This window comes from Falco cherrug, chromosome 5 (assembly GCF_023634085.1).
Source record: "Falco cherrug isolate bFalChe1 chromosome 5, bFalChe1.pri, whole genome shotgun sequence".
In the NCBI taxonomy this organism is placed as follows: Eukaryota; Metazoa; Chordata; class Aves; order Falconiformes; family Falconidae; genus Falco; species Falco cherrug.
In genome coordinates, this window is record NC_073701.1 from 52526952 (window position 1) to 52671130 (window position 144179).

At 39.3% G+C, this 144179-nt stretch overlaps 2 protein-coding genes and 2 long non-coding RNA genes across 7 annotated transcripts; 3 read left to right on the top strand and 1 right to left on the bottom strand.

Moving 5' to 3' along the window:
- The first annotated feature begins 15426 nt into the window (after positions 1–15426).
- LOC114017215 (uncharacterized) lies at positions 15427–49794 on the top strand. 2 transcript variants are annotated; one of them, XR_008732630.1, is made up of 4 exons: positions 15427–15802; positions 15894–16024; positions 37759–37840; positions 47153–49794. It is a non-coding gene; the product is annotated as an uncharacterized LOC114017215 (long non-coding RNA). The 2 variants fall into 2 exon arrangements; XR_008732629.1 differs by lacking the exon at positions 15894–16024.
- Positions 49795–52974: 3180 nt separating this feature from the next.
- On the bottom strand, positions 52975–72508 carry RPAP3 (RNA polymerase II associated protein 3). Of its 2 annotated transcripts, XM_055711216.1 has the most exons (17): positions 72367–72508; positions 70015–70173; positions 69282–69422; positions 68663–68785; positions 66673–66800; positions 65985–66106; positions 65554–65624; positions 64482–64613; positions 62992–63119; positions 61232–61353; positions 60727–60797; positions 60460–60576; positions 58215–58426; positions 56825–57020; positions 56078–56175; positions 54565–54665; positions 52975–53465 (listed from the first exon to the last, which is right to left on the bottom strand). In XM_055711216.1, the coding sequence occupies exons 2-17, from the start codon at positions 70165–70167 to the stop codon at positions 53374–53376; spliced, it is 2007 nt and encodes a 668-aa protein (XP_055567191.1). In that variant the 5' UTR covers positions 70168–70173; positions 72367–72508; the 3' UTR covers positions 52975–53373. The 2 variants fall into 2 exon arrangements, 1 of the variants encoding a protein (XP_055567191.1); XR_003562113.2 differs by lacking the exon at positions 72367–72508 and having other exon boundaries at positions 53326–53465; positions 54565–54693.
- Positions 57027–59397, top strand: LOC114017214 (uncharacterized). Its single transcript, XR_003562114.2, has 2 exons — positions 57027–57535; positions 58759–59397. It is a non-coding gene; the product is annotated as an uncharacterized LOC114017214 (long non-coding RNA).
- Positions 72509–72633: 125 nt separating the features above from the next.
- On the top strand, positions 72634–79578 carry ATP23 (ATP23 metallopeptidase and ATP synthase assembly factor homolog). 2 transcript variants are annotated; one of them, XM_055711217.1, is made up of 6 exons: positions 72634–72871; positions 73606–73651; positions 73758–73839; positions 74129–74266; positions 77974–78057; positions 79027–79578. In XM_055711217.1, the coding sequence occupies exons 1-6, from the start codon at positions 72679–72681 to the stop codon at positions 79228–79230; spliced, it is 747 nt and encodes a 248-aa protein (XP_055567192.1). In that variant the 5' UTR covers positions 72634–72678; the 3' UTR covers positions 79231–79578. The 2 variants fall into 2 exon arrangements, with proteins under 2 accessions (XP_055567192.1, XP_055567193.1); XM_055711218.1 differs by having other exon boundaries at positions 72739–72871; positions 73553–73651.
- Positions 79579–144179: the final 64601 nt, after the last annotated feature.

The following is a 144179-nucleotide window of genomic DNA, read 5'->3' on the forward strand; positions in this document are numbered from 1 at the left end:
ATGCATGTGCATACACCCACATCTAGAGATACACACAAGCCTACCTCTTTCCTAGTTTGTGGAGATTTCAGCTAGACAGCAGTAAGGCTGCCTACAGTCTTACACAATTAAGGCCTAAATCTACATAATTAAATTTGATCTTGTAAGTGAATCTTAAACAAAACTGGGGAATCAAGTAAGTAGCTTTCCTAGTGCCTGTGTAACAAGAATTTAGTACTTCCTATCTAATAGTTATGTTTGTAGTCTCAATGCCTCCAAAAGAATTCTTGAGACTGTTTCTGCAGAATTCTGCTTACCAGACACAAGGCCATGTCTCTTTGGCTTCTGTTTGCAATACCTAGGTAACCTCAGAACCGTCCATATTTTTTAGTGGGTTGCAGGCTACTGCACTTCAAAAGCAGCTTGGTTTTTCTTTGCTTATATGTGGCAGAAAATCTTAGTGGAGAACTTCTACTATTACGTTTCACTTTCAACTTTTAGAGTCAATGAGGTATGCTGAAGCCCTGCAAAGTTGATGAAATAATCTAGGGCAAAATGAAGCAAAGAATTCTCTGCCCCAGGCAGATTTGCAGAGGAAAGCATTACAACCTAATGAAAATAATTTACATAACATTACAATAATGAAAGAATAATAGGAAGAAGCAAAGTGCTTTAATTAATGATATATTTTGGAGTCAGTTGGAAAGTCAGATCACCTGGATCTGTGGCCAGCTTGTTTAAACAAACAACATGAAAACAAGTTAACAAGGAAATGTATAGTTAATAAAATTGGTGGCTTATATTTGCACATACATTATTTCCATGTGCTGTCTAACTGAAGTTTTTTTGCAGAGAAGCTATGTGTTCTCTGCCATTTACTGATTTATTATCCCTTTGTTCAGTGTAAACTTGACTATTATAAGCAGCTATATCAATACATCCTTATCTCCAAACAATTTGTGTGCCAGTTTAGTGAGATTCAGAATGTACTTAATTACTTTGGTGTATAGCAACGGCTGTATCTTGTGGTAATATTTAAAGCTATGCAATTTTTTCATTGCATTAAGGAACTGGGTGCCAAAAGGTCATTTGTGTTTATGGTGCTTCCTTCCCTTAACACCAGATTTCAGTTGTTACTGATTTGTTCATTATGAATAATAAATCATTACTGTGAGGAGGTAAACAGCCTCATTTTTCTACAATTAGAAAGAAAAAGTGTGTAGGCTGGCTTAATTTTAAGGCAGGTGAATTAATAATACAATGATACTTAGATTTTTGTCTTTATGCTTTCCATACCCAGAACTGCATGTCTTTAGTCTGCTCATTTGTACTTCCAAGCATCTCTCATTCCAGTATTTGGCACAAGCTGTTCCCACAACTTTAAAGTCACATTTTGTGTTAGGATTTAAGGTCAAAAAGATTGCAGAATGTCAACAAATAAAAAGATTGCTATTTGCCTGTTTGATATGAATGCAGCAAATCCCATAAGGAAAAGTTACCACTTTCTAGCCAGCTAAAAGTTTTAACCTCTGTTTCATTTTATCGGGGTACTAACTAGAAAGTTACATCATACATGATTGATCCAGAAGATCAGTTTTACACAGCAATTCAGATTTTGTAGCTGTATGATAATATGCCAATACAGGCTGAGTTTTCTCACATGTGCACAGAGGTGCCTTGAGATTCTTCCTATCCTAGACCTAGCAGTACTAAAAGATTATAAAATGGTCTTTAGTTTCAAACATTTAAAGGTGGTCTTATTCATGAACATGAATACATAGAATGTCAGGGGTTTTATATTAAAATGCATTTCTACATTTGTGGAAGCATGATACTGCTGAACTGGTCATAATTTATTTCTGTGTGTGGCCTCTGTCCAGGCTTGATTTTGAGTCCAGCAGCACAATAAGCTACATATATGTTTTCCTGGGTTGCTTCCTCCAGCCCCCAACCCCCACACCCCCCACCCCCCAGTGGGTGGCAGTACAGGGGTTTGTTTCTATTGATTTATTCATTTATTTATTTCCCTCATGACCTATTAAGTATATGCCATTGTGCACAGCCTACTTAGCAGTCAGCCCAACAGCTGATGGATCCTTGGGTTGTTTGGTTAAAGAGAAACCAGGAATGAGGGTTGGTTACAAGCCCGGAAAAAAACACCTGCTTGCCTCACAGTGTGCAGTGCATTCCAGATGCGCGCCCTGGGGTGTGAGCTGCTCCGCGCTGCCGCGGGGCGCGGGGGCTGATGTGGGGCCGCGGGAGCTGGTGCGGTTCGGGCAGCCCGAGCCCCGGCAGTGCCGCGGCGTTTCAGCACCACGGACAGCGCCCCCGCCCCGCCCCGCCGGGCTGCAGCTGGCCAGCGGTCACGGCCGGGACCTTACCCTGAAGAGGTATTTTTCCTCCACTACCAGCTGTTACCATCACTATCGGCTCTAAGTCACGCCTTCGACCAATAAAACACATTTGGAGGACTGAAGAGAAGCTTTTATCTCTCTGACTCTGATCAAAGCTTCACCTTTGTTTTCAGAATTAGAAGGTTGGGAAGTTGGGGTTGGACCTGCTGAGCATGATGTTTGCTTGAAGATTCTATTTGTCAAGGCAAGACCAGGCTTTTACAAGTCTGATGGCACTGACAGTAAGGAGTGTTCCTTCTTGTGAGAGTAGGAAGATACTTGGGCATTGCAATGGGTTATACACTTGTATCTCAAACAGGGATTACATGGAGAAATTTGGCCTTCCAATGTTTCTCCTGAGTTATTGTCTGTAAACTATGCTGATAGCTCAAAGCAATTAGCCTGTGGTCTCACAGAGTTTCAAAAATGAGATCTGAGCACATCTTACGTAGACTCCAAAGCTACAGGCTACACAGGCTAAGTAGCTGGATTGCTTTTTTTTTTCTTAATCCTCCTATCCCATCAACCCTACCTAGTAACCATAGGTGAGTACCTAACTGGATGAAAGATCATCTGAAGAGGAGAAACATATTTCTTATGTAAGACAGCTCTCCTTTAGTAACTCTAAAATCCAGGTTTCACTTTTGCATCCTCCACTTCCACCCCTACAGGCTCTGATGCTGCCAATAGCCAGCTGTTCCTGGCCACTTCTAACAGGAGAAGGAGAAGGAGGAGGAGGAGGAATGCTTCCAGCAAACTCTTTCCTCTCATGGCAGCAGAATCTTCTCATTGATTTAGCTGCTAAATAATTCAGAAGTAGCAACCATCTGTTTAAGTCAATGTCCTGTTTCATGCCTCCCCAGGGAAAAGGCAGCAGTCCAGGAAGAAATATGAAGTGCAAAACGCCGACTTTCTTACATGAAGACTATGCAACAGTTCAGATATTTTGCTCCTACATTTTCTTTCACTTGAGCTGGATCAGGCTAATTCAGACTTTCACACACCAGAGACCAATTATAAACAGGGGACAATGGCCTTCCCCCGAACCAACTTCAAGGAAAGAGAAGAGCTGTAAAGATCAAAAGGTTCAGTTCCATAAACATTCTTCAGGGTCTGAAGAAAAAATAAGCAGATGTGGGAAACAGGGTTTCAGGGACTTTCAGGTACCTACTGCATATGTACACATTGGATGCAATAATTTTTCCACATGCCTACTGGTTAGTTACGAATCTGAGTCAAATTTAACTTTGACATCTGATTCACTCTATGACAGAGAACAGCTTTTTAAAGCTAACATGTGATTAATGATCCAAAGTTTCACCAAATAATAGCAATCTGAGTCCACATAGAAAATTCAGTAACTTTACATTCTTTAAAACTGACAAGTGTGTGAAATAATGATTTAGTTTGTCCTTTAAGGCTGATAATAGACATCTGTAAAATGTGGTACACAAACATAAAAAGTTTCTGTGCCTCTTCAAGTATGTCTATCTGAGTTACTTTCCATTTGGTTTTGGCAGGACCACTGCTGAATTATGTGATGGACCCATGCTAGGACTCTCCTCTTTTTCTGCCACTCCAAATCTGAATAGATACTTCAGGTAATTTTTCCCATTCTTTTGTAGGGAGTTTCTCTGTGTGAAATCAATCTTGAAAGACTGGAGCAGGGCAGAAACTTTGCCTGTGTTCAAATACATTTTTCAGTAATGAGAAGAGAGAGATAAGGAGAATAACGTGTGAGAAATATAATCAGAATACAAGTAAGAAAAAATTACTACCACTGTGATAGCATCTTATAGTTTAGGCAATACACTGGTTGCTCATTAGACTGAGTGTTTCATCACAGAGTGTTTTGGGGCACACATGGGGAATTGCTGCTCCTTCAAATTTTCCAGGTCTCAGCAATTCCAATACTGCCTTCCAGTCTAGGATTCACCTCACCTAAATTAACTTAATAGGTTGGTATCTAACCTTATCTAGCTGATTGCATTCTGTAGTTAATGGGGAGAGACAGACACTTCCAGAAGGCAGCTCATTACATCCTAACCCAGGGCACCAATCAATGTAGAGGGGCTGAGTTTCATTCAGGAGATGCCTGTCTCCCTAAACTGGTAATTGTCCAGAACCTATATAACTGTGTTAACCTAGAACGCTCCATTTTAGAAGTATAGCATTATACAGAATATTCCTACTTGTTTCCAGATCCATGATTTGTGTGAAAGTCGACATCAGAACCGTCGAGCCACTAAACTTCAAACTCATCCTTCAGTCTTCCTCATTGCTTAAATCCAGCTTTTCTCAGAGCTTCAGTATTATGGGGTATACATGGTTAAATGAAGAGGTACAAGTAAATTCACGTCAGCACCTACTGCTTTCTTAACTGACGTGGACTGCTCCTCCTGGCATGTGCTAGTGTCCATTCAAGTTTCCAAACTGTTTCTTTTGGGTATTTTCCCTGATAGCAACTCCTCTGAAAGCTGAGGTGTTATGACCTTATCTTTCAACCAGCCTGCTTTGACCTTTGTCCCATGATCCGACAGAGTTCATCTATTTCAAAAAGTCTGCACACTTGTTTTCCACTTTTCTTTCAAGCTCCTTTTTTATTGTCATCTTGATCCAGACTTTTCTGGTTTGTATTTTTTTTAGTTTATATAGACTTGTCGACTTGTCTTTGCAGATAACATTGGTGAAATTGTTTTCTTTTTTTTTTTTTTTTTTTTTTTTTTTTAGATCAGACATTCCAGTCCAATATTCCAAAAGGCCTGGCAAAGCTCTGCTGTCAATGATAATGATTTCTTATCTTTTTTTCTCAAATAATATTCAGCCTAGGGCTGAATTACTGCATATTGAGTCCATCAATGATATTGCAATTTCATAAAAGCATTAGAGATAACTGGTTTCCCCAAATCAACCCATTGTATGAGAATGAATAAGAGGTGATCTTATAAATCTGAAAAAAAAAATACAAGCATTGGAAAACTGTTAGAAAGTATTGATTTAGTTACACAGAAATTGTGAAATTTTTTAAATGAGAAAAAATATAACAAAATACTGCAAATTCCATATAATTTTTGGTTATGCCCTAAGCAGTTCTCAAAATAACAATGGTACATGTCTTAGCACTTGAAAAATACTAAGTCATTTCATCACAAGATTTAAATACTCCTCTGGCAGATACAGGTAATTACAGTATTTCCTAGTCTGATAGGGAAGACTTTTATTTACCTGGAACGCAGAAGAATCTAAGTAAGCTTTCTGATTATTTAACTCATTGCTAACTGCTTTCCTGTGTATGCCTGAGTGTGTTTACAGATACCTAAAACTCTGTCTGGAAAAGTATCAGAAGTAATTAGCTTTTTAGTGATAGCTTAGGAAAAGATGAGTTAAGGTAAGGATCGATTGTCACAGTACTTCTTACCTAGTTACTATTGCCGAGACAATTAGGTTAATATGGAGTCTCACTAAAAATGAAGTTTATTTTTCATGTGGTTTTCAGACTAATATTATTTTCTTTCAGCCTATAACGGAATAAATGGGGCCTCATGTTTGAAAGAATTATCTGCTTAGACATGCAGTCAAACAGCTTCATCTTGTTTGGAATTGCTAACTATCCCCAAAGAACTACTCATTAATTTTACCTCTATTTTCTATCTGAAGTATACATTTTCTTCTGTTGTGTGCACCACACAGTCAAAATGCTAAGAAATCATCTTGAAGCAGAGAAATAATCAGATTGACTCCATCTTGTTGCAGATAATTTAACTTGATTTCCTCTGTAGCCATGTATCATTAAGACATTGTTCATGAGAAGCCCTAAACCCGTTTGGATTAGCTTCCCTCTTGTCCTTTTGGGAAGATCTTCTAAGGGCTCTGACAACAGCAACACTCCCCAGACCTGTAGCATCTGCTTAGTACTGTTATTTCTGAATCTGATTTAAAAGTTCACATCACTTTCAATGGGCTTTTGGACAGGTTTAGGAGATCAGTAGACCTAATTTACTTTATTATCATGATAGTGACTTAGAATAATGGAATTGTAGAACCACAGAATGGTTTGCCCTTAGAGACCAGCTAGTTCCAACCCCCTAGCCACAGACAGGGACACCTTCCACTAGACCAGGTTGTTTAAAGCCCCATCCAACCTAGTCTTGAGCACTGCCAGGATTAGGCCATCCACAACTTCTCTGGGCAACCTGTTCCAGTGCCTCACCACCCTCGCAGTAAAGGATTTCTTCCTCATATCTAATCTGAATCTACCCTCTTTCAGTTTAAAGCCATTACCGCTTCTCCTATCACTACACTGCCTGGTAAAGGGTCCCTCCCCAGCTTTCCTGTAGGCCCCCTTTGACTACTGGAAGGTTGCTATAATGTCTCCCTGGAGCCTTCTTTTCTATAAACTAAATAATCCCAACTCTCTGAGTCTGTCCTCTTATGGGAGATATTCCAGCCCACTGATCATTTCTGTGGCCGTCCTCTGGAGCCACTCGAGCAGGTGATAATTTCTTGGGAATAACTCTTTCAGTTAAATGAATTCAGTGATTAATGAAAGCCTGATTTTCTATTTGACAGTCACTGGGAAGAGTTCATTTCAGTTCTGCCATTTTTCCATTTTTTTCATTTTAAAATGACTATTTTTCTTGACAATATGAAACCATATAAAAAGGGATTCTTATGTGAACTGCTTATCTTTTGGAAAGTGTGCACTCCAGGAATCATCGACCTAAACCAGCAACTAAGTTAAATTACACAGACAGCTCAGATGAAATATCCTAGTTTTTCTTTTCTAGTGTCCTGTATTAAAAGCCTGTGTTTTTCAGAAAGATGAAAGACACGTTCAATAGCAAAATAGATTTTGGACTACTGAAACCCTTAAATCAGCCAATTATACTAGTATCATTAGCCTTCTCTTCTGGGAAAAGCCAGAAAACCATTTTGAAAAGCAGGGGTCCCATTGAAAAATAGTGTAATAAATCTGTATCGCAGTACTCTTGGGCACCAGAGTTGCTTGTAAACAAATAGTCATGATTCATTGCCATTTATTAACACCCAAGACAGAGTTCTGTAGAAGTTAGCAAGGTCTGAGAAAAAAATGCATATGAGCTTATTCCTGTTCAGGAAGTGGTAATATATTAAATCTGTCCTTTAGAATCTACTACTTATCTTTAATATATGCTTACCTTCATTGTTTCCCTATGAAAACTACATCTTTCTCAAATTATATTTTTTGGCTGAGGTTTTTCAAAAGAGGACTATTTTTCTCCTCTGCCTACAAGGCCCTAGTTGCCTTTTGTTGCCTTCTGCAGTCAGAGGTAAATGAAGGAAAGAGAAGTGATTAAGCAATTTCAATATGATTTAAAAGCCATTTAAAAAAAAAAACCCTGATATTTTTGAGTTCTAATTTTCTGCTTCTCTGGCCAATTTTAGCAAAACTTCAGTTATCCTGCTATGTACTCAAAGAGCTAAGCTAAACCAGAGCATATTGACACATGGTAGTCATTTGAAGGCAGAAAAAATTCTTACATTTCACTTACATTGCTTTCAGCAGTAGGATATGAACATCTTCAAGGTTTAAAACTAAGTTCAAGGTTCATCACACCTATCTTTTTTCATCTTAGTTTGGCACCTATCTTGCAATTGTCTAGACTCGTTCTAATGGGCAAGGGCTTACTTATAAAGTTTCATCCCATTTGAGATGAAAGAATGAATAAGTCCCTAGAAGTACATGTGACGGGATTTGAATTTAAGTTACTGAAATCGAACAGGTCGGTTGAACTCTTTTTTTCTTATGTTATATATGTGTAATTCTAATTAATAACAGCAAGAATACAATACATGAACTGCATATATTGCTCATTTGATTTACACAACTATTTTATTAATTCCCTGTAATTTAATACAGCCTGAAAAAATCATTAAATTTATATATGATAGTGTGGTGGGTTGACCTTGGCTGGATGCCAGGTGCCCACCAAGCCACTTTATCACTCCCCTCCTCAGCAGAACAGGGGAGGAAGAAAATAAGGTGGGAAAAAACCACATGGGTCAAGTTAAAGTCAGTTTGATAAAGCAAAAGAAAGACCACACACAGAAGCAAAGGAAACTGAAAGATATCTCCGCTACTTTCCGTCAGCAGGCAGTGTCCAACCATTTCCTGGGAAGTAGGACTTGAGTATACATAGTGGTTGCTTTGGAAGACAAACATCACTATAGTGAGTGACCCCCACCCTCCTCCTCCTTTCTCTTAGCTTTTATTGTTGAGCAGATGGCATATGATATGGAATATCCTTTTGATCACTTTGGCTCAGCTGCCCTGGCTGTGTCCCCTCCCAAGACCTTGCCCACCCCCAGCCTGCTGGTGAGGGGGGATGTTGCAGAGACAGCCCTGATGCTGTGCGAGCACTGCTCAGCAGCAGCCAAAGCGCTGGGGTGTTGTCAACACCTTCTAGCCACCAATGCAAGCACAGCGCTGTGGGGGCTGCTGTGGGGAAAATTGACTTGACCTCAGCCAGACCCAATAGAGATAGATATAAAGTATGGAAACTCTAGAAAAGCTCAATCCTATAAAAAGGATGAGTGAGAATTCAAGGAGTTTTTAATCTCAATAGCTTCTCATTATAAAGGGTTGAGTCACTGAAATCGTTCTTGGCAGGAAATGGTCATGAGCATCGTTGCTCACCCTTTTCTTTACCTTTAGAGAGTGTAAAGAGAAATAAAAGCTATGATGGCAGTGGTTCAAAACTGAGTCAAAATTACAGTTAATTCAAAGTTAAGTCAATAAACAAATGTTAAAAGTGGTTCAAGTATAGATCCATATTTTATTGCACTCTACTTATTTTGGAAAATAAGGACATTATTATTGCTCTGCTCTGCCAAAACTTTTAGACTATTGGTTTTGTAGCTTGGTGATGTGACATTTTTTTTTAAATCTCAAACATTTATTTATTTTTTTCATTTATATCTTTATTCTTTATATTTTTTACAAATAATTAAAATTACTTCAGTGGTGGGTTAAACTTGGGTGGCTGCTAGGTGCCTACCAAGCTGCTCTATCACTCCTCCTCCCCAGGAGGATAGGAGGAGAAAGTGGACGAAAAGCCTCATGAGCTGAGACAAGAACAAGGAGGTTGCTCACTAGTTATTGTCACAGGCAAAACAGACTTGACATGGGTAAGGTCAATCAAATCAATTGACAATTAATGACAGAGTAGGATCATAAGGAATAAAAATAAAATTTAAAAAACCTTCCCCTCACCTCCCCTTCTTGCCAGGCTCTAATTCATTCCTTCACTCCCAGCTCTTCTACCTTGTCCTCCCCAAGGGAACACGGGGAAAAGGAATGGGGGTTGTGATCAGTTCATAATATTTTGTCTCTGCTACTCCTTCCTCCTCACATTCTTCCCCTGCTACATCATGGTGTCCCTCCCTTCAGGATACAGTCCTTCAAGAACGGCTCCAAGGTGGGTTCTTCTCATGGGCTGCAGGTCCTCAAGACCTGCTTCAGCATGGGTCCTTTCCACAGGGTACAGTCCTTCAGGAATGGACCGCTCCAGCTTGGCTCCCTCACAGACCACAGTTCCTGCCAGCATCCTGCTCCTGTGTGGGCTCCTCTCTATGGGCTGCAGCTTCCTCCAGGGCTTATCCACCTGCTGCAGTGTAGGATCCTCCATGAGCTGCAGTGTGGGTATCTGCTCCAACCATTGCCCTCCATGGGCTGCAGGGAGGTAACCTGCATCACCACAGTCTTCTCCATGGGCTGCAGGGGGATCTCTGCTCTGGCACTTCAAGCAACTCCTCCCCCTCCTGCTCTGACTTTGGTGTCTGCAGGGCTCTTTCTCTCACATTTTCTCATTCCTTTCTCTCATAGCTCCAACATATCTTTTTTTATCTTTTCTTAAATATGTTGTCACAGAGGTGCCACCAGCATTGTTGATGGGCTCAGCTTTGGCCGGCAGTGGGTCTGTCTTGTAGGTGCCTGGAAGTGGTACTGTCCAACATGGTGGCAGCTAGTCTTTTCTCACAGAAGCCACTTCTGCAGCCTCCCACCACTGCCAACACCTGGACACATACACCCAATATACCTTCTACTGTTATAAGGCTTTTGTGCTGGTTTGCCTGGAAGATAACAGCAACTGAATATCTCTAAGCTGTTAGATGGATCCTGTATTAGAAACCTGGAAAGATGGAATGTAGCAGTTCTCCTGCTGTATGCTGAAGAATATAGGAGAGGATTTGGCATCTGCTTTGAGAAACTAAAAGGTTAACATTGCCTACTGGTTATTTTGAGCGTACAAAATGATTTTGAACAGCTCCAAATGAGTATTGTAAAATGATTTATTGCGTTCTGTCTGCACAAAAAAAATATCTCTCTTCTCTGGAGATCATCCCATTCTTTTTGAATGCCAGAAATTCTCACAAATAAACTTTGAAAAGGTGAAAAATTATTCCTTAGCAGGTAATGTTCTGGACGGCCATGCTGTAGTACTGGTAGATATGAGTTGATGTCCACATGTAACTGCTTTACCTTCCCCCAGTGATGGGGACTTGCAGTTCAGTTTTAGAGAGTTCAAAGTAGCTGTCGTCAGATTATTTCTATAGCACATCTAAGCACAAACGTAAACAAAGGAGCCATTTGTGTCAAACTGATCCCAAGATCTTTTACAAGATACATCTGTCTTTTACATTTTTTGGTTTGATTTCCTAAGAGAATACACATTTTAAATGCATGATGGATTATGTCATAGCTAATGAACATCAGTGCTGATCTCACTTAGCATCACCTGTTTTCTTCATCATTTTGGTATTCTTTGTCTGTCTGTAAAGATACCAATTACTTTCTTGTTGTAATCTCTGTTATCTTGGCAACCATGTGAATATTGCAGATTAGTGATTTGAATGTAATGAAAATTTAAGTGCCTTTGGTTTTTTGCTTTCTGTGAGAATGTCTTTAGTCAAAATTATCATCTGACAGCTAAAGAAACATCTTGTCCTCATTTTGTATAGTAAAAAAAGTGTTATGTACCTGGAATGATACCATGATATTTGACAGTGAAAAATTAACAATCAAAAAATAATTAAAAAAACCCAAAACAAACAGCAATTCATATGTGGTGGTGGTGGTGGGTTAGCTTTTTTTTTTTCCCCCTTGGATATGGCTACCTACATCCTTATCATCCCATAAATCCCATAGATTAAACAGCCTCTTACATAATATGAAGTAAATATTTACTGTTTCCTCAAATTTGCAACCTAGTAGTAATTCATTCTAAACAGAAATGACACATTTTGGAGTGTGATGCTCTGTAAACTCATTGAAAGGAAGTGCATTTGGGGTTATCGTGGAATTTTGATTATCTTCCTTCTGCAGTATTCTGCATGATTCCTGTGTTTGCAAATGTTTTCTTTAGTAATAAAATCATCAGAGCTTCTTTTGCACAACTCATTCCTATTAATCCAAGTCTTTTGTTACATCTTAAACTCTCATTGAAATTTACCACTAAATCTAAGTATATAAATTTATCTTTACTCCCACTATTTCTTACTGTGTGAGTTTTGATCTATTATATAGCCTAATCTCCTTCTGGGAAGATTTTGCTAACTGTAGGCATGCTAGAGGTAGAAAGAACCATGAGTCAGTGCAGGACACCTATATACAGAGAATGAGGGTTCACTAAGACAAAGGGCAGCAGAACCTGATCTGTTTTTAACAAGCAAATGCTCTCTCCAGTAGCATCACAATGTGGTTTAAGCATGGCATATGTGTTTAAGATCTTCAAGCAGATATCCAGTTGCAGTGATACTGATATATATACATATATATACACACACACACACACCCCATCCAATTATTTGATCTTTTCTTATGCTTTATGTACAGAAAATAAACATATACTTCCTTTTATTTGTACGATTCATAGTAGAATCTAAAATGCTGAAAGGATGCCACTACCACCCTTGACCAAATCCTGTAAGCCCATAAATAGGAGCAATACTAGTGACAACAACAATGGGCTTGAGACATTCTTAATCATACAGATCTTATAAATATGCTTATTTTGGACTATTATAGTTCAAAATTAACATCACATTTCATGCTAATACATGTGATATATACTGTGGGAGAATGCAGTATCTGTAATTCTTACACAACAGGCTTGGCCTGGTTTTGGCTGAGAAAGAGTTACCTTTCTTCTTAGTACCTGGTGCAGAGCTGTGTTTTGGATTCGGTGTGAGAACAATGTTGATAACACTGATGGTTTTAGTTGTTACTGGGTGATATTTATACTAAGTCAAGGACTTTTCAGTTTCTCAGGCCCTGTCAGCCAGAGGGCTGGGGGGGCACAGGGAAACTGGGAGGGGACACAGCCAGGGCAGCTGACCCGAACTGGCCAAAGGGATATCCCATACCATGGGACAGCATGCTCAGTATATATACTGGGGGGTGGTGGTGGTGGTTGGAGTGGGCTGATCATTGCTCAGGAACTGGCTGGGCATCGGTCAGCAGGTGGTGAGCAGTTGTGTGGTGCATCACTTATTTTCTTTCTTCCATTCCCTTTGGATTTCATTCATCTCCCCCTCCCCCTCCTTTTCATTATAGCTGTTATTGTTGTTATTACTATTGCTCTTTCATTTTTATTTTACCTCAGTTATTACATTGGTTTTATCTCAACTCTTGAGTTTTACTTTCTGATTCTCCTCCCCATCCCTCTGGGTGAGAGGAGAGTGAGCAAACAGCTGCGCGGTGCTTGGTTACCAGCTGGGGTTAAGCCATGACAGTGCAATATAAACAAAAGTGATAAAGCGGGGCAGAACTGAATAGTCAGTGAGTATGAAAAAACCTTGGAAATAATAGTATTCCTGATAAGTGAATAAAAAATAATAAAAGGGGAATAAATTACAATCACTTAGGGACCACTTCCCACTTCATCCCAGTCTCTATAGCTATGGAGCTTGTTGTACTCCTTTTTAAAAAAACCCCAAACGTATAAGCTTCCATATTTCCTCCTTTTTGTCAATGTACCTGATTGTGCTTAAGTGGAATTTGCCAGTAAAAACTTCAGCTTTTGAAGTTTTAACATTTTGATTTTCTTTGAAAATGCTGAAATAATTTCTGATTAATTCTTCCAGTAAAATTCCTGAAGAAAGAAAATTCTACTCCCACTGGATCCATAGTAAACTGTATTCAAGGTCAAGAGCTGCATTAGAAGTTTAGGGATATCAGCAGAACACAGAGAAGAGGAAAAAAAAACCCCAAAACTCTTGCAATTTTATTCCTATAAAATGGGGTATAGAAAAGGGAAATCTGTGTTTAAAGGAAAGCTAGGAAAGGCCACATCTTCTGTTGTAGCACTAACATCCTGGGGTAGGATGGGGAGATTACTGAAGAGTAGTTTTATTGGAAAGCACAATTGGGTGTCTCACTCAAGGCCCTTTGGGTAGAGCCACAGCTACAACCACAGAATACTGCAAGAAAAGACAGGAGCTAATCAAAGACCATCAATTTAAAAAGCAACTGATTGACCTTAGGAATCTCATAGCTGTCCAGATGACAATATAAGGATGTAGAACTTCATTTTAACAAAATTACTGAAAAATAGAAAAGATTTTCAGAGAATCAATATTAAACCATGCAGAGTAATTTCTAGGAGGTGTTGGGTTGTAAATTATTGCCTTAGATGGGATTCCTTCCCATGTCTACAGTGGACTAGCTCTGTTCAAAGTATGCACCTTCTAATCCATGAATAGTCAGTGGAAAGAAACAGGTATTTCTGGGGCAGGTGCTTACAGTAGATGCATATGTCAGGGAGCAGCAAAAGCAAGGCTGCTTCAGGAAGGAGGATGAGCCAGGAGGAGAGGGTGACCCCAGCACAGGCAGGCAGAGATACCCTGAGAGGCCAGTCCCACCACACCCACGCAGGAGCAGGGTGGTGGTAAGGACACAGTCCATCAACAAACAATTCAGTGATCATCAGATGAGGTGAGGTAACAAGTCAGGTCCAGGTCCACCTAGGAAGTCCAGGCAGCATGCCAGGACAGCCGGAGACAGGGCCAGAGAAAGCAGTGACAGAAGACTATGAAGGTCATTCTCTTACATGAGTCATTATTTACAGCGTGTGACCTGTGGGGCTGACAGGCTTCGGCTGTGCCTAGCTTTGATAGAATTATCCTGGCAAAATTCAGGTACAAGGGAAAGAAATGGGTCTGAGACATTTCCTTAGGCCATAATTAATTGTCAACTATTTTCAAATAAGCATTTGATCCTTGAAATATGCGTATTCCTCATTAGTGGAAGCATAGCTGTCATCTAAATGCACAAGGTATGTTGGGTGAATTTGGCAAAGTGGTCTTGAAATGATAGTCAGTTTAAATACAAGAAGAATTCAGGTGGCATAGACCCTAATAATAAATATCTTTAAAACATTTCTTTTGCCTTGTTAAATAGAAAAAAAGTATTTCATTCTGTTTTTTTCAATAAGCATGCTTGTCCCTACTTTAACCCTAAAGGTAGGAATATGGAAGGACACCCTTAAAAAAAAAGGCATTTGGCAGATCACTGGTTCCTGGACTGGTATGCTCATATCTCCCAGCAGAAGAAAGGCCACTGTAAAGGAATGAAGGCAGTGGGTTGATCAGCATTGATAACATGCAGCTGTGGCCTTGCCTCAGAGGCAGTGGGCTGATTGACATGGATGATGTGCAGCTGTAGCTCGTTCCTGCTAAGTAGTTAAATAGCCCTGAGGAGGGTGTGGTGCAGTGCACAGCACAATGTGGACAGTAGATAAAGTTTTGAACCCTTGTGGGGGATTGGTGGCTGTTCTGGGGCAAGGTGTGGGAACTACTTATTGAAGTTCACCTGGTATGGGATGGTAAAAGCCTGTTGCACCTGGGTAGTTTTGAGAGTGCTGTGACAAGTTCTCTGTACAAGCCGCAGGGTGCAAGAGAAGGGGTGTCAATGCAGAAATGGGAAGGAGTGCACTTGGCCAGCTGAGATGTCCCATGCTCTTATCATACCTCAGGGCAGGGAGTAGGAGGGAGAAGGGGTGTCTCTGGGGGGAGCTGTTGTAGTTCTCACAAGGGGGAGCATCACTGAATTCTGAAGAACAATCTTAATAATTTGTTGTCAAACATATCCAGTTGAACTCTGCCAGCTTGAATTTTGTGCTGCTGCTCCAAGGTGAAGTCATCAGCCCTTGCATCTCTGCAGTCAGTCATCCACACAAGGATCACAAGATACTGTTTTCTACCAGCAGGCCAAAATGCATATGGGCAGAGCACAGTCTCAGGTGATAGCACTTTCAGGAAGTGTTGCTTAGTCAGATAATGCCGTAGTACTTGTACCAAAAGGCAATAGCAGTTTCTGCTTTAGAATCCAGAGGGTTGGCATGTGGCTGGATGAAGTATCTGTCCTGGGTATCTAAATACTTACGCTGCAAGTAAGCATTTCAGTATTTTTGTTTTGTTTCCACTCAGTGCATACTCATAATCATTAAAAATACTATAAATAAGTTATTTGTCTTTAAATAGAAATGAATGTTGGAGTGGAGATCTGACATTTAGGAGCTCTGGGAAATACTGCTAGGAGTGTAGCTGGGGGGAAAACACTTTTCTATTCTGTATATTTTTGACAAGTTGTATTTATTTGACCTCTCCAAAAGGTAAGTAAACTAATTTTGACTTTTTTATTACTCAAAATCCTGGGGAAATAGAATTTAATTTCAGTTAGTTATTTCATTTCAAACACTTTGAGAATTAATATTTTTTATATTCAAAAAGTGTTGTCATAATTAACTTTTAACTATGCTCCTACAGTCTTAAAACATGTAATTCTAAATAGAAAGTTCTTAATGGAAATTCTGAACTGTAAGATTGTCAGTTTAGTTTTCACCCATTTCCAAATCTTTGTTAAAAAGAAAAAAAAAATCTTCCCTATGAGAAAACTGTGAATTCCTATTCTGCACATGTAAAATGTTTTGCTACAGTAAATCTCAAACTCCTTATAACAGTAAGTTTTTGTTTTAGAATCCTTAAGAACAGCAGCACTTTGTGGAAACTTTAAAAGTTAATGTTTCAAATGGTACCAAATGTTCTTTTCTATCCATGTCTTTTTCAGCCAGTGTTAGATAAGCAACATTTGCAATACCTTCTTAACAAGTACACTAATACCCCAGTGGATTCAACCTTTCTGTAAAGCTGGTTCCCTGATGTAGAAAATTCCATTTATTTGTACCATTACAATAGCCAGGAAATGAATGGAATTCAGCTCTTCTGTGTTCATCTTCTAAGCCTATAATACTAACTACCATACTAAATAAAAATAGATGACCTATTTATCATTCCCTAAGATCTCTTTCTGGCAACCAAGTTCTTATATTAACCAATACAGCAGAATGCATTTGTTTCATGTCAGTGCTTTCATAATAGAATTGTTTTGCTGAGCTTGTTGTGCAGCTTCCATACAGGACCTTTGGTTCCTACTGCATTCCTTGTCTGTCTTTATTGCTATCTAGTGGTGAGCTCCAACAACAAGTGTGCTCCTTCCTCCAAAGAAAAAAAGAGCTGTAAGGACTCTGTAAGTTTGCTGTCAAAATAACTTTTCCTCATGCTCCATCTTTATTGTAGATGTACAGGGTGTGAATTCAGTCTTAGTTCTGGATTGCCACTAGAGTCCCAGGGTAGGTCCAAGTGCCTGTTAATGGAGGAGGTCATTCTGATCAGGTCACTCTGATCAGGTCACATACAAATGTGGCAAAGCATGCACAGATTTATCCTGAAGCAGCTATCCTGTCCTGGGGTTTTCCTAAGGCCAGTATACTACATCTTCTGAACTGAAAATCAATTCAAGCAAACAGGTGATAATAGGGACGGAAAATGACTAGAAGACAGTGGTCTGCTCTCATGCCTGCTCTTAATTTTGGGCAGACAAGGTCAATTTGTGAGTGCAGCCTGTGCTTCAAAAACATATCTGAATATAAAGCTCTTCGCGTCCAACATTCTCCCTCTACTGTGACAGGGCCAAAGAAGGGAATTTTGCTCTTCAGACCTTAGATGCAGAGATTGATTGTCGTACTTCATAAAGCACTCCAGGCTTGATTCAGCTGCTTGGAAAATTATCATGAGCTGTTATGATAATTTCAGCAGTTCCACTGAGGGCAGATAGTCCACAAGGACTGTTAAACCGACCTTTCCTATTAGGAAGAGGAAGGTTGGGGAGTCCGCACTGACTGCTGGTTAGTGTTACACTGAGGCTGTATTTGAGAAGGTGGTTACATTTTGAACTGGTTGAAGGTTTTTGAGAGTTAGAATACCTAATCTTAAATTCAATAAACTTCAGTAATCTGGTTACTTGTCATAATAAGTGAATTTAGTGAACATTATATCAGGCCCATTATGCAAACAAAAATAAATTTTTTGAAAGTTGAAAAGACATTCATGATTATACCCTACAAAATGAGCTGCTGAGAAGTTGTTACGACAAAAAGTACCCTGCCCTTTTTTACCAGCTACTCTAGCAAGGGGGAAAGGCTGTGGTTAATGATGTGGAAAGTAGTTCTTTGTATCTCAGCATTACTGCCTTGGCTGTCAAAATCACTATTCATTTCTGTGACTTGAAATGGACTCTGTACAGCTGTTTTATGAAAGTGCTTTGAAAGCCAAGCATTGTTGCCATGTGAGTTAATGGAACTCACATAGTAGCTTCAAAGAAGAATTATATAAATTTGAACTACATGAAGCCCTAACTAGAGTGAGCATGATGATTTAGATAATTCCTGATAGTCTCCTATAGAAAATCAGACATTGCATACATTATTGTACAAAAAAATTCATCCAGCTACTTCTATTCTTTAAGCATTTGTCTGCAACAGAGCAGTTTTCCCTTTTAAGCGCTTCTTGCTAAGGCTGACAATTTAGATGTGATCACAATGTACTGATCTTTAATGCTATAATTGTCATATGGTACTTTGTGTTCCTGTAATAGGCCTGCGTGATGCTGGAATTGAATAGTGACAATGGATATCCCATGGAAACTCAGTAACCCACCTATGCTATGCTGGATGCTGCTCCTACCAGAATCAACGGCAGTGTTTCCAATTATATCAATATGAGCAGTATTGTGACTGTCTGTGTGGGAATAAAAGTCAGAGGCAAAGAAGAAAGGATCTGCATGAATCACATACAAATTAGCCTCTTAGTGTCTGATTTTAATAAAAGGTTGTTGAGGAAAAAAAGGGAGGAAAGATAAGACTAGGAATGTCATTTAACCTTGGTTAAACTGTTGTTATCAATATAATTTCATCACATGAACTTCCTTTTGTAAAAAAACAATGGAAACATTAACAATTGTCCTGCCACAGGTCTGCCTTCCCCTCCCTCGGGAGGGTCTGGCTCATGTGAGCTTTACAGTGTGGCTTTGTGAAAAGCCACCTGGTGCATCTATGTTCATTGCTGCTGCTGCATGAGTTGGACCTGTGACTGACTTCCACCCTGTCGTGACTAATGCCATTGCCTGCCTCCAGCGGTTCCACCCGCGGTCCTCTTTATTAAATATCTGCCTGGTCTGCCTTGTGGATGGCCTTTCCTCATTAAGATATTTCCTTTTCTTCACTGCTCTCTCCAAACTCTCAGACTCACAAATCCAGGTACTTTCTTGCATAGACGATTATTTCTTGTTTTCACACCTCAGTTCATACTCTTTTACTGCAGCGATTTGCAATCTGTTCTTGGCATCTACCTCCCGTCTGGGTGGACTGTCATCTTTTATGGACCACGTCTCAGGAATACAGAACTGACATGTGGGACAGGACTATCTGCAAACCTCTAGGTTTCCAAGCTTGTGCTAAGATGGTCTCTACAGTCTGTGTCAAATTCATATCTTGTGTTTAGTTCATGCAAAATAAAATTAAAAAGTAAAAGTCAAGCCAGTGTTAGGATACAAGCTGTGCTTGTGTTTTTGCAACTTCGTTTTCAGAACAGCAAACTTCAGACTAAAGCTTTGTGTCAAATTTTTGAAGCTCCTATTTGTGCAAAATATCACGATGGGAACTTAAAAAATGGGAGATGGCAGATGTGCCTGAATGCAGGAGCTCAAAAAATATAAGATTTTCATGAAGAACAGGACACAATTCAAATGTAATTCTAGTGCATCAAAATGAAAATTATAACACAAGGTCAATAGGCCAAAAGATCAGAAATTCTTGGGCTTTACTTTCATACTTTCCTAGCTGTTTAAGTGTAGCACTTTAGAAGGTTCTAGTGCTATCAGACATGGAGTGTTATTAAAGCACAAAACAACAGCTTAATCTTAACTTTGAAGTGTTTATAAGGTACTGTAGACTTAAGAACATACTAGATATGAAATATAGGATAATATTTTCTAAAAGAGAAAATAATAATGGGTATAATTCTTTTCTTCTGTTTCATAATAGATCCCTGAAATATGTTATAAATTTTATGTATTGTCTTGTGAGTAATTCAGATATTTGACTATCAAACTGAAAAAAGAAAGAAAAAGAGACATGGGAATTGTAAATGTTGATCTGAACTGTGTGAAGCCTCCATTTTAAAATATTAATTTGACTTCAGAGCTTTTTTTTATATTTACTAGGAAACTACAGATTGAAGTAACCTCAGTAGAGTCACTGTTTAACATCATTTTTGCAATACTGTTACATTAAAACAGTTATGTTTCTTTATGAAATCAAATTACAAAAAGCTCTCATCCAAGACACAGAGGTGTATGCTGTTCAAACCAAAGGCATGCACAGCCAAAGGACTTTTTTGCGTATTTATTTGTGGAGTGTTTTGAGTTATTTTAGGAGAAAGTGTCTATTATTGCAGTTACAGAAATTCACATGGGGATTAAATTATTTCTTATATTTTTCCTGAATGCACTGTCATAGCCTTTTCTATTGGAGACAAGCAGAAATGCCAAAAAAGGAGTGTTTGTAGTAATAGGAAAAGTAAAGGGGCAACTGAAGTATGGTGAGCGCTAGTGGACAAAGGGCTGTGTAAGTCCTGTAGGTGGTGCTCTGCCTTGTGCATGAGAGGGAGAGAATGGAATATGAAACATAAGGAGGACAGATAGCCAGTGATGGGGAACAATGAATGCAGAAATACAAGTGTGAGGGTTGGGAGCTCAGACATGCGTGGCAGAGGAGCTGTTGAGTGACACTCAACATTTCTGAGAGCACCCACTTATCCTAGGAGGTATCCATGGAGCTGGGAACACAGTACTGTTTGGAGACATGACAGATGTGAGAGCAGAAGTCTTTGGGAACTCTTCATTGAGTTTCCTTCTTCAGGTGGTCAGAATGGACATGGGCAGGGCCAGGATGAGAAGGTGGAGTGACTTGGTTGGGCCTCATACAGGGGAAGAGCTGAAGAGACATGTGCAGTCAAATCTTCAGCAAGAGGATACGGAGGAGTTGGCAGTGTGACAGTGACCTGAAACATTTGGGGTACATGTGTGCCAGGGACTACCTTTTGCCACAGAAGGATCATGAGCCAGGGTACCCATCGTGAGGGGGATGTGCCCATGCCTACCACTCTATGAAGAAAATTCTTGCATGTGCCAGGCATGGCCTGAGGTCCAAGTGGAGGTTGTCTCTGAGCAGTTCTTCACACACCCCACCACTCTCCCCTTCCCAGATGACAAGTTGTCCCATCTTTTGGTGTCTGGCAGGATTTAGGGGTGAGAAAATGGAGTGACTGGAGGACAGACATGTACAGGTGACTGTGGAGCCCAGTTTTGGGGTGGATGGGCTCTAAGTGACACTGACAGTTTGCAGGTCATGCACAAGCAGCTGGATGGCATGCAGGGGGCGTGGGCTGAGGAGAAGATCTGGAGAGCTGGGGCTGGGTGGGCAGTGTCTGCTTTCTGGCAGGGCACCCAGGACAGGGGGATGCACAGGAGGCACCTACAGTGATGAAAGAGGTGGGTCCCATGCACTGGTGGGAGGGAGCATACATACTTTTTACCAAAATGGAAGATGAGATAAGGGCATTAAGAAGAAAAGGCTGCCAAAGGTATCAAAATACTAATGAGAGAAAAAAACTAACATTCAGGACAGGTCTAGTGAGGATTCGTCAAGGCCCACAACTCTCATCCTGACCAAGCGCTGCAGCTAAGCAGCGCTTGGCTGGTTTTTGTTGTGAGGGAGAACCAGGTGAACCCAGTGGTGTAATCTGAGATCAAACCAGGCAGATGAGCCTTCAGCTCTTTCAGATGAGTTGTCTTTGTTCCAATGTTTTGTCTGAATGTGAAACAACCAAAATTCAAAGCAAGCAGAGTCCCATGAGCCTGCAAGGCTAATCCCGTGCTTTGACAATGCTCAATGCAAACCTCCCTCAGATGATTCACGTGTGTTGCCTGCTCACTTAGTGACACGACATGTTCAGCAGGATCCTCTCTGCTCCAGAATTAAACCCAAACAGTGCAAAGAGCATTCCTCTATCCCCTCCAAGGATCAGAGGAACTGGCTGATGGCTAAATCCCTTTGAAGCAGGAGTTGGATGCAGCTGCACTGCAGGCAGGTGAAGGCAAACTGCAGTGATACAGCAGTTCTGTTAGCTTGTGAAACAAAATGTAGGCCATGTTCTAAAACACCATGGTAAAGTCCAAGCATTCTCCACTATAGGGATTTCAAATTTGAAAACCTCCTCATACTTCACTGCTGTAGCACTGCCAGGTAGATGGCTTCTAGAGAGAGGCTGCATCTGCACCTTTCCTCTCTCCCATGAATATGTCTAGCTGCCAGCACACACTTCCTGAATTAGCTTCCCCTTTCTACTTTTTGATTTTACTGAAAACATAAAATAATATGAAGCATATTCTGTCACTGACAAGTGCTTTACAGCCTTCAACTCTCAAAGGCAAACCTGACATTCATTTCCTATAAAAAACTCTTGCACAGCTCCAAGCAGACTGGGAAACCATGGAATGCTTTCCATGCTTAGTTATTTTTCTTTCAGAGTGCCATAATTTCTGCTGTGATTATTGGTGGAACTGTGGTATTTATGAAGCAGAGATGCTGTAACATGAGGTATGGTGCCTGGTGCTTACTCTTGTGCACTGCCCTGGACCTTTCACGTGGATCAGTTTCCAGAGATGTGTAAAGCTGGATGGCAACTGAGCGCCATGTTTGCTCTGTGGGAACCCATTTATTTTTCACTCCTGTGCACAGCACACGGTAAGCTTACATGCTGAGTAGGTGGGCAGCTGGCATCATAGCCTTGAGTCACTGAGGGAGTTTCTGGGTGCAAGGGGAGGTTCCCAGTGCCTTTAGGTACATGCTGACACTGAGGGCTGTAATTTTGGATTTAGTATCTAAGTTAGAATTGTAATTTTCTTGTTGATATCCAAGTTGGGGTGAATTCTACCTGAATTTAGCCATCTAAAAGTTAGCTGTCTAGTCTAATATTTCTTAAGACTCACTTTTACTAGTCCTAATCCTTCATGCTTGTTACACACTATGTAATGCAGTTTAACTGCTCATCTGTGGAACCCTACCGTGGCAGCTCTGCTACTTCTAAATTATTCTACATTTGTCTGGCTGCTATTTCTCTGTGTCCAGGTCCTGTGAAATGTCTGACTAAAGAATTGACTAAAGATTTTTATTCCATATCGTGCAAAATCTGGAATAAAAATGCTCTGCAGAGAAGGACCAAGCCAACATCAAAAAATATGCTGAAGTGCCTCATGTAGAAACTAGAGAGGGCTCTTCCAATGCTTTGTAAAGAATATGTTGACATCTATTCTTAGCTCCCTGATTTTCTCTATGTGATAGCCCAGAACCCAGGAACCTCAATTCATGCTCTAGATGATGAAAGAGCAGCACTTGTACCCAAAGGTTTTCTGGAATTAATTTAATAGTCTTTGGTTTGCACTTACACTTTTTCAGTAAATTAGCGACATCATGATGAGTGATATAGTGATATTGTTATATTCCAGTTTTGTGGACTCATTTCCTTGATTTACACCTTTATCTTTTAACTCTAAGTTAAAGTTGAAAGAATTCCCCCTGCCCCCTTAATATCTAGGCTGTTTATTCTCTGTAAGGTTTTGCTGGGGGTGTGTGTGTGAATCCTTTCCTCTGAGAACAGCAGTAATGTGAGAGTTTGACAGGGTCTTAATGACCTAAATTGACCAAAGTTGTTCCTTGATGAGGTGGCTCTGCAACTGATTTTATCTTAAGTTTGTAGGAGCTTATTAAACTAATTGAAGACAAGGAAGACAGCTCCAAAATGCAGACAGACATGATTGTTCCCAGAGGAGAAGAGTTAATGTGCAAAATGTCTTCAGCCAAGCTGATAATATTCAGAGTTTGGCTTTGATTCAAACTCACCTAGAAATAATTAATTATTTTCAGAAAACCTTTGCTTGAATACTGATGAAGTCACTTTGTAAATAGTGTAATGTTTTCCGTTTAATTTCTTAACAATAGATTAGCATTGTAGAAACTGTACACATAATAACATTTGATTCACAGAACAGTAATTTCCTTTATTGCATATTACTTCCTCATATAAAATGTTTCAGTTGTGTGGGCCACATCAGTCTAACAATATCTCCATTTTCTGAACTTACTGTTTTTTATTTACCGTAATTGATTTCTGCCAAGAACAGACATCAGCTTCAGAAATCCTCAAGTTGTAATTGGTAGACATTGCCTCAAAGTAGTCATTAGCTTAGTAATATTGATGCTTAGTGCTTGAAGACAATGGGAATCTTTCTATTCATGTCAGTAAACTCTTCATTAGACCTTTTTGTCAGTGATGAATACCAGGGATATTAAATCAACATTTTTGCATTAAGTTGCAGCTTTTACCTTTCCACATAACAATGAGCAACTTCTCCTAAAAAATGCTTTTGAGGAAATTACCTTGGCACATTCATTTGCACAAAAAGGAAAACATTTTGGTGATCCCCATCACACACCTTCCAGAGTGTTTCTATTCAACATGTACGCGATACCACATGCAAAGGCAGAGAGGGATTCCTTTGATTTCTGTGCCTGTTAAGATATCCCAGAGTTATTAAAACACTACCTTAATACCCATTTATTTTTCACTCCTGTGCACAGCACACAGTAAGCTTACATGCTGAGTAGGTGGGCAGCTGGCATTTTGAATCCACCCCAAGCAGTCTGTCATAAATGACACAAAGTGCTGTGATTAGACTCTGAGAAAATGTGTATGTCACTCTAAGCACCTGTCTCATTATAAAACAAGCAGTCACTATTTCTCCAGGGTCATTTTCACCCTGCTAGAGATTTCAGCAACATGTGTTTTAATATATTTGCAGGGAAGCCTCTGTAAAAGCTATCACATGAGAGGGTCACAGTGTCAGTTTGGATCAAGAAGACTGGGGCATTGTCTTGAAATATATCAGGAACTGGAGAATGGGGAACCAGTCAGGAGCATAGTACAACTGTGAGGCGGTTTCTCAAATTCTAGGGTCAGGGTGACAACAGAAGTATGTCTGCCTAGGTATCTGCTGCATAGTTAGGGCCAAGCTGCAGCACGAATTTTATAGATAAATACTTATTCTGAGTTACACTCAGAAACAAACCCAGAGCACATATGTAATCTTCCTGCAACACACTTGCTAATAAAACAAGGTATCTTGTTCAGCAGAGGAAGAGCTTCTGAATCCTCTGGGAGCCTGACACACTGAAACAAAACCCATAACCCTCTTGCTCTGTGACCGCCCTCACCATTGGGCTCAGCTGTCTGTCTTCCCGTGTCTCAGGCCTAATTCTGACAGGTCCCCACTGTACGAATTTGTCCCAGACTTCCGAGCAAGTAACAAAGCTCTGAAAAGGGCCATAGGAAAGCCTATAGAGAGAACCATGCAAAATAAAAAGGGTAAAATTATGGATAGAGAGACATGAGATGGTGTTTATTGGCAGCTGACAGATTCAAAAGGAAAAATACCAATATAGAAAGGAATAAAACCCTAAAGGCAGAAAGGTGGAGTCAGCAGATGATAACTCATCAGCATGGAGGATCCAATCCAGGGGCAGGGGCCAGTTCTTTCCTTCCTGACTGGCACCTTCTGACCAGCAATGCTTCCTTAGGTGTCTTGTGAGGGTGGTAAGCACACTAAAGCTTAGAATTGTAGCACCTGGGAGTGATAGTCAATAATTGCTTTACACTATAAACCTGTGCGTGCCTTGCTTGCAGAGCCCCTTTGCACATAGCTCTTTAGCTGGCTCCTTCAGGCTTCTTTGAGCCTGAGCAAAGTCACCCAAGAAAGGGTTGCCGAGGTGTAAAGTGAAACCTCAAGGTAAGTCCATCAAACATTGCTCACTACTAAGAAGGATGTATAGGAAGAGAAGATCAATGGTTTTGGAAGAATAGGTTGCTTCAGTTTTCTGCCATTACTCTTTGCCTCTTTTTACCATGACTCACCCCTTTTCATTGGCTGCCCTTCAAAAATGCTTGGGTCGGACCTTTTTCTCACCTCAGAGGTCTGTAAGGAGGAGTTAAGCTATGACAGTCAGTAACAGCATAATTTAGATTGGAGAACTAGAACCTCTTGTGACTAGTTCAGGTGTAAAAATATTCCAGGCCACAGCATCAGGTACGACTCTGCTACCGCTTTGACTGGGTCTGTAGAGATTTTAGTCTCCAGCTGCTCATGAAGCTAGTCCATACCCAGGAGGAACCTGGCAGTGTGAGCTTGACGGCGATCAAAAACTCTTATATGCTAAGATGTGACAAAGTGGGTATCAGAAGCACAGAGCCACTAAAACAGCAATCTTCCCCTCTCTTTCTCTTCAGGAATACTCTTAGGTATTTGCGCAGCACTAACACAGATGACAAGCCAAAATCTGCAACCAAAATCATGTTATGTTCTAAACATGGAAAATATTGATGGCTTTTAATTATTTTTTTACTACCATTAAGAAAACAAGAGCCATGTCCGGTAAATCTCTTGATGGTAATTTATATTTTCTTTTCTGTTCCAATTACATAAATTAAAATACATGGCATGCCACAATTGTATTTTTAGAAGGTCTTTTGAACTAAATATTGCTAGCAATGGGAGATTGTTGATTATATTCACAGCTCGGCTAGGTCTTGTTAGATGGAGTTTTTTTGTTATGAGCATGTAGTCATATGTCATTCTGTGAATCTCTGCTGTGTCTTGAACATTTAACTGCTAGCTGAAGAGCTTCTGATTTTTCAGACATGTTATTTATAAAGTCCTATGAGGTTGCAAATGATATTCAGTGGCAATTAGAAGAAAGTTCATGTATACAAAAATTATTAGTAATGGAGACAAACTAGACACTGTGAAGAGCTTTAAAATTAAAACCCACCAATATTAGTCTAATCAATATTCTTTATAGAAAAATTAGTTACATACTACAAAAGTCCCAACTGACAATAAGAGATATTTTCCTGGGGCAAATGAGCTGTATGTCAAGAGATAAAATAATTGCATATGAAATATGCCACCAAAACAACATTTTCATCATGGAAGAATAATTCAAGAACAATTTTCACAAAGCTCCCACTAACAGCAGTGGCTCATTATAATCAGTAAGTCAAACATTTACTTAGCATCATTGATGCTGACAATTAGTCTTTTGTCTTTTGCATCTGGTGCTTTTAGCAAGCTTCATTTGATCAAGAAGTTTTCCAGATACTCTTTAAGTTAGTGGTACCCTCTCAGTTTATTTTATAACTTCCATTCATGATCAGAAGATTCTAATTCTTTCCTTTTTGAGAGAAATTAATTATGACTGTATGACTTAAATAACTAATTACATGGATATTTTAAATAAATACATAAATTAAAAAATCAAGTTTTGTTTACACTCACTTAAAACACATGGTACTAGGAATATATACCAGAATGTGATTTTTAATTATTTTTGTCACAGATCAGAGCAAAACTCAATGCAGATTTGCAGGAACAAAACAAGGTATGTCTCGATCAAGAACCAGATGTTGCTTTCCTTCATTAATTTGGAAAATAACATGACTATGGGTGACAGGCTTAAGCTCATTATCAGTATTGTGAAATTTTTATTTTTTTTTTTATCAGTGGCAAAACAGAAGAAAGAAAAGTCCTTTACCATAAAGAGATTTCTTCTCTTTTTCTTATGAAACATCTTTCTTCTCTCTGCCCCCTGGAAAATAATGATCAGGATGAAAATGAATTATCCATGGTGTAATAATTGAAATGTCTTTTATATTTTTTATAGTTGTAGTTAATTAGATTCAACTAAACATGTTTTTTAAAATACAGCATCAAAAATATTCAATATGTTTTGGTTTTTTAAAAAACAAATCAGTTTTTTTCCTACCCTTTAATTAAACTCAACTCAGTTCTATGAAATTTTGATGTAGACTGCATTGGTACATCAAAATTTCATAGAACTGAGTTGTTTGTCCAGTGCATATTGCCAGTTCATATTCTGCAACACTTTTCAGAATAGCTAATTCTCACTGTCATTCTTGCAGCAGCCCTTCAGAACACCATGCAGCAACACTTCTTCAGTAAGTGTGTAGAAACATTTTCTGCATTTACCCAAATTGCTTCCAGCAGACTCCTGACAATAGTTATAGCCTGGACATCTCAAAATGTAACCTTTAGTTTACAGAGATCTTCACACAAATAACCATCTTTTATGATCAATAGTGGTTTCCTTTATAAGAAAGCAATTTGTGTAATTCAAGAAACTCAAGTGAAAATAAGCATCCTTTAAAAGACATACATATTTCCTAAGCCACAAAAGAAATAGCAATTGAAAGTCAATCTCCTTTTTTTTTGGTGCAGTATCATTGATGCAGCTTTTGCTAGCAACTGGAATTATGGACTGAGATAGGATGTAAAAAAAAGAGGAAAACCCCCAAGCTTCTGAATAAGCCAGCCCTCTCCAAATTCTTACAGTTCAAAGGCAGAAATAACTTCTCCAGTTACACACCATCCTTCTTTTATGGAGTGTTTCTTATGCATGCTAGGCAGGACAGGTGATTTGTTTGTCGAAATAAGAATTTTAGTTGAAAGACAAAAGAAAACAAAAAGATCTGACAACCACCCTGGTTACTTGACATTTATCCATCCTGACACCTCGTAAAATTCCCAGTAAGATGTTATGTTCATTTATGGCAGTGGGAGTTAAATAGCCGTGAGAAGAACTTGGGGCCTGTCCTGAAGCTTGGTTCCATAGGACTAAATCTATAAATGTGCTTTAGTGAAATAGCAGCAAGGGGTAGGCATGGATAGACAGCAAACATTGCTCCTGGTATGGGTTTGGAGCAGGCATGGTAACTTATATCCTTCCAAGACAGCACCAAATAGACCTGGCAGCAGCAGCCTGCATGTAGCCCAGCTGTTTGGGAGGGGAAGAGAATGTAGCTGTCAGGCTCTAGTATCCGGCTGCATTGCAGAGAACAGTCTCCAGCCTATATTATTTAGTAACATTGCTGTAACTTTCACCTATGGCATATGCCTGGAGTTTTAAACCCATAGGCTCTGCCCAGCTCCTGTTCAGGCTTCTGAATCCCACTCATCTGATTCTGTGTGCATCCTACTGAATCCCACAACGTAAAACTTCTCCTATACTACACAACCCCTCTCGCATAGCAAAGGGAATTTTGTTTTATTTTTACCTAAAAAGGTACCCAATTCTGAAAGGAAAAATCAAAATCTGTGAAGGAAAAGAAAAAAAAAAAAACACCCAACTTTGGAAAAGCTGCACTTGATAACCCTCCCTGGACTTGCAGGAAGGTAGATGGAAGGGCAGATGCTTTCCCTTTTGAGTGCGAGAAGTACCTAATGGGAGCTCTTACAACAGAAGCCAGCTCATATAACAGCTGCTATTTCTAAGGGTCCAGAGAGCAAAAGAGAGAGCTTAATCTTGTCTCTTTTCTAAAAAAAAAAAAAAAAAAAAAGGAAAACAATGTTAGTTTTGTATTGACTTGCAGCTGTCAGCACAAGGGTAACTTTTCATTGCTGGCTAACTTAACCGACTCTTTCGCAATAGCAACGTAGCTATCTAATTTTGGGGTCTGTAAATTTGTATTTAGTATTTCATGGTGTTCTTTTCTCAGGCTTATTTCTTGTGTCAAAGAGGAAATGCCTTATATATCTTGTGTTTACATGTGTGCCATTTCTTAGTCATGTTTAGACTAGACACATATTCATATGTTAAAAATTTAATTTCCCCAACACTGGCATAAACAAATGTAGGAAATGTATTCTGGGTCTTACAATGAGGTATTCTTACCATGATGATTGTCTTAAGAAGCTAATAGATGTTACATGAGACAGAAGAGGATGTATGAAAAGACTCATTTTCAGAATTTGAATGTTTAAAAAATAAAATTACCCAGGTATCCACAGGCTTCGTGAATAAAGACAAATAACTTGTAAATTAACAGTTTCAGAAAAGGGACCCGATCAATTTAAAGATCTCAGTGAGGTGTAATGAATTTGCTTTCTTCACAGCAAACATAATTTGTAAATTGTGACCTGGCAGATGCTCTTATAAAAGCTAGAGGAAGATTTTAAAATCTCATAGTGACATAATGTGTATATTGCAGTATCTTAAGTTGCATGAAAGCAACAGCACAACATTTACAGTTATTTAGGTAATGACAGCTTATTAGGGGAAAACTGCCATTCTCTTTATCACATCCCCATTTGCTCCAAAAACATTAAGGAGCTTGTTTAATACTGACACAAAACAGTAAAAATAAATCACAACCAAAGAGATGAGCATGTCTCTGTCTGGATGGGGTTGGGATTTTGAAGACACACCTTGCAGAGCTGATACACGTAGTAGGGTGCAAAAATAAGTAACCATAATCTTAGGTAAACCCTCTTCCATTCGATTAATCCATCTACTAAATAATGGCTCTTGATTTCTGTTTTAGCTGAGTTTATGTCATGACCTAGCAGAATAGATGCAATCCAGCCCACGTGCTGATTTAGCTCACAGTAAGAGCAACCAGCAAGTTGTATAGGTAGGAGTGGAGGGCCGCCTCCTCTGTTGCCATCAAGTCTTGCATGGTGCTAGGTATGTCCTACCAGATGGTAAATAACTAAGGATCTCACTCTAAAAGTGTAAATCTTCTTCTTTTTCCCTTCACACTGTGGGTGGCAATTTGCACACACAGTGGCAGATCAAAATGAATTGGCTGCGTACTGTGCCCGTGTACCCACCCCACGCCCCCCATGGTCATGCCACCCCCTCTGTGGCAACAAGTGAGCTGTGTAACCATGTGTGTAGCTTCTGACTGTCAGCCCACGCAACTAGATCAAATCTTCTGGGGTGTATGGATGTGCCATGCTGTAGGATGAAGAGGTTCAGGAGCTGCTTTGTGTGTGACGAAATGCTTCCACTGCAAGACAACTTAGTCTAGCCTCTAGACAGTCTAGTCTGGCTTCTGGACAGACTTGAGCCTCCCCTGTCATTAACTGAAGACCTTAAAACTAATTTCTCCATCCTTTCATTGCTGATGAATGTTGGCTTCATGCATTTGAACCAAGAGTTTAGTAGTTTGACAGGTCTGATGATCCAACTGGAAGAAGTTTGGTATCGCAGATGAGGCTTTCTGGTCTCATTTCTCACACTTTACAGGAGTGTAATCCAAATATATTTCATGTTGGCACAGCTATACGTTACTTCAGAGCAAACATGTTCCCCCTGAGACCATTAAAAATTCTGAGGTGTGGGGAATAACTAGGAATGGCATTTACTTCTTCAAGAATAGGTTAAAGAAATTGCAAAAAGAGGGATGAAGATAACTTCTACAAAGTCAAAGAAAAGGCTACGGCATCGCTTAGGTGTTTTGGGCCAATGTTGCAGATTCTCCGTCTAGAAAACACCAATATTTTTCAAACCTTGCTGATAGTTTAAGGAATTATGTAACAAGGTTTCAGTTTTCACAGCACATTATTTCGGAACAATTTCTGTAAGGTTCCCTTCACAATTTAGTTTTGCAAAAAATAATTTTGTCTTGAAAATATTATACAGAGGAGGTGTTTTTCTGATACGTTTTGGGAGCTGTTTATTCCACTGTGCAATGTGAAAATTGCTTATGAAGTGATCTAGATATCGTAACACATCACAGCAGTGCAAACACTTAAAATGGATAAACTACATGTCACTGGTGGAAGGGAAAGATGTAGGAACCAGATTTTGGGACAAAATATGAGCCTCTTCTCTTGCTTTGTGATCTTGTTTATTTATATGCCATTTATTGCTTGATCTGTGTCTGCTGTTCCAAATTGTTATTTTAATTAAGCATAGCTGTTCTGCCAGAAAACAGAGGGTCACAAACATCAGACCTAAAATAACTGAGGATAGCAGGATGTATTTTGAAAATGCTCTCATGAATGATTTTTCTTTAGTGAGATTTTTTTGGTCATTACTATACTGTAACACCATGTGGAGATGTCTTAGTGATAAATTTGCTCTTGTGAAGGAGACAGACAAACGCATTCAGTGTTTGTGTCTGGTCGGGGTGTAGTGGGACATCTGACTGGAGAAACGCTCCAGTCAGGTTGGGAACTATGCAAAAATGAACCTTACCTTTTTTATTATTATTATTATTCAATATCACTGTAACGAAAGGAGTCACCCAGCACATGAAATCTCTAGACTAGTCCCTCTTTTCTCTGAGGAAACTCTGTTTCCCTGTCTCACCTGATCACTAAACTATGAACCACCTTGACAAACTGGGAGAGAAAAGGCTCCTAGCCTCTTTTGTTAACTGCATCCCATTTCAAACAGAGTAAATGAAGCTTTATCAATTATAAGGAAGAGAGAACAGTTAGACAGCAACCACAACATTGGCCTGGGATGGATGAGATATGACTTTCAATCCGTGCCTCCCTAGCCAAAGGAAAGGTGTGAACTTACCTACTCCTTGTTAAGCTGCTTCAGCCATTAAAAGATTGGGTGTTTGCTTTTGGCATGTCTTCTGGGAAAACTGCCATAGGCACCTGGGTCTGAAAGAGGCTCATGGTGATGAACCCAAACCTTCGAATGGAGGAGAAGAATTCAAAAGGGAAAACTCTTCTTGGTCTTTTCTGTGGTTCATTAGGCTCCCTACAAATCCTGTCTGTCCCATCCATCCTTTTCCAGGCACTGCACAACAAACCCTGATTAGAAACAAGCTGTAGGTTTTTCTGATGCTAGCACAGGGCTCAGTAAAGTGCTGTCTTTTTCTGGGTTGGTTCATGGCATCTGTATGTTGTTTAATTGATACAGAATGTGTGTGCCTTCCCAGTACTTCTTTCAAACAGAGAAGCTGCAGGGAAAACTGCCACTTGTTATACTGCTTGTTTTATGAATAGGCAAAGTTAGGGTTACTAGAAATGTGCCTGCAGTGTGCAGTTTTCCTGCCTCACTTTGTTTTCAAAAAGATAAGGAAATTGCCAAGGAGGAAGAGAGCTGTGTGAATACAGCTTTGGCTTTTGCATTGCTCCCAAGGAAGATACAGAAAGAAGCCAAACAAGTCAAGGATGATAATGCATTACTTGTAGCAACTTACACTTCCACTTGTCAAGAGCACTCCAAACCAAGCTCTTGACTGAGCACAGCTGTTCCTTCTTGGACCATCTCCTAAACTCAGGAGCATCTACTCAGTAACACCCCAGGCAGCACCAGCCCAGCTCAACACATCCACATCCACGTGGCCCTGTGCAGTCAGATTTCAGCTGGAAAGCTGTGTCTGTGCCAGCTAGCTATTCTTGCCAGTAAAGTTGATGGTCCAGGATTCAGAGCCAGTGCTACACGCTTCTGGTGTTTGCTCAGCCTCTGCTAAAACAGGACTTGCTGTCCTGCCCTGCAACTTAGCATGGGCACCTGCCAGAGGGGGGTGCTGGGAGCTAACCCCACCTGAAGCACAGTGGTGGTTCTTGGTGTGGGAGACAAGCTCAACATGCAGCTCAGATGAAAGGCACACTGTCCCATGATCTCTGTCGGCCTGAGCTTTACACTGATATGCATGTTGTCTGGATAGAGAAAGGCATTTCAAAGACAAGATTCACACTAATCCCGAGGGTTTTAAGGCAATGCAATTGAAGATGCTTTAAACTTTACACCTTCCTTTAATTCTCATCTTACATTCATCTGTTGTTTATGGTTGTACTTAATAATCTTAAAGATCTTTTCCAACCTAAATGATTCTATGTTCCCTGATAATTAAACCAATATGTTAAATATAAAAAGGTTGTGGTGAAACAGATGTACTGGGAGACAATATGGAAATCTGTCAAGGTCATCAGTCTTGCCAAGACAGTTTAAACATTAACCAATGGGCATTTTGGAGAGAAGTAAATTGGAGATACTAAGAGGCTTATTAACCTACCAGAACAAAAGTGAACATCTGGAAGTTAAGCCCAAATCCAGCTAGAACTTAGGTGCTGCCCCTTTCAGTGATGAACTGGAATTCAGAAACCAGAACCAAAGAGGAGGCATTTCTCCTTCTTTTGACATCTCCAGGTCACATCTAGATGGCTTCCTGTGATCTGCTCTGTCTGAATACAATTATTGGTCTCAATACAGGGACCTGAAAGAGAAATCTAGTTTGTTGTATATGGGGTTTCTCATGGGGAGACGGGAAAAAACAGTGGTCCTGAGCCAGACAGTAGCAGCCTCAGTGGCTTCAGGTGTCTGGAGTGTGGTGCAGCCTTGGGCGGAAACAGTGACAAGCCAGCTGTAGTCAGGTGTGATGATAGGTATGGCTGCGTAACGTGCACAACGCAGAGGTACTCAAGCCAAAGCTCAGCCTCGCTGAGAAAGTTGGCAGTTGCCTCTGGCTGCCTGCGTCACAGTGCCATACATCGTTGCAAGGGTCAAAGTAGCACTTTTTGGGCTGTGCTGTACTCATTTACCTGGTGATTGGATTCTCTAGAAAAGTCTTCAAATTCCCTCTACACCTAAAAAAAAAAAAAACTGGGTAAAACTAAGTTTGAATTTATATAGTTTATGACATGAAAATAGAGACTGGAAAAACAATTCATGCAGCAACAAGTGAAAGTCCTCTGATTATTTTTCATATTCGGTTGACAGGCTTAATTTCACCCACAACTGTGTATGTATTTTTAGAGGTAGGACAAGTAGTGGTGGACAAGGGGTGAAAGAGGCTGGAAACCTTCACTACCAGTGCAGCTCAGAATTGTTCTCTCTTCACAATGTGATACAAGCAATGGATGCACACAGAACATGCATTTTAAGTAGGAGACGGCTGTATTCTTGGCTCAGTAAATTCGTATCTGATTTTCTTTTTAATGCAAACTACAGTGTATGTCTAAGAGATTAATCAAAAAGATGAAGTAGTTTTAGTATCCATTCAGGAAATGCTACATTAATCATTGATTTTCATTTGCATTACAAAAAGAAATTATCTGAGGCTTGACTGCAGGCACTCAGTTAAACCCCATATATTTGTTGCTAGCAGTCTAATAAAAAAACCTGCTTCTTTTGTTTTGCTGCTGTCCCACACTAGTCTATTTCTTCAAGGCAGTAGTGCCTGGCTGATATACTTAACACTTTAAGTCAATATTTTTAGTTCTACTTGGGTTTTGGAATCAAATATTCAGAAAGTTGACCTGGGCAAAATGACTGTTTCAAATGCCTCTATTAAAATATTAATGCAAATTTAAGATTTTGTTACAACTTTAGTCTGCACTTTTGATTCTAATTGGAAAGAGTAAATCTGTCAGAACAATATAACTTTATAACTACAGAATCATCATAAAACAGGAACATTCCATACTTCAATATTGTTTTCCAGTAATTCAGCTTTAAAATAGGAAAGAGAGTTGTTTTCAATAACAACAGCCCAATAAAGAATCTAAATCAGTGTCCTGTTCTTAAGAGTTCGTTAATAGTAGCTTCTCAAATCACCAATGAGTTTTATTTGAAATTAACTTTTCCATTAAGGTTGTCCATCCTGTATTCCACTTGACTGAGGTAAAGTGAAAAAAAGACCAATGTGTCCACAGTAGTTATACTCTGTGAGGTTTTATATAATACTTTCAACAGAACTCGATGCTTAGTTTTAAACAGCTTCTCCTACAACGTGTATGAGAGGGAGGGTGCTAGGAGGGATTAAATATGATAGTTACTGCTCCTGCTGCTTTGTTTTGTATTCATAGTAATTGCTGTTGCTATGTATTTATTAGTTCATTTACCTACCCATTTTCCATGACTCTCTCTGGGGAACTGTTTCAAAGCCAGAGGGGTAGGTGTGGAGCAATATCTTCCAGAAACTTGACGTGGTATTTGTAGTTCGCGGCTTAAAGAAACAAATGTTGTGAAATAGGCTGTGAAAATCTCTCCAGTAAAAAGGGAGCAAGAATTTTAACATATCCTCATATATCTGGTAAGGTGAGGATTAACTGACAGTCACCCTCACAGACACCCAAAGCGTTTCCCCATAGCTGTGAGATTTGTGTGGGCAGGACACTATCACTCAAAGGCTGGGAACAGGAGCTATGCTGGAATGTGCAGGGCTGGTATTAAACCCATGAGGTTCAGGCATGGACCCTTCTGCCATCAGGTGTGGAAACAGACACCAGGGCTCTCCATCTACCAGAAACTGCCCCTCTCATGGAAAGTTTTGAGCATTACATTAAGTATGCAGGTTTTCTGTTGCCTACTTTCTCTCTTGAGTTCTATGAATCATAAAATCATAGCAATATATCAGGTTGTAAGGGAGCTCTGAAGGTCTCAAACCCAGCCCAGCTTTTAAGCTAGGTCAGGTTCCTTAAGGCCATGTCTGGTCAGATTTTGAGTATCTTTTAGGGTAGAGCTTTCACAACCTCTCTGGGAAATGGCTTTGGTGTTTAACCACCTTCATTGTGAACATGTTTTTCAATACATGCAGCTGAAGTTTCTCTTGTTACAACTTGTGTCCCTTGCCTCTTACCCTATCAGGGAAGACACCTTCTTTGTGCAGCTATGAGATGAGTATGGCTCTACCTTTCAGGCAGCTGAAGGCAGAAATTAGGTGCTCCTGAAGCCGCCTCTCCTCCAGGCTGAACCAGCCCAGGTCCCTCAGCCTCTCCTCCTCACAGGCCAAGTGCTCCAGCCTCAACCAGCCTGGGAGCCTTCTACTGAACTTGCTCCAGTTTGTTGATGTTTCTTATACTTCACAGCCCACAAACGAACTCTATAGGACAGAAGCAACCCTGTAACTGCTGAATAGAGATGAAGAGTCATTCCCTCAACCTGCTGGCTGCATTCTTGCTAATACCTTATGAAGCTGACTTTCTTCACCACAAGGGCACACTGCTGACTCAAGGTTCAACTTGTTGTCCATCAGGGGACAGGTCCTTTTCTGCAAAATGCTTTCTAGCCATCCAAGGTAGAGTCTGTACATTGCATAGGTTTATTCCTTTCCAGGGTCTTTACATTTGTCGTTGCTGAACTTCATGAGGTTTCTGCCAGTCCATTCTTCCAGCTTGTTGAGGCATCTCAAATAGCTGCTTTGCCCTTTGGTGTGTCAGCTGCTATCCCCATTTCATGCCATTCATTGTCTTGTTGATTGTGCCTTCCACCACAGTGTCCAGTTGAAGACAACAGTATTTGCCCCAGTATCAGCTACCGAGGAACGCCAATCATTACCAACCACTCAGTAGACTTCAAGTGATTTATCATTACTTTTGAAACCTGAAGGCCCATCCAGTTATTTACCCATCTTGTAGCTTCTCCATCCAGTCTACACCTTCTCAGTTTGGCTACAAGGAATTTTGTATCCTTCCACACAAGGAAGCCTGGCTTCAAGAGGAAGAATGGAAACTGCTTCCTTCCTCCTTTGACTTCTCCTGTTCCTTTCCATTGTTGCTGTAGATGTCTCACTATGGGTGAGTGTTGTAGCCTCCCATGTTTATATAAAAGGTGAGTGGCAACATAGATTTTTGCTATAATTTTTGAATGAAAGAGACTCCAATTCTGGGTTGTTGCTGTGAATCCAGGGAGATCTACGTATGCCTACTGTAGTAAAGACATCTGTTCACTGTGCTATATTTGAGCTGGCATTGAGGCTCTCCCACTCATTGAACGTGGCTTTGATGCTGAGGCATTTTCTCTCTCTGATAATTTATGTACTCCTACTGTGCCTAAAAACACATTGGGCAATGCATACTTTTGTCCTCAGTACACTGTCAATTTTCTATCAGCCCTCTTCCTTCTCTGTTACCAGAGATAGTTGTAGGAATCTACCCAGGGAATGTGGACTTTGTGCTACAACACGAGTGGAGACCTCAGTGATTTCCCTAAGAAAAACTGTTTTAACAGGCTCTCTGGCAGAGAACCACCGCAACCTGACAGTTTGGGATCTGACCATCCAGACTGGAGATCTTCCTGGAAGCTGCTGTATCTTCCTTTTCCCCTGAATCTGGGTTTTATTTCCACAGAAAGAAGTGAGATGGGAGGGAAAGAGTGTGATACACACCCACACCAGAAAGCCAGCATGCACACCAGGATCAGCCACTACAGGTACTGCTAATATTGGGCAAGAGGATGTCCTGCAGATAACATCATGTTTTGTTTTCAATCAGCAGCCTCAGTTTTAGCACACGACTTTACACATGACATGTGGCACACACACTGGAGACTGCTGCTGTAGCCATCAATCCAGTATTTACGCAGATATGAGCTAGCTATGAAAGTTGATCTCAGCAGCTGGAGAGAGATCAAGTTTTGTGTCTTTGTATTCTGCCATGTTATTCCACATCTTTTCAAAATACACAATGATCTATGCCCCACAAGTGCTTGAGGTGACTGGTAGTCCTGTCTTCTTACAAATCTTAATTGTAATGCACAGTTTCCCCATGCAGACAGTATTTCTGTGTTGTCTGCTAGATGAGTATTTACCAGTATGTGTCCTGCCTGGGCAGTGAGAGAAGAGAAACTTCTCAAACAATTATTAAAAAGTGTGGAAAGAGGCACACACCAAGCTCTACTTCCTTGAAGATGGCACCACCTAACACTTCACTTGGTTGAGATTCCTGTCTCTGCCTGGGATTTGCAATCGTTAGTTGCCTGCTAACGCTCAGTGCCTTTAAAACACCTTTACAGGGGTTCTTTCTCATGCTAAAAAGATGTCAAAGTAGGACATCTTCTGTTTGACATACATAGTAAATATGCCAATAGTCAGGGCAAACATACCTTGGATGGTATAAAGCTGAATTCAGGTTTTCCATCAGCTCAAGTTTCTGCTATACCCCACCAGACTTACAGTAATGTTCAGATGGCAGGAGGAAAAACGTGGCTTCAACAGCATTGTCTATTGAAAGTGCTGCTCTTTGCATGCAAAAATGTAAGAGAAATTCCTTTTACCAAATGGTAAAGAAGAGATTTGGGGCATTTCAATTCCTATTTTAATACAAACCAGGAGTTTTATTGAAAAACATGACCTCTGATTAGGTCATACAAAGTGGAATTTTCAGAGGGATTTAGGACCCACAGTCCCAGGGCAGTCTAGGGCACTGGCTTGTGCTGTAAGGAAAGGAACTTGAACAGGATTTCCCATTTTGAGGCTCATCCAGTGTGATCTTAGGGAGGACATAGGGGCATCAAGTTTTCCCTTGAGGTACGGTAAAACTAAAGGATCAGGTCCTATTGGTAGGGGAGATAAAGGAATATCCCAGACTCGTTTCAGCATCAGGCAAGTCTTGGGCAACTCTGTTCTACCTGGGCTTTGGTGTCTGCGTGTGCTTATTGTGAGGAACTTTAGATGATTGTGAAAATTTAGTGGTGGAAATTCATGCGCTGAAGAAATTTTACCTCATGGGGGAGGGTGGGGTGGGTGGGTGAGAGAAGAATTGGATCTGATACAGCAATGGGGGTCCGAAATCCTCTTTGGGTTGTTAGACCTCCAAAACACCTCTCCCCCCATCACTGTTTTATGTGGAGCAGCTAACATGACTGATGACTGTTTATGTTTCCTCTACCACTGAGAATACACATATATCATACCCTTCAAATCACCAACATGCCGCTGCACTCACTGAATATAGATTGCAATCATCTCAATAATTAAACCACAGAATTATTAAACAACTTGAAAGACTCCAGCAGAAATATTGTGATTTTAATGACTTAGGATAAAAAGCCGTTAAACAAGAATGTAAAAAAGCAATAGTTGCGCTCACAAGTGCAAGCTGTACAAGTCAAGAAGGCTGAGAACAATTTGAAAAGGAAAAAGCCAGACTTTGTTTTTATCCTAATTTACTTTCAAAGCCAGGGGTTTTGGACACGCTGAACTGTGCTTAGTCTGATTTATTATTTCTGTTGCTGGTTTTGTTATGTCAGTTTTTCTGTGGTGCTTTTTCCCTCTTTTTATTTTATTTAATAATACTTTTTGTCTATTTTTTTTCTTAGAGGTCATTTAGAAAAAAATTACATTCTACAAGTGTAATCATGAAGCTGGCAGTCAGGTTATTCCTTCCTGTGTGTTTCTTTTCTAAATCAGGTTTAATGCTGGCTTCTGCTGTACAGCCTACCAATCAAACAGAAAGTCATAATGTACTTTGTGGTGTGACCACACACTCTTCCTCATCTTTCTTCTTTACTTTGGCATAAAGACCCTTTTGGTGGAAGCTATTCTATAAAGCTATTTATTGCTTTGCTTTTCTTACATTTATGTTCACAGATAAAAAAGCATTATGAGGAAAATTCAGTGTTGCTCCAACCTTGTTTTGCTTTATGTCGTGAACAAGACTGTCGTGTAAAGGCCGAAGAAGCACCAAAGAATCATGAAAGATTCATGTTTGTCATGTTTTGACAAGGTGGATATGAATGAGGAAAAGTGGTTTTGAAACCACAGAAGGGAAATACGTGTGTTGCGTATGTTGTTGGATATTGTCACTGGTGAGGGGAATGTGACATCCAGCTCTATGCCTGAAAGCAGTGTTTTTCATTCATTCTTTGTATTTAGCAAACTCGCTTTTCCACAGGAACAGTTGCTGTGATTTCAGCAAGTGTAGGTGTACAAAAAGTCAGACACTGGTCTGACAGCCAAAGAGGGGGTCCTGGTGCTCCTTTATACCCTGCCAGCTCTCCCTTTCCCTCCTTGCTGCTGCATGGCACAGCTGATGCTCTCCACACAGAAGAGCCAGCTCAGCCTGAGAGATGCTGTTTCTGGTTTTTTTCCAGGCCCTATGGGCAAAGTGGAAGAAATGGAGAAATTTAGGAAAGACATTTTTCAGCCCCATGTAGCTTCATTCTTGCAGCTTTCCCTCAACCTATGCCTATTTTACATAACTTTCATTCTTGCTACATGTCTTATTTAGCCTCTGGGCTAAATGGAGTGCACAGTTTGAGCCAGTTGAAGATTGTTCCTTCATGCAATAAAACTGCATTTGCTTCATTTGCCGTGAATGATAAGCAGGAACTTCTGCAAATCAAACATTTATTCTTTCTCTGTTACACAATGATTCACAACAACAATTTCTTTTGGTAGTATATTAAAAGATTTTAATTTCTCCGAATGGAAGTCCATTTCTATTCTCTTTTTCTCATTACTTGCACTTATGTTAGCACCGCAAAGACAGTTCAGCACAGGGCCTTTCATCAAAAATGCATAAAAAATAAGAAAAGAGTGTGAATTAGATGATTACTTCCCAGTGCCATCTTTTGGCTATTATGTTGCAGAATGTAAAAGCTCTGAAGAACTACCTCATTTTTGACTTTGCCTGCAAAAGAAGAGATGGAAATACAGACCCATTTCATTTGCTGTTATTGTGAAGGCAGTAAATCACCCCATTTTTCCCATTTTGCCTTTTCCCAGAAAGGACTAATCCTTCCTCTCTATTTACTGCCCTCTTCATTTGAAGGTACCCCCATGTACCTCCAGTTACACTAATCCCACATCTTCCTGCTGAGCTGGCTCTTCCTGCAACATTTTTCTTTCACTCCATCCTCAGACATTCTTCTTTTTTCTGGAATATGGTGCATTTTCAGGCTAGGTCTAGGGATGATGTCATGATTTGGAGTCAGGGCAGCTTCAGCAGGCTCCTGGAAAGCACTTCTCCTCCTGGCACACTCTCACCTGCCACGCACACGGCAAGGCACTCACCCCCTCACTGCTGCCATGGCTGAGCACCGATGCTCTTGCTGCTCACAGGCTTTCTTTTAATTGCACAGCATCGGCAACTATCCAAAAGGCTCTTAAGTAGAGCCACTCTCTCCCCATCTGGCCAACATGAGATGTGCTGGGTTTGGCTTCGCTGGAAGCAGTTCTATCCATGTCTTTTGAGGTACTTTCAAAAAGCTCGTGGCTTGTTCTTTAGGAAAGTGTTACAGCTCACAGGCACAGTTAATTAGCACTTATGAATAAAAGAAAAAAAAGTAGGAAGGAAAATTAGAGTAAGAAGAACAAAAATGAACTGAAAGAAAAACAATGTAGGTCTGTAAAAGCAAAGCACTCTAAAATTCATAAAAATAATATTGATGCTGTAGGTTTTACAGCGATTTTTCATACCCAGTCTGCCTAACATAGAGCAAATACTCTGGTGTATAGTACAGCTGAACCAGTGAACACACAGAGGTATGTCTGTCTGTCAGACAGGTGCCTTTCATGCAAACAGCCGGGAAGCAGGAGAGTACTTCAACAGGGAAACCAGAGTAACTCTGTGTTTGGGTGTGTGATTGATGCTATTATGAAATTTTTAATAACCAGCTGAACAAGGGCCACTAGTCTCACTTTACCTTCCTCTCTGTGGCTGCAACTCATTGTTAGATATTTTTTTTTAACAACTGTATTATGAAAAGCTTAGAGGCATGAACTGTGCTGCAGAAGTGACAGGCTGCCCCCTCGACAGCTAAATACAGGCACCAAAAATCTTCCTGGAAAAAAAGTACAGTCTTTCAAACAATCTACTGACTACAGGACAATACATACTTTGAGTCCTACTGCTAGAAGGTAAGAAATTGGGCGTAGCAGGTAGTTAAAGATTGTACCATGGTATGAAAAATACACAGATGGGCTGAATAAAGGCTAAGTATCACTTTGGGCATAACTGACATTTTGAGCCTCTTGAGTGCTTGACTTTGCAATTCTACTCATACTCTTAAGAAGGACCATTGTTTTCGTGATTGTCTGCTAGCACGATCAATAGGCTCAGTACAGCCAATGTATCCTATTTATCCATCGATCAATACACACACTTTACATTGTCTAAGAGAATGAATCAGTGACCAGAAGAAATCTACATCAGCTATCATGGCATCACAATTCCGGGATAAATCAGGACAGAAAGAGCAAGTTGTGTCAAACTTTGTGTTTCCTGTCAGAGTAGAAAGCTGTGGCTCTTTTCTAACTTTTTTATTTCCTTTGACTCTGATTAGTGCCAGCAAGTCATTTCAGGGAAGAAAAGCTTCCCAGGAGCCAAGGGTTGGCCACTACTGTCTCTTTCTATCTATTTGTTTATGCTGGCTCTCACACCCTCCCTATGTGCCTAACCATCTTGTGCTACTCTTTAATAGCAACAGCGATGTCCCAAGACATATTAGCCTGGAAGATCTATTTACAGTTTGTGCCCTAGCTGTCAGGGGTGATCATTTCCCCCAGTATTGCATTTTATGGCAATTTTGTGCAGTTCCAAAATTTCCTGTCAAAATACACCTTGTTGGTAGGCTGTTGGGTAAGGAGGGGAATCAAGATTCTCATTTTTAGCATTAGGTAGAAGAGAAAAAAAGCAACCATGATCCTGTATGACAAGTCAGATGAACCAGGGCTGGGTGATAGGTAATAAACATCAGGCTGGGACTGAAATAATTGAAGAGCCAAAGGTTTTCTTTGCTGGCAGAAATAATTTGGTGAAGAGAATGGCCCTGTGCTCTCTTTGCCTGCCAGCATTTCTTTGCTCCCAAGCTGAATCAGACTCAAATCTTGTGAAATAAATTAAACAAAACAAATACAGTTCATAGCTTTCCCTGCACAAAATTCACTTCATAAATAGTCTGTGGATATTCTTGAATCATTATGCCAGCTCTATAATTAGGAAGGGAAAAGGATATCTCATGCAAATTTCATCAAATACAATCTTCAATGAGTAGCACTCTTAGCTGTAACATGAGCCCAAAAGTTGCTCTGAGGTTTTTCCCCCCTAATTCTCATTTTAACTCTAGCTCCTGTGAGAATCTCCAGCCCCACTGAGGGGTTCAGCACGTCTCCCTCTGTCCTGACTCTCCCACAGACCTAAAGCTGCCTTCCCCATCAGGAGATAACATTTTTACCTTCTGCCAATGAAGAAAAACTCATCTTTATGCTCAGGCAACAGTCTTCCTAATTATGTCTGAAAGCCTCAGATGCTCCACCTCCTGTGTAACGGGAGATCCAGCTCCACCATCACGCTGCAATTTCACACGCTGACAATTTGTTCTTAGGCAGCAGTGACAGCACACAAGTGAGAGATACGGGTATGGTGACATGACAGAAGATTCGCATCAGCTTGATGCCCCCGCTGCCCCAGCCCTCACTATTTAAACCTTGTGTTTTATCTTTCCGAGTGCCAGCAGCTATGGACCTAGGTGAGAAACTTAACCTGGAGAAAGACTTAAACGTGGGCTTGCAGATAAACAGACACTTGAGGTCTGTAAAAGTAATATAATTTTGTAGGTTTTTAAAACCAAGCCCAGTGTCAAAACTGACATGCTCAAGAAAAAGAGGCGTGTAGGGTGATGAAAAAAGAGGCATCGGGAAGAGGGTGAACGGAGGCGTTCCCCATCTGGCATGCAAGTGGACACATGTGCACAGCCTGGGAAACAATCCAGAGGGACAAGCACTCCACAGGGTCACAAGGCTGCAGCACTGCTGCAGGACTGGAGAGCTGCTGTGACCGCCCACGTGGGTGGGTGCCAGCTCTGCAGGTGAGATGGGCAGTGGGGAAGAAGAAAGGAAATGCCCTCTGCGCAAAGCAGCAGCTTGGTGGTGCAGAGCATTGCCATGGGACAGGTGGTGGGCTGGGTGCAAGCTCATGGCTCGCAATCAGAGGAGAGGCCAGTGAGGACTGGTAGGTGGGACGTCATGGAGCAGCTCTGAAAAGATCTCAGGAGACTGGCAAGCCTTTAAGGATGGCATCTGGCAAGCACAGGTAGAAACCACCTTGATGTTCTGGAAGACAGGTGGCTGGCTGTAACAGGAGCTGGCTTGGTTACACAGGAGACTCATAGCAGAGCTCCCGCACAGAAAGGCAGAACGCAGGATGGGGAAGAAGGGATAGGCTAAAAAAGAAAAGAGCAATTATGGGAGAGTATTTATTGGAAATATTCTCTTTTCTCCAGGGAAGAGAGTATTTATAAGAATCTAGGGGAAAAAAGCACACAAAGAAGTTACACAGCAGTCTATCTTCAGGCAGAATTATCTCTCTAAATGTCTCAAGTCGCAGATGACATATGGAAGCTCCGCTAATAATTTTTGGCCTGAGACACTGGGCTGGGAAACCCAGAATGCTTTCAATAATACAAAAACCCCCCAAACTATCAACACTTGTAAATTAGTTCTTTGAGAAAGGTTTTATAGTTAGCAGGGTGACGCAGCCGATTTCTGTTGAGAGACCTTCTGTGATCGTGTCTTTTCAATTTTCCACATGACTTTCAAACTAATCAAACCTGCTCTGGTCCTTGAACCTAACAAGTTAAAGGACCAAAAGCTTAGACAGAAGGATAAAATAGCACAGCCATGTCTTACCAATAAAGTTGGAAACAAAGAAGTTTTCTGAATCTTGAACTTAGGGGATGACAACTAATTTCCAGGAAGGAACTTGCCTGAGGCATGGGGCTGTGGACAGAAGTGGGGCAAATATCAACACAGGGCAATTCATTATAATAATGGAAGATAACGATGGAGGGGCTTGGTCTTGTCCCTCACTTCATCACCTGATTTCCCTCCTTTACCCAAGCACTGACTAGTCCAAGCGTCCCTGCGGTCTGTAACAACGCTGGACCTAGCACCGCTTCCATAGGCTGTACAATGCCGCTGTTTTTTCCTGAGATTCAGAGGCATATGGGCGTTTAATTGTCACTTGTGTCTTTGGCAGCCTCCCAACAGGCACTCATCAGTTTGGAAATAGCCATCTTGTTAAGAATTGAAATTTGTCAGTGTGGAGTACTGTACCTGGGGGAATCCTGTACACAGGGAGGTCAAATACATTGAGGCGCTTGAAAATACTGCTTTGGTCTATTGTTCCAATTTAATTTGACCCATTCAAAATGTCAGTCTTTCTCTGACAAATGCATGGGCTATATTCAGCCAGGAACCAGCAATGACAGAGCACAGGCAGGCTGAAGGATGGCAAATACCAGCCTAGAGGGAATCAGCAAGGGAAGAAGAGAACAAAGATTAGAACAAGCTCTGTTCTATGCATCAAGCAACCGGGAATGATAAACAAACTTCCTTTATCGAGCTCTAAGGTTTGAGAGTCTTAAGATGAAGAGCCCTACGTTGTTACCCCAGGTCGCCAAACAGGAACAAACAAGACCCCCAGTCAGCCTTTGAACACAGCAGCTGATCCCTATAATGTTATTTTACATTGGCATTACAGTAGTTGGAGAAAGAAACGTTACAAAATGACTTGAGAATGGAGCTCTGGTGGTGTGGTAACAGCACCTTCCTGTTCCTACCAGCACAAGCCGGGTAGGAATACAGCTGAAGACTCTCCGTTTTGGGTGTTTTTTGGTTTTTTTTTTTTTATATGCAGCACATGGGTATCCTGATCAAGCCACATTTCTTCATTGTTTCTGAACCAGCAGAGCTGTTCTGACAAAATCTGATAATTGGAACACTGACCACAGGAATCCGTCCTTAGTACAGCTGGCTTCACATAAACCAGGTGCAAAAGCATGAAAGGACAAAGACAAGGACAAAATGTAATTCTCAGAAAATTAGCTGAAGTTACTAAAAGAGACCTAGAGCTAAAAAAAAAAATAAAATACCCCCCTCCCAGTCTCAGTTTCAATATTCAGTGTTTTCAACATTTTAATTCAGTAAAATCTAAACATTAATGAGTAATTTTAACATGAGAATTGGAGAAGCTAGGATCTGAACAAACCCCACTGGCCCTTTTTGAGCCCTAGGTCTGTTTTAGTAACTTCAGCTAGCTTTCCCAGATATGTGATGTGTCAGCTGATGCCTCTGCCCCCACCATAGCTCAAGGAGATGTACCACCCCTCACCGCTGGGCAGCCCAGTCCTTCCCGCTCCCCTTCAGGGAAAATCATCGAGTTAGTTCAGACCACCCACAGAAATGGTTTTACCCCAGAAAGGGAAGTCTCCCTCCAGCCTCTCAAGTCCCACATCTCTTAACAGTGGGGAGGCTATGCTACCCATTGGCCGTCTAGATCGCAAAGCCCTAGGAGAAGGACTTACTCCAAGCAGCCCCAGGAACTACCAGGCCTCTGTATTTCAAACTGCACAACATAGTTACAGTTTGAGCAAAGCAGGCAAAACAAGCTGCAAAGCATTTGTTTTATCAAGATATCATCCTTGAAATTTCAGGCAGAAATGAAGTAGAGGCTGCTCCTCAGCTTCTCAAAAAGGCTCCAGCCACACATGAGCCCACTTGCTGTGGTCTGAACATATTTTCAGCCAGCATCAAGTCACTCGCAGCAGTATTTCAAGTACAACTAGAGATGGGATGCAGGACAAGGGCTCTCTCAAGGTCAGAAGATCAAACCAAAGCTTGCCAGTTGCAAACGAGTGCAAGGACTGAATCTACTTCACACTCTTGCTTTAATTTTGAAGTCTAGGGATGATACAAATTTAAACAAATGTGACATTGTTCTTAAGCTCAATTAATGCTTGTAGATTTTTGGGTGAGAGACTTACCAATTGATGAGAGAAGCTTATCCACAGAAGACTGGAACAGAAAGCAGAAGAAAATCTCAGATCTGACAAATTCTTAAGTATTTATTTCAGGTTCTTCCTTTGTTACAGATTGTACGGAAAATATTCCCTAAAATGTTTTACCCATCTGTTGAAAACACACACGCATTTTCTCTTAAATATTGCATTTAGTAAGATGTAACCCTGTATATGCTGGCTAATTTTCATAACCACCAGAACCCAATCACAAAATGCAAAGAAATCTTAACACCAAGGACAGAACTGGAGTGCTCAAGGTGCATGTGCTACACAGTGTTACACACAGGCATCAGCAGTTACACACAGGCATCAGCACACAGCAGTAGCTCATTACTTCTTATCTCAGCCATCTGAACTTCAGGCTATTTTAGAAAAAGTTGGCAGTCTTTCCACTTCCCAACGAAGACTCTGGAGTACACTTCTCTGAAGTCAGCAAAGTATTCCCTATTTTTCCAAAAGTGATACCAGTTCATTATAAAACAAGCTCAAGCACCATTTGTCAAACCGAGTAGTCAGCCTGGTATAGCCAGAAAGGCACCAGATTATGACTTAAGGCAGATACTATTGTCCCATCGCAACCACAACCAGGCAAATCAACCATTTCATTCTTCTCTGCTTTCTGGTGATATTTGTATAGACTGCTCATTCTTCAGGGAGGAAGCTGCCTCTGAGTATATGCTCTTGCAACCTGAAGTACAAGCAGTCATTCCTGTAATACATATAAAAGCAAAATATCTGGGGTTTTTTTGTTGTTGTTGTTTGCTTTTTGTTTATTTAGGGTTTTTTGTGCATTTCCTCACTTACACTGATCTGCTGCTTAGCTCATTGTGGAAGACCTGCCCAAGTATGTAGCCACAAAACAGGACTTTATACAGAACATTAATCTGCCCTATCTCATCAGGCATCAGGACAAGGAAGACTTCCATATACTCAATTGTTCGTTAACGTAATCAGTATTTGTACTTAATGGTATAAACCCAGGCAGACTTATTTGGTATGAAGAAACAAGTAATCAAATTTATTTTTTACCCTACCACCTTAAACCTTATTGATTTAACAACTGTGGGAGGACAGACTGGATGGTCTGAAGTTTGAAGATGAAGTCTGGAAAGCAAACACTACCTTCTGCTAGTATTAAGAAAGCAAAAGATTCCAGTGTATCCAACCACAACTGAACTCACCAATCACTTGAACAGGAAGCAAGGAGAACAAAAGAAGAAAAAAAAAAAAAAGAGAAAAAAAAAGGAATTACCTTGGTTTCTACACTGTACTTGCTTCAGTTTATAAAGACAGACATTAGAGTGGAATATTCCTACAAAATGGAGCCTGAAGAAGCAGAACTGTTGGAAGGAACTTCTAGAAACAAAGCCTTGAGCAGAAATTTTTAGAAAACTGAAAGAAGCCTTCAGATGACACCTTTAGAGGCTGAGCTGCTTGCAACTAATGACAGGAGAGGGTAGGCAATGGAGAACATAAAGTTTTGAACCTGATGGAAAACAGAAAGGGCACAGTGAAAAGGAAGACTGAATTCAGAGAGAGGGAATCGGCACATGGTGACAGATGTAATGAGAAAGATCTGATACAAATGGTTCATGTGAAATAGTACAAAGAAAAAGGAACAGACATGCATAAAACCCACACAACTTCACAGCTGCAATCAGGCTGAACTGCATACTTAGAGAGTTGCGACAACAGTGAAAAATACAATTTCACCTTTTATTCCAAAAGCTGTATTTTCCCTAGGCCTAATGGGCAAAGCAGATAAGCTCAGATTAATCACTAATGCAATTCCAGGTCATCTGGCAGACTTGCACCTGCCAATATCACAAGACGACTAGATTCAAACTTAGGATGTGTTCCTGAGACATCAGGGTAGTAGTTTCCTGCTCTCTCAAGGATAATAGGTAACAAAGGATTTTGCAGGGTAATTTTGTCTTCTGAATAACACAACCCTTAGAAATAAACCTTAAGGAAGTTACTACAGTGTCATGCAAAGGCAGCCATGATACAACACAGTTAGTATATATATGTATCTATTATACAACTGGTTCTGTAAGATCTGAGAAAGACAAATATAGTAATTGACAGCTGCTACAAACGAAAAGCTACAAGGTGAATCTTACTTGGGGAGAAGTGAGAATCAACAAATGTGCAGCCCTACTCTTTTATCAAGGCCCTTCTTGCTACCCCTAGGAAGTCACTAATTCACTGAAAAAAATAAAAATAAAAATTTGCTTACAGTTGCCATCATATGGGACATGAATAAAAAAGAGAAAAGATGTATATTAAATGTCCGAAATCTTAAGTTTCTAATACTGACAGCAGAGCAATCTCGAGCTGCCTAGACATGACAGCACCTAAATGCAACTCTGAAAGCTTCAGGCACTTAGTAGTCTGCTCTCTACTACTGCTGCTGTTCTAACACTGCTCAGTGAGGCTTCATGGGAGGAAAATCTGAGGGTGGAAAAAGGTACAGGAGACCTGGCAGTTCCCAAATAAATGTCATGACAACAGGTTCAAATTATGCCAATGGAAAGAAAGGATAGCAAGTGTAAAAAGCAACCAACCTGACCAACAAAGAGCTCTTCAATGATATCAGAAGAAAAAAGCATATAAGTAATAATTCTTAAATAATCTGTCCTGCTTTAAGTAGGAGCAACAAGAGAACACAGGGACTATATCAGAACCAAAAGATGAAAAAAAAGTTGCAGTTGACAATATGAGATTGCTCTGTAAGTACACCTGCATCAGAAGAAAAAAACCCAACAAACCAACAACCAGGAAGCATTAGTTACACAAGATGGAAAATAAACAACTGACAGCTAATGACATTAGAAATGAACTTGTCAATGGCTGTTCTCACTTCAGTATTCCCTAGTGATGGCAACTCTAAGCAACTGTATTCACACTGACAAAGAAAGATCTCTGCCTAGTAAAAGGAAAGAATGGGTTAGAATGTGTCCTGAATTTCAGTGTTCACGGGTTCTCTGGGCCCCAAAGGCTTCTCCATATACGTAAAAATTGATATGTAAATTTTTTACCACACAAAAATACGGTAAAAAAGTACCCTCAACCCCAGTAGTAATAGTAGTTGTATTTGAGAACTGGCAAGTTGAAATGCTTATTTGTAAACAGAAAGACAAGGAAGAAGAGAAGCAGCAAAACCTTCTTTGACCAGAGTCAAGACCGTTAATTTCTAATTCTAAAAAATATTTTGGAACAAGATCTCAAACTATACTCTTTTAACGCTTTCCACAGTAACTGACAGGTCAGACAAGAACAAATTATGTTAAAATCCTTTCTTCCACATTAGTGTAATGAAAAAGCAGTAAATGAAGGATCTTTATCTTGACATCTATCACAAGATAGTCTCATAAGGAAGACTAATACAGTTCAGATGAAACTATTACTTTATGAATGCAGAGCTAGAGTTATCAGAAAAGAAAAAAAAATAAAATCAGTTGACTGTCAAAACAGAAAGCTGCAAGGATGTTCTGCAGATGTCCTAGGATCATTTCCAATTACATCCTAATAACCTAGATGAAAATCAATAGACAATATAGAGTTTAAGTGTCTCCCAGATCTACTAGAGGACAACAGGCAAAGGAAAAAATTATCTTGACAAGTTAAAAAAAGTTGTCTAGAAAAATCTTTAATACTAATAACAAAAGGAATCATTCAAAACTCAAGTCTGAATCAGTCACTGCAGCAAACAAGACCTCAGATTTCTGACACCTTGAATGCCGTAACATAGCAAAGGAATATAAAGTATTCCTGTTTAATTGCCTCACTATTTACCTTAGGTTTTTTCCTGACACAATAGGGATATAACCATTGAAATGGTGTAAAAAAAAATAAATAATCTCTTTCTCTCCCCAAAAAGAATTCCTGACTTACTTCAGATCTACAAATCTTTTATGAAACTTCAATTTAGAGATTTGGCAACCGTGAAGGGAAGAACACTGCCATCTCCTGGAGCAAGCGAAACTAGCAGTCCCCTGAATGCCTCTGTTCTGCTCTCCATCTTGCATCGCTTTCTATGCACTGAAAAGTAACCTCAGTCACCATCAGATGTTGTGTTTGGAAATACAAACAAAAGGCTACGGTAGCCTACCACTTGGCAAGATAAATCTTGGCGGCTTAGGTTTAGTAGCAACGTGAACCAGGTCTACCCACCCACCCCAACCAATTCTACATGCATGAACAAGTTTCCTTTCAATCAGCCCTCCTTAGCACCTACAAATCCTGAACAGAAATTCCATAAATGCAGGACTGTGACCAGAAACCAAATACAGGAGCTTATTTTCGTTAAAAGCACAGCAGAGTGGATGAAGTGGAGTTGTAGGTGACTCCTGGCCTACTGCTTTCAAATCTTTCAGCTATCAGCTTGCTTTTACTGTCAAGGACCCATGTTACAGCCACCTCTCTTCATCCAACAACCTTCAAGGGGCATCTTCTGAGAATGTACCAAATGCTCTATTATTATAACCTAGTCAGGTACACACCTCTGTGCTACGCTAAACAACTGGTAACAGTCCGTAAGAAGGTACACTGTATCTGCAAAAACTCTATCTATAAAATTACTTCAGTAATGCTCCCCCCCCCATTTCTACCAGTTACAGCAATATCCCTGTATCCCTGACAGATCGTCCGAGGTGCTTTACAACAAGGGGAAGAAATAGGCAGTTACCAAGAAACTCTGGACACAACTAGTAATAACAGTTCACATTGCAGGTAAGCTGCAGGCAGTGTTATTATAAAGGCTCTTCTATTTCCCCAGTAACACTGGGTATTCTCCCAGTGCTCAGCTCCAGGGCTAACCGGAAGCTACCTTGGGGATCTAGTGCTCTCCATTCATGTCAGTTGCTACCCAGCTCAAGGACACAGCTCTGTTACATTTTTGTGTAGGCCATCACACAGCTGCAACCGTTTTAAAATTAGTTTTCTAACACCAGCTACGTAGAAGATAACATATCTTCTATTAACCCATCCCAGAAGTTTTAAGGAATTTTGAATGCTACAGCTGTCTAATCATCCCCCTGAAATAGAGCACAACTACTAAACCAAAAGCATTAACGTCAGAAGGCTTCCATAGTCAGAGAAGCTTCAGTAAAGCACAGGGACTGGAGCAGGATGAAAGCAAACTGACAGAACATCAGCATCAGTAGGCCGAAAGCCAGCAGTCGAGTGTAGCGACACAGGCAAATTTTTAGACATCACTACTTAACTACTACAGTTAAATCTCACAGTATAGTTGACAAGTGCTGTTATTTCCTTCTTCTGGTCATGTGAACAATATAAGTAGTTTATTATGCCTAACATTATTTCTTATCTCATCTAGGAACTTCAGGTGAATTCATGCCTTTGTCTTCTTCATAGTGGAAAGTTATTCCTCTTAGCTTCCTGAGGGTTCTTAAGGGCTTTACTTGTTCAAGTACAACTGACCCAAAAGATAATATTTCATCAGATTATTTAGAAGTACTCTTGACAGAAGTCAAAAAGTGTTTTCCCCTATACTTTTAGTTGAATTCCACAGTATTTGTCTTCCTTCTATTCTGTAAGTACAGTTGAGGTTCACGGGAATTATCCGGCTGTCAATGCTAAAACTCAGCTTTTGAGTAAAATCAAGGAAAAGACTTCTGGAATTTTTTGGCCATCATACCTCAAGTTTACTTTGCACGTTTTATGTTCTGATGTGTGCATCCTTAGAGAAAAACTGTTTAGGCATATATATATTAATAAAAAATCCTTAAAAATTTAGTATCTTTAATTCAACATTTAGTTTATTTTCTAAAATAAAAAACCATGCACATTTGTAATATACATCATTTCATTCTTACCGAAGACATGTTTATAAATTTTTTTTTCTTTTTAATAAGTATCTCCATCTGCAGTCCAAATCCTGAATGCCAATCTGCCCAACTGTTTTTTAGGCAAACAGATTCTGCTGAAGACAATGTAGATCTGTATTGTTTCAGGTGCTGGAAAGCAAGTGTACCTGAAGAACCTGAATTGTCTCTTCAGGCACTTGCCATTTGACCAAACCAAGTTTAAGAGTTTCATTCTTATACAAAAGCAACAAAATTCCAGTCTTTACGGGCTTCTTCAGCTGACTTCCACATGAAAGAAGTATGGCAACAGTAATTTACATGTCAGCCATCTCCCTAAGAGAAAATGCCGTATTTCTTCTCCAATTCTTCAACAGAAGTACCTTTCAATCCCATGTGGTTCACGTGACTGAACAATGCCTGTGTAACTGTTAAAGAAAAACCCAACATCAACTGTTAATTTTTGTGGTTCATGCTCTTAAGGTAAATTAGTCCAGTTCTTTCCTCAGTCAGAGTACAGGTTGGATTATACAGCTGAAATAGGAGTAAATTTTTAGAACTATGGAAAAGATCAAAAAACAGTAGCAAAGGGAAGCTCTTACTTTGTTTTGAAGCCCATGAGCCACCTAACAACATTTACTTAAACAGGTATATAATCCTGACAACATAACAGTTTTGTTTACTATTTTGACACTATGCCATTAAATACAGAACACAAAAGTTAATGCCAGATGGCAGATAAAGCTTTCATCAAGTTAAAGGCATGATTGCATTTCTTGAGAGGAATTAGCTTGCACTTCAGCAAGTCAAACAAGTCATTTTATTTTAAGGAGATTCAGATATCAAAATTTTGGAAGTATAATGTTTATCAGTGAAACTCAGCTGTAAATAGTAAATTTGATATTACTTGGTCCCAGAGAAATGTTTTGCTTTTAAGTGCCTCACTGTTACACTGTCTGGTGTGCTAAATAAAGAAAATGTTTGAGACAAACCCCACTTTTAAAAGCCATGAATTCAAACCAATATTAGTTTGAATATTAGGTTGATATAAGTGATGCTGCAAGAACAGGAAAGATGACCAGGCCGAGAGGTTTAGAAACATCTGCATTCTTTTTGTGAACAGTAAGGTCAGGATTGCCTAGTAATAAATTATGGAAACTGTGTAACTTGGATACTTTGCTTTTCAGATACAAGATTTCATACAACTTCATAAAATTGTAACACTAGCAGCTCCAAACTGAAATGCTAGCGAAGCTTATTTCGTCAGACTAAAATGCAGCACTACTGATAAAACCCACAAGGATTCAGGTGTAGTTTAAGTCTTAACAATTAATAACAAATCAAAACATAAGAAAAATTACATGAAATTCATATTAACTTCTAAAACAATCAAAAAGCTAGACAACTAACAGATCTTAACTGATTATTACCTGGAATAAACAACAACAGCACTAAATTTTACGTACTTCTTGCTAGATTCTACAGCATCACAAATGAAGCTTAAAAAGACACTACAAAATTACTTACTTTGTTTCTCTGAGCCTGACATAAACATCACTGCCATATCAAATCTTTTTAATTCAGATAGCCTCTGGAGGATTTCAAGGATGAGCGATGGCTCTTCTTTCCTGAGGATTATTAGAAATATAAAAATAACTACTGTTGATTAGAAAGATTCAGTAGCTCCAAGCAATATTAAAGACTTCAGGAGAAAGAAATTAAAGAACCAATGGAATTCTCATATTCCCTGCCTTTCTCATTTTTTCTGTTCATTCTTCCACCCATGAAGCAAAAAGTCATCATCCAGAAGTCTTTGTACAAGTATCATTCTGATACAGAGCAAGAGTGAAGAAATATAAAAACCTAGACTGATGCAAACTGACTGCTGTTCACATACAGAGTAGCAATTATATGATCTAATGCTTACACCTTGCTGTAACATCATTGTTTCTATACATATTTGGGTGTGTGAAGGGAAGTAGCACCTGTGGTCATAGGAAGCTCAAGGAGCACCTCATTACAGTTACCATTGTTTTTATCCAGAAAATTTCTAATTGTATTCATTTTACATTCCTGTTCAACAGTAAACAGCCACTGTCTTTGTTACAATACTAACAACAAATAGTTATTTTTCCTTCCCAACTTGTCCTGTCTCCCTCCAGAAGAAATGTCTTTTACCTTACTGCAAATAATTTCAACTTCCTAGCCTTTGCATGTAATACCACCAAATGTAGGACTGTATCTCTTAAGATGTCATGATTCATCCACATGATGGATATTTTCTTTTAAAGAAACTGAAGGAAGGGCAAACATTGATTTACTCTTGCTTTTCTCCATAAAACACCACCCTAAAAACATTCTGAGCGTGTGCTCTCAGAGTAATTCAGAGAAGCAATACACTGTCTCTGACAGGCAAAATGAACTTTAAGACTCAACTGGTAGCATGCATAGAGATTTCAAAAGTAATTGTCAGGTCCTGTCTTATCAGAACTTCTAGCTCCAATACACATTTACCACAGGCTAATGTAAAATGCTAGCAGGTAATAAAAAAAAAAAAGAAAAAAAAAATCGGAATGCATCACAGTAAGCATCGCACAAATATCAAACCCTCTGTATTTCTCAGCCTTAGAAAGTTAATATAGAAAGCTAATAATGTACAATTATACGTGATGACATACAGAGTAATACAAAAAAAATTTCATGCAGTCTAATATTCAGTTTCTGATGTTATTTAGTAGAACTGAATTCAACAACATACAGTAAAGGCCATTTATTTCTTTACCTGTTTCCTATATCTTACTCTTCAAGATATGTTTAATTTTTAAGAAGCAACAATTGAATCATTCCAATTGTTGCATCATGCTCATGTAATGCCGCATGCTGGAAATAGTTTTGTAAGCCCAAGGATGGGGCTAGGGAGGGGAAAAGAAACAAAAACAAAAAACAAACCAAAAGCTACAACCAAAACCAACCAACCAAATAAAAAACCCCAACCAAAAAACCAGAACAGCATGTAAAACAAAGGTGGAGTTAAACTTACTCAATGTAGAAATCATGTAGAATTTTCAGTATCTGGTTAAACAAGTCTGGATCTAAGGATTTCTGGAACAGTTTTGGATAAAGCGAAGGCTCTATTTGCTTTGGAAAAATTAAAAAAAAGTGTTATTTTTAGGCAAAAAAATACAGTTGAGTCACAAGAATTAGAAATAAGTTATTAGAATGTCTTTGATAATGTTGACATAACATGAAAGCAAAAAAAATCAAATCACTTGCACTATTTCACATTGAACAAATCTGGGGTTTTTTTGTGATGATGGTGACAGCTAACTTCTTTTAAAAGGATTCTAAGAATTTTTATTGTGAAATATGTGTAAGCAGAAGTACATATTAAGTAGATTGATGCATTTCAAGCACTTCCTCAGTTTAGAGAGATAAGAGAGTTGCTATGTCTAATTACCCTAGAAGCATTCATTTGAAAATTAGAATTTAACATGGTTACTACTGCATTTAAGCCTTTACATAATCTTTTTCAGACATAGTCCCTGATTTTGCAGAAACTGATTATGCAGAGTGTACTCAAAGCAAAGTAAGTCAGGCACAAGAGGAGAAATACTCAGATGTGGATCAAACTACTTAGTATTAAGTGAAGGCACTTCAGAAAAGTAACTATTGTACACTGTTAAGACACTCTACACATAGCCACCCTTTCCACCTAAGTTTCCATTATTTCTTCAATGCCAGTTGAAGAAACTGTCCAAGCACTGTCAACCAATACTACGTTTCTTACCTTCAGGTACAAATACATATTTTCTGGGCAGTCTTTCAGCTTCCTGAAGTCAGACTCTAGCTGGAAGGAATTTGCAGGAATGGCAGGGACTGTAGAAGCAGAACTAAATGATCTTTTGATTTCTTTTTCTCTCTGTTTGTTCACAGGGAAAGATGGATGCAACATTGATGAAATCCCTTTCACACTAGCAGAAAGCCTGCAGAGAGATTTTGAAACACATAATCAAGACAACATTCAAGGAAATCCTACACTGAGACCTAAGTGGAGACCTTTCAATTCATTAAAAGCTAAACTACTACCAAATTATTTTTAAAATAATGTATTTTACTTTAAGCAGGTATCTAAAAAAAAAATCCCTTCAAATTATGGAAGCTTTACGCTTGATTCACTTTTTCCTAAAGAAACCCTAACCAAACATCTGCAAACACAAATATACTCAGCCTTTCTCTACTTTGTTTCTAGAAATAGTTGCATTTTATGTTACAGATATCTACGATACATAGCTGAAAAAAAAAAGACTTTCTGCAATTTCATGACGTACAACAATAACCATGTCAAATTAACAAACTTTGTAACAGTGATTACAGTGGGGCTATTTTTTGTCCTGTAACTGGTCAGTTAAGTCCATTTACTTTTCAGAAGTTATAAAAAGGCTAAGAAATACATTTATTTTTTCAACACATCATAGTAAATTCATCTGAGCTGGAAAAGGTAGGTGTGGGAAGGTGTTTCTTAGAAATTCTTCTATCAGAATTCCATAAAAAGTATTTACTATTAACAGATTGAGATTATGCTAATGCAGCAGACAATAAGCAGAGTTCCAACACCTAGCAGAAATAAAAGTTAGGATAGTGGTTTCTATAGTTCAGCCTAGCTTCAGCCAGCCACACTTGAGTTTCCCTTGCTAACACAACAGAGCTTGGGAACTTTGAGCAAACCCAAAGTTATCAGCTGTCTGCTCAGCAGAGGAGACTGGGGACCCTCTCATCTGCTCCTTTTCTCTCGCAGAACTGGTGTGCAAAGAATGTTTGAGCTCTGCTCAAAATTTACTTTAAAACATTACAAATAAAAATCACAGCTAGGGAAGACGAGAGCACGAGCAAAAGGGTATGGCATGCAGGAAAATACTATTAATTTCTTTATATTTCAAATGTAAAGAAAGATACTAATTTTCCATCTGAAACTAAACAGATCTTATTTGTCTCAACCACTGCATGATCAAAAATGCAGATGTGTAAGAACTGCTGGGGTTTCTTTTTCAGTATTTTCTTTTTAATTAAAATTCTCCAAAATATGTTTGATACCTCATCATACGCACTAACCTGAAAATGAAGATTACATTTCAACTACATTTACCTTTTAAAGGGAGGATCAGAATTTTTATACTTACTGTAATGGTGATGTATCACTGATTTCTTCTATTTTCAAGTGCTTAGCTTTTGGAATGTCCGTTGTAGTCAACTGATCATCCCGATCTAGATTCTCTGTTGTTTCAACACTCACTGAATTCCTCCAGTTATTGACTAAAGTAGTAGTGCTGGGCAAATCACTATCAGGTGTGTCATCATCAATTTCTTCAATGGCTATTCTTTGCAAAGGCTTCTAAACGGAACACATTCATCATGTCATGTGTGTCCCTCAACATCAGTGTATATACAGGCCCCAGATAAGCAGCTGTGTTTAATTTAAAATAATCTCATTATAACCAGTTTCATCTTTAATGGTGCACATGGAAGATACTTCCATGTGAGATAAATGGCAAAAAAGGAAACTTCATGACATTGTACAGGATGCCTTATATCTGTTACCATGTGATCATGTTATTGCCTTATCCTTGTAAACCACTGAATCCTTACACTAAAGATTCTCAGAATCTGCATCCTATTTCCCCTGTAATAATAATAAAAAAATATTATTTTTTCCTTCCTACTAAGGTTGAATGGGCAAGGACTACCATATGACCCAGTCAAGCTTTGTAATTTAGCTGAACAAGTGAGTATCCAGCAACATAGGCCTTGACTGCCAACTTAAACTTTTGAGATAATAAACATCTGTAACTCAGCCCTGTTGGCTGACCAAGTTGCATACAATATAAGGTAATTCATTCCATCCTAGATGATATGCTAACAAAAATGTTTCAGGTTGTTTAATTTTGCATGACCACTGTTATTTTTGGCCATCACCTAGTATCACTTTCCCAGGTCTTACAAGAGAGCACCATATAGTGGGGGCAGAGGAAGAAAAAAAAACATTCATCACCTTTTGCTTTGGAATTTTGTTTCCTGAACAAGGACATAGTGTATACTGCTCTAGAAATACAGATTCAAAACATACTCAAAAATTCAGACTTTTAGAAATGGCAGATTTCTCTGTCCAACTCTAACACAATGCCATCATCTTTACAGCAGTTTGCAAACTGCTTTAAGCCATGCCAAAAAAAACCCTGTCTTGGTGTATTGACAGACAATACACTCTTGCTTAGACAATATACCATCTCATCATTGGACCAAGACTGGGAGGACGCCTGGTGGACATGCAAAAAAAAAAGTTCTTTCTGCAATCCTTGGGCAGCACTAGAGAAGCACAGCTGCTTCATCTATACTTGTCCTACCTCAACAGAATAACAAGAAAAAAAAATAATCAACCTAGTATCTCCACTTAATTTAGCAGCCAAACTGTAAACTTAATATATTAATTATCTCCAGTATTTCAGCTACTTCACAACAAATTCATTTAGTTTTCTAGAAATATTGTATCTGGTTATAGAGAGTGCATAATACTTCCCTCCCTTAAAAGTATGAAAATAATCACACATTTTCTATTAATACTATCCATCTGAATTCTGTATTTAATGGTAGTAAACAAACATTTTGAAATCAAAAGCAAAACACTACAGTACTCCACACAACGCATGAGCATGCCTTGTATTTATACAACTCACTGCTGAATGTATAAAGATTAAATGTAGTAAAAGGGCATGCCTAATACATAAAGAAAGCTGGTATTATTCTCTGTATTATCCTATTTTGTCATATGTAAATTCATAAATCTGACCATAACGACTGACAATTCACAGTCCAAATATGTTCCTTCTTGAAAGCCAATATCCAGCTTTCTACAGTTTATGTGGATTAAAATGCTGGTTCAAATCTCTTGCAGTAACCCTAGGTGACACCAGCATATGACATGGGTAGGCAACGTGTCCTGTTATCACTGCAGCTATAAAAACTGCAAACAGCAGATGTAAAGAAGGTTTCTCAAGTCTGCAATTAAACACAGAGACACAGCTGCCTCCCCTTTACTCTCAACTGCAATATTAGCCATGGATCCAGGACAGGGTTGTGAGGTTGCCTTCGCGTTTTTCACATTTTTGTGAAAACATTTTACACCATATTTCCCAAAGTGTGGTACTGCAGGTTGAATGCTTACACCATAGCTATTGTTACACACTTGTGGAAATGCTGAAGTTATGTTCTTGCAGAATATCAAAACAGTATATCTGTAAATTTTGGGCTTTCCACGGGCAAGATGTACCCACCAGGAGTTAGCCTACATAAATAAGCTGTAAGTGGTTTTTAACTTTAAGCTCTATTTCTCCCATCATTATAGAAAGCAACTCACAAAAAATAACTTACTGTTGATTTCAGGTGTAATGGATTATCAATCAGTTTCACTATATTTTTTATTTCTGTTTCTTTTATCAATACTGCAGGATATTCTTGATTACTCCACTGTTCTTTCTCAGCTAATTCCTGAAAAAAAAGGTAAGTTTTCCAAAAGTTCAAAAGTTTGATGAATAATTACAAGAGATGTTAAAAATTACAGAATAAAGAATGAAAATATTCTATTACTATAGGCTTAGAAAAAAACAAACACACAACAAAAACCACAAGTATACATACATTCCTTATTTTAGTGAGTTCATTCATTGCTTGTTTATTTCCAGGTTCCAACTTCAGAACATCTTCAAAATCTGAGGAAGAAACAGCATGCAACAACTGTATTTCAATTTACAATTTCAAGTTACAAAGTACTCCTTGCAAATTTTTAAGCCTTCTATTTTTCCCTTCATAGTCACAATATCATTAAAGGTAGGCAAGTCATCCTAATGCTTACATCATGACCTAGTTTTTAAACACATTTTTCAAAGTATTTCTTACTACTTATCATAAGCAACAATAGCTGTAACTTTGCGCAAAACTGTCCCCTGCGATTCACTGATTGCATGGATACCAGCACAAAATGTTTTATACATATTCAATGACACACAATAAAACTCCATCATCCTTAACTTTTGCACTTCTAACCTCAATTAGTCAGCAATTGATTGAAATGCTATTATAAAAGAAATCAGGATGTCCTTACACTCATCTCTTACTTATCATTTAGACTAATTCAAAGTCATACCTTGCATAGCTTCTTTTAGCTTTCCAAGAGCAACTCTGGCAGCTCCTCTTCTAGCAAAGGCTTTAGAATAAGAGGCATCTAAAAGCAGAGCTTTTGTACAGTCATCTTCTGCCTCTTCATATCTCAGCAAAAGAACAGTACAAAATTAATAATCATTTTCAAGAGGCAGTTTCAACTGAAAAGACAGATCTATCCAAAACAATTAAAATATGAAATCAGATCTTAATTACCTATATACATATAAATACACACCACTGAGCTAAAATGTAAAATAAAAGTAAACATATAAAATATGATTTCTCAGCACCTTGAAATTTCAGCCAAATCTTTTGGTATCTCATGACACACTGCTGATTTTCTTTTTATCATCACAGAGAAACTCACTTCCTCTGTGAAAATAAATGCTTAAAGCTTGTCAGAGCAGAGTCCACTTTAAACATTAAATAGCCTTGAAATGAAAGTCAGCATCAAAGCTTCTTACTTTTGAAAACCAGAAATACCATTACACACACACTCAAGAAAGGATAAGCAAGCATATATGAGAATAAATTTCTCTGTATCTGAATTCTTAACTATTTCAAAACCAGAAGTACATCCTTGCATTAAAGCCATAAGCTTCGTTGTAAGATCAAATTTCCTCATCACAGTTATACTAGGTCATAATTCCACTATGTGTACATTAAAGTATTTCCATTCGTTTCTCTTTTATCTATCATTAAATTTATGGAAACAGTATTTTTTCTCTTTGCAGTTCTCATCAGTTCTAGAGGTTTATAAGAATACAATGAGCTTCTGTTGCATTTTCTGTTTGGTCATCTTTGACATGTAAAGACCCGTGATACACAGTTTTATCATACAGAATCAATTTTCTTGCTTGGTCATTCAAAGTATCACTTTCTCTGATTCTCCGAGAACATTATTTGCATTACAATGTCCTCTATGGCTTTAGTACTAAATTACAGATGTTCTGTCAGAAATACTAGCTGTGCAATCTATTTTATAATCTCAAATTATGAAATCAATGTATTGTTTCTACAGATACCTAAACATGTCATGTTAGAACAAATGACCAACACAACGGTCAACTCTCTGCTTCTCATGCTACCAGTCCAAAAGTTTTAAACTACCACACCAACAGGAAGTCAAAAAAATTCAGACTTCAAAAGTGGTTAAATGGAATTTCTCTCATTTGCTAGAAAGCATGCATCTCCTACTGTTACTGATCATTTGAATAAAGTTTAATTAAAATTAACTAACTACACATACATGTCTCCATTAGTGGAGTTAAAGAAAAATATTGTAGAAGATGATGATTTCCAGAAAAAGCTCCTATCCATTCCCTTTGAAGTCCGAATTCATAATCCACTTCTTTTTGCAGTGCAACATTTAGTAGCTGACTGGGTTTTATAGTAAAGAAAAAAAAAAAAAAAAAGACATAAAGCTTTGGGCTGGTCCTTTGAGAAAGGTGAGTATCTAGAATTTTACTCACATAAAAGAATGAAATTCAAACTTTAGAAACTAATTTCATACTGATGCTATTTTATTCTCTCTGAACTTCCTTCCTATGAAATGCATTAAAAGATCACACATATCAAGTTGTTCTCTCTCCCTTACTGTTTTCACTATGATTTATTCTATACTGAATTCTAAAAAGAATTAGGAGTGACATTAACTAAACTTGAGTGAAAATCTACTAGATCATTCTTTTGTCTTGTTCACCATGAAGAAAGAAACAGTATAGCACATGCAATCGTACTTACTTTTCAATCTTGAGATAGGCCATGGCCCTGTTAGCTGGCAGTAGGGCATTGGTGCCATCTGCTGCTATACCGCGGGTGTAACACTCGATTGCAGCCTCATACTTTCCTTCTTTGAAATACCCATTACCCTTTAATATTTAGATTAGAAAAAAAACAAAAACCTACGTTCAGAAAGATCTATAGCAATGAACTTTTCTCCTTTTCAGTAGACAGGGTCACAATATCAAGAAGATGGATCACAAAGAACACCCACATCAGGGCAGATATTTATGGCGTATTTATTTTTATCTAAGCTTGGGAGGTAAACCACAAAAAGTATCTTAATTTCTTCCGGTACTTTGAGGATATAAAAAATCCTGCTACATGCATAGTTTAAGTGCAAACTTTTAAGTCTATAACTTGTGATTTATCTTTACATTCAAAGTGCAGGATAAGCCACCCTGTACCTCCTGAATTTAAATACAAGCTGAACCAAGCTGAACCTTTATAATTCCCTTTTCAGAATGACTTTTTGCACTACAGAAATCCATCTTTATCCTGCTACATCCATGCAATTGTTATCCTCAAATACGACTGGGGCCTAAATGTTGCACTATTTTCTAATTAATGCTCCATAAAAAAAAATTACATTACTTTTTTTGTTTGTTTCCAAGAGACTAAAATTGTCTTTTGCTTCTCAGTACTAATATAAAGCCATGTATTATCTTCTCCACTACTACTCTGCTTACTACCAAAAAAGCAAATATCACAGCTCATACTTGCCTGGATCCATGTTTTCAGGATCAGGCCCCCTTGTTAGTCAACTCTGCTACCAAGAAAGTACTGCGCTGGGCTGCTTTTCTGTGGCCTCTTCAAGCTTTTGTTCCCTTTACCTACTTCATGCATGCTTTCATTCTTTTCCTACTAACTACCTCTTACAACTACTAGTATAGGAAACCTGAACATTGATAAAAATATCAGAGGTTACTAGCTAGGTAAGAAAATCATGTTTTAGTTGCTGATGTTATTTTGTAACAGCAACAACTGGGAGAGAGATAAATCAAACGGCCAACCGAGTCAAGACAAGGTATCCAGAAATATATTTTTGTTGTCATGGTTGCCTGCGCTCCATGAAGTCTATTTTTTCACTATGTAATCAGAGGTTTGCAAACACAAAACAGAGTCCACAACTCTACTTGTACAAGCAGGAGTCAAGATGCATCTAATACTGGAGAAACGGGATCTTTGTAAAAATACAGTTCAACTTCTACTTATCTTACAAGATGTTTGAAATTTATCATATACAATTTGGGCTACAAGCGCAAACAGAACTCACTGTCCCTCTCTCTGTAGAGCCCAAAACGGGAAACAGTTAAGGTTATATCACAAACATTGTATTTAAGAACTTCAGGGAAGTATCAGGTTTAATTTACACATTTGTACAGCTAATAGCACAACACAATGTTTCTCTTTGCTAGCTCTCTCCTGTTCCACCAGAGCTTGTGACTTACCAAATCTTTTTCTGTAACAGCCTTCTGCTTGAGCTGCTGATCTTCAATGCGTTTCTTCTCTTCTTCTGTTAATTCTGGTCTGACCACATCTTCAAACTCTTTCTGTTCTGAACTTTCTTTTGATGACAAAGCCTGCAAAGATGCAATTTTTTTTCCTCAGGAATTAATTCCCCCACTTACACATTTTCAGAACATTATGATATATTCTGAAGTTTTAAAATGCTTGGCAGACTTTTGCATCTTAACGGAAGTGTCTGTGTTTAAGTTGAATACAAACTGAAGAGATCATTCTAAACTGTTCTTGAAAATGTATTTCTATGAGGGTCTGCAAGTACTTGGTGAATAAAAAGTACATAATTTCTGAAGCACAACGTAAAATGACCCACAGAACCTGTCTATATATATTCCAATTCACAAATCACTTATCTCTTCAATTACTGGAGACTTTGGTTTTCATTCTGAAAATCAATTTTTCAAGCACTTTCAAAACTACAATTGAAAACGTATAAGCATATTCACACAGTAATGACAAGTGGGTTTATATTTACTAAGCTTATCATAATCAACATTCTCTCCCTGTCATGAAAGGGATCACACTTGCAGCAGAGTATTACATTCTGCTAGGCTTAAACCCACTTTCTGGTCTGGCAAACCACAACAAGCAGTGGGACTCCTGGAACTACAAGCAAGCTAGCAGTTCAGCTTTATGGCCAAGAGCACACACAGGTTCTCTCTTACATAGTGCTACCTTGTACCAAAATACTAACCATGACTTGAAAAAAACATCAACACAGGAGACAGAAAATACATCTGAACGAACATTCAAACAAAACCCCAAGCCACTCTACGCTAGTGCACACATTCAGTCTTAGCCTACCAATCCACTATTACACTGATGTTTGCACACATGAATTAATTGAGAAGAAACTTGATTACAGATTTTGCCCTTAGTGAACTTGAAATGCCCGAAAAAGCATGAGATTTTATTGAATTCAGTTCTTGTTATAAGTTGATACAGATAGAAACTGAACAGGGTGCATTAATTTACATTAGGGCCTATTACTCTTATTACCTGATCAATTTTCTTCAGTTCATTTTTTGCTTCGAAGTTGTTTGCATCCAGTTCTAAAACTTTTTCATAATCTATCAGAAGATCAGAAAACAATGTTTCAGGTAGGAACTACAGGCTAGTAAACAGAGTATAAAGAGCATTCTTTTGAGATAACCCGTTTTTGTAGTTATCTAAGAAGCCTCAGATATTGCAAGGAACACAGTATTCTAAGACATTCAAAGCTGAATTATCCTACAAGTACTAATACCTACAGCAATCATTTGGACTTGCTGCATGAATTTTACCTTGCCAGAATATGCAATGTGGTATTTAGTTTCTTTGTTTACAGGAAACTAAAATTCAGTTCTTACACAAAATAAACAAGTCACACAAGATTTATTCAAGCAGACAGTTTATATGTATTTCAAAGAAAGAATTTTAAGACCACCCACCTTCTTTTGCACCTTGAAAATTTTTCAAAGCAAAGCGAGCAGCCCCTCTTCTGGCATAAGCTTTTGTGTAATTTTTGTCTAAAGCAAGTGCTAAATTGCAGTCAGATTCCGCAACAGAAAACCTGTCAAATATAGGAATGAGTTTGGACACATCTAGGTAACAAAACCCAAAGCTTCAGCTATTTAGCTTACTCTGAAGCTGTACAGGTTCTCTCTAAAGTGGAAATCTTACATGTTTCAGCAGGGGCACAGAACAAGCATTTAAACGTCTCTCAAATTTTTAATACATCAAAACAGGAAAGGAAAACAGAGGTCAACAATCTCTACTGCAACAGAAAGAATAACCAGCTCCCCTGTACCCTTGCCTCCCCCAAAACAAATCAAAGCCTTAGAAGTAGAGCTCACTGAACCTTCTCTTTTTTCTTGTTTTGAAGTCTTACACTGGCAGAGAAGATGGTGAACTTCTAGTGTGAAAGCAGAGTATAAAAAGATGAGCAAGACTACCAGATTCCTTATCCTGGCAATTCCTATTATACTTCGAAACTGCAGTGGGCTGCAACAGCCGTCTTACGTAAACTGTATTGCAAAATGATAAATACTATAATCAAGACTGAAAATCAGACAAAAAAGATCTGAAGAAAGCATTTCAAATAAGAAAATACTATGGATTTAACAATGTAAGTCTTACTTCTTCATTCTACAGAAAGCCGATGCTCTGTTTGTGGGCAATACTGGATTGTATGGATCAGAATGCATCCCTCTAGTGTAGCATTTTATAGCTTCATCAAAGTTCCCTTGTTTAAAATAGTTATTACCCTATGAACAGAAAAAGTCTTTTTAGCAAATTACTGTACATTTGCATTGCTAATTTTTGGTGAAAGAATTCAAAGCTTATATTCCAGAATGCTCAAACATTTTTGCTTAACATTTCTCACAAAGTACTGCTTTACTGTGAAAAGTTTCTTTTGACTACAATATTCTAAGCATCCTATATTAAATATTTCTCATTATTTATGCAATAACATGGTTTTATTATTTACTGATTTTCAACATCTGTAAAGTAATTTCCAGAAACCTGTAACAAGCACATACATAGCTGGTTAAATTGGCATAGAAAATTACTGACGTCTTTTTGAGTTTAGTTTTAACTAGATTTGTCACCTTTGCTTTCCAAGGTGACTATTCTCATTTCTGCCTCCTTTGGGACACAACTTTTATCTCATGTGCCCTCAACTGCTTCACTGTAGCCAATACAATAATGGTCAAAGACATCTCAATTTCTCAGTGTAGACTGCAGCTTACACATCAAAGAATTTCCACAGCAGCAGGGAAACAACACAGATGTCACCTATGCAGACAATATTAAAAAAAACCTGAAGAAAAGCATGAACTGATACATAGTGCCTGCAAACAAGTTTCTCAGAAGCACAGAAGTTGTATGCAACTTAACCTATCTATCTCATATGGCATTGAAGCATGAGATAGGTCTTGCTGTATTCTACTCTGAAAATAAGGTAAAACTAAACTGGTATGAACTTGCCATTACCAAGGCAAGGAAGACACAAGCTCACCCCTCATTCCTAGATGTACTGGCCTCACAAGGGGACTAATCTTAAATTCCTGGGATTTAGCTTGTGGCATTCAGACCCTTTGTTCAGGTAAACACCAGTTTGATCCATATGGTAATTCTATACAGCAATCCAACCTCTCAAAGCAAGCCTGACAGGCTTTGCTGCAATTGGTGATGAGAAGAAACAGAAATGCAGTGAGAATCTTCTATTTCGGAATAACAAGGAAAACAGACATAAATTCCAAATGGGCAATTCTTCTACCAGAGGTGTCATCTCAGTGGACAATCTTTTAAAAGAAACTTAAGTGCCAGGTCCTGCCCTTCAGTCACAACAACCCTACACAATGCTACAGGCTTGGGGCAGAGTGGCTGGAAAGCTGCCTGGCCGCAAAGGACTTGGAGATGCTGGTTGACAACTAGCTGAATATGAGCCAGCAGTGTGCCCAGGTGGCCCAGAAAGCCAATAGCATCCTGGACTGTACCCAAAACAGTGTGGCCAGCAGGACAATAAGTGGTTGTCCCCCCGTACTCCACACTGATGAAGCTGCACCTCAAATACTGGGTTCAGTTTTGGGCCCCTTACCTCAAGAGGGACACAGAGGTGCTGGAGCGTGTCCAGAGATGGGCAATGAGGCTGCTAAAGGGTCTGAAGCACAAGTCTGATGAGGAGTGGCCAAGGGAACTGGGGTTGTTTAGTCTGGAGAAAAGGAGACTTGGGGGGGACGGGACATTATTGCTCTCTACAACTACCTGCACGGAGGTTGTAGCAAGGTGACAGTAGGTCTCTCCTCCCAAGTAACAAGCAACAGGACAAGAGGAAATGGCCTCAAGTTGGACCCGGGGAGGTTTAGGTTGGATATTAGGAAACATTTCTTCACTGAAAGGGTGTTTAAGCATTGGAACCAGCTGCCCAGGGAGGTAGTGGAATCGCCACCCCTGGAGGTGTTTTTTAAACATACAGAAGCAGTGCTCAGTGACATGGTTTAGTGATGGACTTGGCAGTCCTAGGTTAATGGCTGGACTTGATCTCAAACTTCTTTTCCAACCTAAATGATTCTATGACTTAAATTGCTACTTGGCAAATAACAAACATTTATAATACTATAACCTTTTCCTTCTCTGCAAGAGCCTTTTCTGCATCTATACGAATTCCATCTTCTTCAGAGTCCGATTCTGGAGATACAGAATCATGAGTACTATCTTCTTTATCAAGTTCTTCAAGTATTTTATCCTGAAATCATACAAAATAAACTATTACCTTCATTATAATTTATCAATGTAAAATACTACAAGTAAGACTTCAGGAGAATTAGTAGTGTGGTTTTAAAAATCTCTAAGCTTAAGTCTTCTTTACTAAGGAGTACTCCACACTTCAAAAGTGAGAAATCTATCCTCTCATACTGCCAGCTGTGTTTAGTCTTATATTCTGTATTAATTATGACCTTTTAATAGACCTATTCTCAAGAAAAAAAATGGTTTAAAGTCAAATCAATCTGCTGGATGAGAGCACAGTCAATAGAAAACTCAAGTATTTCTAAATATTCCAATTTTTAAATGTGTAACTACCTGTAAATGTTTTGGGGAGAAAGCTGCTTTCTGTGTTTATACAGCACCCAGCACAGTAAGATACTGATTCGTGGACCGAACTCTCAGCATCATAACAAAATCTTACTTAAAAGAATCAACCGGGGACAAGACTCAGTTAACAAGCAAACATTCTGACTCACCACATCAAGTTTTCCCCATGCTTCATAATCATATGACTTGATCTTATTTTTCTTGTTTTCCTCAGTGGTTATCTTTGAAGGAACTTTAGTTTTGCTTTTCTTCTTCTTCTTAAAAGCCTTGTTTCGAATTGGTGGCAAATTCTAAATTGAGATAAGCAATTTATTATAAAACAGATGTGTGAAAGTCACTTGTATTGAAGAATTTCTAGTACCTATATCTAGGTATAGTATCTACCTACTGGCTAATTCTGGAAATCCATCCAGCAAGCTGCTCTCAGGAGCTCTACAAAACCACTAAGGACAGCAAGTGTAAATCTTTCAGTACTTAATAGGAAATATTACATGTATGATACAAAGCTAAGTTTTAGAAGGCAACTCTCTGCAGAGTATCACTGAAGAATAACATCAATACAGTAAAAGTCAGCAGTAAATAAGTAATACTGATGCTACAAATAGAAGTATTCTCCCTGATCTACCTGGAAGTGACTAAAAATTTACTGGCTTCATCACCTCCAGAGGCTACTGCCCCACAGCTCTGTTGGTGAAAGTCTACAGAGGAATCTTTGGGCTACTTCAGATGAAGAACAAGTCAGTTGGGTTAGCTCACACCTTCTATTCAGGTATTTTAAATCAACATGTGTAATTTTGCTGAAGCAAAAAGTAATTATAAACATTAACACATTATGAATAGCTGAGTTAATATTGACAATGGACTTATGATTTTTTTTTTTACCTCTTCTGGGACACCACTCTGTTTCCTTAGTTCAGAATCCACTTCTTTAATATCTTTTTCCCAGCTCTCCAGTTCTCTCATAAAATCTTGCAGCTCTTCAGCATTTTGCTTCATTTGCAGCTGTAGCTCTAGTGCTTTACTTGGTGCACTCATTGTACTCTGCGAAATTACAAGGAAAAAACTTTCTGAAGAAAACTTGGAAGTATGTATCAAAGGAAAATAGCTACTTCAAAATAACTAAGTCTGACTTACAATGCAAGACAGGCTTCCCAACAGCATAGTAGGAACGTTAAATACTAATAGACTAAGAAGAAACAATTGTAAAACGTCTTTGAAAAAATTAAGGGAAGTTACTCAGATAAAACAAAGTATAACAACTATTCATGCTTTCCTCACCAAGTGTAAGGTAAAACACCCAACAAGTCAATGAAAATCTTTAAAGTGGTAAGAAGGTGGTCTTAGTTTAAAGCAATTTCTGCAGTGTTTCCCAGATGAAAGAATGTAAAACACTTTAACATGTTAAGTTTTAACTAAAAAAAACCCAACAACTAATTAAGATATACCTGCTGCCTTGTATCTGAACAGAAACAAGGTGTACGAAGAACCAACCCCAAACAGCACTTTTGACTTCTACAAGTAAGGACGCTCAAATATGCATGTGTTTTTAGCACAGAAATAAGTAAACACATGAGGCATTTTATTATGAAGTCTAGTGAATTAAAAGTCAAAAATATTCTTTGAATGTGCTCTTTGTACACATCATTACCCCTCCAAGTACCTGAAACACTGTTTGATAATTATTAATACTTAATAGTCTTCATCAATTTTGTTGTCTTATTTTTAGCATCTTAAATGAAAGACGTATTATCATGTAAGTATCAAGTCACAAGTAAAAAATAACTTTAAAAGAATTCTTGGTTACAATTCAAACACAAACCTGCACATTTGTACAGCCCATAGTATAAAATGCCGAAAGGATAAAGCAAACAATCTGAAAATAATCGTTATTAAGTAAATCATAATGAACTAAATACAAACATAGACAAAGTAAGCTACAAATGGTAACTATAACCTCTTGACTGAATGCTTCAGCATCAGTTACAATCCTCACATTAAGGACAAAGAAGCTTTCTGTAGAGATATATTTTTAGGGGAGAAGAAAAAAAAGATTAGATTTTAAATTTATTTATTATTAACATCTGGTAAGATAATAATCTAACAGCACAAAAATATAAAAAAAATTATGGGCCAAACAAAGCTAATGATTTCTGCAATACAATGTGCTGTAATGATAGACAAGAATCTCATGAAAGATGGAAAAATACACTGCACAATTACTAGTGAATTAACACTACCAAAGCAGAAATGTTATTCCATGCTCAGGACTAAGCCACCGAGCAGATGTCCTGCTGCAGCAGTTGTGCTTCTCCCTACTTTACACATAGGTGGTTACACACTTACACCCTAGCACCATGTTTTTCCTAAAATCTTCTGAATGTCACATTGAAACAAAGTGGAAAAAAAACCTTAGATGAAGTTAAAAAAATGCATATTTTTCATCATATTTCCAATGTAGGTGTTTACTGTATTTTTTTCCACCTACAACTGATGACCTATACTGAACTGTCCCTGCAATATTCAGCCAGTTAATTCCATGAAACCTGGGCACGGCCACACCACATATTCCATACAGCCTAGTACACTCTGGCCAACTGCAGCTAGAACAAGATACTTTAAAAGACGCAATAAAATACACTGTGATCTGTTAACTTTTCTTTTTGCTATCACTGACTAAAATAATATTCTTATACATCTAACAATAGGTTTAGCAGTTTCTTTTCTCGTGTTCTAGAGCGTCTTGCACAAGTGTTTAATGTAAACTTGCTCCATCACCCCACTAGCTTAACGCTGTTTGCTCACACAGCTTAGCAACGACGGCTTTAACCCACGCGTTGCCAGCAGACGCATTTACTGTACAGCTCTTACGCCCTTTAAGGCAATTTTATTGAGACCCCCAGCACTAGGGCCTGCCTTTACCTTACCCAGCACCTCAGGGCTGCCTTGTTCCAGCGACTCCACCGGGCAGCAGCCGCCCCGCCCCAGAGGCCTGGCCGGCATCCAGCGGAGCAGGCCGGCACCCAGCGGCACCGCAGGCCCACCCAGCAGCGGGCGCCGAGGCCACGCCGCAGGAGGCCCGGCCTCCCACCGAGGAGGCCCCCAAAGCAAGGCTCGCTCCACACCACCCCGGAGTTACAAACGAAGCTCCGGCTCCTTCAGGGTGGGTTCCCCCGAGCCTCCCCATCCCGCACGGCCAGGCCGGACAGGATAAGCCCGGTCCCGCCGCAACCTCACCTGCACCAGGTCGTGCCTCTTTCTACCGCCGCCGCCGGACGCCCTGCCCGCGCGGCCGAGCCTCCTCCCAGAATGCAGCGCGGCCCCCCGGCGGGACGGGCCCCGCGCCCCGGCCGCCCCCCCGGCGGCAGGGGGAGGCAGAGCCGGAGCAAACAGCGCATGCGCCCGCGGCCCGACACGCTTCCTCTCGCGGCCCGCGCCCCTCCGCGCTGCCTGGCCACGCCCTCCCGGTCACGTGGCGCGGAGCGGCCCCCGTGATTGGTGCCGCCGGGGACGGTGGCCGGCGGGTGCGGCGGGCGGCGGGACCGGGTCATGGAGCAGGGGGGGGCCGCCTCGCCGCCGGCGGAGGAGAAGGTGGGGAGACAGGAGGGGGAGGAGGAGGAGGACGACTTCGGCTACCGGCTTTTTCCAGACCGGAACAAGAAGCCGCAGAGCTTCCTGGTCCGCAGCCTCTTCACCTTCCACAACAGGTGCCAGCTGATGCTGAGGATGACCCTGGAGACGAGTAAGCGCTTCCCCAGGGGGCCCGGGCCGGGCCTGGGTTTGGCGCAGTGGCAGGCGCACCGGGTGGAACCGGGGACGTCCTTCTTCTCTGCAGATACCGCCCGCCGTGGCTTGCGCGGTGGCCTTGGGCCGCAGGGTCTCGGGGCGGGGACTGCTCGCTCCCCGCTGCCGCTGGCCCGGCCCGGCCCCTCCCCTCCCCGGCCTGCGGCGGCCGGACGGGGCCTGAGCGGTTCGTGGGGCGGCGCTGCTGCTCGATGAACGCGCTGATTTTGGTGAAAATAAAGAAAATACAACTGCAGAAGTGGCTATGTTGGGGTTTTTTTTCCTCTCAGAAAGCCTTTCTCTACTTCTTTCTCGTGAAAACTTGAAAGGATTGGTTGATTTGTTCATTTGTACCCTTTTCACTACGTAATATTGACCGTGAATGTTATTGAAAACAATGGTCACTAATAGGCCAATCTGCTTATGTGTATTACTAACAGACATTGTAACATGATTCCTGAATAGTTTTGTATCTATCATGATTCTATATCACTTTACATAGTGATAGAGCTCTAACAGCTGCCAGTTGCATTTCATTAGGGTTAAATACTGCAGAGTCTGAATTTAAATACTGCAGAGTATGAATTTGCATGTGTAGTGTTTTGGGCTTTTTTATACTATCTTTGTACTTTGATTATAGATGATTTTCAGAACTTTTGTCTGGAGAAATTGATTGCAGCAATGTTTTTCTAGATCCATATGCGCAACTTCTTCTTGAGGCTATGAAGCAATCTGGTTGGTATGTAAACTAATTAATCTTGTTCTGTGTAGTAACATCACTATTACATGAAGTTACTGGTCTTTTTCAAAGGTTTCCCTATAACTTTCTTTGTTTGGCCTTTCAGCACTGTCTTCAATGACCGGCACTTTTCTTGTGAAAACTGTGATGGCTGTGTCAGTGGAGGTTTTGATTCTGCCACATCTCAGGTAGGTGCTGGACATTGTCCTCTTTAAAAAGACTACACAGTTCTTTTAGTGTTGTGTTACTAGGTTTAAATCTACTAATGCTGATATTAGAGCTAGTCACAAAAGCAAGATAAATGAAAGATGTTCCATGGTATCTGAGCTAGTACACTGCGAAATGATGAGGCTGTTACTGTTGAAAAACACTGATCTAAAGAATCTAATTGTTGTGGGTGGTGTGCGCTGGATCTCTGAGAAGTAAGGGAAATGCTGAAACTTGCTGAAAAGACTATCTACATCTTCTCTTCCACAGATTGTTCTGTGTCAGAACAACATTCGCCACCAATCCCATATGAATCGGGTGGTTACACATGAATTGATTCATGCTTTTGATCACTGCCGTGCACATGTTGACTGGTTTAGAAATGTCAAACACTTAGCATGTTCAGAGGTAAGAGAAAATGCTTCTACTGTCATTATATTAATTACTGCTGGTTATTAGGGATTCGTGTTTAAATAGGTAGGCTGTTACACAGATTTAATTTGGTTTGATCCTGTTAATACATTTTGTGCTTTCTGTCAGGTCAACCTAAATAATATAATTCAGAAAACAAATATGTAGTTTTCACAGATACTAATAAGTCAGTGAAAGTAGAATGTGATGACTGTGAGTGTAACTGTTACAGGAAGTGGTTATTGACAAATGAGAGTAGTTAGAGATGAAAGTATGTTCACACATTAATCAAATGTTTATAGGGTTCTTTTTCTCCCCTGCAAATCTTGGTATGTTGAGTAGTTTTTACAACACTGTGGTAACTTGATTTTTGTTTAGATTTTTTTGGTTAACAACAAACTTATAATTTCCTATAACACAGGGGTCCTCAAACTACGGCCTGCAGGCCGGATACGGCCCCCCAGGGTCCTCAATTCGGCCCCCGGTATTTACAGAACCCCCCCCGCCGGGGTTGGGGGGGAAAACCAAGCAGCTGCAGATGATTTCCTGCCACTTAATCCACGTGCCAGCCCCCTGTTTACAAAGTTTGAGGACCCCTGCTATAACACATATTTTTCGATTAGGTGTGGTGTTGCCAATAGTACACTTTAGTTATGACTCCATGTCCATCTTGAAGGACGTAGGAATTTGCTGCTTGAAAGGCCTTAAAAATTCATGCATTAGGAGGTAAAATTAAACTGAGCACGGACCATTAAGGATTCCTCTTGTGTACACGAGTCAGGTGTATTCACATGCTTTTAGTTGATTTCTGATGTAATTGGTATCACTTGACCACAGAAAGACTTAGCCTTATGATGAATATTATGAAGTGACATTCTTGTGACTCTGTGAATGGGGTGGCTTTTAGAAATATGTAAGAATATTATAGTGGCTTTATTTTGGGGTTTCTTTTTGCTTTTAGGTTTTGTTTGTTTGCTTGTTTTTAATGAGAATGTATTTGATTCCAGACTTAAGATGTGCACAGGTTTCACCTATAACCAGTATGTGAGAGAACCAAAATGATTATTTTGGTACAGAAAAAATAAGATTTCAAAAAAATTAATTTTAATTCATTAATTGAATTCATATTTGCTGTGGAAGAGAGTTGCAGTCACATATTACCTTTATCTTTTTATAGATAAAACTTAGTGAAGTAACCTTATACAGTATCATTAAAGCCATTCTGTATAACTGTGGAGGGTTAACCTTGGCTGGCTGCCAGGCACCTATCAAATCATTCTCTGACTCCCACACCTCAGTAGGATGGGAGAAAAAAAAAAAAGACTCAAAAGCTCATGGATCAAGATAAGCATGTGGAGGTCACTCACCAGTTACCGTCACGAGCAAAATATACTCAACTTGGGGAAGATTAATTTAATTTATTGCCAATTAACGACAGAGTGCAATAGTGAGACATAAAACTAAAAATACCTTTCTCCCCACCTCCCTTTCTTCCCAGGCTCAACTTTGCTCTTTCATTCCTGACTGTTGTTTATTCCTCTCCTTCCCTTTCAAGCAGCACAGGGGGGTTGGGAATGGGGGCTGCAATCAGTTCATAACACTTTGCCTCTACTGCTCCTTCCTACTCACACTGTTTCCCTGCCCCAGTGTGAGGTCCCTCCCATGGGATACAGGCCTTCATGAACTGCTCCAATGTGGATCTTTCCCATGGGCTGCTATTTTTCAAGACCTGCTCCAGCCTGTGTTGTTTCACAGCATACAATCTTCCAGGAATGGACTGCTCTACTGTCACTCCCCCACAGGCCACAGTTCTGCCATAAAACCCTCCATGGGCTGCAGCTTCTTTCAGGGCATGGCCATCTGCTCTGCCACGGGCCTTCCCCGAACTGCAGTGTGAATATCTGCTCTGCTGTCTGCTTCTCAGGCTGGAAGGGGACAATCTGTGTCACTGTGGTCATTCCCACAGGTGGCAGGAGAATCTTTACTCTGGTGCCTGGAGCACCTCCTCCCATCCTTCTTCACTGATCTTGGTATCTGGGGCTGTTTATCTAATTTTTTTCTCACTCCTGTTTCTCACAGCTGCCTTGTAGTGTTCTTTATCCTTTCTTAAATATATCATCACAGAGGTATCTCAGGCACTGCTGATGGACTCAGCTTTGATCAGTGGTGAGTCAGCTCTAGAGCCAGCTGAAACTGGCTCTGTCCAACATGGGGGCAGCCCTTTTTCTTGTTGCACAGAAACCATCCCAGCAGTTCTGCCCCAACATCTTGCCATGTAAACCCAATAAAATAATGCTGAATTATTAACTATTTTTTTTTTTTTCCCCTCTAAGTGTGTGAACTTCAAACATAAAATTAGGGAAGATGTACAAATCTAGATTGTGCATGTTCTTGCTCTTCTTGAGATCATATGTTTGGTTCAGGTCTTTCGATACTTCTTTTAATATATGATATTTACAGTCTTTATTGTCAGCTTCTTAATGCTTACAGTTCATACTTTCCATGCATTTATTTTCACTCTGGTGCTTAATTATGGGAAGTCTAGTTTTAGTTCTGTTTCCTAACTGATGGGGTAGAGTGTGGAACAGCTGACAGACAAAAGAAATTATAGCGCACAGGGCAAGACAGCTAACAAGATAAAACATCCAAACTGTATTGGGTTTGGCTGAACCACAGAGCAGCCCCCACAGTGCTGTGCTTGCATTGGTGGCTAGAAGGTGTTGACAACACCCCAGCGCTTTGGCTGCTGCTGAGCAGCGCTTGCACAGCATCAGGGCTGTCTCTGCAACATCCCCCCTCACCAGCAGGCTGGGGGTGGGCAAGGTTCTTGGGAGGGGACACAGCCAGGGCAACTGAGTCAAAGTGACCAGTGGCATGTTCCATACCATGTGATGTCTGCTCAGATAGAAAAGGTAAAAGAAAGAATGAGGAAAGGGGCAGGGGGGCATTAGTTATTTATGACACTTGTCTTCTGGAGCAGCCACTGGACGTACTGAAGCCCTGCTTCCTGGGAAGTGGCCGAACATCGCCTGCTGATGGGAAGTAGAGAATAACATCTTCTGTTTTCCTTGACTTCTGTGTGCGTGACTTTTGCTATTGCTTCATTTTATCTTTTGGCCTTTATCTTGACCCACAAGTTTTTTCTCCATCTTATTTTCTCCCCAAACTTGTTCTGCTGAGGAAGGGAGTGGTAGAATGGCTTGGTGGGCACCTGGCATCCACCTACCACACATACTCATTTAAATGTGGCTTTTCCTAAAGCAGGTGGGTTACTGCTCTTCTGGATGTTGCATGTAGTCTTTGAAAGGTATTTGCCTTTCTTTCTGGCTCTTCTAACACCTTCTGATACAGGTTGGGGAGAATATGACTTTCCATGTTCTTTCAGCAGTTCATATACATGTGTATATATATATATATAAATAAAAACATACTTAGGATCTCTTCTGATCATTCATTTAAGCTTTGGGAATACGTGAGATGGTCCCTGGAGAAACTTAGAGGTTCTATAGTGATACTTTGCAGTTCATTGAGGCTGAAAGGGTGGATATAAACAGTAATAGGTACTTAATAAGTAGAAGTGGCCCTGGGAATATTCTGTACCAGCAGTCACCATAAAGATATTGAAGAAAGTAATTTGTTAAAGCTTTTTTGACTTTGTATTTCTGTGTATTTCTCTGATCATGTGGCACTTTTTTCCTCAATAGATTCGAGCTGCTAATCTCAGTGGAGACTGCACACTGATGAATGAAATAGCCAGGTTTAAATTTGGTTTAAAAGGACACCATCAGGTAAAGACTGTAGATGTTAAAGTCTAGTGATTTGTTATGAGCCATCTTTACCTACTTGATCTCTGTCTTTTACACTTTCATAGCTGAAAGCATCAGAGAAAGAAGTAGATGACATGGACTTGCTGCTTTCTCTTAGTTAACCTTAATAACCTTCAACAGTGCATGATAATTTTTTTTTCACCTTGTTATTTTTGTTGGAGTGAGATTCCTGAGTACTTACTCAAATCATAGACCATTACCACTGACAAGGGATAGTTAATAACAAAGCAAAAAAAAGGTTTTGCAGGGGATGTAGTGGGAATACCTTAGCCACTTTAAATGGGTAAAACTCTAAAAAGTCTTTGAAAACTGGAGGAAGGAGATTGGCAGAGGTGCTAAATAACCATGTGTGTTAAGTCTTACAGGAATTAATTTTTTTTTAATAGTAACAAAGACTACAGGTTGAGTTCCTAGGAGTTGCTCATGTTAGAGTGGCAGTTAGCTTGTAGCTTGGGTTGTTTACATTTTTAAAAATCTTTTAGTAGACAAACTCTGTAAGCAAAAGTTGCCATAGAGGTATCAAAATGATGGCCAGTAAAGGAGTCATTCCTGTATGTTTTACAGCATATTTCAGTTGGAAAAATACTAACTGGTATTTATGTCTATTTCTTTCTGACGTATTTTCTTGTGTCTGCATCAATTTGTACAAATACTCAATGCCTAAAAAAATGCCAAACTATATTTTAATTCCTTTCTATGGAATGTCTTTTACTTATCTGATGGTTTATTTGCACATGGAAAACTAGAACACATAGTCAACACGTGATGGAATAAAAATGTACTTTAATGCTTATTACATTGCAATGTTTGACTCTTCTGTGATACAAAAAATTATTGCATGTGTAGTAGGAGTTAATACTTGGCAAAACCTGGAAAAAAGTTATTTATACTAATAATGACAGATTTTCCTTTATCTAATTCCCACTTTAGACTTGTGTGCGAGACAGAGCAATTCGTTCCATTCTGGCTGTTAGAAAAGTTAGCAAAGAAACAGCAGAAAAAGCTGTGGATGAAGTTTTTGATGCCTGCTTCAATGATCTGGAACCTTTTGGAAGAATCCCGCACAGTAAAACAGATGCAAAACGTGCTTATAGAGACTTTCAGAACAGAGATCGCTATAATGCTAATTTGTGAAGGAAAAAAACCATGGAAAATGATATTAATATCTGATTGTTCTGTAACATCTGGAGTTACAGTCTATGCTCACAGTGCTGGTGGAAAGGGCAGTTCTATCAAATGTGTCAGTTAATTTTGTAAGCTTTTTCCAGGACCCAACTTCCACGGAAGTAAACAAAGTAAATGAACAAGACTAAAAACTGTCTTTCCTCATCTGTTATTCCAGCAAGATAAGTTAGTAGACCAAGTGACTTGTCAAATAAGGATCTGCACATTTCAATGCACATTTAATTCTGCTCAGCCTGACTAGGACTTGGTTTCTGAAAGTTTTGTTGTTGCTGAATAAATCTTTTCATAAATTCTTTACATTTCCACCATCTTTGATTTATGAAGTCATAAACTTCATGATCTTCATCACTCCATTTCAAAAGATGGGCAATGAAACTACAGCTCTAGCTTTAATAACATTTTAAAATTACATTTTTTTGTTAAATGCTAAACCCACAATTCAGTAGACTGCTGCATTTGTTTATGAGCACCACCTGAAATTTTTGGAATTCCAGCTCATCTAATGTTAACTTCACAGGTAGATAAAACCCTTTGTCTTTTTAGGAATTTGGCCAACAGTACTGCTTACCAGATCAAAACTACAAACTGGATAAGCATTGGTGAAAGTCTTCTCACCAGATTGAGCTTTGCTCAATATGTGGGTGTAGTTTTTGGTCTTCTTGCTATGCTTGTTAGGTGGGTAAGTCCATCTGAGGAAAGCAAGAAGCTCCTAGCTTCATCCTGAGAGAAGCTATCTCATTCCTCCATTATTTCCAAATGTAAAGTATTATATTCATTGTCATGGGTGCAAGAGAACCACGTTTTCTTCTCTCTCTTGAAATTGAAGGTGCAAGTCATCTACTGCTGGGGTTCACTGATGTAATGGAGATGTGAGTCCCCAGTCAAAGGTTTGTGGGCATAGCTGCTGTTACAGTTACTGGATTCAGACTTGAGTGGGAAATTTGGGTTCAGAGAAGATGAAACAGTGGCCGGGTTGTTACTGTTTCATATGTGCAAGACATTTTAGACAGGCTTTCAATTGCATAGGATGTCAAGTCTGAGTAGTGGTAGTGGTGTCAGTTTCACTGTGTAAAGTTCTTCATAACTGCAGAAGCATACAATTGCTGAGGTTGAAAGGGACTTCTGGAGACACTGCTGTTTCAACCACGCTGCACAGAGCAGGGTCAACTAAAGCATGTCGCTGAGGAGCGTGTCTAGTTGGGTTTTGAATATCTCTAAGGGCAGAGACTCTACAGTCTCTCAGGGTAACCTGTTCCAGCATTGGATCACCCTTGCAGGTTGGTTGGTTTGGGTTTTTTTTCTCCTTACATGTAAATGGAGTTTCCTGTATTTCACTTTTTGTGCCGATTTCCTCGTCTTTTCCTTTGGCACCACTAAAAGGACTGAGTCAGTCTTCTCTGCTTCCACCCTTGCTCCAGCAGGTATTTATGCACATTGGTAAGATCTCGCTGACCTTTTTCTCCAAGCTGAAGGATCCCAGCTCTGGGTCCCATTTTGTAGGTCAGATGTTCTGATCCGTTTATCATCATGGCAATTTGCTGAGCTACTCTACCATGTCCATGTCTCTGTTGTACTGGGAAGCCCAGAACTGGACCCAGCACTCCAGGTATCTCACCAGTGCTGAGCAGAGTGGAAAATCACCTCCCTCAACCAGCTGGCAATGCACCCTTCCTAGTGCAGCTCAGCAGGCTATTGGCCTTGTTTACTGCAAAGCTGTGTTGCTTGCATACAAACTGGTGTTCACCAGCTAGCTGATCATATTGTGTCTTGGTGCCTGTGGTTATTCTTGCCCAGGTGCAGCAGTTGGCATATCCCTTTGAACTTGATGAGGTTCCTCTCTGCCATGTCAAGTTCTTTCTAATTAGTAGCCCAAACCTCTGGTCTATCAGCCACCCCACTCAGTGTTGTATTGTCCATAAACTTGCAGGAGTTGCACTACTCCTATCTTCCAGGTTGTAAATGAAGAGGTTAAACAGCATTGGCTCTCATAGCAATACCTGGGGCATGTCACTAATGTCTGGCCTTATTGTGACTGAGCCCCAGACATGTTTAAAGAATTTAATATGAACTTGGGAACATCTCAGCCAGATGGTTTGCATACGTGTACTTTTTAGAAGTTTGAAAATCTCCATGTGAATTGTTCTGCTCGCTTACCTTAAGTGTCAGAAAACCATTCTAGGCATGTTTAATTTATTGCTGCGGGTGTATCAATAGGTCAAGTGCCTGGAACTTGGATCCTAAGCAAAAGAATCTGCCAATCAAGTTTTGTTCACATTGAACAAAAGACACTCTGCTCTGCTACTTGTTGAGTTAAACCTACCTGGAAAGAGCAATAGAATGCTGCCTGCTACCTGGATCGTCTTAGACAGCATGTAAGGTCACCATGCAAGTTTGCAGTTAAAACCTGGAGCTCAGGCTTAATGACTTAGAAGAATAGCTGTGTTCATACAGGTATTTTATTCTTTATTGTAAAATGCAAAAGCAGTCCTTGGAGACCTGAACACCCAGATCCTGCAGCCCAGGTTATTATGCAGGCACTCCCCAAAGAATATTCCCATCACAGGACCACAGTTTTGTGGTTCGGCTCTTGCTTTCCTTGGTGCTGTGCAATTTGCTTTCTTCAGTTCTCTTTGTCAACGAGGTTTGGAAAGAAAGTGAGAAAAACTGGATGAGAGTGGAAGTGATGACTCCATAAATATATTGGGAAAGGGAATTTAAGTCATGGTACAAGGTTGAACAGTTATGAAATGGTCATGGTTAATTTAAATAGGAAATTAGAAGTTGGTATATAAACAGCTGAAGAGTAAATAAACAAACAAGGAATAGGCTTTCTTTATACTGGGGATGAAAAGTTTACGAAAAAGTTTCATCCCAAAATGAGAAAAGTTAAGTCCTTTAGGATTCCAAAAAGGGTCAACTGAAACTAGGTTGTTGTGTGATCACTTTTTTTGCATTTTATTTCAGTGTAGTAATCTTGTATTTCAGGATTTCTTCTGGGCATTGGCAAAGTCTGTAAAGGAAAGGGCTATTCTGCCTCTTTTATGCTGTCTACCCCCAAAGATGTCTAACTCCGGATTTTAGTTCTCACTTGTCTTCCCTGCAGCACTGGGGGGTGGTGGGGTGGTGGCATAGTGATCAGCTGAGTAAGGCTGAGTTAGGACAAGCTGATGAAATTGAGATCTTTAAACCCTTATAGTACCACCTTGGTGTGTTTTACTCACATGTTCAAGGTTAAACTAATCACCAAATTTGGGATCAGAAATGAAATTTTCCTTGCTTAATTTGGTAGGGATGACTGGCATTTCTGTTGAGCAGCTGGATGCTATTTCATGCTGTTCAGGTGCTAGTGGACAGCTTTACATTTGCAGCCTCTGAACGAAGAGTCCTGTGTGCCAAGTCCAGTGCTGAGCTGAGCTGCGATGACAGTGGCAAGGCTGGGTGTCTGGTCCTCAGAAATGAGATCTGAAGCAGATGATTATGCCTGTGTAGTATGAGCTACCCTGCACACTGGGGTGTTAGCAGGGAGTTAGGCTTCCTGAGCCTATAGTGACCACTGGGACAGAGTGGCCAGTGAGAAAGGCAGACCTGGAAGGAGCAGCCATCTGAATCACCTGAGAATTTAATGTTGAGTGACGGTCTTTCTTGTTGCAAGGATGAAACTCATTGGAGGGACCTCAAAGGCTTTCTCTTTCCCGACTGTGGTATATCCCAGCTGGGATGTTGGCCTTTTGACTGTAGGCCTGACATTTGTCAGCAATGGGAAAGCTTTTGTCACTTGAGTCCTTTACGCTATGAATTGCTGAGCATGTTCTGGTTGTCTCTGGTGGTGAAGGACTGGGTATAATGATCAGTGTTGCCTTCTCCTGTTCTGTGTCCCTATATATTTTCTGGCAATGGGACTGTCATTGTATGAAGCTACAGGCAATACATAAACTACAAGATCTGGCTGCAGTGGGGCAGCAGACTCCTTGGTGAGATTTGAGCAGGAGTGAGGCACTGAGTTGTTCAGGTAAGGGAAGGTCAGGACATGCACGGATTTCAAGTGTCTGACGGATGCTCAGGCTGGAAGGCAAAGATCCTCCTGAGCACCTCCAGAATTAAGCAGCCTCTGAAGGGGCTCTTGTTTGACTGCACCTTTGGGCTTCTGCAATCCACCTATTTGTTTCACGTGCCTAGAACCTTTTGGATCTGACAGTCATTCTGTAATTTCCTCCTGAGAAGAATTCAGTCACGTAATTAGTCTCCAACCCAATGGGCCTGTTCCTAAGGTGCCACTCAAGAACATGCTGCATGAAGCAAGTGGTAGGAAAGACAGCTGCTTCTCCTGTCCCCTGTGCAGAGCCAGCAGCAGTGTGTCACCATTTCCTGAACAGCAGCAAACACTTTAAAGAGATTCAAACATAAGCACTGTCCTCACAAAAGGCAAAGCAATGTATCCAAGCAGTGCCTGAAAGATCTGATCAAGCCTGATTTGTCCGAGTTGTTCTGCTCATGTTGGATTATGGGTGGGCTGCATTTTCATACCCACAAGTACCATTGCTTCTGGGGCCAAGAATTAATGCAGATTCCCCAGAAAGTCATCCTAGTTGTCTTGGAGGAAGTAACATCTTGGCCAAGATTGCCCAAACCTGTGCTTTCAACAGTTTTGCAGAATTTCAAATGGAGATTTAGTAATCTTATTTTCTTGGGGTAATTCCATGAATGACCAACATAATTGCATGGCTGAATATCCAAACAGAAAAAAGATGGGTATAATACCCTACATACCTATGGAGAAAATTACACATCACGGAATTCTAAGCTTCCCTTCTTTGATGTAATCTAGATAGACCTTCTGGGTTTTCTAAAATCCTTGAGGATCAGAGATGCCTTGGAACAGCATAATCTTGTGTGTTAATATTCCCTTAACCTTTGCTGTTTTTCAAATCCCTGTTTTAGTCAGTATGATGTATGATGCTGAATTTTTTTATGACACTTCTCACATATATTCTGGCAGATATTTCTATCCCTTCATTATACCTTATTAACCAAAGTTCTACTTTAACGAATGTGTGTGTGTGTGTGGTTTGCATTTAAATTGCTTTTTGACCAACACGTTGTTTGAATATATATAGTTGTCTGCTGAGAAAGCTTTGTCAAATCTCTGTAGAAATGGAAAATGCAGCCATAAAGACTAGAATATACAAGCATAAAAGTGACTTCTTTTTTTTGTTTAGCATTTTGATAGGTGAACACCATCAAGATAGGTGAACAACATCAAGGAAAAAAAGTATTCCAGAGACGTGGGTAATAAAAAGTGCATTGACCTATATGAAGATATAGTTTAAAAATAATTAAACAACACCAAAAACTAAAACTACAAAATGTGATGTGATGGTTGGAGGCCATCTCGGGCATAGGAGTCACGAAATAGTAGAGTTTTGGATTCTTGGACAAGTAAGGAGGGGTTCAGCAGAACGGCCACCTTGTACTTCTGGAGGGCAGACTTTGTCCTGTTCAGGAGACTGGTTGACAGAGTCCCTTGGGAGGCAGTCCTGAAGGGCAAAGGAGTCCAGGAAGGCTGGACATTCTTCAGGAAGGAAATCTTAAAGGTGCAGGAACAGGTTTTCCCCATGTGCCAAAAGGTGAGCCGGTGGGGAAGAAGACCAGCCTGGCTGAACAGAGAGCTTCGTCTGGAACTCAGGGAAAACCAAGGAATTTATGACCTTTGGAAGAAGGGGCAGGCCATTCAGGAGAACTACAAGGATGTCATGAGGTTATGCAGGGGGAAAATTAGAAGCACCAAAGCTCAGCTAGAACCTAATATGGCTACTGCTGTAAAAGACAATAAAAAATGTTTCTATAAATACATGAGTAACAAAAGGAGGACTAAGGAGAATCTCCATCCTTTTTTTGGATGCAGGGGGAAACATAGTGACAAAAAGTATGAGGAAAAGGATGAGGTACTTAATGCTTTTGCCTGAGTGAGATCAGTTGTTCTGTGGGTGACCAGGCCACTCAGCTGGAAGATGGGGACCGGGACCAGAATGAAGCCCCCATAGTCCAAAGATAAATGGTCATCAACCTGCCACCATCACTTAGACACACACAGGTCTATGGGGCTAGATGGGACCCACACCAGGGTACTGAGGGAGCTGGCAGAAGTGCTTACCATTGGTCCCAGTTGACAAGAGGTTAGCAAATGTGACACCTGTCTGCAAGAAGGGCTAGAAAGAGGATCCGGAAAGGTCTGACCTCAGTGCCAGGGAAGGTTATGGAGGAGATCATCTTGAGTGCCATCATGCAATATTGTGCAAAAATCACTTGGAGGGGGGAATTGGAGAAAACTGGGACCTAACAGAAGTGGCATTGTAACAGCCTTTTTAGGGTAAAATACAGTTTCCACTTTCAGGACAGTTGGCATGCACGGACTATACTCCGCCATGGTTCCCTAGGCAGCACAACCTGCTGTTCTAGGGGAGCACTGGAGGGTGGAGCAGCGTGGAGACCCTGTGTCCAGGCTCTGCTGTACTTCCTGCAGGACTGGGAACTTGATGGTACCATACAGCTGGCAAGCTGCATAGCAGCCATCAAATGAGAGATAGATGTCCAATGCTGAGCCAACAACCATGGTGGAATTATAATCTCATTATAATAGTACACACACCTCCATCCCAAAGCTACCCACCTCCAAGGTATGCGCTTTACATTTATCAACTATGTCTTTAAATGAAAAGCAAGAGAATTTTACACCAGTCTAATGAAAGAATGTATGACTAGAGTCACTCAAGAGAAGTTTAAAAAGTGAAGGAATGAGGGGTGAAGCTGGGGAAGACACTATCATAACTTCCGGGATCAGCTGATGGGCTGAACCTGTCCTCTCCCTCTAGGGACTTGTATTGGGTAAGAACTTTGTCTTACGCATGCTTATGCTTATCACGCTAGCTGATATTAGTGATTAGTTTTGGTTGCATATAATTTGGTAGTATATAATTTCAAGCTTGTTTTTGCAGACAGTCCCTTTCACCAGCAGTCATGAATCCTAACTTGTCACAATTTTATAATAAGAGTGTTAGTCCATAAACTGTTAGTGTGAGCCCTTTGCGGGCGCTAGCAGTTGCCTGCAGCAGGTAACACATTTAAACAAAGTGGGGAGACCCTCTGAGGGGTCCCCTAATGCTGTTGGCGTGTTTCCCTGAACAAGGCAGTCAAATCATCCTCTGATCCAGTGGGACTGTTCAGTGAAGGGTCCCTGTAATGGGACACTGGCAGGCTGGTTGGGCACAAGGCTCTCGGCTTTGCTGGGGTGCTGATAGATCAAAAATCCAGGGTTAGGAAAATATTTCCCCCTTGCCTCCAGCTCCTTCCACGTGACAGACATGTACAGGACAACCGGGTGACCAGGCCCGGTCAGCATGGGTTTGTGAAAGGCAGGTCCTGCTTGACTAACCTGATCTTCTGTGACAAGGTGGCCCGCTTAGTGGATGAGGCTGTGCATGCTGTCTGCCTAGACTTTAGTAAAGCCTTTGACACCATTTCCCACAGCATTCTCCTGGAGAAACTGGCTGCTCATGGCTGGGACAGGTGCACTGTTTGTTGGGTAAAAATCTGGCTGGCTGGTTTAGCCCAAAGAGTGGTAGTGAATGGGGTTACATCCAGCTGGCAACCAGTCATAAGTGGTGTCCCCAGGGCTCAGTACTGGGGCCAGTTCTGTTTAATATTTCTATCAGTGATCTGGAAGAGGGGATTACGTGTGCCCTTACTAAGTTTGCAGACAACACCAAGCTGGGTGGTGGTGGTGGGGTTGCTGTGACCCAGGTGCAGGACCTGGCACTCCTCCTTGTTGAACTTCATACAGTTGGCTTTGGCCCATCGATCCAGCCTGTCCAGATTCCTCTGCAGAGCCTTCCTGCCTGAGGGTGGTGAGGCTGTACCTCGAATCCTGTGTTCAGTTTTGGGCCCCTCACTACAAGAGGGATGTTGAGGTGCTGGAATGTGTCCAGAGACAGGCAACAAAGCTGGTAAAGGATCTGGAGCACAAGTCTTATGAGGAACAGCTGTGGGAACTGGGGGTGTTTAGTCTGGAGAAAAGGGGACTCAGGGGGACCTTATTACTCTCTATAACTACCTGCAAGGAGGTTGTAGCAAGCTGGGTGTTGGGTCTCTCCTCCCAAGTAACAAGCGACAGAACAGGAGGAAATGGCCTCAAGTTGTGCCAGGGAGGTTTAGACCGGATATTAGGAAAAATTTCTTTCCCAAAAGGGTGGTCAAGCATTGGCACAGGCTGCCCAGGGAAGCGGTGGAGTCACCGTCCCTGGAGGTATTTAAAAGACGTGTAGGTATGGTGCTTGGGGACATGGTTTAGTGGTGGACTCGGCAGTTCTACATTAATGGTTGGACTTGATGATCTCAAAGGTCATTTCCAATCTAAATGATTCTACGATTCTTTTAAATAAAATCATGTAACCAGGAAATGTCAGCTTAAGCAGCAGATACATTTCAGTTTCACCAAGTCAAATTGTAATGGCAGAATGGCACTACAAGTCACCAAAAAGCAATCGGAAGAGTCGAATGGGCTTCTTGTCATTCCCTGAGGAAAGGAGGGACAATAATTACATGAAACTTTGCACACACTGTTTATCAATTCAATCAATCATTTCATTGCTTTAGGTGAAATTTTAATCTGCATCATGTTTTCTCATCAAAACAGAGGTTAAAAAAAATGAGTAAAAGCTAACTGCAAATATGAAAAATATGGGAACTGATTAAGCAGCAGAGGGAGCTGAAGGACTGTGGAACAGCGTGCTGCTTGGAAAGCCAGCTGCAGACCGTGCACAGCTGTTGCTCTATGTGCACTTCAGTTTGGTTTAAATCTCTGTTTTAATCAAATTTGCATAACTCCAATGTTAAAATAGGGTAAAAATTAATCATATTTCAATTGCATTATTCTGATTCTGCATAATATTTGCTTCCTTTAGAAGATCACCCCAAAACATTTATGGAAATGTTTTTGACATCTGTGCTGTTTCGGAGTGTGACTGTGGTTGCAGCAACAGTTAGGTAAATGCTGGGGTGCATGTGGCAGACCAAAACATCCAGCTGTAAAGCCCCATCATCAGTAATCAGAATCATACAGATTGTATTAGCTCAATTCCTTATTCCTTGTGCCTGAATTTCCAATACTTTATCATTTTATCTCTTATACCTGAAAGATATTGAAGCTTCGATGAAACCAAATAGAAAGAAAAAAAGAGCATCATTGTCCAAACAATATATCCAAGAGCTATAATTTTACAAAGAAGAGTAATTTAATATAGAGTCTTTAGGGATTTTCTTTTTTCCTAGAGGAGAAGCACTAGCCATGACATACCTTACTGAACAGTTTCTTGGCTGAAGTGTTTTTAAATTTTGTAGTACCTAGCTCTCAGTTGCCTGGATGCATGCCAATACCACAGGAGCCTTCATGTGTTGATTGTCGTTTTACAAAACAGTTTTAGAGAACAGTAGCAATTATAAGTGCAAACAACAAAAATCATCAGTAATCAGAAAAATCCAACTCTGATATAATGAAAAGTTCAGAAGTTTTCAGGGCATGTGCAGGGAGTCTTACCTTTTGCTAGAACTGAAGAGTTCAGCACCAAGAGGTTATTATCCATCAGAATTCCACCCAAATTCACTAACAAGCATTCATCCTCTAGTTTGCCTGTAAGCCTGATCAAAAAGAAAACTAGGAAATAAAGATTGACATCATCTTTTTATTCAATAGGGGTTTTTGTTGTAGCCTTTTAATGGGATATGAGAAATTCATTCAGAGCTTGGGAGGAGTGAAACTATTGTTCTCAGTTTCCTTGAAAAGACGATGGAAAGAAGAAAAAGGAGAAGGGCATGCACAAATGACTCTATGTGCTGGTGGGTAAGTGTCATGGTTTAACCAAATATATGAAAAGGGAACATGGTTTCAGCTCTTGCTCTATTTAGCACTAAGCAAAAAGTATTGAAGTGCTCTCTGGATTTACACCTATGCTCCCCACTCGCAGGCATCAGCTGGGGAAAAGGCTGTAACCAAGGCAGGGCTGGGTGACAGCTGGGCAGAGCGGTGGCTGCAGAGGGAGCAGAAAGCCTTTGGTACCCAGTAACTTTGATTATTTCCTCTCCCTCCTTCTCAGTGCAAAGTGGAGCAGCTTCAGGGACACCTTTCCCTCTCCCCAAAATGCTTCACAGCTGAATGGTTTTCCTTCATCTCCATTTTTGTCCTGCTGTTTTCTCCTTGTTTGAAGGAGTTTCTTCTCAATGAACACATTACACTGTCCCTCTCTTCTCAACTTCCTCCCATGTGTGTGCAAGTAAAGGATGCCCTTTCTTCTTTTTCTTTCATTACTCCTTACCTCCTTCTCCTCCCACTGTGCATCTCAAACACGCACAAGGGAAAAGGGAAATGAAATTATAAGTGGGGAACTGATCTGCTATATTACATGTATGAGAATGAGGGGTATTTCATGCCAGTGTCCTCTTTCAGTTTCCACCTCCTAATCCTATAGCAGTGGATTTTACTCTGATCGCTTCAGTCTGGTCTGGTGGGAGCAAACTGGGGATTCCCAGCAAAAGACTGTGAATGAGAAGGTGAATCCCCTTCCCCACAGTGCTATTTTTACAGAGCTTCTTTCTCACCTCTGGTCATATGCTTATGTGTATGCGTCCCGACTGCGTATCGCCCACTCCTCGCATGCCCCAGCTCCTGCAGCTGTCCTCCTCTATTCCCCAGCTGCCCTCGTGCTCCTTGCACCCATGCTAAACTGTTGTTGGTGCTAGCTGAAGGTCCACCAGGCTTTAGTCTCTTGATTTGATGCTTTAATGGAATTCATTCAGGAAACCATCTGGGCATATGTTTCTTTACACATGGAACCATGGCAGGGAATGGGGATTATCAGTCAGACCTCATGCCGATACTGACCTGAACTTATGGCAGGGCTGAATATTCATTCATGGGAACTGAGAAGCGTTCCTGGGTATCACAGAATATATATTACCCTCAGGGTTCATGCCTGCTGCTTTAGATCTGGTACGAGGAGTAGGGGACTAACTACCCATAGGACTGGGAATACAAGAAAAGAAGGTCACAGGTACACATTTCCAGCTTCATGCATTTTTTTCAGAAATGCTGTGTAAAAGCAGACTTAAAAGGCCAGCTCTAATATAACAGTCCTCTCCTCCTGCTCTTTGGATGCCTCCAATAGAGTGAATTTGACTGCCAGCCACTAACTGAAGAGGACTGGCTATTATTTCAACTCTTTCTGGCTCTCATACACTTACCCCATGCAAAAAAAGATAACAAGAGTGTCCCCTGCCTTCTCTTCAGAGTACCAGTAGTCTAATAGGACATTCCCCAAGCGGTGAGAATCTGGGTTCAAACCCCCTCAGACTTTTACTTAGGAAGGAAAAAACGCTCGCTACTTTAGACATATGGGCTCAAGAAGCTTTCCTGGGTTCAGTCAATAAGTCCAGGGTAGCTGATTGCTTGACGTGGTTAGGTTTTTACAAATCATACTGTTCACAGTCCTTTTTGATTGCCTGTCTCATGTCGAAAATGGGCTTTTCTGAAGACGTTTTCTAGAAATGCACTAACCTCTCCCAGAGAGGCTGGGCGTGTAATTTGTACATTGCATAGATCACTGTGAAGTAAGGCATCTACTGCATGTGCAGTGCTACAGTCTTAAAGAATGTGTGTTTACCTGAAAAAAAAAAAAAAAAAAAGTCAACACTTCCTTTAACATTTCTTTTAGATTTGACTTTAAGAAGTATTATGAGCTTAGGTTTCTTTTGTCTTGTCGTGCTGTAGATACTTTTTGGGACACACAACTACCACCTTTCGTGACTTGTTTAATATAAGCAACTTAACTCCAATCCAAATGCTGACATAAAAGACAGCAGCTGTGGTCCCAGAGGTTGGCTATCTGAGGACAGGTGGTCTCAAGTTGCCCAAGGATGACTGAGGCATTTGTGAATGAACTTTAGGAAAACACTAGGATAATAGATTTTGCTATTCAAAATCACCCTTCGATGTGACAGCCCTCCTTCTTGCTTCTTCCAAGACTCTTGGATGTGCTCCTTATCTCCTGGCATCTCATCATACCATTCCCTGCTCTTTCCATCCTCGTGGACCTTCAGAAGCTATTAGTCCTCAGGCACATTTGCCTCCATCCGAGAAACTCAAACTAGTGCATATGGTAGACCTCCCTCTTGCACAGTCTTTGCTGCAGCACAGCACTGGAGATGTTTATAGAAATAGGTTTTTTTAGAGATCTAGGTTTATGTCTAAATTTCTTCTGAAATATTTTAGTCCCCGTCCCACCCTATTTTTTTTTTAAACAGAATCCTTGTTCTCTTCAACTCTAGCCTTATAAAGCAAATTCTCAAGGAATGGGTGAGAGAATGGATTTTGAGGGGAATTATCTATTTCTGTTTGTTTAAACTGTGCCAGTGAAAAATACCAGCCCCTCTCACTGCTTCTGTTTCTCTCCTTCAGGAATCCTGCTTTCAAGATGTGAATGTCAGGCTCTCAGGGACACAGGCTCTTTTATACAGCTCTGGAAGTTCTGATCAGTAAAGCACTTAAGCACTTACTTACATTTAATCATGTCATTTTTAGAGACTTACCATTTGTTGTCTTGTGAACCACAGTACTCAGCACCTTGAAGAACTGTGCTTTAAGTGCATAAAGTGCACTTGAACTTACTCAATGAGTTATTGGATGTATGGTCCTCTCAATACACAAAAGGAAGGTCGTTAAATTGATGTGACACACTTCCCGAGTAGTATGTTAACTTCCCTGGTCTCTTTGCATTTCCATTTGAAGGGTTATTGTCTGCCTGCTGAGACTTTTCCTGCTTTATACTAGTCATATCTTGTCCTAAAGTGAACTAGACTTTACTGTGTGTTGTTAAAAATCTTTCACAACCGAGGCTGCTGAAATTCAGTGGTGAATGGTAAGATTCACATATGTAATTTGTCATTTTTTTAAAACATTTGGGCATCCTTTGTCCTGAAAAACACTCTAAAAATCTAAGATCATTATGACTGTGACTTGTCTCCTTGGAGAGAGAAAAAATTTAGCTGCTCTAACAAATCTTAGCAGCATCCTCATCCCAATAAAGCCTTAGGGTTTGTTCATTGAAGTCACAAATTTCTAAGCAGAAGTGGAAATAATAGGATACTGATAGCAAATGGTTTTTTTCCACATCATGACTATAAGCAAATTACCTAAGCCAATTTATCCAATCCAATTTCAGTATAAAAGTTTACACCTAAGTTTGTTGGAAGGAATGATGCAGACATCATGCAGAGTAAGAGTGGCTATTGTTCCTTAATGCTGTTCTTTGTTTAGTACTTAGATCCCATATCTTAAAGTATCTTAAAATAGGAGACATTTCACACAGATTCAGTTACAAAGAAGGCAGATAAATAAACTTTAGATTGTAAAACCTACATCAAAGAGGGAGGAAATCACTAGCAGGACAAGAGCCATGCTAATAGTAAGGCAATGTATTTGTAGAAATTCTTTTGTCTTCTAAGCAAGTTTTTTCTTCTAATATATTCATACACCTTCTTCTATTCTCCCTTTTATTTTTTTTCATAAAATTAATATTTAAATGCTGTATCTGTGGGGATATAACTTTATGAAACAAGAGATTTTAAGTGAGGCAAGTTGTGGAATATTAGGTCAGCTACTGAAAGAACTGAGGTAACAAAATGTGCTTTAGGTGACCAGACACACAGGTTCAGGCACTGAAACATGCACATGAAACACATGGAGAAAATATCGATGAGCATCCCAGAAAACAAAGTTTGTTTGAACAAAACATTTCTTGAAGAATTTCAAAGAGAATATATTTTTCTTAAAAACTACTGTTTGCCAAAGTACATTTTTTATCATTTGTAAGGGTAGAACACTTTTTACTTACATCCAGGTAGTGGTGGGAGACTACTGACTAGTCTCTGGTCTTGCAGTGAAATACTCACAGTAAGACCCTGCTTATTACTGTGGATGAAAGATATGGTGGAATTTCAGGAGCTGCTTACCACATTTGTTGTCAGTCTTGTCCTCTCCCTGTTATTTCACATTCCTTCCATAAAGGGAGGAATGGTTAACACAGATTTGACTTTTCATCTGAATATTTTCCTATTTGTAGCTGTTTTGTGAGATTAGGGTAAATAGATTAGCTGCGGATTTGGCCTAGAATGTAATATGTGTAACTGTCAGAAATCCCTTTTGAAAAGCATATTACATATTTGTTATGTTGTAGAGTTTATAACACAGATTAACTTTGCCTGAAAATGTGTTTTCCTTCTTTTTAAGGCAATTACATATTTGAAATGCATAATTTTTCCTTTTTCATTATTAATCCTGCAGTTGGATGGTTAGAAATTCAGCACTGTTACATTTCTCCTGATTCCCACACATTAGTAAAGTCAAAGCATTTAGCATGATGAAACCCAAATTGAGAACCAAAAAACTTCATGTACTAATGAAAAATATACCTTATGTTTCTATAGTTCCTAAAATCAAAATTATACAGCAGTGATGTATCTAATTGAATGTCACAGTATCAGTAATTGTGCTGTCTATGAAAGAAATTTGTTCCAAAGTCAAAGTGTCACCTTGCTGTCAAATAATCCCATAGATTACCATAAACAGAGCTAGCGAAATTGTACTGTGACTGAAAAGATATGTGATGTGAATCCTAGTCATTACCAAAGACATGACTTCCATTGTAATTATCTGCCTATCACAATAGCTTCCTCTGCCAGATCTTGCTTACCTGCTGCCACACAAACTCATTAACATTTTTGTCGATGCAGTACCATTTGTACAGTTAACCTTTGTGCAAAGTGGGGTCATTTCTTCATTATGATGGATTCTGTAATACCACAACAAGTTGCATTGAGGATTAATATTTCTCTTCTCTTCATTTATGGTTAAATTAGAAATTAGTCTAACACCTGTGTTCCATTATACTGAGTTGCCTTGTCATCTGTGAAAAATGCAATTTGGTTTACAGGTAGCTTCCATGTTCTCCAAAAAGGGATTACTGCTGTTGCTCAAAGCTACTTTTAAAGACAGATAAATCCTTGCACATTTCAGCTGTTTTTTGATGGAAAATAAAAATATTTTCCAAAGGCAATTAAAGAATTATGGTTTTCACTTTCAGATATCAAACTATAGAAACTGCAAAAGTCTTGCTATATCTAGACTTCATAACAAAAATGTTACAATCACTTTCCTAGATGGTGCTAGGCTAAAGATTGATTTTATATCAATATTTTAAATTCATAATAGCAATCTAAGTTTTTACTTCATTTTGATGGTCTGCAAGTGTAGCCTCTTGTTGCATTTGTTGGACCATTGTAAACTATGAATAGTTTCTGCAATACTTATAGAACACTTTCCATAAGTACTTATTTGATCCTTGTAAATTTAGATTAGAATTATTACTACTTGACAGCTTTAAGATTGAAAGCAAATACATTTTTAAAGTTCACTGGTGCTTAGAAATATAAAGAGAGGGTTAGTTCTAGCCAGAGGAAATCTATTATGTTTCAGGTCTTGGGTGGATCTGTAAAGCTTGTTGCAGTATAGTTTAGATGATAAATCTGACATTTCATCTAGTCATTTCATTTTGATTATTAGGCACCTGGTGTTTGAATTAACCCTATACTTCTCACAGTAATGTTGTTTGTGAAGCTGAAAGTGAACATCTGCTAATTCTGCATTTATGAGTTCTGTGCCTTGCATGCAGCAGACATTGAGCTGCTTTCTTGCTGATCATGTCTCTTCCTCTCCTGAGAGCTCAGGCTCTGCCACCTCTTGTTCTTCCCACCATCCCATTCCTAAAACGTGTTTAATCCCTTCTCCCTTTTTCTGTCATATTTATGCCCCACATCAGTTCCTTTTTAATTCTTTTCTAAGGTTGCCTGGAGTATCTGTCTTCACTTTACTGTGCAAATTTCTAGTCCCAGCTGATGCCGCAGCAGGGAGGCAAGGTCTCTCACAGACTGTGTATTGGAGATAGAAAAGGACTCTGGGTAGCAATGGGGTGTATTAGGTCAGGATGCATTTTGCACACTGATCAGAAGAGCTCTGTTAAAATCCAGACCATGAACGTTTGCCAGGGGACAATTCAGCAGGTCAATTTGATACAATGCAGAGCGATCTTAAGCAACTGCAATGACACAAAATGAAAATAAGCTCTGGTGGGTTTTCATGAGATATGGTTATGGTTACAAAATGTACACTTAACTCTGTGACCTTGAGACCTGCAGTAGGGTATTGACATTGCTACTATCTGGCCGCAGGCTTTGAACTGAGTTTGCAAGGCCCAGGACAGAGGTGTGTCAGGCCTGCCCTGTCTGAACTGTTTTTGTTTTACCTGGGTTAGCTTTAACAGCAATTTTCCTAATGGCTGTGATTGTCACTAATCTGCTCTACCTTCACAATATCACAGAATGGTTGGGGTTGGAAGGGACCTTTGGAGATCACCTAGTCCAACCCCCCTGCTCCTAGAGCAGGTTCACCCAGAGCAGGTTGTACAGGGTCACATCCACGTGGGTTTTGAATATCTGCAGAGAAGGAGACTCCACGATCTCTCCAGGCAGCCTGTTTCAGTGCTCTGTCACACTCGAAGTAAAAAAGTTTTTACTTTACATATTCAGATGGAACTTCCTGTGTTTCCATTTGAGCCTGTTGCTCCTTGTCCTGTTGCTGGGCATCACTGAAAAAAGCCTGGTCCCATCCTCTTGACACCTGCCTTTATGCTATTTGTATGCATTATCTCTCTTAAACGTGGGAGCCCAGAACTGGACACAGCACTCCAGATGCGGCCTCACCAGGGTGGAACAGAGAGGGAGGAACACCTCCCCCAACCTGCTGGCCATGCTTCCCCTAATGCACCCCAGGATCCCATTGGCCTTCTTGGCCAACAGGGCACACTGCTGGCTCGTGGGCAATTTGCTGCCCACCAGAAGTCCCAGGTCCTTCTCTGCAGAGCTGCCTCCCAGCAGGTCAGCCCCCAGCCTGTGCTGGTGCCTGGGGCTGTTCCTCCCCAGGTGAAGAATATTACAGTTGCCTTTATTGAACTTCATAAGGTTCTTCTCTGCCCAACCCTCCAGCCTGCCCAGGTCTCGCTGAATGGCAGCGCAGCCTTTGGGTGTATCAGCCACTGCTCCCAGTTTTGCATCATTAGCAAACTTGCTGAGGGTACACTCTGTCCCTTCATCCAGGTCATTGACGAATTAGTTGAACAAGACTGGACTTTTTCCTCTTTATCTTTGTAGAGTATGATCATAGTTTTATTGAGATAACAATAGCAAGCAGCTGTTCTATGTAGAATGAGGTATTTATGACTGCCATAATGATGTAGTATTCAGAAATACCAGCCTGGTAGAACACCAGTGGCATTGAGAAGTGAGAACACAGGATGTGCCACAGAAGAGGGCAGGCATGGGATGTTAAGTGATGGGCACAGGCTGGCACTGGAGACCCCTGGCCTATAAACAACTCACCAGTGGTCAGCTAAAGAAGGGAAGGACTGGAGCTGGACAAAACTGCTTTTAGGGATAACAAAGAGAAAAAATAAATAGTATCTAATATAGGTAAAAGGGACTGTGTATAGTAAATTTGGCTGTAACATGGAGCTTCAGATCAGTGGAGAAAGAACAAAGCATGAAAATGTCGTAATAAATGATAAAAATGTCCCCAGGTATATCATAGTGTGAGGGAGAAGACACCACCACTGTGAACATCATATTCATCCTGGTGAAGGACTCCAGATACTGACATTTATCATAACATCCACTTCTGCCACCAGGCTGAAACCACTGATCTCAGGACCTGCAGGAGTGACAGAGTGTGTATACCACTAGGAAAAGGAGTAAAAACTTTGTGTATAGTATTAGTAGTGTTAGTATTGTTGTTGTTGTTGTTGTTATTATTATTATTATATTACTATTATTATTATTATTTATTACAGATAATTTTCCCAACAGAAAAAAAAGTCTTTCTGTTTCTGCAATAATTAGATCTAAATCCAATAGTATTTCTTGGATTATACTGTTACAGTTTTGAGTAAATTTTTGGCTTGACATATAAGTTATGTTTTCCCTTTGCTTGTAGACAAAATTTTCAGCATTGCAACACTAATTGCTGGAAACGGAAAAAGATCATAGGCAGAATTCAAAGAGATTTTGTCCCCTTATTCCTATAGCTTGCTAAACTTTCAGAAGCCCTTCTACAGACCAGCTCAAAGTAGAGGGACAGAGATCTTTTTCGAGGGTTGGTCCATTTTCTGGGGCACACTACACTTTCATTAACATGTACTGTATTAATCAGCCATAACCTCACTGGGGCCATACATCCTCATTCAAAACCATACTCATTTGAGCACCTGAAGCTCAAGGAAATCATCTGGATTTAGGTGCATGCTTTCTTAGAATGAGGCTTGTTGTCTTATGCAGGTTATTCATACTCCTAGGAAAACAGTATTTTGCCTTTTGTGTAATAGGGTGAATGTCTTGAGTGTGTGGTCACTCTCAGCCAGAAAATTACTATAGACCAACACAACTACTAGTCATTTTTCAATACTGGCTTTAGGATGCCTTTGAAACACTCTATAATGGATGCATTAACTCTGGTATTTTGGAATAAATGAGGCAGAAACCAAAGGAGGAGTATTTTATGTGCTATGTTTATATGAAAACAAGAAATGTATCCTAATTCCTGTGTAATAAGGCTCCCAATAGGGAAAGCTTTCAAGATTTTCCTAGGCATTTGCACCTAGGGTGGGAAGTAGACATTCAGTGTCTGGAAAATTCAGCCTTCTTAGGAATACAGTAGTAACTTTTCACAGTGAAATCAAACAAAAAAGACTCACAATTACAGGTGAAAAGAAATCTTAATTGCTTCTGATTAAGGGAAAAAAAAGTAAAGTAGATTAATCAAGAAAAAGATATAAAAACATTTTATTGCACAGACAGTTTGGAATACTTTGTAATTATGGGTGCAAGGGTTAAACCAGACGGCATACATTTTAAATAAGCACTACAGCAATGTGTCAAATATGTCCATATTTGCATATACTTTGTTTTAAAATCATGCCAGCACTGCCTCATATATTCAGAGCCTGGCAAGTGGAAGTCAAAGAGGTCACCTGTACAGCTGGTGCAGGTACTGCAATTCCCATCAGGCAGGTTTAGAAACTGAAGAAATGTGCTGAACACAACACTCCATCTGTTTGTAACCTATTGAGACAAACATGCAATTTGCATGCTTTAAAAAACAGATACTATGTCTTTTAGTATATTACCATATTTTGTGTGTTCTTTAATTCTTTTCAGTATGTGTAATTTATTTGGACAACATGTATATTTTCACATAAATACCTAGGTCATGTATACTATTGTGTTATGGAGCTTGCCATCCCAGTTCTGCTTCTGATAAAGACAATAGGAATCATCATAATGATCTTAATGATTAACCTAACAAAGCAAATGCTGAGAAATATTTTATGGCCATACTGTGCCAGGTGGTTGTTTGTTACTAAGAGTGAACAGTAAATAAAATGCTAAAATCAATCTGAAATGGTGAAACGATAAGCATGGAAAGCATAAGACAAATACTTGTGAGAGCCATAATAGGCCAAATTCTTCTCTTAGACAGCCATGAAGAGCTTTAGGTAGATGTCATGTAGTAATTTTGCCACAGAGCAGAACTGATGGCAATGTTTCTCCTACCTACTTCAACTTCTAACTACTTTTTTACTCTATAGTGAGAACCACAGCAGCTTCAGACCATGACTGAATACAAGATTTCGTATTGCACAATAATTACTGTGCGGTGTCTTCATAGTGTGTCCTGTCTGCAACTTTACAATGATCCTATCCAGGTTACCTCAGGAGCAGATGAGGGAATACGCACCTGCTAATGTTACTGCTTTTGGCATTAGCTGATTGCTTTCATGTCTCACCTCCTGCTCTCCTACCAGCTTTAGCCATTTTCTCTGGGATTTCTGGGTGCCCAGCAGCCCACTTGAAACAGCAGCAAGACAAATGACAGATGCCTATGTTCAGGTCATCTATATTTTGCATGCTCAGTTAGTGCAATCAGCTGCCCTTGGGTACACACTTGCGTTGTGAACATGTTGACCACTGTCTAGGTGTTGTATGGCCTGTCTGCTCACACTTCATGGATCTGCTAAAACTGTCCTTAAGTAGACTTGTTAGGCATGTGCTGATTAGCTGCACAGAGCACCCACGCAGCTCTCAGGGTGTCCCAGCATATCCATACTTTTAACTTGTGTAACAAATCAGAGAGGAAGTGGATGAATTCATGCCGTAATGATATGGTGAGCCTTAGTCCCCTTTTCTGCTTCAGTCTTTTCCTTGGCTGGTGTGTTGAATAGGGGATACTGTGGGCGACATCAGATTATATTGCAATACACTTGGAGGTATCACAGTGAAGGCCTGAGGGTGTTGTAGTGGTGCTGATGGTAGAAGATGAAGAAGCTGAGAGTATTGTGATGAAGGGAGAAGAGAGCAAAAGGTTCATGGAAAACGTGACGAGATTTAGATCTGTTGTGCATTGTAAAGGGCATGATAAATTCTTTGTAAGCCAGGCTTCAGCCACTGTGTGCTTTATGTTAGTTATATTCTTGCTTTACAGACCTTTCAGCTTCACTGTTTATGCATATGATGTCTTAATTAAATGAATGTTGTTTTAGCATCATGTGGATATACAAAGTGGCTAGGACTCCATCAAGTCCTTGTAGTAGTATCTTCTAATCATGCTTTGTTCATTTAATAACTGGATGAGCACATTTCTTGTCACCAATGAGTTAAATACTCCCACCAATTTATCTTTCTTCATGGAATCAAGAAAGTTATAAAAGAAATACTCCTAAGGCCAAACACTTGCAATTTGTATTTGTTCATGCATATTAAATCTCTTCTTTTAAGAGTATCTTTTTAAGACTATCATCTGAAAGATTTCCCAGGAACTTACTACTGAGATAAAAAGCATAAATGAAGAAGATTTTTAATAATGCAATATTACCTGCAGAGTACAGAGGTTCAAGACATATTAAGTTGGAGTATGAATAATTTAGATATGAACCATGTTACTTGATCCCAAAATTCTTAGCTCAACACACATAACAGCACAGCTTGTGTTGTGTTTGGCCTGTACGTAGCCTATTCTGACACAAAATTTACATCTGTTTTTGTACCCTTAATAAAAGTGGATTGTTACCTTATTGAATTTATTAGGTAAATTAGGAAGTATTTCTGAGATCTTCCTTACCTTAGAGTGCCTCTCTGAGACAATCCACTGGGCACTTGCTGATTGTAATTGTTTCCTCTTTTTTTTTTTTAAAGCAAAATTGTGTCACAAGAAAGATCAATAAAAACGATCTTCTCATACACTGATAGTCATAGTATATATTTCACCCTCCAAAAATTGATTCTTGAGAGGCAGAATGCTTTAGTAACCAACGGGTGAGGATGTGGGCTCTGGCTGCTCTGCTACCATGGCCCAGATCTGTGGATGGAGAGAAGGTGATGGCATCCTCTTTGCGCTATTTCCCCAGCAAAGCAAGAGAATAATAATGCTTAATTACCTTGCAAACTGTAGATGAAACAGTGCTCTGAAGGTGTTCATTAGTAGTAAAAAGCAAGTCATACCTTTAAAAGTGGGTCTTCTTTCCTAAACATGAAGTTTAATTAGTGAAAGAAAGAAACATGATTTTTATCTTTGCCTGTGATTTCCTGGAGAGTGACTAAGAGCATACTTTATTTTGAAAACTGTTGAAGGAGTAAGACAGGTTTTATAGAATTGTTGTAACATGGCAAAACATTCCTAATATTCATTTAAAGGATCTGTACATTCTAGTTTATAAAAACTGGTTATAAGGAAAATATATCCCAAGGTAATTTAACACCTGCTCTTCGCATGAAGAATTCATTTAACAGCAATTCTCAGTTATTGTCTGATAATTGGATAAGTGGACTTGGAAAAAGGAAATGTTTTTATTTATGTTACAAAAGGAATGTGTTTATAGACAAATGAGTATATGTGTGTGTGTATAAATACACTTGTGTATGTATGTTGCAATATGCAACATGATCAAAGAGCAAGCTGATCCTTTTCTTCCAGAAGGCATTTTGGGCTCTTAGGCTCAGTCATTCATGTGAGACGTGGAACCTTTGTAAAGACACCTTCACTGAGTGTGAGATTTGAACAAGGGTGTGGTTACAAAATGCTTCAAACTGAGGAGTCTTTAGGGATAAAAGTGAAATTCAAACTGAGGTGTCTTTAGGGATAAAAGTGAAATAAAACACATGCTTACCATTTTCAAAAACTTTTGCTATTACTGTTAGGAATATGCTAATATTCCTACTTCACAGAAACATCAGGCAACTAGTGAATATCAGTTCTACTTTCATTGCTGTGATGGTATATCAAGAGTTTATTGTCATCTCCTTTTAGTTCCACGAAATTTATAAAACTCAGGGGTTTCAGTAGAGCATAGTAAAACAGAAGAAAGTTATGTGGTTCTTTAAGTGTAGAATGATGAATTAAAGTTTTATGGTCATAGAGGATATTAGGGAAAGAAAGCAATACTACTCTCTCATATTCAATTAATTATTGACATTAACATGTATACTAATTGAAAAGGGTACTACTTGTAATAACGCTCTAGATCAGACGTATCTTAGAAAAATCAAAGGTGAAGACATGACCTTATTCAAGTCAGAAATAAAATTTCTTACACTTCAGGGAGGTTCAATAGTTCACTTCAATTTTGAATAACAGTATACCAATTTCATATTAGAAAATAATCACAGTTCTCACATGTTAGAGTAATACATAAGATAGCAAAAAAAGTAATTTGATACATATCCAACAGCCATGCTTACATCACATTTTCTCACACCAAACTTATTTTTATATCCTCAATAAATGCATATCTTAATCTGAGGATAATTAATGTTCTTAAAATCTTTCACTCTCACTGTGAAAAACTCTTTTAAAATATAATTTGCAAACTATGTTCTTACTACTAACTTCAAATATTTCCCTTAGTTAAAAAAATATATTAAAAATTTAGATAATTTTCTCAGGGGAGAGTGGGAATACAATTTATATTTAAATAAAATGTCTTGTTACTGGCATTGCCTTGTGTGTAGCTTTAGTCAAGAATAAAATATTGACACTCCTCTGATATCAAGAGATATTTATATGCAAGACTTTATTTCAGAGTTGCAAATCAATAGCAAAATGTAACCATTTTTTAAACTGTCCTTTACTATATTATATTTACCTTTTATTTTATATTCAGGCATGTGTGCGCATGAGCACACAGTCCCTCCTCCTTTCACACACAGATACATAAATATAGATATCCACATAAGATCTTTATAATATTGAATTGGAAGTTGGACTGAAGCTTTAACTTGTAAAACTAATGCTGCAAGATTCTGAGCAAGTGCCTTTGAATTTTTTAATTTTGATATGAAACAGAAGGGGGTTTCAGATAGTTTTAATAGGAAAAAAAGGATACTACTTCCATGTCTGCTACAGAAGACGCTGGTCTGAGTAAATTGTTAACATATTATATGCATCTGACTAAATACTCACTGAAGTTGACACCACCTCCTTGAAATCTGAATATATCTAGGCAATATGTCTAGAATATTTGCCTTGGCTCCATCCCAGTTGTTGTCACACACTATATCTAGCTTCGTGATGTTAATTTTGCCTTTGGAGGGGAGTAATATGGGGAAATCAGCCAAATGCTCCTCAGGGCTCTTTCTACTCTTCTTTGGTCTGACTTCCGAGTGTGTGGAGAGAAAAACAGAAATTATCAACCACCTACACACATCATCCATGATAATAAAATAAATTATTAGTTGCAAAATATTTCTATAATTTTATTGCATTTGTCCCTTTATCAGAGCAAAGAAATGCTTAATGTTGTTGACCTAATTCTTAGTCACCTAATTTATTGACACTGGAAAAAATAGCTAAATTAGAAATACTAAGGTGGATAATACTGTATTGATTAGAAATTGGATGGAATAGAGCTCAACAATCAATTGTAATAGAGTCATTAATGAAAAAAAAAAAAAGTTTTAGCTTTTATTCTCCTGGGGAACAGTCTTTATGGTATGTACTAACCTGATCTGCCACTGGTACAAGAAAGTGAATGTAAGGTCGACATTCCAGGTAGTGGTGACTTGGTTTTGGATCTTAAGACCTGTATTACATGCAGAGGTGACACATAACTTGCACACCTAATTTATAATCCTTTAATCCTCAGATATTGTTGTCATCCTTGGAAACTGAATCAATCTTTAGTCTGTACTTGCTCAAATATTTTTTAGTTGACCTTTCTTTCACACATTACTTATCTGAAGATTATGCTGAACGTATATTTTTGACAAGGAGTAGCAACAGATACAATTATAATGGCCAGATATTCTGTCATTTTCCACATAAAATGCAAAAATCAACAAGAATTGAGGCAGAACTACTCTTTTGTCTTCAGTGTGGTATTTCAAGGTCAGAAAAAGTCATGTTAATGGGGCAATTTAGCATGTAAGAAATAGCTCATTGCCATTGCATGTATTATATTTCTTCTGCTATCTGGATATCTGTTAGCTATTTTCAATCCCACCTTTCTATGAATAGTAATGTTCAGGTTTTTAAAATGAAGTAAAATGACTATATAACTATGTTTTCACTTCAATACCACCAATCATGTAAAGTATAATCTTATACTTCTTATACTGTGGTGTTTTTTTTATTTTTTGTTATAACATCTGAAAACAGAATATATGAAGGCAGCTTTTCAAACATTGAAAACAAAATATATATTGGAAATATTTGGAGTTGTATAAATTTTACAAGGCAGTAACACAACATTTTATGGAAAAAAATGTTGCTGACTGAAACACAAAGGACTGAATTTACAAAACTCTTACATAAGACTTTTATTTAAACTCGTAGGCTCTCTCTTCAGAAAATTGAGCAATATTTGGCCATAGAACTGAGCTGAAGGATAGCATTGTTTCGGAGTTCATTACTTGCCAAGTTAGCTAATTGCAGATGTGGTCTAAGTCCTACATATGAATAGTTATGTGTAAGAACTGCTTATTCTTTAGGACATATTTCCTAAACCTGATAACCCTGTTTCCAATTGGTTAAGTTGGGCGTGGCAAGCAGGACCTCTTTTGCAAAGGTTGTTGCTTTCTCCCTGCTTAAAGCACTGCTGTTACTCTTTCCGTGGACACTGCATCTGTAGGAGACCAGCTGGAAAACCAAGCAATCTAACACCAAGGAAAGCTCAGAAGGGTGTGACCAACAGCAGAAGATGAAACTCGTTAAACTACAGCCCGTGGGCCAGATACGGCCCCCCAGGGTCCTCAATCCAGCCCCCGGTATTTACAGACCCCCCTGCCGGGGGTTGGGGGGGAACCAAGCAGCCGCAGATGACTGCCTGCCACTGCATCCGCGCGCCAGTCCCCTGGTTAAAAAGTTTGAGGACCCCTGCGTTAATGGGAACAGGGGGTGGAGACCCCCTGCGCCTGTCCAAGTAAGGTCTCAGACACTCAAGGGATGTCTCAAATACTTGCAAGATCAAACAAAACATTATTTTCTATGAAGTAAAGACTGACAAGAGGGAATAAAAGAGGAAGGCAAGTGCCATTTTAGGGGGCAATAAGAATAAGAATAAAAGAAGAAGGGACTGCTGGACAAGTGCTCCTACAAGAAATACTCCTGGTTGGTGGGCCCAATGTTGGGTCCAGGACTGGTGATTTCTCTGTTTCTTTCTCTCCACCTCCTCCATCCTCTTTTTCTCTTATTCTTTTACCTTTTTCTAGTAATTAATGCAAGGCATAAAACTTTATCCACATGGCAAGTGATAAGCATTTCTGCTACCTAATTATTTACCAATGAGCCTGACTATGGAATAAAAGGCTTTGTTTACTTACAGACCTCTGGTATTGTGTGTACCCTATTCCAACCAAGAGAAAGAGTAAATCTGAGTCATTCCTCTCTCATGTTGGAGGATGTGAAAGCATCAGTTGTCAGATAAGCCTCAAAAGTTCAGCACTGACAGTAGCAGTATCACCATGTCACTTTTAGTGCAGTAACTCATAGGTCGTGTTATTCACCCAAGACTAACAGTCTACCCCCAAAACTCACAAAATCACAGAGTCACAGAGTGGTTGAGGTTGGAAGGGATCTCTGGAGGTCATCTGGTCCAACCACCCTGTTCAAGCAGGGCCACCTGGAGCCAGTTGTCCAGGATCATGTCCAGATGGCTTTTTAATATCTCCAAGGATGGAGACTCCACAAACTCTCTGGTCAACCTGTGCTGGTGCTCAGTCTCCCTCAGAGTAAAAAAGTGTTTCCTGATGTTCAAATGGAACCTTCTGTGTTTCTGTTTGTGCCCATTGCCTTGGGTCCTGTTACTAGACACCACTGAAAAGAGCCTGGCTCTGTCCTCTTTGCACCCTTCAACTCAGGTATTTATATACATTACTAAGATCTCCCTGCACCTTCTCTTCTTCAGGCTGAACAGTCCCAGCTCTCTCAGCCTCTCCTCAAACGTCAGCTGTTCCAGTCCTTTACTTATCCTTATGGAACTCTGTTGAACTCTCTCCAGTATATCCATGTCTCTTTTGTACTGAGGAGCCCACAGCTGGACCCAGCACTTCAGGTCCTACCTACCTTGACCTGCTTGCAATTCTTTGCCTAATGCAGCTGGGGATACCATTAGTCTCCTTTGCCGCAAGTGCACTTTGCTGGCTCATGTTCAACTGGATGACCTCCAGGACCCCCAGTGCTTTTTCTACCAAGCTGCTTTCCAGCTGGCTGGCCCCCACTGATACTGCTGCAGGGGTTGTTCTTCCCCAGGTGCAGGACCTTGCATTTCTCTCTGTTGAATTTCATTACATTCCTGTCAACCCATTTCTCTAGCCTGCTGGGGTCCCTCTGGGTGGCAAGATGACCCTCTGGTATATCAGCCACTCCTCCTTCCAGTCTGGTGTTTTCTGAAAATTTGCTGAGGGCACACTCTGCCCCATCATGTTAAACAGGAGTAGACCCAGTATTGATCCCTGGGGTACACCGCTAGTGACTGGCCTCCAGACAGACTTTACACTGCTGATCATGACCCTCTGGGCCTGACCATTCAGCCAGTTTTAAATCCACCTCAATGTCTGCTCATGAAGCACTTACATCAATAGCTTCTTTCTGAGGATCTTCTGGGAGCCAGTGCCAAGGGCCTTACTAAAGTCCAGGCTGGCAATTTCTCTCCCTTCATCTACCAGGCCCGTAAATTAATTTTTATCAGGTTAGTCAAGTGCGACTTCTTTTTGGTGAAGCCATGCTGACTTTCTCTGATGATTTTCTTATCCTTAATGTGCCTGGAAGTCCTTTCCAGGATTAGCTGCTTCATCAAGTCCTAGATTCATGTTCTAATAAAACCTACTGTACCCAAAGCAAAAATAAGCTTAATTCTGCCTCTTGAAACTAAACTTCCAAGTAGTCACAAGTGAAAAAATCACAGGCCTAGAAATAGGTGAAAGATGGTGTATTTCTTCATGAGTGGTTTACAAATTCACTAGAGGTGAAGCAGAACCCAGAATTAAACTGGGTTTAATTTTTTTCTATGGTCTATTGTAAAAATCACTTCTTTCCTAGGAGGTCCAGCACTGGCAGATGAAGATTTTAGGTGTGCTGAATTGCTCCGTGGAGATGATTTGCTCTAGATATTGTTCATAAGTGAGCATTTGGGACACTCATTTCGTTAGTTGGTTCATTGAGTTATATGCCTGACTTAAGTGGGATGGCTCTGGGTTCAGGAATTTTTTTTTTCAGTTTTGAAAACTTAGCAACCTACTTCTGATGTGAAGTATCAGAACCTTGCTTCTGAAGAAACATCTTAACCCTTGCTTCTTCTCAGTGACTTCTGCTCTTTCTCTGTTTAGTAGACCTAGGCTCAGGACAACACTGTCTTTTGCATCCATCTGTGGAGCAGCTGATAGTTAGGTCTCAGAGGTTCTCCTAGACAATTTAAGGATGCACACACTTCTTTTTCCTTTAACAAATGCATTGTGAGTAGTTTATGATGAATGGAAATTTTTATTTTCTGACATAGTTTGCAATTTTATACCTGGTGATCGGTTTGTCACATTTGAGAATAATACTGAAGCTATCTACATAAAGAAACATTTGGTCCAAGATTTGAAGTGCAAAATGAGAATAAAAGTTACTCTTAACCACACTTACACATTAATTCCCATCTTGCCTGAGATTTGTTGCATTTAGTATTGCAAAGACTCTTCAAAATACATTAGTTAAATGGAGCTGAAAATCATTCATGCATACTTTATGGAAAAAATTACAGATACATCTCCAGTTGTAAGTTATAAAATATGTTTTTTCTTGGACTATTAAAATATTCTGCCCCATTTAAAATAAGCTACATAATTAAACTGATGTGCAGTAATAATTTTGCAGTTCTTAGTAGCATAAAGCACTTCATCACAAAATGCATTTTTAAAGTTTTATGCATAAATTCAAGCACTTTTTTCAGTTCTGCTTAGCAAATACAGTAAGAAAGAAGTATCTAAAATTTGGAACAATAGAGAGAAATTTAATTTTCTTAATAGCCATGAAAACTTTTGCCATACTTGCAAAAATTAAAGAGGATAAGTTAAAGACTGCTGGGCTGCCTGGAGTTGAGGGAAAGAAGACAGAATCATACAATGAAAAACACCATGCTCAAAGTCTACCTAGCAGAGATTTTTCCAATTCATGTTATAGAGAGAAGGAAGATTTTAGTATATTTAATGTGTCTTAGCCTGCCAGCTTATGTGATTCAGAAAAGCTTGCTGACACTGAAGAGCAGCTTTTTGATTATCAGCAAGACTTGTATCCGTACTGTACTTTAATGTGCAAGTTCATGAAGAGATTTGGTGTGCCCTGTCATCACCATCAAAGCCAAAGCACCTGACAAAAGATTACATGCATTCTAATGGTGTTGGCCTTAAGTCATTAATAACTGAGAGAAAAGAAGTAGAGTTGGAAACTCGTGATATCTTTGCTGATGAAAAGTGAGTTATGAATCAGTGGTTTAGACTATAAAAGCTAAGGTCTTAGAATGAGTTAAAAATAAAATAGTAACATGGAAAATGAAACATATAAACAAGATATTTGTTAAATTCAATTTAAACTGAAAAGCATGTTCCAGGAAGACATGAGAGAAATAAAGTAAAATAGGTAGATTTATTGCAAGACAGGCAGAATAAGAAATGCTCTTCTAGCCATCAACAAACTCTTGCTTTTATATGTTGGCTGGCATTTCAAAGGACTTAGGTCCATGGAAAACCTCCCTGTTTTATGTGTCATATATGTCAACTTTTGTAAAGCTGCAGAAATTTCTGATACAAATATTGACATGAAAGAATTATGAAAGGAATTAGGAAAGAGTGTGCAAGCACCAGCAGAAAAGCAGTATAAAGGTTGAAAGAGTGGCCTCTCTTGACACTGAGGGACTCTGACCTCAGGACACTCTTGCCAGCACCCCATTCCCAGCAGTAAGATTGGGGAAGGTGATGTTTATGTTGATGTCACGCAGCTTGCACTCTGGTAAAACCCCAGCACAGATGTCTGGTCAACAGGAGTCCCTGCACCATCACACCAGGAGGGTGGTGACAAGGTTGCAGCATGTGCCATTTACTGTTTCTTTTTTCCCTCTAGTCTAAGATGAAAGTTAACTATGGGCCAGTATTTCAAACACATATTCTAAACAAGGGAAAACAATGTGCTGCAACATGGCCTAAGTTTAATGGACTAAGAAAAAAAATTATGCAAGAGAAACCCCACCACAGTCAACAACGGGATGGGAAGGGAAGGGAAGGGAAGGGAAGGGAAGGGAAGGGAAGGGAAGGGAAGGGAAGGGAAGGGAAGGGAAGGGAAGGGAAGGGAAGGGAAGGGAAGGGAAGGGAAGGGAAGGGAAGGGAAGGGAAGGGAAGGGAAGGGAAGGGAAGGGAAGGGAAGGGAAGGGAAGGGAAGGGAAGGGAAGGGAAGGGAAGGGAAGGGAAGGGAAGGGAAGGGAAGGGAAGGGAAGGGAAGGGAAGGGAAGGGAAGGGAAGGGAAGGGAAGGGAAGGGAAGGTCTATCCAAACACTAGTTCCTCATTGCCAATCCAGAAGAGCCTCAGAGATGTCTTGACAGCTATTATCCCCCGTTCTCTGTAGGGAAACCACCTGGGAGTACATGCATGGTGCTTGTGACTAAATGGGTGTTAAGTGTATGAATGAATAAAGTCTATGAGCAAACGAATGCATAAAATTGACTTGCTTAAAAATTTTGGAAGTAAATAACACTTACCACTTTCTGTGTAGTGGGATCAGAAAAAATTGCAGCTGAGTAGTATGGCCATGGATGGAAATCATACATCCACAGGCAGAATTCTGCTCAACTTTCAATTTGTGTGTGTTCCATGTGAATTGCCTGAATCCACCAGGTTTTTGCTCAGGGTACATCTCTATGCACATAGTGCTTATTGAAAATATAAATTGTTTTCCTCAACAATTTGTTCACATCAAAATGTATTTATGATGATAATTTTTACAAATTTTATTAATGTGTATGTATCAAAACGAGTGCTTTCTTCCTATGCAAGGAATTGGGATTTCCCTTTAAATTCTTTAACTGCTGAAAACCTTACAGAGTAGGTTGATCAGTTCTGCTCCAGATCCATAGTAGTTGCTTCCTTTGCACTGTTTAAAATGAATACTGTTGGCTGACATCAAAGTTCTCTCAATAATTCAATTTCCTCTTGCACAGGAGACGTAGCCTCTCTGGACATTGTCTTTGAATGAGCTGAAGGAAAGTTTTATCTGTACTTCCTGGAGGAATACTTGATGAGTTGCCCACATAACCAAAAGTTCAAGTTCAGTTCCTGGGTTTTCAATATCTCTGTAAAAAGAGATGTTACTCATGTTTAAAATAAACAAATAAATATATAAATAGTTGGGGTTTTTTCTTATTTGGCTGGGGGAAACCAAAACTGAGGCATAAGAAGATTAAGAGCAATAAGTACGTGTGTGCAATAAATCTAAAGGGAGTCTCTTTAGCTGAGAAAGGTATTCTAACACACACTTTTAGGTAGGACATGAAATGCAACAAATCTTGATTATGTTGCTATCTGCTGAATTCAGCCAACTCTTTCAAAGTAGTCTTTGCTAACCCACTGGTTACAATGCCTTGCTTGGCAGAGCACTTCATGTTGCTGCATTGGAGCTGGAGCATTTTAAATCCTCCCATACTGTGTCCATGGAGCAGCTCATCAATGAAAGGTCTGGTGTAGACATTACTTGCTAGATTCTACTTCAGTTTAATCCTGTGCTGACTAGCCTTCACAGATTTAACATTGAAATATCTGCACAGAAAATTGACTACTAAGCTAGGAATGGAACAGAGTTTGGAATATATGATATTTTTAATCATAAAAAGTTAAACTGTGTCTTTGGCTTCTTTCCCAGCCTTGCTGGTTAATATGGCATGGAATTTTTATAGCCTGAATAAAAAATAATTACTGGAATCCTGGAAATCATATGGTTTCAAGTCATATGTCTAGCAAATCAAAGCCTAACTAATTATATTATTAAACGATTGTTATTGTCTAGTTACTAGCAAATATATGTTTTGAAAACCAAGATAAAATGTGCTGTAAAATGATCTTAATTTCCATTAATTGAATCAAACAATGAATGATAAAGTGAAAACAGATTTTTTAGCTAGTTGCTGTGAATAGTACTCCAAACCCGGAATTATAAGCCGGTAAGCTTGCTGGCTGGGGATGGATGCATAAAAACATCATTCAGGCAAAACCTTTTCCTCAGGGCTAGTTTTGTTTTGAAACAAGAATTTCAAATAGATGTAAATAAGCTCCAGATACTGAAGACCACCTGTTAAGGGGTGTTGGAAAAAGTTACAGAAAGAAGCAATTTACAGTCCCTATCTGCTGGTTCAGTATTTATTTGGTACACATGCAGACACGCACATGTACACACACTTCAGCAAACCTTTGTCAACACTAGATTCTCAGTATCCATCCTTCTAAAAACAGACTTTTCCCATCCATCCTGACCACAGTGAAGAGACTCCCATCAGGACTTACCTAAACCTGGGTCTCTTTTATTAGGTGGGAGTTTGCATGACTAGTTTCCTACAACAGATAAAAGGTTTCCTAAGCCTATGGTTTGTGAACCTGAACCTTCATTTCAAAGGATTCTGACATATATATATACATGTAGACAAAAATAGCATGACATATTATGACAAAATCCTTTTGAACAAAAACGTTATTACACTTAGAAAAACCCTGGCTCAAGCTTACCAGCCTGAAGAAACTGTTGAGAGGCAGATCATCCACGTGACAATTTAATATGATTCTGTTTTTTTTAAAATAAGGTTTTGTGTGACCTTCTATGTTACTTTCTTCCTCTGCCCAGCTGTCTGGGCAGTTAATAAGTGCTAGTACAATAACTGTCTAGGAAAGACATACTATCTCCTTTCAATGCTGCCTGCATCAATTCCATTTTTAATATTTTTCCTTATTATTTATTAGAGTGGTTGGTAAAGAAGCCAGGACTGTACCTTAAGTTCTGATTGAAACTTCCTTCACTTTCTTCCAGGTATTATTATGAAGTTTTAAAATGTTTGCTCTGGATAGAGAGAATGAGGGTGAAGGAGCTCTCTGACATGACATGTAAATGAAGCAGTCTCATGAGCAATGTCCTGTGTTGGTCTTTTACCAGGTGGAATGAAATGAAAGAGAATGGTCTTTAGGAACCCAAGTGCTTCACAAAGGTTGTAGTACCCTATAGAAAAGAGAGATGCTTTCTGCAGAAAGATATATTGTACCTATGGATTAGATGCCCCTTGATGATCTTAAGTTTCTCTTACCTATATGAATTTTCATGTTTTCTGGAATACCTTCTGAAACAGAGCAGCATTGCATGATTCTTCGTTCTGACCCCTGCTGTAAAAATATAGTCCCTGAAGGCTTAACAATATACTAACATTTCTGCTGAGTGGTGTTTAAGCTTGAGTAGGAGAAAGATCAAAAAGTATTACTGCCTGGACTGAAGGTCCTTTAGTGCCACTGGTCATGATATGTTCTCAGGAAGAAACATATTTGCCTGTGGGCCAGTGCCTTGACTTCTTGCATGTTAACTAATAATTTAGTGAAGAGGGATGTAGAAGTAGTTTTTTGGAGATGTGGCCATCATGTGGAATAGCCTTCTTAGCACTTCAGAGGCAATATGACCTTCATGAGTTGTCCTCAACACTTGTCAGGTCATACGCAACCATGTTTTTGTACATCACTTAGTCTTCAGGCCAGAACTTCTTTAAATGCAGGGTTGCCATCTGCTTGGCAAGTGATGTGCTGGTGGGATGCTGAAGGTGTCTCACTGGGTGCCCCAGTCACCTGTAGGAGCCTCTGTCTTAGAATCACTCCCTTCTGTTAGCCCAGTAGGTGCCTGATCGTTTGAGGTGAGGAATTAAATGTATCCTAAACTGTTTCCTAGTAAGACGCCTTAGCCAGGCATTTAGATAAATTAATTAAAATAGTAAAATGCACTCTCACAACCTCTGCCCAACAGCCCATGTAGATCCAGATTAACTGTAGATCTTCATGCACTGGGAGAGAAAACCTGCCAGGTGCAGCTGCTGCCTTTCCTTCTCTGTCTGGCAGAGGTTTGTCTTGAACAGTTAATCATATAATCATAGAATGGTTTGGGTTGGAAAGGAACTTGAAGATCATCTAGTTCCAACCCACCTGCCATGGGCAGGGACACCTTCCACTAGACCAGGTTGCCCAAAGCCCCGTCCAGCCTGGCCTTGAACACTTGCAGGGATGGGGCATCCACAGCTTCTCTGGGAAACCTGTTCCAGTGCCTCACCACCCTCGCAGTACAGAATTTCTTCCTAATACCTAATCTAAATCTTACCTCTTTTAGTTTAAAACCATTACCCTTTGTCCTATTGCTACATGCCCTTGTAAAAAGTTCCTCTTCAGCTTTCCTGTAGGCCCCCTTTAGATACTGGAAAGCTGCTGTAAGGTCTCCCTGGAGCCTTCTCTTCTTCAGGCTGACCAATCCCAACTGTCTCAGCCTGTCTTCAGAGGAGAGGTGCTCCAGCCCTCTGATCATCATTGTGGTTCTCCTCTGGACTCATTTTAACAGGTCCATGTTCTTTTTATGTTGGAGAGTCCAGAGATGAATGCTGGAGTTTGATGCTTCCTTCCCACATTCTCTGAACCAGCATGTTAGAGAACCTCTCTGATCCAGCTGGGTATTAGGTCAGTAACTTCATGGAGAATAATAACCTGGTTGCTGTGTTAAGCCCATTTACTGGGAGGCTCCACAGAGAGGTCACCATTCAGCTGCTCCTCTAGCTGTGTTCTCTGATTACCTTCTTTTCCTCTGGGCAAGATAATATCTCACAGGCAGAAAATATTTTATTCTTCACATCAGGATAATATGCTCATAAATATGTATAAATAAATCTCTCTTCTTATTTACAGTCTGATTAAAGCATTAAACTCCATCTTGACTTCTAATTAACAGAGCAGCAGTTACTCATTATTGTTTTGCTATGGCCTGTTCTCTGCTTAGTTCTAAGACAGCAAAGCTGTCTGTGGACATACTGATTTGCCAAGATGTTTCAGCTCATCTTTAAGGAGCTTACTCAAACTTAGCCCATCTTTGTTGGTCTTCAATTTACAAGCAATATTGACAGTAGGGAGTTTATAATGGGAAGGTTTGATGGGAAGTAGAAGGAGACCACACACAGTTCCCAGAGGCATTTATAAACTTTCGTCTGGCACTATTCGTGTTGAGTGTTCATTGTATTAAGTCTTGTATTAAGACCAATCAACATTTGGGTTTAGATCATCTATTAAAACTATCCTTCACATATGAAATTTAATTCTGTCACAGACTGGGCTTTTCTTAATCACATTTTTAAATTTACCCGTTTACTGTCTCTTTTTCATCGTCTGATGCACATACAGATACTTTTTTTTTTTTCCCCAGTTTATTTTTTTCCCCCTGAAAATGCTAATTTAAAAAGCAGGACATCACCAATAATGGAATAACTGGCTGATTGATGAAGATCTCCACACTGATTCATGCCTAAGTAAGGGCTAAATAAAATAAAGGATTGTAAAAGAAATAGTGGATATATAGCAAGGGTTTATTTGACAGGAAAAAGATCACATCCATTTGAAGGTCTACCATATGGGATGTCTGCAGGCTTCCAAATTACTTTTGCCATTTCTTATCTTTATAAATTGCTTGAATGGAGTATAAACAAGTCAGCTAGACTAGCAATGCAATAATGAGAAGAGGAATGGCTGCACATCAAAGTGGCAAGAAAGATTCAGTATCAGTTTTGTAATGTGACTGACACCTAGGAAATACAAATTATTCTTGATAAATATTCAGCTTTATTGAAAAGAAAAAAGTAACCAGAATAAGAAACAAAGTAACAGAATAAAACTAGCTCAAGAAATAAGACTTTCAAAAGAGGATCTTGGAGAATGGAATGGTGATTTTCTTGTGAGTAGTACTTTGATTATCTGGAAAGATAACTCACTGATATGGCAATATATTCTATTTTCCGTTATATTAAGCATCATGGATCCAGGTATTCCTATTTCACTTAAAATACACATCTAGCCTTTCTTTCCACAAAGTTACATATTTTAATACATTGTGACTGAAAACTGAAATCATGCAGACATGCATTCACACCTGGGCTGTTTCAAAGCCAGTGCCTCTTGTCATTCAGCAGTACAATTCCCCAGAATTCCTGCCAGTAGGCACATCAACTTCTGCACCTATTTCAGACATAGAGAGATGAATCCCTGGTATCTCCCTGTCCAGAAAAAAATAGGGAAGCTTAAGCAAATACTGATGAAAATTACCCCAATTGGTCAAATACACAATTCCTATAATCTAAACTCTATCTACATAGTATGTTTTTCAAGTCAAATGTTTTAAAGTGCAGCCTTTTCTGCAGGGATTTCAAATAAAATAGAAAAACAAACCACTATGATATGTAAAAGGAGTTGAGAGCACAAACATATGCAGTATTAAAAAAAAAAATATATATATATATATATGTGTGTGTGGAGTCATTTGTGAGATTCCCCTTTGTCAACAGCAGAACTCCTGCTAGCATTTAAAGGACCAGGATTTCATTACTGGACTCTGTATCTAGTGGAAGGAAATAGCAGAAGTATAAGTGACAAATAAACAAATATATTCTCATGTTAAAAATAGTTTAAGAGTCTACTAAGAGAAAACAATGTATATATCAATGCAACAAACACAGATATTTCTTTCTCCTTCACTGGCATATCATATTTTACAAGTTCAGGCATGAAAACCAGCTTAGAGATGTACTTGTTTGCTTTCCCTTATTCCTAATAATTTACAGGAAAAATAATCCAGTAATATCTGGAGGATTTATGAAAAGCAGATGTTTCATTGTAATTGTGAAGGAATTAATAAAACATCTTTTCTGTTAGGTAGTTGATGTCAAACATCTGGTAGGAGAGTCACTGAGCATGAGGACTCATGAAAACCAGAGATTAGAATGCTGGGAGAGATGTAAATATTTTTCCAACAGCTAAGAGTAGTATTTTAAGGAGGTGGAACCAATTTCTTCATATAGAAGAAGGAAGAGAGATAGGGATCATATATTGAAAGAGGAGACATTCTGACTTGACATTATGGAGGCAGGGGGGATCACCATAAGGACTGTCAGGGAGGGGGATAGGCTGCCCAGAGAGGCTGTGCAGCCTCTTTCCCTGGAGGTTTTCAAGACCCAGCTGGAAAAGCCCTGAGCTACCTGGTCTGAGCTCAGGTGTGACTCTGCTTTGAGCAGGAGGTTGCACTGGAGATCTCCTGAGGTGGTGTGAGTTTCAGGAGGTGGACAATTTGAGGTTTGCAAAGAAAACAAGAAGTATTGGAAGAGATGGGAAATTCAAGATTGTATCTGACTTCTGAATGTCAAGATGATTTAAAGAACATAATAAATATTTCCTTAACCTCTCAGTACTTGGAAGCATCATGTAATGCTGAAATCATCTGAATGCTGTTGCAATACACTCAGCAGCTCAGTTCTCATATCAGTTCCCATTTATTCATGAATAATTTATTTTATTTTATTTTATTTTAATTTCAGTTCACATTTATTCCTGAATCTATGCTAGATCTCAGCAAATATTTGGTGGTTATGCAGTTTAAATTTGGACTGGACATTTTAAGATGTACATTTTCATAGCAGACCCTACCTATCTTTACCACAGTGAGACCATATTTTTAAACAGTCCCAGGCTATATAAAGGATGCAACAAGGGTTAGTTTTCCAGTGAGGAATGTGTCATGTCATGGTTTAACTCCAGCAGCAACTAAGTACCATGCAGCTGCTTGTTCACACCCCTACGGTCTCCCTGCAGTGGGATGGGGAGAACTGGAAAAAAGGTAGAACCTGTGGGGTGAGATAAGAACAGCTTAATAAAAATAATACCAATAACAACAACAACAAAACAACAATAACAATACAATTGTAATGAAAAGGGAGACAGCAGCAGGAAAGAGAGAAATACAACCCAAGAAAGAGAAGTGATGCACAATGCAATTGCTCACCACCTGCTGACCGATGCCCAGCCAGTCCCTGAGCAGCAATTGACGGTTCCCAGCCAACTACTCCCAGTTTATGTAGTGAGCATGATGCTCTATGGTATGGAATATTCCTTTGGCTAGTTCAGGCCAGCTGTTCTGGCTGTGTCCCTTTCTGGCTTCTTGGGCACCTCCTTACTGGCAGAGCATGGGAAACCGAAAAGTCCTTGACTTAGGGTAAACACTACTTAACAGCAACTAAAACATCAGTGTGTTATCAACATTATTTTCATACTAAATCCAAAACACAGCACTGTACCAGCTACTAGGAAGAAAACTAACTCTATCCCAGATGAAACCAGGACACCTGTTAGGAAGGGAGCACTGTCATTATCCTGAATTCCCCACAGAAGGAGCTGAAACTACGCTTTTTAAGTAAATCATTAAGAGATCATGATCGAGAGTGTCTTGGCATTGGAAATTTCATTTTCTGCCCATTGGAAAAAAATAAATTAAAAGTTTCCTTTTCTTTCCCCAGAAAATCTCAAATCCCTAGCTACTGTGCTCCCTGAAGGCACGCTTTTGGGTCTGACTGATTCCAGGGTGTTCTGCAGTAAAAACCCAGAGCCAGGGTCCACAAGACCTCCACATTGCTGCTAGTTCTAGAAAAAAACTATTCCTAACCTCTAACCTTTGTGGTCCACTACAGCTTTTGAACAATTAGGAAAATCTTAAGTAAAACTTTTTCTACTTTTTTTTCTAAAGACAGTTCAAAATCTACATACCATAGAGGAAAGGGAAATAAAATATTTTGGTTTTCTTTCTGTTTCAGGGCAAACATAAAAAAAAAATAATTGGAATTTCCAGTCAAGGAGGATTTCCAGTTTGCAGCCAGTTCCTAGCAGGAGCTAGTTATCAGCTTCCATTAGACATGTGTACCTTCACATCCTTGGAAGGACATTTTCCTCTGACACATCCAGCTGCCAGAAAGGTTGCCTTTTAGCCCTGGGCCATGATATGTTTTGTTCTGCTGTGAAAAACTGCTTTGGTTTTGTGAACTTTGAAGAGTTCTGCTACCAATTTGGTAAAGAATTATCACATTTATCATGTTTCTATGCAACTTCGATGGAATTCTGTGTTTTCATGTAAACCACAATATGCTATTATGACTATAAAGTCCAGACTTTACCTTTTGGCACAGTTCAAAGAGTATATTTGATGTTCGTTTGTATTCTGTGTCTTCTGTACTTCAGCCCTGTGCTCTTTGTTCTATTAGATCCTACCAGTTAAACAACTTGACAGGTTTTTTTGCATTTACTTGTCCCCAGTTTACTGAAAAACTGAGGTAATAGTCTTGGATTGTGTCATTTGGGTACATCACAGCAGGTGTAAAAGGTACGTAAATTTCTACAGGATAAGTGTTCAGACATTGATTTCATTCCCCTTGTGTAAATGCTTTGATGATTAACAATAGGATTCTCTGTCTGCTGAAATTTGTATTGGCTTAGGCTCTAATTTAAAATCTGTCCATTATTTTAAGGATAGATTTGGCTGTATAACCACAGGACATTATGTTAGTAGCATATAAACTATTAAACTAATTTGAAGTTAATTTGCTAAATGAAAGATATTTACAAATAGGAAAATAAATAACATAGATTTTTCATTCCAGTTTCAATGCAGCCAAATAATGTTTTTGATTTTCCCTTTTCATTGCAACTTAATAAAATCTTTTTTTGTTCGCTTTAAACTCATTTAAAATAAAGTTGCCCCTTCATAAAATCATGTAAGAGAAAAGATTTTCTCTCTTCACTTTCTTTGGCCATCATTCCCACCCAGATTCTTATCATGGTGCTTTTATATCTATTTCTTCATTTTACTGCAGCCACTTTTTCCTTCTCCTTACATAAAGTAAATGTCACAGCTTAGGAAAACCTGAACCTTTCTACTGGAATGGAAATAAACAAAATGTGGTCTTTTCCTTGTATTGAACAGCTATTAGTCCACAAAGGACACCAAGGTACTACAGAATTACTTTTGAAGCAAAGTGCTTAAGAACACAGGTAAAGGATCCCAACCCAAACATTAAAAAATTAAAGTAGCATGGTATGTAAAAGCAATGCTAACATTGCTTGTATGTTATGCAGCTTTCTGAAAACTTTGTGTCTGTTTTTTGGGTTTTTTGAGGATGTAAACTTTTGATTACAGGCATTGTGGGTTTGTGTGTGTTTCTGCAGTGTCTGACCTACTGGAGACAAATTCCAGTTTCATCCTCAAACTTGTATTAAATGAAAATGTGTGACAAAGTAGATGCTGGGAAGGTAAGTATGCTATTGACTTTCAGTAAGGACTGCTAACGCTATTCATTGGTACAACACTTGGAAGAGATTTCGTGTGGTACATTACTGTGAATTCACCACAAAATGATTTTTTTCAGCCCAGTTTCCCTATAAATACTGAATGTGAGGTGGAGCTGAAAGCTGAATAGATATTTCATAGGAAAGTGCCCCTAGCATGTAGCTAAAGGCATCTATGCTGGAGTGTGAATGGTTTGCCTGTTGGTAAATTTACAAAGGTAAATTCCTATACTTTACTTTCCTCAATGTGAGCCCTCTGAAGGTTCAGGTATTGTAAATTAGAGACTAAGTGGAAATGTTCACCATCAAGGATATGGTAAGATGAAAAGGAAATGAAAGTATTATATAGATAAAGCAATATACATTCAGTTTTCAGTCTTTCCCTCATTGTGTGTTACCAGCTTAACATTTGTGGGAGGAAATATATGTCGGAGCAAACATGAAGGTGACCTTGTTATAATGGGGAAAAATGCTGATAAAACATATCTGCTAAAATAGTGACAGAGAAAATGTCTGCCAATCTGGGAACTGCTAGCCTGGGAATCTGGCCTGAGAAGCCAGAGTATCCTTGACAAGCCTCAGTGGGAGCCTGGGTTGGCCTCGATAAGTGTGTTTAGGAGCCTGGAGCATCCTTGACAAGCACAAAACAAACTGCCATAACCTGCAGAACAAAGAAACTGCTATAACCTACAAACTGACCTAAGAAAGCAGAAATCAGCAACAGCTGTTCCAGGAACTGGTGTCCTATGCCCACTTGTATATCCACACTAATGATATAAAAGTCATTCACTGCCTTCCCAAAATGAGCTTCTGCCTCCAAGAACTCCTTCTGTGTGAACTTGTCTACACACTCCTTTAGACCTCCCAGGGATGCCTGGGCAAAGCTGTACTCCATGATGCGGATTATCCCTGCAGTGAGACTTTGTACATCATTGATTGGTCCACTCCTGAGAGGGGTTTAATGGACTGTGCTGCTAATACTTGGAATGAGAAATATATATTAATGCATATGATTAATTAAGCAACTTGTTGCTTAACTAGTGGTAATTTGTAATACCTTGTAAATATGTATATATATGTGTGTGTGTGTGTATGCTTGCTTAACTATACTCAGTAAGTATACTAACCTTACTAAAAGTAATAAGTAAATTGATGGAAACAAAGAGTCCGTGTGCTTCTATATTATGGAATCCTACAAACCCATTTTCATGACCAGTTTGTGGGTTGGGTAACCCTTGTATGTTGTGGCTGTGATGGTTACATACTTCCAAAGAAATCAGCCTGAATGGTTAAGTTTTAATATTAAGAAACAACAAATTGTCTCTTTTCTTCTCATTGCTAATCTTCATTGTTGTCTAATTTTATTCTTTGTCATAATTAAATGATTAACATAACCACAGCATCTTGCCCACACACTCTAGGAGAAATAGAAGTAACTTTTGGTTTGTTAAAACAACTTGGTTAGTCCTAATTTCTCATAAATTTGCTTTTTCCTAATCTTAAATGAAGTTCATACATGAATTAATGGGGTTTACTTTCAGATAGCACTACAGAGTGGAATTTAGTACTCCGACTGTAACTAGAAATATTGGTATTTCTCTACTGTCATCTGTGTGTGTACATAAACATGCACATATACAAATATTTCTTACCCAAAGGTCTGCTAGTCCCTATGAAAGACATTTAGATTTATGTTTACATTTAGCTTAAAACGAACTCCAGACTATGCACTACTTTGATCTTTGTTTTGTCTGACATACTTAAAATTCTGTAAAAAATTCTGGTTTATATCCTCATAAAGACTTTAACAAAGATATTAAGATCACTATGAACGAATTATAAATTGAAAAGGGTGTGTGTGCATATTTGTGTAAAATCACCCAAAGAAATAGCAGGAAAAGGGTTAAAAGAATGGTCCATATCTGTAATGGGGGTTATAATTTCCATTTGTGAAGTTCAGAAGTGCACATTTTTTGTTCCAGAGTTTGAACTGTGATTAGACCCACAAAGATGACTTGTCAGGGGAAGATCCCGCTTTTTAATAATATGAGGATAGCAAATGGGTCATCCTGTAGGTGTGGCCAAAACTAAACTGTGGAGAACTTTTGCCCTCTTAAAGGACAAAAAGGAACAAATTTAGGTTGACCTGAAAAAAAACTGCTCTGAGAATGAAGAGTTGTAAAAGGAGCTACAAGTAAAGTCACAACTTGCACAATCTGTCTTGATCTATTTTTATTTTTCTTCTGAAACTCAGGAATGGTGTTCTAATTGGTGACTTCAGGAACAGTTTTCCTTAATTTGGAGAAGGCCCTTGAAAGAAACAGAGATTGGCTCTTATTGCTGGAAAAGGCACTTTGAAGAAGAGCTTTTGTGTAATCACAGAAACATGATTCAAGTAACACCTGCTAAAATTAAATAAAAGTCTTCCATTTCTTTTTAGCATGAATTGGTCTAGGACATTAATAAAAGATTCTAGTGGTACAATAAATGAGAATAATAAAATAGATTTAGTCTACTAAAGTCTGTAAACTATGTCTCAGAAATTCTTTATTTTTTTCCATTCATTTTTAACAGAACAAACGTAGTACTTTTCTATGGTTTGTTTTGGCATATTTTTTTGGCAGGAAGGAAGATTAATGGGGCCTTATGTTTTATTTGTATTGCATTTCCTACGAGGATGAGAGTATAAATGTTATGACAAAACAAGATTTATTAAAAAAAAAATCAAACCCCCAAAACAATGTAGTGAACTTATTTGTTTATCTGTGTGGTTTTGGAACACCCTACTTAAATTTATTTTATTGAAACAAAAAAAAACCCCAAACAAACAACCAGCCCTGAAAAGTCTATTTCTTCTGGAAATTTTTAATAACTGAATATACAAGTTTCCTGTAGAAATGCCACTTCATCCATAAGTGTAATGAAGATCTAGTTAGAAGGGTGTTCTAGCAAAAAAATAATAAAAATTATGAAGTCTAATATAGGAAAAGCAGCATAAAGAAGTATATTTAAATCAAAAGCATTAAAAGAATAATTATTTTATACAAATCTTATCCATTTTGACTAGAACACAAACCAAAGACCTTTGCATTAAAAAAGCTAATGAGAGGCTTATGCTTTCTTTGACAATCTTGCTAACAAAAGTTGTATATATTTTATTTATTTTTTTTATTCTGTGTCTTTTTGTTATTTTGATGAATATATCTAGTTTTTCTGTTGTCATACTCACATATGACTGCCAGGAGAAGGAATTTTCCGCAGTCTCCTAGTACCCCTCCATCAGGCCTGTAGGCTGGCTTGCACCCATCAGCTTCCTCACTTTCAGTATTACCTGTCTTCACCCCTAGCATCATTCACTATTTCTAGCTCACAGCACACCCCAGTATGCTTCAATCCTTGTTCAGAAAATAATTCACATTTTTCAGTTAAAACTACCCTGAGCCCTAGATAGTAGCAGTCTGTTCTGACCTCCTGACATGAGTCACCCCAAGCTGAGTCTTTCTTTAGGATCCAGAGGAAAGGAGAAATATGGTGCAACAGCAGTGGTCTGGAGTGATGGGGAAAAGGAGGCAAGAGTTTTATGGGAGACAACTCTACACTGGAGCACAGGCTGAAAAAAGGAGAATGAAGTCAAAAGCATTCTGGATCAAAAGGTCTGGAAAACAGATCTTAAAACTACAGGATATATGGAATAGAATAGAATAGAATAGAATAGAATAGAATAGAATAGAATAGAATAAAATAGAATAGAATAGAATAGAATAGAACAGAATAGAACAGAATAGAACAGAATAGAACAGAACAGAACAGAATAGAATAGAATAGAATAGAATAGAATAGAATAGAATAGGAGTAGAATAGAACAGAACAGAACAGTTCTAGCTGGGAGTGACCTACAAAGATGGTCTAATACAATTGCCTGACCACTTCAGGGCCAACCAAACATTAAAGCATATTGTTAATGGTGTTCAAATGCCTCTGGAACATTGACAGGCACGAGGCATCAACCACCTCTCTAGGAAGCCTATTTCAGTGTTTAACCACCCTCTCGGTAAAGAATGTTCCCTAGTATCTAGTCTGAACCCCTCTTACACAGTTTTGAACCATTCCCATGCTTCCTGTCAGACTATAATGTGGAAGATTGGTTTGTAAATTGTATGTCCAAATAGAAGTATGTCGCTAGTGGATTAATCCTACCCTGGCTTATAGGGTGTTGATGTGCCATATTAGACTTGCCTTAAGTGTTTTGGAACCCATCTCTTTGTGGTAGATCACCTCTGTCATGTAAGAACTGTTGTCACTGAAGGTGTTCAAACGTATAGCCTCATCTTAAGAAAAATTAAGATTGTCAGCAGTCTTATCTAATCTACTGCTGCTCACTTTCTGTTCAAAACAGACTAAGCTCATGACCTTCACAGAAGACTACATATGTTGTTCGGTTAGGAGACATTGTAATGCCTGCTTGCCTTGTTCTGTAGGCAAGGTAAAGATCTGAGCTTCCAGTGCTTCCTGTAGCCTCTCACAGTTATTAGAGAAGAAAAAAATCATCTATAGCTGCTCTGTAACAGACTTTGATTAATAACATATGCAACTTGCTTTTACTTCAGTGGAATTTCTCTGTAAAAATCTGGGAGCAAGATTTGGCCTTTGATGTGACTTGTATAAATCATAACTCATTAATTCTTGGTCTGACAGAGTTAAATATGTTTAAAGAACAATAAAATACAAGAGTATTATCAAGCTCTTCTATAACTATCACAGTCACAGCTCCTTAGAAGATGACAATCATATGCCTAACAAAGTAGTTAAGAGTGCAAAAATCTAAGGCAGATTAATGAAGTGATGAAATAGAATATCCTGTGAAATCACACTTGCAACTCTTTCTGTCAAGCAGAAATAGTCTTTCTCATGGTAATTCCTGATTTGAACAAGAATTCTACCTCAGACTGAACTTAATTTTAAGCTCAGATTCAGGATTAAAGTTGATTACATTTGTAATTCCTCTGGTATCACTTTGAAGAGATACCTGTCTGAAAACAGTTCAAGCACACAACTGATCTGACAAAGATGACATCAGTGTGTCTAAATGATGGTGAGGAACATCAGGGAGGTATGTATTTTCTCCATACGTATCAGAGAAGGCAAATCTAGGTGGCATTCTGGATGAACCCAATGGAAGCTTGCGCCCTTTCAGCTGCGAATTATTAAGGCCAAATTTTATTGCAGCAATCCCAATGAGTTATGAACAATTTGTGTAAGAAAAACAGACCAGAGGACAAAGGAATCTCACCACAGAACTGGCACAAAGAAGCAAAATGTAATGTAAAATCTCATAGATAATGATGCAGGAGGCATTTCAGAAGATCTACGTCTGCTATGATTTTATATTTTAGCTGGCTTTAGAATTTATTTTGACTGAACTAATTGATACAATTGTTGAGCTCAGTGAGTGCATTATCAGGCCTTATCGCAGGTGAAGTATTTGTTTGATACAAAGGAAAGAAGTTATTTTTAAGGGCAAGACCAGACTGAATTTCCCTGTGACACTACTATGAACCTTATATCTGTTCCACAGGAACTTTTTCTGAAGTGTGAGTAGGTGGCCAAATCTTTAGAGCCTTTAGACAAGATTTTTCTCCGAGTGAGGTTCTTTCCTATGTTACCATTTTTACAAGGTCAAAATAGAGCAGTAGCTGTTAAAGCATTTTTTTTTTTTCACAGAGCAAAAAATCTTATATTCTTGCTTTTTCATGTCACGAAGGGATTCAGAACCTGTCTCTTCATACTCTGGAGGAGTCCACATCAAGGAAGAGTCCCATCTACAGCTGTGCAGAGTTTAACTCAAGGTCCATAGAGACAGGGAAGCAGAGCAAAAAGGAGAGGCACTGCAGTTTAGTGGTGAGAAGCTGGTTCTGCTCCTGCTTTCAAAACTGTCTTTTTTACAGGAAACAATCATTGTATAATGTGCACAGCCTCTTTCTGTGTGTGGGTGTATTAGCAACCATATAAAAATCTTGAGGAGATACAGAGAAAAGAAAATCCTCCACAGATGAATTTTAGACCAAGAACTCTCATTGCAAAAAGCATAGCCCAAAATGTCCAGGAGCATCTCAGAGCTTTGAGTGCCTGTGGAGTTAGGATGCAACGAAAGAAGTAGAAGAGTCACTTTCTGGGATTTCAGTGTTTCTGCTTGATCAGTTTATTCCTGCTTTCCAGATCAGAGTTGTTTTGTGGATTTGGTTTTAAATTCATAATGGAGATAGTCCTTGATGTTTGCAGGAAACCTTGAAAGTTTTTTTCTTTCAACCCATGAATGATAATAAGCATCATAAAAATTATTACTGCTTTCTTGTTATAAAAGAAATTATGGATAAAAATGTGATGCTTGTTTGCAAAAATAAAAAGTTTTATTTAATTTTTAGTGCATATTTACCTTTCTAAATCTTTTGTCTTCAGGTGTCATCTGACAAAATTTTATTCAGCAATAGTTTCACAGGAGGCAAAAGTGTTTGAGGTATGGGCAGAAAGTGACAGGCTATCAAAACTAAGGAATCAGTTTATAAAGACAGGTTGTAAGAGAGCTACAAGAAAAATGCTTCATAAAGCAGGGAGAAAAATCATGAAGAAACATTGTAATGATAGGGGCACTAAGATTTCAAGCTGCAAATGCCACAGCAGTTAAACAAACAGATTTTTAGTATTGTTGGAATCTTTTAAGCCGCATCAAATGAAGTGTCAGTGGAAAATCTCTCTGTTGTAAACTCTAGAAACATTCTTAGGCTGCATATGACACAGGAAATTTTGTGGAATATTTACTGCAGTTTTCAGTCTGTTGTAAAGAGGGTTCCACTTACTTTAATTAAAATAATTCCTAAAAATTTTATATCTCCTAAATAAATGTGCACCTATGTGATAAGCTTTCCACAAACTGTGATGTTAGGTAAAGAAATGTCTTCCTGAGTGTTTGAATACTGCAAAAAAAGCAGCAGTGGACTATTGGCATAGGTGTTGGCTTTCTCTAACTGTTCATAACCTTCAGGCACTGGAAGAACATTTGCTAACAAATGCCCTAATACTACTTCCCTTTCATGAAAAAATGTAAACACTATTCAATAAGAATAACATGTAAAAGAGGTGGTTTTATTTGTGGGAAAAGTGATTAGTTTCTGATGGCAAATGTCTGCATGGGGTGGTCATCTGATGTCTAGAGGTCCTTTTGGACCTGTTTCACTCTATGACTATGATTTCCCCTCCAGAAAGAAAGGGAAACCATCTCTCTTCAATCTCCTCTGAGTCTGCTGGAGCTGAAGGGAGTTTGGAAGCTGTCTAACTCCCTTCTGTTTCCTCACTTACCCTGACTGCTCTCAGGGCTCCCAAAGCCGAGGACACTGCTGCAGGTGGAGCAGAGCTGAGCCTGGTGGGAGCTATGGATATTTCAACTGGCTTGGTAAGTCCCTGAGGGACGTTTGAGTGGAAAAGCAAATACTGTGTTGTGGAGGCAGAGGAAAGGACTGATAAATCCAGAGGGGATCCCAACAGAATTAAACTTATTTATTTGTGTCCTAGATATTTTGTCTGTTCTTGATCTTTGAGCTTTGTGCTAGCACCAGGAGCAGCAGAGAAACTCTCAGACATTGCCCTTCTGAAAACCTATGAATGCTTGCAAACTCTTTTCTGTCTTACTGCTCCTAGCCTCTTACCACTGCTCCTTGAAGGTGTTGATCCCTCACAGCTCCCCAAATGTCCCTGTTGTCTCTTCCTCTTGAATTGGCTTTTCACTGTCACAGAAATAAAAGCTGTTGACATTAATGTTAAAAAAAATAATATTATGGTATATATCCTACCAGATGCAGGAAAAAACAGTTCTGCCTATATAGCTCTGTTATTCACACACTCTGCACTAAAGTAGTTTTAAGGTGTTGGCCAGTGTCCACACAGAAAGAAAGTTTCAAGTAATTTTTTTCATTAATACCTAGATATGAAATTATAAAGAAGTTTGTTCAGGGTCATCCATGACAATAAAGAGTCCTTATCATTGCTGATAATCCTTTGAGCCATCTGATCCTTCAACAATTTCTTTCTTAATACAAGGACTCAGAATAAAATTTCTGTATTACACATGACTGTAGTTTGCTTCAAATTGAAATGGAATCTCACAGTCCATCGGTACATTATTTTGACTGTGAATCATAGTCTGAATTATACTGTTCACATAAATTTTTCAGATGACAGGATTGATTCAAATCTCTGAGATGTCTCTTACTACACATAATCAGTTGCAGTGGTTTTTTTCAGTATTGAACTAATCACCTGTTTGTGGAATTGTGGTATTGCAATCTTAATCTTTCAAAACACTACTTGTTCATAATGAAAGAGCTGCAAATATTCAGATTTTCAGTATAGCCATTTTTACAGGATGGAAGAATTGTTGAGGTTGGAAGAGACCTCTGGATGTCCCTAGTTCAACACCCAGCTCAGACCTGGGGCAGCTCAGGGATGTGTCAAGTGGGGTTGTCTCCATAGATGGAGACTCAATAACCTCCTGGAAAAACTGTTCCAGTGTTTAAACTACCTCACAGTTAAAAAAAATGTTTTCTTGTGTTCAGATGGAATGTCATGGTTTTTAATTTGTGCCTATTGTCTCTTGTCCTGTCAGTGGACACCACTAAGAGTTTGACTCCGTCTTCTTCACTCTATTCGACCAGGTATTTATATACATTGATAAGATCCCCCTGGAGCCTTCTCTTCTCTAGGCTGAACAGTTCCAGCTCTCTCAGCCTTTTTTTCATGTGACAGATGCTCCAGTCCTGTTGTCATCTTTGTGGTCCTTCTGGGAACACAGAACATTGCTCCATGATGTCTCTGTCTCTCTTGTATTGGGACCCCAGAACTGGACACAGCACTCCAGGTTAGTCTCACCAGTGCTGAGTAAAGGTGAAGATCACCTCTGCAGCTGTTGCTGATGCTCTTGATAATGGAGCTGAGGAGGCTGTCTGCCTTGTTTGCAGCAAGGGTACTATGCTGGCTCATGCACAACTTGGTGTCTACCGTGATCACCAGGGCTTTTTTTGCCAAATTGTTTTCCAGATGGTTGGAACCAGCCTGTACTGTTACCTGAGGTTATTCCTTCCCAGGTACAGAGTCAGTGTTTTCCTTTGTTGAATCTGATGAAGTTCCTCTGCTCATTTCTCCAGCCTGTCAAGGTCCCTCTGAATGGCAGCATGACCCTTTGGTGTATCAGCCCCTTCTCCCAGTGTTGCAGCATCTGAAAACTCACTGAGGATTTACTTGGTCCAGTCTTCCAGTTTGTTAATAAAGAAATTAAACAGTATTGTTCCTGATATCCCTGTCATTGGTACTCCTGGGGCACACCTTTAATGTCTGGCCTCCAGTTCAACTTTGTGCCGTTGATCACAATCCTCTGGGTCTGCAAAATGAGCAGATTTCATTCCTTTTATTTCTCCCTTGCCTTCTCACACCAGTGGGGCCTTCTTTCTTCCTCTTCCTTTCTTTCTATTACAGTATAAGCTTATGAAATATCAAACTTAAAATTTGCTTTATATATGTTTTTAATGTTAAGAGTTACAATAAAATTCTAAATAAAAAAAACCACAAAACCACAACATTGTTCTTCCAGTTGGAGTACCAAAGTGAAAGAAGTCTGGTAGTTTCTTGGTCCTGGTAGCCAAAATCAAATCCAGCATTCAATTGGATTGTTTGGAATGGTTGTTAAGCCCATGAGCAGAAGTCATGGTTTCATCTCCTCCAGGTAGGGCCCAATTAGTGGTGAGTACACTCATTAAACCCTTCCAAGAGATGGCAGTCCACAATTATACTTTAAGATTCCCTCTGTCTTCAAGAGCTAAACAAGATGATGCATTCTGCATAAAGCTGTAGTTGAGTGTATAAATAAGCAGGCCCACTGCTGTGCACATCAGGGTAACTCTTATGATACATGGAGGTAACACAATGGAAATCGCAGTTTAGAAATCCAATTTATCTTGCTGTGAATAGAATTGCATCCACTACAGACAGCAATTAGTTTTGTTCTGTAACACCGTTATATAAATGTGACATTGAAAACCTATTTGCAAACTACTAAACATTCACAGAGCTTGAGTTCATGGAGTTTAGAAAAATGTTAATTCCTGGTATGTGAAGGAGAACAAGGGATTTTTTACCAGATGCAGCCAAAAGGTCAAATTACAACTGCAGAGGTAATGAAGCAAAAGCTTCCTTCACTTTTAGTTGCTTATACAGTTTATAAAAGCATAATATTCTGTAGGTGCCTTTTTCTCTCAACACTGCATTTCTGTCTCAGATGAATTATGGATAGCTCTATTTTAAGTCTATACCTTCACACCAGTGTCCATAGCCCCAAGATTGATAAACAAATGATGCCTGGTATTAAAGTACTTGAACACTGACTTTTTTTCCACTGTGCTTTTGCAAGTGTTAAATAGAAAGCTCATTCATAAAGTAAATATATACAACTAGTCCTGTAGAACCTTTAGCATGTTAATGTTTAGGTAGGTATTTCCTGCTGACATTTAAGACTGACTGATGTATCAGGTCTTGAGTTCATTACCTATGATAGAAGTAGATGGGGCTTAATATATAAGAAGTTCCTCATGCTCTTGTATTTTGTCTGCATATGAACCATCCTAGCAGAGATTAACTTCTTTCTTAATGAATGGGTTTATACATTTTTCATTGCTTTCCCTCTTTCTAAATTCATGCTCAGTGTTATTCCTCAAGGCAGCCAGAAACATATAACAGACATTGTAGAGCTCAGCAGATCTAGCTGCTGGGAAGTATAGGTTATGTATTCCACTCATAACAATTAGAAACTGTGTCATTTGTTTTCCCTGGGAAAATTCATTACCAGAATATGGTGTTAGTTAGTGCTCCTCTACACTTTTACCTTAGCATCACCTCATTTGAGAATAAATCTTTTTTGTTTTTAATTAAAAAGTCTTAATTAGATCCAGAGCTCATTTGTTTCTCCATGAGAACTTCTCTACACAGAGAAATGTTCAGAACCAATGTTTTGAGGATCTCATCCTGTAATTTTCTACCCCTGGGGGAAAATGCAGCCTTCATGTGAATGATGGAAGGAAGGAACTATAGAGATATTTGCCTGTAGCTTATGTGACAGGGGTATGCGTGCTGATGAAATCCACTTGCTTCTCCCCACTTCCCTTCAATTTAGACCTGCCAAGAGTCCCTGCTGCACAAAGTCACCTATTCCAGAATAAGAGGCATTGTAACATGTAGAGCAGTGTTTGCCAAAGATATTGTGCCAAAATATTGAATCCAGGTTAATTTCTTTGTACAGCAATAGATGATTGCATGTTGTTTTAGTGTAGTTTAATAAGTTACTGCTTGTACTTACTACAAGTCTATACTGATACTAATACTAATCTCCTACATGTCTTTTTCTAGTCATAAGTCTTAAAGGGCAGTATGGCTTCCTCATTTTGCAAGTAGAGGAACTATTAGTAGAGAAACTGAGAAAAGGTGAGGAAGTTGGACTGCCTCAGGATTCTCTCTGCATCCTAAGGTCATGTTCACACTGGTTTAAAAGCTTATGATCTTTTCTTCCAAGTGCATAATCTAAAAGTAAGATGACATAAATATTTAGAAAAACCCCCAGTTTTTCACAAACCTCATCCTGGAAACATTTAAAGGAATCACTTTGTCTTTCTAAGCTGTCTGAATGTCACCTAGAAAATGAAAAGCAGCTACAGTCAATAACAAGAAACAGTCACCTCAGAAGGGTAATTTACTTATTCTGTCCCAGGTAGAGAAAGACATGGCAGGAATTCACTAGCGGGCGGGTCTGATCCAGTCATTTAACAAGAAGGATTTAGTAGCTTTCGAGGTACATACTTGTATCTGAGAGACATCGATATAAGGCTGGCAGATGTAACCCAAAAGTTACTGATATTTCTGGCTGTCCAAGTGAGATAGCATAAGACATCTAGAGTGGCATTAGAGACCTGTGCATGGGCAACCAAGTAAAGCCTGAAATGCTTGTTATTCTCTCCTTTTTATTGTTCCCATCCTTGTGGATGCCTTAAACATAATTCTTGGCTGATTAAAGATGGATCCAATCCACTCAGAGTTGTCACACATTACACAGGTTTATACTGTGTCAGAGCCCCTGTTCTGTGGTGTGTTATTACCATGGAGAAGGTCGTTGCACACCTGGCTTAACCACTTTGAAAAGATGGTGCCTGTCCTCTCCTGTGCTACAAAACTAAGATGAGCTTGTTGAAAAGTCTAATCCAATACCTTTCCCAAGCCAGCCAAAGCCTGCCCATAATTCAACACAAAACAACTGCAATGCTTGAGGCATTGGAGGAAGCTTTAAAACAAACGCAGTACAGGAGGTTGAGTGATATAATTTTACTTCAGTTGGCTGATTTACCTGACAAGCAGGCAAGAAATCTGAGAATGCTGAGTCTCTTTCAGGACTAAAGCTTTAATTGGATAATGAGATGAGCTAGTGTTCTGGTATGTGTTAGTTTGGCCATAGTTCACAATGCTGAGCTCAATGTTAGCTATGTTCCCTTTGGTGCCAAAGCAAAAAAAACCCAGAAAGCCAAGACCAGCAGGCAGCATTTCAAGACTGTCTATAGAAAAAACGTTTCACGTCCATACTTCACAGATTGTCTACTGAGAAATCAATGGAGTTAAATAACTTGTGTCAATTTTGGACACTGTTTGCATTTTATAGGCTTGGATTTTGATTTTTATATTGATTTTATGCTGACATAAATCCTTCACTTCAAAGGAGCTACTTGATTTAAATCTGTAACAGAACCTAACAGGATCTATTTGCTTTCACTAAAAGTCTTTTCCCTTCACTGGTACCAGTATTCAACAAGAATGGTCAGAGGACTCCACCATAAATTGTAGGAGTACTTAATTTCATTTTAAGTACATGCCATGCAATTACATTGCTAAGAAAAATTAATTCTACAGACTATGTTGATGCTATTTGCAAATAAAAAGGTGGCAAAGAGAAGAAAGCTCAAAAAAGATGTGAATCTTGAAAGTGAGAAAAAAACCCTATTTGGATAATTCTACACATATATAGAAGAGAAAAAATAAGTAAATCAGATCTCAAATTCCAACTGTTCTTTTATACCCTTAAGAGCAATGCTAGTGTATGTGTTTATATAGAAATAACAATGTATATGCTTATGTAGGTATGTAGACACGTTATAAATTCTTATATTCAAGTGAAGGAGTAGATCTAGACAGGAAAAAAAAGACTGTATCAGAGCTCAACTCCTTAAGTCTTTGATCCATCTGAACACAAAAGTACGAATGAAACTCAATTTATCTTTGGTAATGGCATTGGTGCTTCTTTTAAGGAAAAAAGCCATTTTGCCTTGAGGGATTGAGAATGAGAAATAGCAGTTCAAAATTTTGAAAAGCATTAATGAAGAATTTTTCAAGTCTTTTGAAAATAAATTCCAGTTTTGTGACTTCAGAAGTATCTGATAACTCTTTTTTTTTTTTTTTTTTTAGGTTCAGAGACCATTTCTCATGCCATAAGCAGGTTTTGCCCAGAAACCCACTGGGCTTCGGGGACATGTTCTGACAGCTTTGCTGTGAGCACTTCGCAGGAGCTGCCCTCTCCTCAGTGACTCTCACTGCCCAGCTCTGGAGTGAGGAGAGGACTCTGTTGTCATCAACATGCCTGTTATTCAAGGTTTTCACAATCTATCCCTTTCTTCGGTACTCCCAGGAAATTTTGGACAACATGTTTTTTTGTAATTGGAATAAAGATGCATGTAAAATTGTAGAAAACACCACTGAACTGGTAAATTTAATCTTTTTGTGTCAGCTTTGATGGTTTAAATATTGTCTCTCCTAGTGTTTCCTCTCTTTTCACCAAGCCCTGCATTTTTCCCATGTTGCATGGCCGAAATGTTTCTTTCCAGTCCAACTCTTTAACAAGCTTATTTTCATTTCCAGCTAATGCCTGTCCACCTTTTTGTCTTTGTCTCACACAACATGGGTTTATACTTAATGCCTTCTCTGAAAGATGGGCCTTGGGTAAGGACATACATGCCTTATGAGGGCAATTAGTAGTAGTCTGTAAAACTCCCCTTCAAAATCTCTTTTCACAAGTCACTCCATCCAGATGTATCTGCTTTTTGTTAGATGGCTTGTGAAAAAGCCCTGAATAGTTTTGTCTTGCAGAAGAAAATCATGATTTATGGTCTTGTCCTTAAGGACAAAACAGAGGAAAAAAGGAGAAAGTATAAGAGACATTGAAAATTATTTTAGACATATCTTGTGCTGCCAATATCATTCTGTGTAACTTCCATTTTGCAATTCATTACCACAAGCTCGTGAATTCACAGGTGTTTACAATACTACAAATGAGCTAGCACCAGCTTTGGTGTGCACTGACAGAACTGTAGAGCTGCAGAGGGGGAGTATCCTTTGCTCTGTAGGCTTGTTTCAGTAGGATCTTAGCAAATGCTGGAAGAAGAACTGATGGCCCTACATTAAATGCTTGTAAGTGCTGCTACTCAGCTACATTATATTGTGGATTTACATTCTTTCTTCACCATGTTTGCTGTGTTTTGGAAGATAAATTCACTTGCCCCGTAACTAATTCACTGTGTATTCTGCTGTTGTGTCCTCACCTTGGAAATAGGGACTGTTGCTTGTTGTAAGAAAGCTTAGAAATTCAAAAACTCTCAGACTCGCCTGTGATAGTCGGAATGACAGAGCTGAAACATTGCCATTCAGGACAGACCTCCTGCTCTCGAGAATTTGTGTGTTTGCTGGGGGACATAATATCACCATTGATGGCAGTTCTCTCAGCGACTGGTACATAAAAACTAATGTAGCTTTCTAATCCAATGAACATTCATTCAGATCTTGAAAGATAATGATGATCAGAACCTAAAAGGGTAGCCACTGCTCAAAGGGTAGATAATGACAGAATGGAACTCTGGGGTGTGAAATATTGGTCGGTCTTTCTAGGAGGCAAGATGCTGTATAAAACCAGATAAAAGCTTCACAGAAAAATATATAATATTCTGGAGAAGAACAGAAAAATAATTAAATAATTGCTCATGGATTGTGCATCAGTTAATCCATTAATATGATTCTTGGAACTATGGTCACATCTTTAGGCTTTTAAACTATGTCTTTGTTGCCAAAAAAAGGAAAAGGAATGAGCTAGAGTACTGGACTGTGGTTATACATGGTGCTGAATAGCTAGCATACAACTGGCATGCTAATGACCTGGACCAATTAGCACTTGCTGAGATAGTTGGGCAAGGGTTGGGGGATTTTATGCACTAGGGACCACTTCCAAAATCAATATGCATGAGCCTGAATGATGTTTTGCTTCCTTCCTCTCAGGACTGATCTTCAAAACTGACCCAGGGGTTTCTCAAAAACCTCTATATTCTCTTAATCCATAATTTAATGGAGTAAAATATACCACACCCCAAAAGCAAGGACCATCACTTTCACACTGCTAAACCCCCACTGTGAGGGGCTGTAATGTAAGCAAGTACAGGGTTACTAGCAAGGACCTGGAGGGTGCCACTGGAGCCAACACTGTGCAACATGAATGTAGCTTTTTGGGCTACTTGGCATCTCTTTTATTTAGCAGTGGGTGAGTAGTCTTTTAGGCTTTACAGATTTCTATATTAAACTGTTTATCAAAATGCTCAACCATTTGGTAGATTTCTGTCTTAGCTTCTCTCTTTCCCTCCAACATCTGAGCAATTACACTATTTTATTACTATTCTTTTAATTTCAGATGTTGCATACCTATTTATGCAGCTTTAGGTAATATTTAGGTTAAGCATCCTTGAAAACTACATTTCACTAGCAAGAGGTGTAAGAAATGATATTCACATTCCTCTTTTTTTCCACCTACACATTCCTTATTCTATTCTCAGTAAACATAATGCTGACATTTTAGTTATAGTATCCTCTTTATCACTTTTCTCTTCCTATGTTGGCAGTACTTTGCATACCATTGTCACATATCCTAGCAGTTACTTTGTTTCTGGAGAAAAGACATTACGTGCTTCAAATCTTGGCACTCTCCATCCTTGATTGTCTAGTCTTTGCAGAGACAACGGTATAGCGGTTCTCCTCAACAGCACTTTTCTTGCTAGGATGAGAGATCTAAGTAACACTGATTGGCCTGCTATGCTCTCCTAGACTTGACCTTTCAGATCAGAAAATGTCATTACCAGTGCTCTAAGATACAAAAAAAAAAAAAAAAAAAAAAAAAAGTCTTTTCATTGGAAGAATATTTCCTGAGTACTATACCCTCATTTGCCAACATGTGGTACTCGGGAACTAAGCTGCATTACCATGTCTATAAAAAGAGCAATCATAGCAGTGCAAGCAACCTTGACTGCCAATATGTCTTAGTAACCTTTTATATTATAGCAGTGTTGTTACTGCCACAACAGGTTAGGGTATGTCACCATTTCTATTATATTTGAAACCACATTTTTCAGGGCTTTATAACTTTCGTACTGTGATAAACACTGAACTGAATCTATGTATATGGCTTGTCAGATAAAATAGATGAAGACATATTGGCTGGAAGCTGGGCGGTATATTACAGCAAAATGGCAAAAAGAAGACAAGAGCGAGTGGATTTCTCTTATGTTTGATAGTACAAAAGTTAAAGATTCTTAAAAGGGAACATAAACTCTGCTCTGAAATTAGGCTTTCTATTTTTGATCCTCAAAAGAAGATTCCCCAGTTATCTGAGTGAAGTAGAATTAACATCCAAGAGCTCTCAAGATCCAGGATGGTATTACATTTTTACCACTTCTGTAGATTAAACAAGGAAGCTACTCTCTACTGGGAAATACCCATTGCAAAAGCTGGCAGAACAACATGTTCAGAGTATGGAGGGGTGTTTCTGAGGGCCGTCTGGCAATACCGATGGGAATGCTAACAGGCAGACTGTCAAAGAAATGAAAAAACTGCATATCTGATGAAATAATCTTAATATGCTCTTGTAAGAGGGTCATGGCATTCCTCCTCCCCATGGGTACCTTTCTGCAGAGTTTTCCATGCAGTGCATTAACTGATACAGTAAGCTAAGATTACAAATATGTAGCCCTCCTTATCAAAGACAACAAAGTGCTTCCAGCAAAGGTATGAATTTTAATTCATAAAACCCAGGCATTAATTACAGAGGGGAAAAAAAAGACGCTTAAACAGGATTATCAGTTTGCAGCAGCATATCTGGGTAGCAACATAGTGTCACCAAGATAATTGTCCACGTCAAGAGGGTCAGTCCCGCAATCAAGAGACCTATAGATGCTTCCTCCTGCCAAAACCTCCTGCCACCATTTCCATCATGTCGCTGTGTCTCCACAGGCCCCTATGCAGGTTCCTGTCTGAGAGGAGGGGCACTCACCTTGCCCTCTCTCTGTTTGGATGCACTCGTACCCACGCCCTGAGTATCCAGCAGTATCTCTGAGTATATTCAGGGCAGCAAATGAGTCTCAGTATTAAAAGAAAGTGAATATATACCTGTCTGCTCACAAGACCTGCACAAAGCAAACCTTAAAATGACACCTCTTTCTTTTTCTAGGATTTGGAGGGTTTCTTATTAAAGTTGGATAGATAAACAGCAAGACACAGGTGATTATATGGACCATTCTTTAAACTGCAATGGTGTCCCAAACACACTGACAAGATTATAAAGGAACAAACTTTGCTAGGGTTTATGGGGAGCTGTCCTTCCCAACTAGAGATGAAAATCCTCACACGATACTGGAGAACTTCCTGAGATTCACAGGCATTATCATGTAACAATAAACAGAAAATATTAGTAGTAAACTTTTGAAATGTATTTGTTTTATCTCTACTCATCCTTCACCTTATTTACTTTCCATGAATATTTAACTATTTGAATTTATTCCTGCAAGTCATTGTGTAAACCTAACTTTATGTTTATAAAGTGCATACTGTTTTTAAAACATGAATATTTACACCAGAAGTATTGCATGTTTGTGCAATAAAAGAAAATGTTACCTTGAACAATTATAACTAAGCAGTATAGATCATGTCCAACCCAACAATCTTCTAACTCTTGAACTCTCACACGCAGTCCAGCCCTGAGTCCACACTAGCACATACACTGTTCTTACTCTGCTGTATCAACGGGGAAAGTACTTGTGTGGATGAACCAGGTGAAAATTGAGTGCGAGGACTACATAGTGTGCTGGAAAGCACATCTGCTTTGCTGGTCAATAGACACACGTTTTTCTATTTGCTATTTAAACAATCTCAGGGTAAGCTTTACAAGAAACCCAGAGATTTATAAGCCATCAGAACTATTTTTTTTTCAATAATGAATAAGATTTAAGAATCTTTAATTAATCATTAATTAAGAATTAATCCATTCATAGATACTCTACAACACAATCATGCTAAATGCATTTTATATATGTATGTGTATATATGTATGCACACTGTTTGATCAAAGATTGTCTCCAATTTAGTGGAAATGATTTATAGAAAATAATTTTTGAATGAAAAAGAAGTGTTCTTGCATTGGAAAACCAAATGCAGAAGTAAAATTAATCAAATCAAATAACAGAAATATGCCATCTGGGTGGTTCCAATCAAAATTTCCTGGTTTTATAATATTTTTAACGGGCTATTTACAAATTAATTACATACAAAAATGATTCAGAGAAACAGGATATATAGCTTACATACATTTTGCAGCCTGCTACAGACAGTGTATGAACTGAGAGGCAAACTTTAATTAGTATAGCTATTGAACATTATTCACTCATTCTAGCAGTCATCTGAATTTGGAGTTTTCTTCATGTAAAAAATTTAAACTATCTATGCAGGAAGAAAACACTGTAATAAAAACATCAAAGAAAAATAACCCGGGTGTGCTCAAAACATAATTTTGCATAACACATCAATGAGAAATGATAGTTAATAAAAATCTAATCATTAAGGAAACAACTCAACAGAGGAACAAAGAGAAGATAAAAACATCTGAGAAAATCAGTAATTGGGTTTATAAGATTTGTACAATTATGTTTGTTTCTTTAGTTTAATTACAGGGTAAGATATTAGCATACATCATTTTTATTGAGCTTAAAGGAAAGCTTTTCTCAATACATTGTACGAAAGAATAAGCTATTCCTGAATTTCTGTGTGTTTGTTGCTAAGAAAATACACCCATGAGGTTGCTACTGTGATTTACAGCAAATAAATGTGATCAGATTATTTCTTGAAAAGTTAGATTGTGTCTGTGAATATTTATACAAGAAATAAAGCATGATCTGCATTTTTGTGGCAGAGTATCACTGTGGTGGAGAATCACTGTAAAAGCTGGATTTACCACAATAAAGAAGGTACAAACTGCTTATATATACTTACTAAATGAGATGACAGCATGCTAAAATATTAAAACTGTATTACTGTTACTCATTTCCTCAACCTTTTCCACTATAACTTTAGCATCAAAGATGGTGGTATTCTGTATTCTTACTCATTTTTAATTTCCAGACTATTGATATATTTGTTCTCAAGTTATTAAAGAGCCTTTAATTCCTAAACCACAGATCTTATTGCAATGTCATTGGTAATTCTTGTAAGTGAAGCCTGAAACAATATCTGAACAGTACAGCTTTGGATATTTCTTGGATATATTTTTCCTGAACAGCAAGCACTAGAAAAATCAGAAGATGAATATTTTTAAAGATAATTATTTCTCAAATATGTGTTCTTTTTGATTAGAACGTTGTTCATTGAGAAATATGGTTTCTGAATTTAAGCAATGAAAGATCTAAACTGACATTTTATCACACTTTCATTCAGCATCAGCTATAGTGCACTTAGATATTCTAGGCACAAAAGCAACATGTGAATTAAAAAAGAAATAGACAAAATGGATGAATACATTTGATGAAATATTTGGCCTAAATTTCAGAAAGTGTTTTCCCTATGCTTTTATTTAGTAAAAAAGCTTGAACACCTAACGTTTTTTTCTACATTGCATTTTCTGAACATCACTTTTGCCTTGAAGTTTCATTATTGGGCATCAACGTTTGAACATTTAAAATGAATTGATATGTAAAATGAGAAGTCATTACAGTGTTGCATGTAGATTAGACAAAGACTTTTGTACCATATACACTTTTTATTCTATCCTTAGAAATCTTTTCCCAAGACCTCAGATTTTTGTCCCAGCTTAGGTATTTGTTCATTTCAGTACACACCAGGATATGCATTAATTTTCAAATGTTTGTACTAATCCTCTTCCATCCACAGTCTCTACTCACTTTGCAAGCTCAGCACCTTAGTTGATGTGTCCATTGAAAATAGGTCATTATACGTCTGTCAGGGGACTGGCACACTCACTGTAGGTGCTGCTGTGTGCCAGGGGACTTTGAGGGTAATGCCAGCTGTGTGCTTCATTGTTATGGGCACCTCTAACCTTGCCAGTACTAACATGAAGTTCTTCCAATCAATTTCTTCACTGAAAAAAATGCAGTTTAGTACAAAACTGCCTGGTGTCTAGCATTTTTATATCAGCTATACAGAAAGGCACGTATTCAGTTTAAACAGATGTTGGTGATGCTTTCTATCCCCGTAGCAATTGGAAGTCAGGTCCTGAATGTGTTCGAAGGTCTCAGCTGCTGATAATGGTAATCATCAGAGTTTTTTGCCTGACATGCAAGCTTCCATAAAATGGTAAAATTCTCTGAAGTTCTGATTTTAGCTGTAAGAACTAGACCTGTACAATGCTGGTGTTAATAAATATTTTATTAAATACTGATATAAAAATGTCAGAATCTAGTAGACTACAGAAACACAATGTTGATATAATTGCTTGATCATTAAAGGTTCAGAGCTGTATTGAGTCCTGTAGCTGCTATCTCTCTTTGTGAGTTTTCTGTTCAATAAACCTTTCGGTTTGTTTCACAGCGTGAAGTATTTCTGGGAGCAAAGGGTGACTTACTACTGCCCGGCGTACCAGTGGCCAGGAGGCAGGAACTGTTGTTGGGTATATTTGTGAGGACTCATTTTGGCTATCACAAACACTTAGCCTTTGTGCACCTGTTGGTGTAGGTAGTCTGGGTGGAGGCTTTTTGGAGATTAGTTGGAAGCCTGCCATGCCCATCCTCTTACCTGAGAGGTGAGAGCGATTTGTCACTGTATTTACTGTCTGCACAACAGCAAGGTACCACCAGGAGATAAAGAACTCTTTTCAGTTCTAGGAAACTGTATGGTTGGATAATTCTTGAAGAAAATTTTCTTCTTTTCTGTCACAAGCAATTTTTGAAGGGAAGTTTAAGGAAAGGTGTACTTAAGTTGGGAAAACTAGAACCTTTTAAAACATGAAAATTCAATCTACCCCAGGATGTTAACACTGTATCGAAGTAATGCATAGTTCCCATGCTTCTATCTGGTGGGAAATTTTGTGTGAAGACATTTTTTAATGATGCAGTTCAGAAAGGCCAAATTATTTTTTCAGCATGTATAGTCTAGGTAAGGCTGCAAGTGTTTAATAAGTGATTAAAACCTACATAAAAGATGAGAACTTGGAGGTACAACTGATTCTTCATAAAATGTTTTATTAATTGAAATGCTAACCAAATTGTCAGACTGTATAAATATCTGTGTGAAGACCAGAATAGCTGCTTACGATGCTGCGTGCGTGGGTGATTAAGCACTTGCTTTTCCTGTTCCACCACATCAAGGTCAAAATCCTTGTCCTTGCCCTCAAGGCCTGTCACAACTGTTTTAGGGTTTTTTTCCTTCTATTTTTCATTAGTTAACCTGGTTTCCCTGCCTTGCCCCTCCCAATTTCCTTACTTGTGCCTCTGAGGTATCATCTGCTGCCTCCTTTTTGCACTGTCAGCAGTAACCCTGTTAAGACATCCATTGCCCTCTAAAGCTGCCCTGCCAGCTGCCAGCTGGCCAATACTTAAAAAGTGGGGAAGAAAGGGATTATCAGCATATGCTTGACTTTTAGTTTTGTGATACGATATGTGATTACATCCTTGTACCAGCAGTTGTCCTTTTATGTCATAAACGCTTTGGGGCTTTTGGGGTAACACATACATTTGACTTCAGATAAGAAGTCTCCCAACAAGAAAATAAATTATTAAGATTGCAAAATGAAGGATTCAAAAGGTAGGAAATGCCTCAGTTATCTTCATTTTCTCAGCAGATTATACACATCAGGATGAAGCTTTTTATTTAATGATTACCAATTATTTTTTGGACAGTTGTCCCTTTAACTAGTGCACTGGGTGGCTTGAGCTCTGAGGTTTAGGTAGTTATTCTCTAAAATATTCTGATTTCATCTTTAGCAAAAGTTGGAAGACATGTACAGAATAAAACAAGAGTTTTGAAAGAGTAGCCAGAGGAGGGCCGATGCATACTGCCTTGCAGACCTGGATGGTTTTCCTCTGGCAGCTACAGGGTTCCTGTATGATATGGAGCAAATTACTTAAGGATCACATTAAATGCTTTGTTATTTTCCTTTATTTTCTGGGTGTCTGGCTTGAAATTAGTACCTTCACTTGCATGCACTTAATACTCATAACTTCCTGCTACATCAAAGCTTCAGCTACCCAGTGACTCTCCTCATTCCCCATGTCACTTGTGCTCCTTGTTTTGGTTTTGTCCCACTTGCAGTTCCCAGTTCCCATCTGCTTAAAAAATCCCTGTTCTGGTCTCCCATTCCTCCTGTCTGCTTAGTGCCCCTTCCAGGCCCAGGTCCCATTTCCTTCCCTCCTCTAATGCTTTCTCCGACCCGTCTGGTCTCCCTATACCTTTGCCTTCTCTGATTTTCCCCCTCTGCTGTCAGACTGGCAGCCTCACTTGCCGCACTGCCTGAGCACCCAGCAAGGACTTGCAACTAGAACAGCAGAGATGCAGGTTTGGGACCTTGTCCTGACCCAGCTTTTCTCAGCAAGCACTCTTCTAAAACTTACGAACAAATGAAAAGATTTCATGCTGTGTGGGAATACTGAAAATGACAGGCGAAACTTGGTTAATATATTGATTTGGTTACAACTGTCATTCAGGAAGGAGCTCACCCAAAAGAATGAAAAAGGGACCGCTTGGCTATGGCCTCATTTTGTTTTGTTAAAGTCAGTATGATCTGGACAGAGGATCAGAGAGAACAGACATGCCTGGCTACCTGTGGAGTCATCCTATTGAAAATTATCAAAGACCTATCAAAGGTCTGTGCTTATTAAGTACCAATTTCTTTCAATCTGACAGAAAACACTATCATTCATGACATTCAGCAGACTATAAAACAGCCTAGAATTATATTAATATATATTATATATATGAAAATCCCTTATTTTTTAGACAACTGCCAAGTACACTGTAAAGGGATGAAAACTTTCTGTCTGAATTAACACAGAAATGTTATCTTGAAGTTAAATACACATAAATGTATTACACAAGATATAACCTGATCTGATCTCATTGCTTTTCTGAAAGTGTCTTCCTCAATGTAAAAGCATGTAACGACCCCAAAAATATGTTTATTCAGCTTCATAGGCTGCACTTGTGCTTAACTCATTTCTTCCCTGGGTATAGGAAGGCAACAATCAATTCACAGTGATTACTAATGAGTCAGCAGTTTTACAAACTCTTGCTGTAATGAATAGGTTAAATGAGAACTGAGCAGAAAGCTGTATTGGAGAGTCCAGCATATTCCTCTGCTAGGAACCATTTATTTCCTTAAAATAAGTAAGGAGCAAGATGCAACTGGCCTGCTAATCACAAACACCAGATGGCTGTCTCAGGCAAAAAACTGCTCAGTCCACATAGTTTCAACCAAATCAGAATCAAAGCGGTTTATTGATTTATTAACAACATGTAATTAACCAGCAATCAGTGAACCATGTAAACGAGATCAATATTTGCAGTGCAACAGATAAACGACATTACAAGAGGTAAAACACAATACTAGATGTTTAAAAAGGTTAACATGCAACTATGAATTTCTAAATACCCTTCTGTAATGCACCCCAGAAGTGTTCTAATCCCAGTAGGTAGTTACCTCTCCCAGCAGTGTAGGTTACGCACAGATCCCTTCCCAGGAGTGTGGATTCCCCGTTGCACACCCTCCTGGGGGAGAGGTGGGTGCTCTGAGTCGGAGTGTGCCCCAGTACTCCCAGCAAGCAGTGCCAAGGCACCCCTGGAGCCATGTACACACCCCTGAGGTGTGGGTCCCTACAGCCCACCCCCTGCCCTGTCACCCCTAGCTGGCTGCGAGCTCCTCGCAGTGTCTGCCTAGCCTGAGCAGAGGTTGTGACTCCGGCAAGGCAATTTCTAGTAGGTTCAGACCAGGGCATTTAATCATTCACACTGATGGGAAGACAGGAACAGTCTTTGCAGACCAAAACACCAAAAATAAAATAGACAACCAAAACCCCCAATTTGCTGTATAAGGAAATTGCAGAAATGTCTGCTGGCATTTTTCATGTCCTGAATCCAAAGGATTTTGCCTCCCATGCATATTTTAGCACTTTCCATCTAACAAAAAAATTCAGTTTTCAATCAAGGTCTCAAATATGTAGCTAGGGGTGGTGTAACAGTACCAGTTAGTAAATATGGTAATAAAGAGATCATCTAGATAGGGAAGTTAGGATACAGTGAGCGTGAGAGTGAAATTAAAATGCAATAATGGCTTTCCTTAGTAGGTACAAGGAGCGGTGCAGTGTGGCTCCATAAAACACAACAGCAAGTGCACTGCATGTTCCCATCTCAGCTTATC

What these genes read in the sequence shown, in the direction of transcription:
- RPAP3 (XM_055711216.1), bottom strand. Translation starts at nt 70,167, where the DNA reads ATGAGTGCACCAAGTAAAGCACTAGAGCTACAGCTGCAAATGAAGCAA. An exon ending in AGAGTGGTGTCCCAGAAGAG is followed by an intron (nt 69,423 to 70,014) that starts GTAAAAAAAAAA and finishes ATCTCAATTTAG; the next exon opens with AATTTGCCACCAATTCGAAA. An exon ending in CTACATGATTTCTACATTGA is followed by an intron (nt 54,666 to 56,077) that starts GTAAGTTTAACT and finishes AATAATCCTCAG; the next exon opens with GAAAGAAGAGCCATCGCTCA.
- ATP23 (XM_055711217.1), top strand. Translation starts at nt 72,679, where the DNA reads ATGGAGCAGGGGGGGGCCGCCTCGCCGCCGGCGGAGGAGAAGGTGGGG. An exon ending in AACACTTAGCATGTTCAGAG is followed by an intron (nt 74,267 to 77,973) that starts GTAAGAGAAAAT and finishes TTTCCTCAATAG; the next exon opens with ATTCGAGCTGCTAATCTCAG. An exon ending in GTTTAAAAGGACACCATCAG is followed by an intron (nt 78,058 to 79,026) that starts GTAAAGACTGTA and finishes TTCCCACTTTAG; the next exon opens with ACTTGTGTGCGAGACAGAGC.